The sequence below is a fragment of the Gopherus flavomarginatus genome, chromosome 6, assembly GCF_025201925.1.
Source record: "Gopherus flavomarginatus isolate rGopFla2 chromosome 6, rGopFla2.mat.asm, whole genome shotgun sequence".
NCBI lineage: Eukaryota > Metazoa > Chordata > Testudines > Testudinidae > Gopherus > Gopherus flavomarginatus.
In genome coordinates this window covers 122,455,424-122,599,602 of record NC_066622.1, presented here as the reverse complement: position 1 = coordinate 122,599,602, position 144,179 = coordinate 122,455,424, and the positions used below count along the sequence as shown (strand labels likewise).

At 41.0% G+C, this 144,179-nt stretch overlaps 1 protein-coding gene across 4 annotated transcripts; it reads left to right on the top strand.

Annotated features, from left to right (window-relative positions):
- Nucleotides 1-29,920: 29,920 nt before the first annotated feature.
- On the top strand, nt 29,921-134,285 carry PLPP4 (phospholipid phosphatase 4). 4 transcript variants are annotated; one of them, XM_050959057.1, is made up of 7 exons: nt 29,921-30,467; nt 69,767-69,875; nt 76,440-76,530; nt 79,281-79,344; nt 80,645-80,769; nt 121,328-121,498; nt 132,169-134,285. In XM_050959057.1, exons 1-7 carry the CDS (start codon nt 30,412-30,414, stop codon nt 132,282-132,284), a joined length of 732 nt encoding a protein of 243 aa, XP_050815014.1. In that variant the 5' UTR covers nt 29,921-30,411; the 3' UTR covers nt 132,285-134,285. The 4 variants fall into 4 exon arrangements, with proteins under 4 accessions (XP_050815014.1, XP_050815013.1, XP_050815015.1 ...); XM_050959056.1 differs by having other exon boundaries at nt 132,117-134,285; XM_050959058.1 differs by lacking the exon at nt 132,169-134,285 and adding an exon at nt 122,184-122,332.
- Nucleotides 134,286-144,179: the final 9,894 nt, after the last annotated feature.

Sequence of the window (144,179 nt, the reverse complement as noted above, 5' to 3'; positions counted from 1 at the left end):
CAGCGGACCCTCCGCAGGCGTGCCACCAAGGCAACCTTTGGGATACATATTTGGGATATATTTGTACCTCCCACACTTTTTTGATAAATAAAAATGTTTTTCATGCTAAATCAATTTTTTTCCTCTAAACTAAGTACATGTGCCTATGTGACGATGTCCTAAAACAACATAGTCGGAAAATCACTAGTTCATGGAAACCTATATGCTCATGTGGTACATTACTTCATGAATGTGGGTGAAGGTTAATCACACAACATGAAAAAGGTAAACACTGTTGTATCTCATTTTGATCCAATTCCTGGTCTTATTGGCATCTACAGCAATTTTTATCTTTGAAACTAGGATACCAGCAGCATCTACTACAACAACTAGTATGTCACAAGTTATTTTGCTACTCTTATCATAGGAAGTATTTAAAAAAATGTGTGCAATAAATGCAACCTCGTAAACACCCTTTCCTAAATAGTGTTGTGAAGCTTAATTCATTCACTAATTTGAGAACCTGGGATGATAAGATCTATATATGTGCAAAGTACAATGCAACATAAAATATTTATACAACTCCTTTGAGAATTACAAGCACTGGACATCTTAGCAGGCTCAGGAACCCAAAGCACTTTGGTGATTTGCTTAGGAACCTACAGCTTCATCTTAACTTATGCAATGTTTATTCTGCATGTCTTTGAAATTGATGTGGCTTGGGCTAAAGATGCTCTTCAAAGAGAAACCATTACTTGAAGTTATTTTTCTTTTCTTTCTGCTTAAAGCTAAGTTTTGAATTGAACTTATCTTTGAGTAGATAAAAAGAGTAGTCTGGGTATATAAATGGTAATATAAATACTGCATCGTGTCTATGTAAGACAGGTGGTCATTGCATACAAACATGTTTTTATATTCACGCTTGATCTCTCAAACAACAAAAAGTTCAGACTCTGTTGTAAAATGGGCTTTACAAAACAGATTTTGATAATTCACTTGAAATTACCAAGCATGATGTCACTAAACAGCATCTTATGGAAGAGTGAGAATCGAAATTACATTCAATTTTTCTTTCTGAAAATATATATATGGTCAAGACTTTCCAAAAAGATTGCTGATTTTCGATTCCCCAGATTTTTGGTTGAGATACATTAAAGGACCCTGATTTGGGAGGGAGGGGTGCAAAGGGAGGAATTCAGAACCATCTGAAAATCAAGTCCTTTAAAGGCTGCCTCACATTGGGCACCCAAAAATAGAGGCACTCAAGATCACTAGTAACTTTTGAAAAGCTTGGCCCTAAATATATGTTTAAAGCGAGCCATTTAACAATAGGAACAAGACAATACTATTTAACATCTAATAACAGCAATAAGACAAAGTGTAGTAAGAATGTATAATGCCTCTACCTAAGTAGTGGTAACAAGAGGTACCTGAATTAAAATGTATGGGGTTTTTTTGGTTGGTTGGTTTTTAAAGAGATGGTTGTCATATCCTGAACTAAATAAACCCAGGGGTGAAAGGCAAGGGAGACTATTAGACCAGTTTATAGTTATTTATGGAGGTAACAAAAAGCAGCTTCAAGTTATTATCATAATGAAAGGTCCTCTCACTTCTCAACCCTGATCAGTTACCATAAATCCATTAACTCTGATTGGCTACTACCTTAAGTATTCCCCATTCATGGACCTGATGTAACATCCATCAAAGTCAATAGGAGCCTCTCCATTTATTTCAGCGGGCTTTGGATCAGGCCCCATGCGCTCACCTATCCCTAAAGGTAACAAGAGCTATTTTCATCATTAGTCTATGGTTAATTTCCCAGTGCCATACTTGTTTTATCGTTATTTTTAGTGCAGTAGCACTCAAAATGACCTTTGAAATACACAGTCCCTACCCTGCAGAGAGCAAGATCAGAAGACATCTAGCCATTGTCTTGACATCCCACATTGCACTCTGTATTTTGTGGGTTTAGGTATTATTATCATTAACGCCATGCTGTGTTGGCTTTTACTGCCTATCACAGTGGTTGTCAGCTATTTTAAATCGCGGGTCACTTCTTGAAACAGAGATCCTCATCTGGGCCCTCGTCCTTGCCAAACTTCCAATCTTAACTCCACACCTTGCCAGAGGCAATTATAACACTTGTTTCAATGCAAAGTTAGTATAAGGACACTGGGAGGGAGGACAGGTGAAAATAATCTCACTTTAATGCAGTTGGTGCAGAGTTTCGTTACCACCCCTCATATCTGTGCTGTTTATTTACTGCTTTCTCGGCATAGAATTTGACATGAGTTAATACTGAACTTTTCCGTTGCTCTAATCTTTCCAGGTTATGATGCTATTGGGTTCCATCCTCCTTTGTGTTTACTGCTAGAGCTGAACAGAGAAAGATCATTCTATTTCATGGAAAATTTTGATATTTTGAAATGTGGTTTTGTTTCAGTTTGCAGCAAAATCCAAAAATGAAAATTTTCTCCTTAATTGAGAATAGAGCGCTCACTTCAAGGCAGTCCATATGATGCGCTATCCCAGAGTTGGGGGCCCTGGAAGCCCTCGTGCCCCCAACTCCAAGGCAGTCCATATTTTTTTCTGACTAGCTCTATTTACTACTTCTTCTAGTTTGTCTCATCTTCAGATTTGTTTGCAAAGAAATTTCCAAAAATGACACAAATGAAGCAGCCACAAGATGCTGAGAGGTGCTGACTTTGTTTGAGTAGCTCAAACAAACCTCTGGAAAGCATTACAGTCCTGGATTAAACTCCAGCTTCACTACTTGAAGGCTGAAAAATGCTTTACCATTGAGAAAAAGGCAGTTTGATGGACCACTTGAAAGCATTCTAGGGAATGGGCAAGCAAATGATCATAGATTTAGCACTGCTGATGTATACATATAGCTTCATGCAAGTAGGGATCATAAAGTTATAAATTAGGGGGCTGGTCCTTAAGTAGTTGAAGATCTGGTCTGATATTTTTTACATATGAACTGCCACATTTTTCTAAACTGGATTTATTGCTGGGGTCCCTCTTTCTTCTGGTCTTCTTGGCAGAGTTACCTGGAAGCATCACAGATGCTTTGATTGACTTGCTTTTGTGATCCTGCTATTACTCTACAGGAAAGGCTACAATGATTCCTTTCTTTGGTGGAAGCACCTGTCTAAAGTGACATTGAGGAGAGAAAGAGCTGTGTCCAAAACGAATGCTAGAAATAGAGATTAAATTTCATAGCTGCTGCCAATAAATGGAATGCCCCAAATCGCTGCAGACTCTGTATTTTTGTACGATGCAGAGCATACTTGATACGACTAGTGGAGAAATAGCACTGCTCTACAGCCAAAATGATTCTGAAATAAATGTAGTCCAACTTTACTAATTCTGGGTCACTGAGAACGAAAATGATGCTTAAAATTGTTGATTGGTTCTAGTTTTCAAGATATGCTATTGGGTCAGTATATACTACCCTTGACTTGGGAATGGCGGAGGATAAGTGAGTTATAAAGGGAAGGGATCTCAATTTAAACCAGAAATGACTAAAATACATCTTTGACTGGATCTAGGAATAAATCTATGACTGGGTTTGGACAGTACTTGCTTTTTAGGCAAAACAATGAATGATGCAATCTGAAGCTGGTATTGCATCATACATGATATGAATTGCATCATGTTATTTCTAGAAGTCATGGATGATGCAATCATAATGAAGCTTACATCACTTTGCTGAACAAATTGCCCTATATCAGCTCTAGAAATCATACAGTGTCATGCTCTCTTATTTGTCAGTGTTTGATTTTGCAAAGGGACACATTTCTGTTTAGCCAAAGTGAGCAGAGATGCCTCGTACTTGTGTGAACAGTGGAGATAACTTCTGCTATGTTTGTGGTGAAGTGACTTTTGCATCACAAAAGCGCAATATAACCACTATGGTTAAGAAAGCCTATCACCTTTATTTTGGCTGCAAAATTGGAGAGCAGGACAAGAGGTGGGCCCCACACATATGCTGCAACACTTGTGCAACAAATCTTTGCCAGTGGTTGAACAGGAAAAGGAAATTTATGCCTTTTGCAGTGCCAATGATTTAGAGAGAGCCAACAGATCATACCAGCAATTGTTACTTCTGCATGGTGCCTCCAGTTGGGAAAGGTGTGTCAAAGAAGAAAAAGTGGACTGTGCATTATCCAAACATTCCATCAGCTATACGCCCAGTACCCCACGGAGAAGGACTGCCGGTTCCGGGTGCACCAGAATCATTCTCACTTGAGTCAGACGAGGAAGAGGAAGAGGATGAAACTTCTGGTCCTGAACCATCAATGTCACAGGACCCACATTTTCTCTCATCCTCCTCCTCTGAACCACACCTCATAACACAAGGTGAACTGAATGACCTTGTCAGGGATTTGGAACTACCCAAGAGTAAGGCAGAGCTGTTGGGCTCCAGACTACAGCAGTGGAATCTCCTGGCAGGCTATCAGGGCAAATGGAGCCCATCAATGCTTGCAGACTATTGCTGGTCAGTGACAAGAGATGCTCCATTTAATGAATACAAGAGACAAGCCAAGAAGCGTCGAGTAGACACTGAATAGGACTAAACTACATACATAATAGTTTTTTGCCTTTTGTTTCATAATAAATTTTATTTATATAACCCTTTTGTTGATTTTTAAAGTGTTACATAAACAGGACAGGTGGAATTATCATGTAAAGCAACCATAAACACATGAAAAGACCTAGGTTTACAATTTATGATTAAAACTCTACTATTTACACAATATACATAGACATAAAATGTAAAATCTTAAATATCTTAGAAACAGTAGCCAATCAGTTGTTTTAATTGTCATATTTGAATTCAGCACATCAAAATACATAATAAATATCACATTTTATCTCTGAAGCAGATGACATCTCAAAAATTGTAGACCAGTGTAGTTTCATCCCAAGCAGTCACCCAAGATATTTAAATTCCACATAAGAGGAAAAAAGCAAGCTCAGTAAATAATGTGGAGTGAATTTAATGCTTCACCACAAACCTGAAATGAACAACCCATTTCAGCCTCAGGCTCCATTCTAAGATAAAACTGTTTGAAGTCTATTAACACATCTCAAATTGAATAATTAATTATTTCTTTGCCTTTGCTCCCCTTCCAGTCAAAAGAGATAATGAAGAATCTATTACCACCCCCCCAAAAACAAACAAACAAAAACCAGAATATTAAAGAAACATAGAAAGGCATAATATTTCTAAATACCCATCCTTTGTAATCTTAAGCACTAAAGAATAGAGAGAGAGCCAGATCCTCAGCTGGCATAAGGATAGCTTCTCTGAAGTCAATACAGCTACATTAATTTACATCAGCTGAGGCTCTGGCCCACTATGTCTAGAATACAGCAAAATAAAAAGGGTTAGACAGAATTCTAGCCTTGAATAGTATATATTGCATAATCATCTCTCAGAACATACAGATATGACAATCAAAACAGTTCATATCTTGCAAAATAATTCTTGCTGTGAAAGGAGGAATTGTTATATGCCTGAGCTCATGAGCCTACCAGTCAAAAGAATAACTTGTCAGACACTTATCATTAACATAAATAAACAGAAAGATTTCCTTGGGAACTCAGTGGACATATATGCCTATTGAATGCAAAAGTAAAGCTAGTGGCTCCAAATCTTTTAGTGCATTTCTTACTGTCAGCGGCTTAAAGGGAGGTGGTATGCTCTCCATTTTATATTGCTAAGTGGAAAATAGGATCTATATGGTACTAAAGAGAAAGGAGAGATAATGAGACATTCTACATTCAAATATCTGTTACTCATATGGCTGTCAATCATGTATATCCAAACCTAACACTGTGTAACATTTACCCATTCAGTCACACTACAGATATCTGTAATTCTCATATCCATTCTGTTAGACTAGGACACTGGCTTCAAATCTAACTTGTTTTTTTCTCAGCAATATGTTTGATGTGCAAACCAGCTAGGAGAAAACTGCACACCTCCCAGTTTGGTATGTTTACATTGCAATTGGGAGAGTTGATTGCAACAGCACACATGGACATACCCAAGCTAGCTTTGATCGACCTAAATCAAAGCTTGATCTAGGTTGATCAAAGCTATCTCAGGTAAGTCTACATATGCTGAAATCACATCTCCAGGTTGTAATGTAGAACCTCCTATTGATGGATCCTAGCTCATAACCATGCTGGGAGTTAAGAATACTAAAGACAGGGTGGAGTTAAGTCGAGCTGGTCAGAAATTTGCCAATGGAACTTTTTTCTGCTGGAAAATTATAATCTGTCAAAAATGAAATGTTTCATGCAAATATGTCGATTTCAATGAAAGTTCATTTTGAAAGAAAAGCTTGGAAAAAAGCATTTCAGCCTTTTTTGAACATTTAGTCTTATGAAAAGTTTCAGAGTTTGATACTGAAATGGAACAAAAAGAAAATAAAACACTTCTTTTCAGCTTGGGGCATTCCCCACAAAACAAAAAAATCCAATTACTTCTCTGCTGTCAAGCTAAGACTTTACAAAGGGATGGATAGCAAAGAATGCCCAAGAGCTGCAATCACTGCAAATGTGAAAGGATGTTTGCTCCACAGAGAGAAGGCAAATGCATAGGGATGATATTATTGCTTTTTGTTTTTAAAGTGTGGGTATGATCCCAAAAGTAACTGTAAATTTAGCACCTTCATATTGACCAGATCTGTTCATCATGTATATTCTGAGTCAACTCTGCTGACTTCAGTGTCAAAGACAAATTCCTAGAACTTGCGATTTCTATTAGCCTTACAGAGCCGATGCATCTATTGGAGGGAGAGTTGGGTTCTATTCTGGCTTGTGCATTATCAACAAAATTGTTAATTAAGTTCCAGTTGCAGAATCTTTGTCACTATTGATGATATATAAACCAGAACAACAGTTTGATTTTCAAAATCCAGTGTGAGTTGTCAGCGCTAGCAGAAAGTACATTCTTTATACCTGTAAAATGATCGTTTACGCTGAAGTCATTAGGGGCAAGGTCCTGAGCTAGTATACATGAGCATAGTTCTGTGATTGCTGAGTGGAGATTCAGCAATTTACACCAACTGAGGATCTGGTCCAATAAATATGGATTTTTTATTGTCACTCTTCAGACTACAACTTTCAAGAGCATAGCTCAGTAGAAATGGGACTCTTATTTAAAAACAGGACAACAAACAAGCTGGAACATTCCCAATATTTTAGAGACTATAGTTGTATTGGGGCATAAAATGGCATTCCAAACCACAGCTCATGGCTTCTTATTTTAAAAAAAATTCCACATCTCTGAGCAACAGCTATTTTAAAGTAGATGCTGAAATGTTTTCATTACAAAGGGGCTATATGCTTTTCATTTCATTTTTCAATGAGAAAATAATGAAATAAAATATTGTTACTCAATCTAGGAACCCAAAGTTGGTCCTCAGAGGGGAGAGGTGGGTTTGCAGATAAATTCTCTTGCTTAAAAAGAAACAAAAAACTCCCCAACCTGTATCATCATTCTTGTGGTTAGAAGGTGACCCTTTGCATTGCATTGAGGCATCCCTAATAGGGCTGTAGGAAGTCTGCAGATCTCAGAGGCTTGCTGCTGCCCCTTTTACTAGTAGGAATCAGAGCTATTTCCCTTTAACGTCTGCTTATTTCTGCAGTGATTTACGCTCCAGTGGGCACAGGACAAATCACAGTCACTGATCAATATTCCATCAATAAAATCCACAGAAAAAATGTGCAATCAAGATTATCTTTGGGTTGTGATTGCATTAAAAAACCTTCGGACACGTTTGCACCATGATATATCTAAGTTGCCCTTAGTTCAAACTCCTGTGGAAGTGGATTATTCTTATGCAGCAAAAGGAGACTGCGGTGCAGTCTCTTGATAGGGGGAGCAGGCCACTGCAACTTTTGCCATTGGTGCACAAAGATCTCCACTGAGGTCTGGTCATACGTGACTTGAGTCACTGTGGCAAAAGAATGGGGCTGGTGAGCGAAACACGTCCCTGAATGTAGAAGTGAGACCAGGGAAATTCAGGAGGGGAGGAGAGGTTGAGCAGAACCAGAGAGTTGGCAAAGGGGGAGAAAAGCAGAATCAGGAGTAACAGGGGAAGAAGAACTAGGAGCAAAATCCTGGTCTTATGAAATCAATGGATTTTTGCCATTGACGTCAGTGGGGCCAAGATTTGACTTGAGATGGGTCAATCTTGAAACTTGGATGAAACCCTGGTGTCTAAACAACTCACCCAAGATTTCAAGACTTTTTTGGGGTAAAACTAGGATGTCTGATCATGCAGCCACCTATAAATATTTGAATTTAAAGTATTTTTCTATTTTAACCTGTTTCAGTTAACTAGTCTTTTATTTTGTACATATAAATAATGAATATTTTGTGTGCATTTATGTGGCATCCCAAGGTAAAGAATAAATATTTGATATGAGCAAAAAATGTTCTGATGGTCAATATAGGCAAAAGATTGTGAGACTGGATCAGAAAAGGAAGAAAAGTTGAGAACTCTTGGGAAAAAAAAGGGGATAAAACACATTAGCAAAATGCTATCAAGACATTTCGATCATTACAATGTGATTTGGTGTTTTACATTTTTTCTGCACCAAACACAATGTTGGAATAATTAGTTACCCCTCACATTTATATCATCACCAAAAATAGTGAGGGAAGAGAGGGATAGATTATTGTAAGGCTGACTGTATCCCTCATAATTTGAGGACATAGCTGTTTTCATGTCTCCGAAGTCTTTTTTGGAATAGCAGTTTTCTTCTCTTTTCTCTATTTTTTCTACAATAATATTTTAAAGAAAAACTCAGGTATAAGGGGGGAAAGTTTCCCATCTCTGAATTAATGGAAAGGGCAGCCAGATGGAAGAATAATAAAGCTTTATTACTTACACAGGAATTCTATAGTGAGCCTAATCAAATGCATTTCAAAGAATACTTTTACAAGCATTTTACAGATACTGTAAATCTATTACACTGTTATAGTGCAATCTCAGTGCAGGAACCTCTAGGTTCAGGTTACCGCTATCTCCATATCTAATTAAAGTTAAAATAAATGCTCCCTTTAGAATAAATTAAGAGCATGAAACATTTCTGAGCCTTGGAAACTTTGACAGAAATCCTGTTATAGTTATGGGCTGCATTTTTAACAGAAATGTTCTTTTGTGCACAGAGACTGAAACTCAGAGTAATGTTAGGTTCTTCAGTAATACTCAACAATAAGTGGGTAATCATCATAATTCCTTTGGCATTCATTGGAACAACAACATTAATTATGATGAACACACTTAGAATTAATTTGAATGTAGTACAGAATTATGTAGGAATCCCCCCTTGTGTAGTTTTAATTGATATTCTCTTCAGAACTGATATCCTCTGTGATACTGTGGTGGGTATCCACAGTAATACTCTTTATACACACTTACAGAAGAGAAAGTGGGATCTTTTGCCAGCTTCAGTGTGGTATTTGCCTACAGCAGTATTGGTTTCTCATAACACAATGTTATGTGGCTTTCTCTACAGGGCACAATTGTGGTTAACTGAAGTAGGATCTGAGTATATAAATCACAGGGTGAGATTCTGCTCTTAGTTACACCAGAGTAACCTGCATCAGTATCCGTGAAGTTACTTTGCATTTGCACTGGTGCAACTGAAAGCCAATGTATCTGATCAAACAGAGTCAAATTCTGCCTTTAAGTTACAGCCATATAACTTCTTGTAAGCAAGACATGAGAAGTAATTCTTCCACTCTACTCAGAACTGAAAAGGCATCAATGGAGTATGGTGTCCTGCTCTGGGCACCACACTCTGGGAAAGGCATGGAAAAATGGGTGAAAGTTCAGGGAAGAGCAACAAAAAGGATTAAAGATTTAGAAAACATGACCTATGACAGTGGTGGGCAACCTGCAGCCTATCCGAGTAATCCACTGTCTGGCCACAAGACAGTTTGTTTACATTGGCGGTTCTCAGGCACGATCGCCTGCACTCCCCAGTGGGCGCGGTTCCCTGTTCCCAGCCAATAGGAGCTGTGGAAAGCGGCGGCCAGCATGTCCCTGCTGCCTGCGCCACTTCTTGCAGCTCCCATTGGCCGGGAATGGTGAACCGCGGCCACTGGGAGCTACAAGCGGCTGTGTCTGTGGATGGTCAATGTAAACAAACTGTCTTGCGGCCCACCCGCCGATTACCCTGACAGGTCGCAGCTTGCCTACCACTGACCCATGAGGAAAGATTGAAATAATTGAGATTGTTTAGTCAGGAGAAGAGAAGACTGAGGAGGGACATGATAACAGTCTTCAAATAAGTAAGTTTGTTAGAAAGAGAAGAGTGATAAATTATTCTCCTTAACTGATGAGGACATGACAGGAAGTAATGAGATTAAAATGCACCAAGGGAGATTTAGGTTAGATGTTAGGAAAATCTTCCCAACTGTCAGGGTAGTTAAGCACTGGAACAAATTGCCTAGGGAGGTTGTAGAATCTATCGCTGGATGTTTTTAAGAGCAGGTTTGACAAACACCTGTCAGGAATAGTCTAGATAATACTTAGTTCTGACCCGGCACAGGGGACTGGACTGGATGACCTATTGAGGTCCCTTCCAGTCCTACATTTCTATGTTTCTATAATTCATTGTAATTGTACAGCTGGAACAGAAGCCAGAATTGGACATTAGTGTGTCAGTCTAGCTGTCGATTGGACCTGATCCAAAATCAACTAAAGGCAATGGGAGTCTTTCCAATGATTCCAATAATTGTCTGATACATTAGTACAAATCTGGAATGACTGTTGTGAAGTTACATCAGATTGACACCAGTGTAACCGAGTGCAGAATTGGCCCAGTGGGCTCCATTGTGGAGTTACTCTGGATTTATCCAGTGCCCCTGAGGTGCGGGAGTCCCTAAGTGTGTGCGTTGCAGAATGAGTCCACCCCACACTCATGCCTCCCTCAGCTCCTGTCCCCTGGGGCTAGGCCCAGTTCCCCACTCCATACACTGTGATCTGGCACACAGGATCACAGTGCCAGCCAGGTTTGGCAGAGGGGTGGCTGGGCCAAACGTGAGGTGTGCTGCGAGTCTGTGTGCCAAGTCACAACACCTGAAGCGGGGAGCAGACCACCACCCCATGAGACAGGAGCTGCGGGAGCTACCACTGCTCGGTGAATTTTTTTTAAATTTTTTTTAAGTACTTCGTCATTTCATTTCATATTATTTCACATTTGTAAAAAAACAAAAACAAAAAACCAAACAACAAAAAAGAAAACAGAGCTCTACCAACATCCCACAGTAGGGTTTTCTAGCCTGGTAGTTTGCAAGATGTGAAACCTAAAATAGTTGTACGCAGTGTTGTTGTAGCCATGTAGTTCCAGGATATTAAAGAGACAAGATGGGTCAGATAATATCTTTTATTGGACCAGCTTCTGCTTTCAAGCTGCACAGAGCTCTTCGTCAGGTCTACGAAAGGTACTCCAAGCGTCATAGTTAAATACAAGATCAAACAGATAGCTTAACATAAGTAGTTAGCACATATTCTAAGGGATGGCCTGTTAACACCCCTGTAGTCATAGGACAAAAAGAGGAGGGTTAGTAAGTTACAGATAGTTGTAATAAGCCATAAATACAGTGTATTTATTAAGACCATGATTTTCAGTGCCTTCAAACAACCCCCCAACCTCTCCAAGCTCATCATCAGAAGCAAACTCCTCACAGACAGGACATACCAACTCAAAGAGGCAGCAGACCTTGCCGGAAAAACAGATGCAAAACCTGCAGCCATATTTCCACTGCTACAATGGATCAACACCCCCCAAAATACATCCTTCAAGATCCATAGGTTCTACACATGCCTATCAAAACAGGTGGTGTATCTCATTCATGCACTAAATACCCCAACAACAACTACGTGGGTCAACTGACATGGGAAAATGATAAAAGGACAAAACCACCACATCACTTGTGGGTGAACACTTTTCTCAAAACAATCATTCTATAGCTGACCTGTCAGTCCTCATTCTCGGAGGAAACCTGCACAACACTTTTAAAAGATGAGTCTGGGAGCTTAAATTCATAACTTTGCAAAACACTAAAAATCACGAGACATTCCGAGACCTGAAGAAGTCTATGTAGCTCAAAAGCTTCTCTCTCTCACCAGCTGAAGTTGATCCAGTAAAAGAGACTACCCAACTCACCTTGCCTTCCTAAACTTAAAATATTATTCTGATTATACTCTTTGCTTTCCCATCCACAATGCCAGAAAGATTTTTAGCAGCCAATATTCTTAGAGATTAATGTATTATAATGTTTGAAAGCTGTGATTATTAGTTCTCAGATGATGTACATCATTGGCTCTTGATCTACAGGAAAGGAGACTGTGGCCACTAGACTTTAGAATTGATCTTAAGGGAGTAAAAGCAATCACAATGACTTGGCTTTAAAGAGTGGATGTCATCTAATTTACTCCATTATATTGTTTCTGAATTTTAATTACATAAAACTTCACAGTTCTAATAATTTCTCTATATATTTTTAAGTAGTTGCACCTTAGCTATACTCTCTCTTTCAGCAGTCTGCTTGTGTTCTATCATAAGAATTTCCTACCTTTTTATCTGACAAGAGCTACAACTGCCCAGTGAAATAAAAATCTAAATCTGGATCAGACTCAAACAGCGGGCTAGATCCTCAGCTGTTATAAGCTGGCACAGCTCCATTGAAATCAATGCCAATTTAAATCCGCTGAAGGTCTGACATAGTATCTTCTTATCCATCTTTACCAGTAGCTGTTACTACTTTCAGTATATTTGGGCAAGACAAGCAAACTCCTGCTTAAATTCTGAAATATATTTATTTGCCAAATTATTTACTTGCTCATGCAAAAACTGCAGGATTATCAGACAGTGGTGTAAATTTGTAGTTCTGCACATTGTAAACAACTGTGGATCAAATTGACTAATGAATTTAACTGATGTGGAATAAGAAGCTGCTTTGCATTGTGAGCTGGAACTATACCAACTCATTTACTTAATAAGCAGCCTTCACTTTGACGAAATGCCACAGGCCGTATGAAATTACCAGTAACACACACACAAAATTGGTTGTGTAGTCTGTTCCTTCATCTGACATGTTGTTGCATCCTTTAATACAGGCAAGACAAAAGGCAAAGCAAAAGAAAGAAAACATTGAGGATGGCACACTAATGCTAAAGCAAAAATAAGCACCATGGTCTCACAAGGATTTCTAGGCTACATTACAGGGAATAACTACATTATTAAAATTTTCTGGGCATCTATCAAATATATGTCTAAACACCATCTTTATGCACTATGTAGTCTGTGTCTGTACAGAGAAGGCAAAGCTTATGGGTAAAACAAAACAGTAAATACTGGAAATCCTTGCTATTACTTCTATCCTAATCTTCAGCAGTTTTGTGCTCTGCCTGATCCTGGCCAGCCGTGTGCCAATCACGTCCTGTAACTCAAGTCAAAACAGCCTACGGGTTGCAGCATCAGGGTTACACTGGTTGCTAATGTCCCCAAAGGTTCGTAGAGCAGCTGGAGATTGCCGGGATTTAAAGAGGATCTGGTCATACCCTCTTTTTCAAAACCACACCCCATATGCCATTTGCAAGGAAAGGCTGGCATAGAAACCATAATGCTGGTCTTCTACCATCAGGGAATCACACTAAAGTGGAGTGGTTCTTCCGCTGCTGACTATGCCAGCACCAGGAGCAATTTGTTTCAGCAAAACAGGATAGGGGAGAATCTGGACCTTAGTACAGAGGAATTCTTGTTTGTATAACTTTTCTTATTTCTAAAGTGTCCCCTTCCCACCACCACCTGACAAACCACTGGGAGTGCCAAACAACATCACAAAGGCAAATTAAAATACAGGAAAACACCCTGTATGAGTCAAACAGTTACAATCAAATAAGAGGGACCAATATGGAAAAATGCTGCAAAAAAAGTTAGCCACAATAAAAAACATATTGAATTTTAAAGCCTTCGGGTGTTCTTTAAACGTGGGGAGAGACGGACAGAGATGGAGTTTTTGGGGATGAAGAGGAAAGAATTCCTACCACAACAAAGGAAAATCACCTGCCAATTTTCTGAGTATTCAAGTTGCATGAATGTTTGGAAATAGCATAAAAAGCATGAAAACTGGCCTTCACCACAGTAACTTTTTAAAAGAGCCTTCATAGGGTTCTTTGCTATGCATAACATGTCATCATGTACCCTTAATTAATTTAATGAGAAGCCAGCTGGCTCCTTCCATCTTCAGACCCAATCTGACTTCTGCATAAATATTGAGAATTCTAAGTGCTTATTTAACCAGAAGGCGCTGCATGAGACATTCTGGGAAACCATAGTATAAAATACTGTATTTTTACTATTCTAGAAAACTTGATTAAGTCCTAACTAAATAACACCAGAACACCACCACCACTCCTCTTGAAAAAAGAACATCCTTGCTCTATTATACTGGCTATATAATATGTTTTTAAAATTTTGCATTATTATTATGATTATATAAATTGAGTTAGAATCTAGAAGCCCTAGTAGTGCTAGGTGCTATACAAATACAAAAGAAAAAGGCAGACCCTGCCCCAGAAAGCTTACAATCTAGTACACATATTCAGTTAAAGAATCTATTTCATTATCTGAGATGGCTGAATGTTTACAAAGAACCATCCTGTATGTTTGGCAAATAGTAAACATTGGGTCATCTGGAACGCATTTTCTTCAATTCACTGCAAATACATTAAACACCTAAAACCTAGGAAATTCAAAGATTTCAGAGCAGGTTTTAAAAAGTTGCTTTCAATTTTGGAAAATTGGTATAATTTAACTTGGAATTACAATAAGTGCCAAGAAGACAAAAATGGTTGCATCTTGATGGACAATAGATAGAGTATGGAAATTCAACAATGGTGAAGCTGCAGAACAAAGTAAAATCTTTTGTCTACCTAGGAAGCTTGATCAGTGTGAACGGCTCCATCAAGGATGAGATATAAAAAAGATGTGAGTTAACTACAAAGGCTGCAGAGAAGTTGATGAAATTAGGGATTAATAAAAACATTACATTTGGCAGCAAAGTGAAAATTTATGAACTCCCCCTACTAACACTATTACTCTATGGTCTGGAAACAGCTGCAGTAAATGAAACAGATATCAGAAGGCTGGAGGCAGTAGAGATGAGAGTTCTTTGGAAGATGGCAGGTGGAAAGTGGAATAATATTAAAGCAAATGAAAAAGCTAGCAGGATGTGGGTACCGGATTGGCTTCAACTGAAAAGATTGTGACAGCGTAGACACAACAGAAGACAGCTGATAGCATGGCAAAGAAAATAATGTGACCACAACCAAGGACAATCAGACTTAGAGGCCGGTCACTGATTAATTGTCAGGATGTTGTATGCAGGGACATGACCAAGCTGGACTTAATGGAAGAACAAGCCATGGACATAAATGAATGATGACTACCTACTGTATCCCTTATCTGTAAAGACGCTTTGTAATGAGAAATGATTCCCCTATTACATACAACACTATGAATACCTTAATATGGTTCACTGTATACTATTGTTACAACAGCAGATTTAACACAGGTATTTGGGATCCTTAATTGGTTTTATGAGCTGTAAGATCACAACAAAATATGCAGTACATACTGCACTGGAAAACCTGTTGACCCACAAATAGCCAACTGGTTCTTAATATGATATATGCATTGCAGCATTTAGCTCTAGCAGTTTTGACTGGAGCGTAACTTAAATGCAACTGTTGTAGCCTGAAAATATGTCCATGTCCATCGGGGCAAATGTGGAAATACAATTGACCTATTTCAAAGCTTTTATTCCAAAGACAGGTGAGAAATGATGAAGTCCGCTGAGAACAATGTTACACTCTGCTGGGCTCTGTAATTAAGGGAATTGATAGAGCTTACTTTGTTGATATAGTGGAATGTAGCACTGTCGTATGTATTAGTAAATTCTTTCTGTTTGTGTAGGTAGATGCAGTGAGGAACTATACTTACTGCGGTGTAGTTCTAGGCCACAAGATGGCTCCAAGCACTTGCATTCAGGGTTAATAAATTTTCAGCATGTGCACTTGACATAATTTCATTAAATGAGGAGTAGTGAAATACTTTAATGTTCAGAATAACTGTCTAATTAGGCATAAACATGAGACAACTATAGGCAGTAACTAAAGAGAAATGTTAATTTTTTTGCATAGAGGTTTAAATATGATATTCATACAAGATAATTATATGATTACATCAAAAGACTGTTTGTAATTCTTTTGAGCTGTATTCTTCGAAGTTTCTTTTGCCCATTGAAGCCCTCTTTAAGGTAAGAAACCATCACCATTAGAATGACTAGTAGTTATTTAGGCACCAAACTCTCAATAGTTGCACTCAGCATATCCAGACCAAAAGCCAAATTCGAGTTGCCATGTGCATCAAAACATTTTCTATCTTGATTCTGGTTCCCTGTACAAAAATCCTTCATGACCAGAATAATAGAGGAGATGTTCAAAGTTTATGTCTATGGTTAAGGATTATGTAGTATATATACACACCTGTGCAATGCAATGTGTAGACTCTATGATCTGGCAGTGGCAATTAAATGTCTCCACCTGCACAGGATATTCTGATTCCTAGCAGGAAAACATTGTGTGGTAGTGGTAGATTTACAGCCAGAATAGAGGTGTTTTTTCAGTGATGTGGCCATTTCAAAACTATTTCCATAAGCAGACAGCTGTCCTGAACTATGTAAAAATGTATATACTGCAAGAACATGCAGCCCAAGAAACAGGTTTTCTTGGCAAAATTTTGCAGGTTTTATGCAAAATTAATTTGCTAGATACATGAATAAACTTGTATGCACAGCAGACAATCACTTGATGATGTCTTAAAAAGTTCTGTCCCATGGGAATTCTGTAACTACATAGAAGTCTTTAGCTAATTCAGTAGGATAAATCCCTCAGTAAAGTAAACTGTGAAAGTCTGAGGTACAACTTGTTTGCTGCCATTTCTCCGAGAATAGATCCCTAGGAATCCTTCTGTCCTGATTGCCACATATGTCAATCAGCACTGGAGGGAGTGATGTCTGGATGACTTCCTGAGTATGTACAGGGAATCCTAAATATGAGGCAGGTGTGTGTGTGAGAAAGAGTGAGGTTTCCCACAGTGGCTGCTCAGTCAGTTGGTCAGGCAGCCATACAGAAGAGAGTGAGGGACAGTAGTCCCAAAGTTAAAGAATGAATAGCTCCAGTATCACTGAAGGAAAGAAGCCCAGGGAGAGAAGGACTACAAAATAATGCAGTTGAAAGGCGTGAGTTTGGTTCAACTGGCCATTTCCTTTGTTTCTAACTTGTCAGGGCTCACTCCAGCAATTCTTTTGCTTTGTGCCACATTCAAACAGACCTAATGCCCAAAGGAAAACTCATTTTGCATCAAAACTGTTAAGATTTGTTTGATTCAAATGAAAAGCTTGGCCTAAGTTCACTGAAAATATTTTCAAACCTTAGCAAATTATTTGACAAACTTGGGCTGAATAAAAAAAATCAAACTAAGTGAGACTTTGGTTTCAGAGTTCATTCCAAACATCTTGCATGATTTTGATGGAGAATTGATATTCTTGTCTTCTGACATTTTTTTGCTCTGAAGTATACAGGTCACTTAGAAGTAGCAGCAAATAGGGCTGTATGGCAGGCCTTTTTAACAATGGGCCCAATTTTCCCTTTGTGAAAGTACAGTTTCCATTGCCTTTAATAACAGTTGCAACAGTGTAAACAAATGTAGAATAAATTCAGCTCTGTTATGCCTATATATAACAAGAGCAATTTAAATAAAGTAACTTTCATTTGGTGGCTTCAGTCGAGTGAAGTAATTAAACGGAAAGGCTTAGTGAAATGATGCCACATTTATGTAAGTGAAAGATACAGCAGAGTATGTCCCATAGGGAGCAAGATTGTCTCAGGTATTCTAGTTGTTTTTGCCAAGTCTCTCAATATCTATGCTTGGCTTTCCACTCTGGAGGACCTCTTTGATATGTTCACATATGCTCACAGCTAAATTATACTTGCAAATATTGTGTTAGTCACTTTTTTCTGTTAATTAACAGGTGGTGCTGGCTCTGGCCCGCTTCCTATGATATAAATGTATAACCATATAGTTTTTCTCTTCACAACCATCTGAAACCATACCTCAGTTAGTATGCCTCCTCTCTATGATCTTATATAAGCAAAAATACAAAGTACTTCATTCTAGAGTGAATTTTAGTAACTAAGGAATGACTTATATAGGTCTGAAAGTTCTCCCATGAGATATTTGTCCATAAACGTAAGGATTTAGCCAGAAATAAATGACATGAAGAAACGTATTCCACATTTTCCATAATTTTCACTGCTTATAGTTCTGGTTTTGATAAATAACCTGAACTAACAGATGGTACATTGTGTTAGCCTTGTTTCATCTACAAGGCTATGCACAAAGTTCATTCCCAGGCTATGGTGACAAAATTGTTCTAGGATGCATGTGAAATGAGTTGGTGGCGGCATTCCAGTTCCTGGGTATTCACATCACTTAACATCACCATCTCAGATCCTGGTCTTGCACTGAGAAGGTGTGGGTGGATTCCTGTGGCCAGACCTTGACTTCAAGGCTCTGGGTGGACACAGGGGTCTGCCTGCACAGTTCTCAATGCAGGGTCAGGGTCTCAATTTGCGTTAACTAATACCCTTGTTGGCAAACTCACATTAGAGGCGTAGGGCCAGGTTATGAAATTCCTCTTACCCCTCAAGATGGTCCTTTAACTCTAGATTCAATCACATTAGCAGGGCAGTGTAGGGAAATTTACACCGCTCCTGTCCAAGCGGTACATGTTCTGTGCATAAACTGGCCTCGAATTTCTAGTGCTATCAATCCCTTTCACCCTCATTAAAATCACTAACTATGTAATGGGAGAGGAAAGGCCAGAAAGTAGACTGGAAAAATGCTCAACCTTCAGACTACAGAATTTTTCAACAAATAGTTTTTCTGTTAAAAAATGCTGGTTCATTGAAAGCAAAACTTGGAATGGTAAAAGGACAGTTTTTGATTTTTTTTCTAAAAATGTTCATGGAAAAGTTTTGAAGTTGTTAAAGTGTGACATTTTAATGTTTGCAAAAGGAAAAGTTCAATTTTCTTGGTTCAAAATGACTCTGTTTTAAAAATTTAAGTTAATTTACAGTTAAAAAACTTGTTTCATAAGAAAAAAAGGTCAACATAAAAATGAATACTTCAATTGACCCAAACCTATTTATGTTTTTTGGAGATTTTCAGTTTGAGAAAATTTGAGATTTTATATTTTTGTTCCATTTTGGGATGGGATTGATTATTTTTTTTTCCAAAATCTTGAACATTTTCCCAGAACAGAAAAATAGTTTCCCATCTAGATCTACTTAGGACTTAGTTCCTCACATGAAAAAGTTTTCGCAGTTATGACCTCCCATGTTTATAGCCATGCCGTGTGGACAAGGAGATAGTAATTTCTGTTTAGTGGTAGGATATTAGCAGAAACCACAGGGTTAAATACAGGAACAATGCAATTGAAATCAATGAAATCTCCTTAAAGCAGGGCTGAATTTGATATATTAACTTTAATGACAACCTTGCATTGTTACCCAAAAATCAATGCTAGTGGAATCTGACTTAAGAATGTTTAAATCCTCATCACATAAAACCACTATACTGTTAAAGAACTTCTGTTCATGGTGCTTCCAATTTAGAAGAAGTCAATTTACTGAGAAACAACACCTTGTCAGTTGCAGAGATGTGAAGAGAGAGACTGAGAAAGAAAAAATGGAAATCAGAGCCTTTGCATAGCCCTCAACTGTAAACAAGAGTATCCTTTTCACTTCATTTTATTTATGTATCTGTTTATTGTTATTGTGATTGATTTGACCATTTTTGATTCTGCTCTAAGACTCAGGAAGATAAGACTCATCCTCCCCTGAATTAACCCAAATACTGATACCTCAAATCTCCCTCTCCTGTAGATAGATTTGGTGAAACCACAAGGAACTGCTGGGAGCACAGCACTGAGGCAACAATACTAAAGCGAAGACTGAAAGAGCTGTTTGAACCTGATTTCCTGTGCCACTTACAGCAGTTAGTGTTTCATTAGGGTTGAACTATTTTGTTCTTGCTTTCTACTCAAAGGTGATTTTTTTTAGAGTCATTATTATTTACTATTTACATTGCAGTCATGGACCAGGACTGCACTAAGCTAGGTGCACATAGAATTAAAAAAATGGTTCCTGCCCCAAAGAGCTTCGAATCTAAATATAATCAAAATCCACAGAACTGCTTTAAATTATTCAAGCATGTGGAAACAAGTCATGTTTAGGGTGACCAAACAGCAAATGTTAAAAATCGGTTGGGTGGGGGGGGGGGGTAATAGGAGTCTATATAAGAAAAAGATCCAAAAATTGGGACTGTCCCTATAAAATTAGGACATCTGGTCACCCTAGTCACATTTCACAGCATAAGATATTTTCACTTAGTTACCACCCCTTCCTTTTCCAACCCCATTCTGAAACTACAAAATGTGTAATCCCCATTCATTTTATTAGCCATCCTTTGTTTTCAGTACAATAATCCTAATAATGAGTCACACCGTGGCATAAGTTTTTAAGCAGAAACCTTTGGGCAGGCACAATGACAAGGAAAATACATTACTCAAGATACCACTGACACCTTAGATGCCTGTTCATTCTACACCAATGTGTAAGGTCCTGATGCAAAGCCCATGTTGATTCCAGTCAGTGGAAAGACTCCATTGACTTCAATGGGCTTTAATTCAGGCTCTCAGGTTTTTACTCTTTTGCAATGATGTGGAGATGAGAGTAGCTTCGAAATAATAAACTTCATTCAGAATTCTGGGTGCTCTTATCTATGATTCACCATTACCCTTCTTGCCTCCAGAGACAGAAAGATTCGCTTGCGCTTGATTGGATGTCAGCTCCCTGACATCACCAGTCTGTTAGCCACCCCAACAATCTCCTCAGGGCTCTGCCAGCCTTTACTTTGCCTTGCAGGTTAACAGTAGATGAACTTTAGCCCCTGAATTCTTCTGAAAGCAGCCCCTTGTAGTATCCAGCCCCTGTCAATGGACATTCACAGAAATTACCAGGTTTGCTGTCCCCAAGAGAACAGTATATGCACAACTTGGGTGGTACAACTCAGGATCAGGCCCTTTAAAACATCATAGCACTGAGATATAGTGAAAACAATCATAAGTTTATTATCAAAGGCTAAGATTTAAGAGATAGTAAATAAAAATAGAATCATAAATTGTTACATATAAAACAAAAACATAAAACGCAAACCTGAGTCTACATTTATCATTAGTTATCTTTCCTATATTATAAAGTAGATTTTCCCCCCAAGGATTCAGTCTTTCATGGAGTTAGCTGGTTTTCAGTTAGCCAGGATTCATGAATATCAGTGAATGAATAACAAAATGTTTTTTTTTTTTGCTTCTCCTTTTTGTCCACAGAATCAGCATGGCCTTCCCTCCCTCCCTCCCTACTCCATGGTTCCCTTCCTGGTGTGTTGGTTCCAAGGTGCCTTTCACATTTTCATGTTGAGTCCATATGCAAAACAGGGCTTTGATTGTGTTGGCTTACAATGAACCAAGGCAGACTGGCGATTCTACATTCCTTTGTCAGGCAAAACCTGCTTGTCCTCCATGCCTAGGACACAGATTTAAAAAATCTTTTTGGTACTGTACACAAGCGGACTCACCCCTGCGGCACCTCCTGCTGGTCTCTCAGGGAATTAGCTCATTCCAGCATCCAGAGTGCCCTCTGCAGGCCAGTGATCTGCCAGTCCTCTGGCCCCTATGTCCCTCCCTGGACCCTGGTGCCTCTTTTAACTGGGGTGCTGCCCCTTGGCAGTACCCCACTAATCTGGGTCTCCCCTCCCTGGGGAACCCCCAACCCACTATCCCCACTTTGCCTCAGTTTTGGCTACTGCCCAGTCTCCATCTAGCCCCTGTTCACTGGGGCAGACTGCAGTATCAGCCACTCATCAAACCTGCTGCCTTTGCCTACCTCTGGGCTGCCCCCTGCAACCCCCAGTCCCTCTTGGCCTTATGCTAGGCCACAGCTTAGGGCTTTCCAGGCAGGAGCTCCCCAGCTCCTCTGCCTTTCCTCAGCCCTGCTTCACTCAGGTACCCTGTGTCTAACTCCCTGCAGCCAGGCCCTTCTCCCTTCTACAAGCAGAGGGAGACTGTTTGCTCCTGGCTTCCCTGGCCTTCTTATAAGGCCTTGTTGCTCAGTTTGAGGCGTGGCCCCAGCTGCAGCCACTTCCCCCCATCAGCCAGGGTTTTACCTTGCCCTCTGCAGGGCTTTTCCAATCCCTTCCAAGCTGGAGCGGGTGGTCACCCTGCTACAGGTACATATACACAACTCCTTAAATATCATCCGTACATACATCTTAATAATTGAATTGGTACCTCACATGATATTTTTTACAGATAAATACTACGAAAGTGGTGTGCTAGGTGCAGAGAGTTTGTCAGGCCTGTTAGGAGTTGCAGACACAGAATAGTGAATCCTCTACCAGCTGGCACCAATGGGCCTTTGTCTCATAAATTCCTTTGGGAATTGCCCAGCTATGAGAATGTAGCTTCCAATTCCTCATGGAAGACAAACTCTGATTTTTATCTTTCAAAGAAAGATAAAAACATTTATATTGATTATCCTGTAGACTGGTTTCTTCTTCTTGCTTCTCATTAGTGATTGTACATGGCAGCGATTTAATTCTCCTCTGGCACAGAAAGTTTCAAAATATGTAGGATGGCGATGGTGTTGTCATTAACTAATCCAGGCATGGTAGGTCTATGGTTTGCTTCCTGACCTACATAACTACCAATGTGTAATTATCTACCTATATAAGAGCAGAAAAGTTAGATTTTCTACAACCTTTTCAAAGGCTCTCAGATTACTCTGGGCTCCATTATGAAAGAGATACAGCTTCTAGCCATCAGTCCATGAAACCTTTAAGGGATGCAGAGCTACTGCAGGGCCTAGGAATGAGCCAAGCTACACTGTATTACTGAGAAAGGTTTACTTCTTTAGAAGCCTTGGCATGTTGCGCCTACTTGTCACGGTCAGCAAAATGATTCTGCCAAATTAGGAACTAGATGGGCCATGTTAAGGGCTGAACAGTGATGGGCCTTGGTGCAGGTGCACAGTTGTGAGAAAGGCACCAGGATCCTCCACCTTTGTGCCCCTAAGCAGGAGCCACGTACAATTAGAAGCTGTGACCATTCCTGAGCAAAGGACTGAGTGGGGTGTGCCCCATTAAGAGCACCAGTAACATGAGAGCTATTCTAAAAGAAGAAGAGAGAAGTTGGGATCTTGACCTCATTCCTCCACCATACTAGCTAGCTGAACAGGGCAGCCATTGAGAAAAGCACATGCTGCACCCCTTTTTAGGGTTAGGGCAATGGCCAAGCTCCCACAGCAAGCTGAGGAACTCCAACAATGCCTTTCAGAGGCACCATGCCTGTAGGAAAATCCTGCTGGTGCAGGGGGGCTTTGCACCACACCTAATTCCAAGCTGTGGCTTAATGACTCAATGCGGACTTTATTATATTCTTCACCAATTCTCCCTATACCTAACTTGCATGATTGAAAAGTTGAAAAGTCAGAACAAGTTATATCCAAATTCTAGCACTGCAAGTTCAGCTTGGTATCAGAAAACCAATCTAAGATATTTAGCTGTAAAGATTTTGGAATCAGACCTTAATGAACAGATAACTGCAGTAGGACAACTTTTATTACATTTTAATATTGTTATTTTATGTTCAAATAAAGGTTGACTAACACCAAATGAAGACATATAGATAATATGCTGGTGAGTAAAAAGAATCCCCGTGCTATACACAGAACACCCCCAGGCAGCAACAAAGGTAAGGACAGGAAGTAACTGCAGGTGAATGAGATAAAAATGTTTCGTTCCAAATATTACAAAGGGGGTGTGGGAGAAGAAAGAAAGAAAAGAAGAGGAAAAATAAACTTTTCTTATGCCCACAAATCCTATATACTTTGGGCCAAATCCTCAGCTGGTTTAAATTGGTGTGACGCTTCCCAGAAGTACTCAGGGTTGTGAGACACCTCACCCCCACCAGTCCTCAGGGTGAGGAAGTCATGTCTATGCCTGCTGTGGATCAGTTTCCTGAAAGTACCAGCCTCTGCCAGCATAAGCACAGCCTTCCAGGCATGGTTCTCTCTGTGCAAGCCGTGATAAGCATGCACCAACCCTTGAATTCTCAGAGCTTTCCATGCAGTGTTCAGCCCCTTTTCGACTGAACAGTCACAGAATTACAAGCCTGCTGTTACCAAAGAAAAAGTAGCTTGTAAGATTCAACTCAGGATCACCACTTAGCACTAGAGGACTGTGACATATTTACAGTGAAAACAAGACCAAATGTATTATCAAAAACAGAGATTCAAGTGATAGTGAATAAGAATAGTGGAAACAACTGGTTGCACATAAAACAAAATCATAACATGCTTTTTTAGATGCTAAACTAACAGGAGTTACTTTTGTATCTAAAGAAGCTCATCTCACCAAAGTTCTCTCCAGCATTTTCAACCAATCCTGGTTGAGTGCCCTCTTTCATGAAGAAAACCTAATATCTGTTCACTTCCTAGGTGAAGGATGACAGGGTATCTTCTTTGTGCCCCTGATATATTAGAGCAAACCTTTGACATGCATCTCAAGATAGGATTCTCTTACCTCCCCTATTTTTTCCTTCTTCCTTACTTTTCTCTTTTTGAGGTTTTTCACAATCCTTCATTAGCGTTCAGTTCCGTTCAGATGGGTTGGAAGAGATCCATTGTGAAATAATACAATACTTAACTGACACATAAACAACCAGACAGATAAATGTCTTGTCTGACAGAAGACCTGCTTTTTCACTTCTGCTGGTGACCAGTTCCTAATAGAGACTTTAACAAAAATAATTTTCAATGTATATACACATGACTCCTTAACCAACATACACACAAGTTTCGCAATGATAATGATGACCAGAGCAACACCAGTTTTTAGTCATGACACTCTTTGGTGAACTAGAATGTACATGACAGACTAAGAGATCCCTGTAACTCCTCTGCACCCTCTTGTCAGTTGGCATTAAGAAGTTATTGTGTCACAATTAGCTTAGCTTTGTTGAAGTCAATGGAGCTGTCCAACTCCCATCACCACAGTTTGTGTGGAATTGTAGCATAGCCAGGAAGTATTACATTACAATCCTGCAATCTCCTGCTTATCTGAGCAGCCTCATTGAAGTTGATGAAACTATTCACATAAGTAAGGATTAGTATAGTATGGCCATCCAAGATCTTGACGGATGAAAGGAAACACGATGAAACTAGTCAGTCACTGGTGCACCAGTCTTAGCCCAGCTTCTCTTTCTTGAGACTTTGCTTGACTTTGTCACTGTATCGAAGCTTTAGCCTTCCTCTGCATCACAGGCAGTTCTTGAGTTGGCCATAGAGCACAGCCTCCAGCAGATGATCTTGAGGCATATGCTCCACATGGCTCTGTCAGCGAAGCGCATGAGCATCCAGCAAAGTCTACATAGACTGTAGGCTGGTTCTCTCAAGGATCTCGTTGTTAGTGATCCATTGATCCCAAGTGACTCAAAGGATTTTTCTGAGACAGTAAAGGTGGAAGCTGTTCAATCTCTGCTCCTACTTGGAGTACCTGACCCAGCTTTCACAGCCGTAAAGAAGGATACTGAGGACACAAGCCTGATAAGTGGACACTTTTGTGTTCAGGGTTAGCATCTTGTTGCTCCAGATACATGAGATAAGTTTGCCAAAGGTGACAGCTTTGCTGATTCTCACATCAAGTTCTCTATCAAGGCTAAGAGAGCTGTTTAAAGTTGAACCAAGATAGCAGAAGTGATCGACATTGTCTAGCACTTCATTATTGACATAGATTTGAGGTGGGATGTTGGCGCCCTGTGACATGACTTTTGTTTTCTTGATACCGATTACCATGCCGAACTTGATACATTCATCAGAGAACTTATTCATCATGATCTGTAATTCATCAGATGAGTTAAGAGGCAAATGCAGTGGCATCTGTGAAGAGCAGATCTCAAACAGTGAGTTGGGTGACAAACCTTTTAATCTGAAATTGTCTGGTGTTGAACAAGCTGATGTTCATCCTCGATTCAATTAATGCTCCAGATTGAATGTTTCCAAAAGCATACTTAAAAAGAATAGAGAAAAAGATGCCAAAGCCATTAGGAATGAAGTCACAGTCTTGCTTTATGCCAGTATCAATGCTAAACTCATTGCAAACAATGCTAAACATGTTGAAGGCCTTTTGAAGGTTGAGAAATGCTACATAGAAAAGTGCCTGTTGTTCACAGCTTTTTTCTTGCAACAAGTGCATTGTGAAAGACACGTCAGTCATGGAGTGTCCAGCTCTGAACCCACACTGACTCTCAGGATAAACTCTCTCAGCAAGGACTTGAAGTCTTTTCAGCAGAACCCTTGCAAGCACCTTGCTGACCACACTGAGCAAAGATATCCCTCGATAGATGTTTTCCCCTTTATTTTTGTATAAGTAATTATAAAGCTCTTTCTCCTTTATTTTTGTATAAAGTAATTGTGTTTGCATGTGGCTTTCTTCCCAGAAGGTGCAGAGAAGTGCAAGGATATCACTCACAAGCTTTCTCCCCCCCTGCCTTTAGGAGTTCCAGAGATATCTGACCAGATATGAGTAAGGATTACTCACATGAATAAGGATTATTCATATATTCCACCAGCAGTGATGCACATACACAACAGATAGTATGTTATCTACACCAGTCATCTAGGGGCGAGGTTAGACAAGGCACAAATGTTTGACAATGGAAGACATATCAGTTGAGACTTTTCAATGGAGAGGGAGATGAGCTTTATTTAAAAGGACAATCAGGTAAAGAGGCCTCATTAGGGCTGCTCATATACTTATAATTATGCACGTTTAAATATCTTGCTGAACTAGGGTCATAATTATTCAAAATTACAGGGAATGTGGAAGGCAGGCCACAAGACCCGATTTCCCATCTGTGACCATGCAGGGGACACGTTCTGTCCTTAAGGTAGACTACATGCTTCTGAAACTTATTTTATGGCCCTAGTTGCAGCCTCTCTCAAAGATCTGTACAGCTCACTTGTTTAGGCACTGGGAGCATATTATTAGTTTGTGCAAGGACCAAAGATAGAAATGTGAGCATAGTGGAAATCTAACAACATTATCTCCACCCAAAGCAACTCTGATTGTTATTGAAAATCAGTGCAAGCCATAAATAGACAATAATAAAACATGAGATGGATCTTAGCTCAGTAATAGAAATCTCTTTTCAGTAGCTATGCACAAAAGTGATTTCTCCAAGTGTGTCCATGTTTCAAATCAGGACGGCCACATGCACTGTGCTTCAACCACTCTTAGAAGAAGTATAGCTGTTGTGCATTTAATCAAGTACATACCAAATAACTACCTAGAATATGCTGATGTGGTAATTTATGTCTCTCTTAGGCCTGATCCTCCACAACTATAGATTAGTGGGAGTTTGACTATATGGTTAGCTCATACATAGAGCAGTCACCCGAAATGTGGAGGCACTAGAAAGAGGGACATATGTATTATACATGGACCTGCTAGGGTAAAGATCACAACACAGATATGACTAATCCAGAGCATACAGTTAGTTACCTAATTATGAATACACTGAAGTGAGTTGGTGCCCACATGTTGCAATGATGTTTACTTTGTAACTGGGTGCAGTAATCATAACCATGTACACTTTCCAAAGAACACATTTTTCAAAGGCCACATGAAAGTAGGTTGGGAGTTTATGTAACTAAATGTGAATTATTGTTTTGTATTCACTGTGGTGATCCTGAACTTTCCGCACAATAAATATGCTAAAAATAATTCAAGTCCCAAGCGCATCCAGGAGAGGGGAACCTAGTGAGGTGTGTGTTTGCCAGTCTGCACAGAGACTTTGAGCCAAATACGCATGCATAAATCTAATCTCAGATATTAGTTGGACACTGTCCACATGAAGAAATGCAATTCTGGGAACACACCCCATCCTCAAAGCTACAAGAGAAGAATTCAGACAAACTCTCTGCCTTGGGTGTACACAGAGATCCATAGGCAATAAGGAAGTTTTCCTTGGAGCAATTTACAAGGAGGATTTCCTCAGTGATTAGGGGTCAAAGGAAAACTGCTGGGTCTAGATTATCACAATCTGAGATGTGGAACATTAATTTAATTGCTCAAAATGCAGAACTACTGGTCTGAAAAATGACCACGCATTACCAGCTGCTTTATGGAACTGAAATACACATAATACTCTATTAATATCACTGATGTTACAATGGACATAATGGAATACATAGTGGAAACAGCCTCATGCTGCATCTCTTTCTCTGTTCATTGCCTATATGGGGCCAGATTCTGCCATGCTTGCTCTACAAATCCACTGAAGTCAATGGGGCTACTCACTGAGCAAAGGTGACACAATTTAGCACTTATATTATAAATACAGAAGTTGTCTTTTTACATATCTGTAAAGCATCTAACACATTTTCCAGCGCTATATAAATAATAAAATAATAATAATAATATACATATGATCAGAGATTAAGATGTTACTCGCACTGACAGTAATAAATGCAGTTTAGAAAAGATATCAGTGCCAAAGCTTGGTAGAAAACCTATTATACATGCAGAATATGGTGAAAAAGTATCCAAACACTGTTAATCCATTAGGCAAATATTATCCTATAATGCTGCCAAGCACAGTAACAACATGAGTTGTTTGGCTTGTAATTGCCAGCTGCACAAGTTACCAGCAACAGTATCCTTTGCTCTCTCCCCCTGCCCCTTTTTTGGGGGGTGTGTGTGCCCCATTTAATACTGCAAACTCCTTCTTTATGAGCCAGTTATAAGCAATGAAATTCAACCTGCTGAATCCTGATCTTAGATACTATTTGTTTAAACTACACAGTATCAGAGGGATTTGTCATGTGAGTCAGCCTCTTGCAGCCTGTTCCATGAGTAGATTCCCCAAGGATTAAATGGACAATTGTTAATGTCTTTCTCACTGAGGATACAGATTTAAATTGAGATGTCAGAAGTAGTGTACTTTCATTCACTTACTTCAGTGCAGCAGGACTATGCAGGAACATTCTTTCCGAACGTTACCCAAATACTCAATACAAATAGGGGGTTGTTCCAGGATTTTGCGCAACCTTCAGTCACACTCCTAGCAGGGGCGGGGGATTTGTGCTAGCGTCCTCACCTAATATTCATTTTGATTTAGACCCAACAGCCCAGTGTGGAATCCCGTGCGAACGGGAAAGCCCCTAGGCCCTCCCTTTGCAGAGCTGTCCCAATCCACCGAAATGAGCCGCTGCTCCGAAAATCTTTCCTGACCGCAGCGGAGAGTCCTAAGCACAGCGCCTGGTGCATGCATCCAGGTGGGTCTACAGGAACAAGGCTTCGCAAGTGTCTGTCTAGGAGCTGGGATCCCCTTTTCCAAGGAGCGTGGGAATTTCCCAGTTCACAGAACAAGCGGGAGAGTCTGAGAGAGGGAATCTAGTCTATCGGGGACGATAAACCCCCCCCCTTGGGAAGGGGGGCTGTCTGGAGAGGCAGCGGGGCGGCTGTGACATTTCTGCACATCGGAGACTGGGGGAAACCACCGGCAAGCCTGGGAGGTGCAGGCTGAAGGGTGGGGTGGACATTGCGCAAAGGATCTGCGAAGCACCCGGCGAGCTGGAGGCGGCGGGAGTTCCCTGGGGCTGCGGGGCGGAGCTTGAAAAGCCAGAGGCAGGCAACAGCTAGTTACCGAGTAGGAGGGCAGGGAAGGGGAGTGGAGTTCCCCAGGATTCTCCCCCGCCCCCGTCTAGAAGTTAGTCCCGGGGACCCTCCCCCTCTCTGCGCTTGGGCACCGGCGGATCAGTAGCAGCTGTCCGGGTGGATGTGTCAGTCTGGCGGCGCGGGCTGGCAGTCAGCACAGCCCAGAGCCAGGTGCCCGCAGCCCGGCCCCATTGCTCCGCGGGAAGAACATTGTCTGCGTCCAACAGCTGCGAGGAGAGTGCCGGGCCCCGCTGCTGACCCTCAGCCCGGGCGGGGAGGGAATGGACAGGGAGGGTCTCGGGCTTGCTCGGGGCCGCAGATTTCCCCAGCACGTTGTTCTTGGCTGGGGTGGGGAAGGACCGGGCTCCTGGCCGATCGGAAGCAGCTGATTCCCCCACCGCTCTCCTCCTGGCTTTGCGAATGGAATTGAAGGCGGGGTGCTGAAGTTGCCGAAGTCTGCCGGGATCCTGCCCTCTGCCCCTCGGACAAACCATGCGGGATCTAGCGATCGAGATCGGGATACGAGTTCTGCTCTTCGGTGTCTTTGTGTAAGTACCCGGCCGAGGGAGAACTCGCTCCTGGCCCTCTCAGCTGGGGCTTCCGACCGCCCGAACTTTTCTCTGCCTCCCCTTTGAGTTACCTGGCTCTTGACTTTCTTTAGTATCGCCTCCATTGCTTTGATACGTAACCCCCCCCCCCCCAATTTCTAGATATGAAACCAAATCACGCTCAGTGCCGATGGCAGGTTAATGGCTTATCATGTCTGGGCTGCGTGTTTCCTGCTGAATTTCCCTCTCTGCCCCCTCGCCCCATTTGATTTTTAAAGCACAGACGGTTTTGATCAGCTGCGGCAGCTGGGATTGGAATGGCACTGAGGAAACCAGGACTTGAGGAGCGGGGAGTGCAGGAGTTGGACGTGCATGCCAAGCGTCTGTCAGTTCCCCTGTCCGTCTGTCCTTCTTCCTATCTTTGTCCAGCTTTTTTCTTAATAAGCTTCTGGCTTTAGCTGAATGTTGAAGGTAGGAGCGAGGGAGGGGGAAAACAGCAAATAGAAGAGTTAATCCCCCCTGTCAAAATCGATGTATGCTCCTAACAACCATTTCCTCACAGCCTTACTAGCCTGTGACTGAGATCTGTAGTTTTGGGCTGGTAATGGGGAAGCATTCCGTGGCACACACCGTAGCTTTAAGCAAATGGATAACTGTTGCTATTCGCCGGGGTAAGAAAATAGGAACGCAGAATAGTAGGGACGGATGGTTCGTACCCCTTTTCTTGTCACAGACGTTTTTAAAGGCACCAAAGGTGCTGCAGTGAATTTCATTTTGTCCCCAGGATGATATTCTATAAAGAACATGAATAATGCCCAGTCTATCCTGGGACAACAATGATGCGTCAAGGACCTTAAGACGGGTTGCTGTAAACAAATTCCCAATTTGTGTCCGAGGGTGTGTGTGTAATTCCAGCAGGTATAATCTTTTAGAGCAGTGTTATTTTCAATTGCATAACTAATATATCACTGCCTTGAAACAACTAGCTGGATGTTAGAATGTCATGTTTCTTTCAGAATCTTCAGTGTGTGCTCAACATTTCAAGGAGAGGCAGTCATGAGTAAAGAGCAATATAATGTCGTGATTCCTAGGACAGACATGAATATCAAAATATTGTAGTTTAGATTGTGAATCATGTTTATCTATTTGTATAAAGAAAGCTAAGGAGTTGGAAAACTGACTTTTAAAGTTTCTGAAAGAAGCACAAGTACTTCTATACCTACACTATTTCTTTAATTCGTACTCCTTGTCAAATAGTACTACGCTAGTAGAAACAGTCATACAGTAATTTTCTCTGTTTACATTATGCATCAAATATCAACCCAATAAAATTTAATCCTTTTTTTCCTTTATGGTAGAATCCTTCACTCCTTCAATGAAAACCTTAGGTATTTTAAATGAGTTCGTATTTTAGCTGCTAAAGGTTTACAGATTTGTCTTTTCAAACTTTGTGATTGTTCTATGCTGCATTAGAAACTACAGCAGTTTCTTTGATCAAATAAAGGTTACAGCCACCGGATGGAATTTTTAAAAGCCCTGTTTACTTCTTACCTCCTTAACTATGGATCTAGTTTGACAGAAACACATACAGAAATAGCACAGGGTATCCCTTAAGCCATGAAACTGCCTTACAGCTAGTAATATTTGAATCCTTTGATTTTATTTCTATCTGGGCCTGTCATTGCTAATGAGTCATTTGCCTAATATACTTCTCGCTGACATATTCTTCAAAGCACTTCTTTTTTATTTTTTAAATATTGAGGCAGATCTTTTATTAGAAATGCAGCATGTTTGATGAATGTGACATCTTCATTTTGATCTAAATTCTGATACTTTTCATAGACTCATAGAAGTGTAGGGCTGGAAGGCACCTTGAAAGGTCATCAAGTGCAGACCATCCTGGGCAAATGTTTGTCCAACCTATTATTGCTAACCTCCAGTGATGGAGATTCCACAACCTTCTTCGGAATCCTGTTGCAGAACTTAAACTGCCTTTATAGTTAGAAGGTTTTTCCTGCTATGTAATCTATATCTCCCTTGTTGCAGATTAAGACCATTACTTCTTGTCCTACTTTCAGCTGACATGGAGAGCAATTGATCACTGTCCTCTTTATAACAGCCCTTTACATATTTGAAGACTATGAGCCCCCCTCCCCCTGAGTCTTCTTTTCTCAAGACTAAAAATTGCCTTTTTTCTTTTAAATCTTTCCCCATCGGTCAAGTTGTCTAAACCTTTTATCATTTTTGTTTGCTGTCCTCTGGACTTTCTCTATTTTTTTCATGTCTTTTCTAAAGTGTGGTGCCCAGAATTGGACAGAGTACCCCAGGTGAGGCCTCACCAGTGCTGAATATGGTGTGACAGTTACCTCTTGTGTCTTATATATGACAGACCTGTTAATGCACCCCAGAATATTAGCTTTTTTTGTAACAGCATCACATTGTTGACCCATATTTCATTTGTCATCCATTATAACCCTGAGATCCTTTTCAGCAGTACTATCACCTAGCCAGTTATTCCCCCTTTGTAGCTGTGAAGTTGATTTTTCCTTCCTAAGTGAAGTACTTTTCACTTGTCTTTACTGAATTTCATCTTGTTGACTTCAGACCAGTTCTCTAATTGATCAAGGTCATTTTGAATTCTAATCTTGTTCTCTAACATGCTTGTAACACGTCCTAGCATGGTATCATTTGCAAATGTTATAAGCATACTTTCCACTCCATTATCCATGACATTAATGAAAATATTGAATAATACTGGACCCAGGACTGACACCTGTGGAACCCACTGGATACATCCCCTCAGTTTAACATCAAATCATTAATAACTACTCTGAGTGTCTTTCAATCAGTTGTATATCCACCTTATAGTAATTTTATCTAGACCACATTTCCCTAGTTTGCTTATCAGAATATCATGTGAGACTGTGTCACAGCCTTACTAAGATCAAGATATATCACATATACTGCTTCCCCCCATGCACTAGGCCAGTAACCCTGTTAAAGATATAAATGATTTGTTTGACAAATCCATGCTGGCTATTCCTTAAAACCAGCTATTATCCTCTAGGTGCTGACAAATTTATTGTTTATTAATTTATTTGTCTCCTTTGGGTTATTGAAGATATGCTAACTGTTCTGTAATTCCCCAGGTCGTCTTTTTAAAGATAGGCATTGTGTTTGCCCTTCTCCAGTCCTCTGGGACCTCACCCATCCTCAGTGAGCTCTCAAAGATAATTGCTAACGGTTCCGAGACTGCATCAGCTAGTTCCTAGGATGAATTTCATCTCGCTCTGCCAGCTTGAATACATCTAATTTAGCAAAATAGTCTTGAACCTGTACTTTCTCTAGTTTGGCTTCCATTCCTTTTCTCTTGTTATTAATATTAATTGTGCTGAGAGTCTGGTCACCATTTACTTTTCTAGTGAAGACTGAAGCAAAATTGGAGTTAAACACCTCAGCCTTCTTGATGTCATCAGTTATTGGCTCTCCTTTCTTGCTAAATAGACAGCCTACACCCTCTTTCCTTTTTCTCTTGCTCCTAATATACACCTCTACTCTGCTATAACTCAGTCGTGGGGAGCCAAAAATCCCTACCGTGTTATAGCTGAAACCCTGTTATATCGGGGTAGGGGCAGCAGGGCTCCGACGGTGATTTAAAGACCTCCGGGCTCCAGCCGCTGTGGGGAGCCCCAGGCCCTTTAAATCGCTGGTGGAGCCCTGCTGCCGCAGCCCTGGGGTAGGGGCAGCAGGGCTCCAGCGGTGATTTAAAGGGCCTGGAGCTCCCCGCAGCAGCCGGCGCCCCAGACCCTTTAAATCACCGGCAAGCCCTGCTGCCGTAGCCCCGGGATAGCGGCAGCAGGGCTCTGACGGTGATTGAAAGAGTTCCGAGCTCTGGCCGCTGTGGGGAGCCTGGGCTCTTTAAATTGCCAGCGAGCCCCACTGCCGCAGCCTCGGGGTAGCAGCAGCAGGGCTCCAGTGGTGATTTAAAGGGCCTGGGGCTCCAGACCCTTTAAAGCGCCACCAGAGCCCTGCTGCTACCGCGTGATACGCGAACCTGTGTTATATCGGGTCATGTTATAGTGGGGTAGAGGTGTATTTAAAGCCTTATAGCCTTTTATGTTCTGTGCATTTGTACTTTAGCCTTTAAGATTTTATCTTTACACGTTTATGTTACTCTTTATAGTCCTCCTTAGCAATTCATCCATGTTTCCACTTTTTAGAGGATTTCTGTTTGATTTTCAGATCTTTAAAGAACTCCTGATGGAGCCATATTGGCCTCTTATTATTCTTCCTATCTTTCTGTCACAACTGAATAGTTAGCAGTTGTACATTTTTTACTGTCTGCTTGAAAAACTGCCAGCGGTCCTGAACTCATTCATCCCTTAACATTTTCTTCCCAGAGAACATGGCACCTTATCTTTTCCCTGAGTTTGTTAAAGTCTGCTTTTTCGAAGCCCGTTCTCCTTACTCGGCTGCTCTCACTTCTTCCTTTTCTTAGAATCATGATATTATCATCTCATGATCACTACCAGCCAAATTGCCTTCCATCACCTTAAGGTTTGCTATCCTGTTGGTCAGAATCAAGTCTAAAATGGCTGTCCCCTGGTTACTTCCACTTTCTGAAATGAAGAGGTGTCCCCAATACATTCCAGGAACATGCTGGAATTTTTTTTTTTTTTTTTGCCATATTACTTTTCCAGCTGACTTCTAGGTAGTTAAAGTCCCCCATTGCTACCAGAACTTGTGTTTGGATATTTCTGTTGTTTGTTCTAGAAATGCCTCTTTCACTCTCCTCTTCCTGATTTGGAGGTCTATAATAGACTCCTACCATGATGTCACCCCATTCTCCCCACTTTTATCTTTTACCCAGTGACTTTCAACTAGTCTGCCTCTCACTTGCTTCTGGACCTCAGAAAAGTGTGTGTGTATATATATTCTTGATGTATAATGCAACACCTCCTCCCTTTTTCCTTGCCTGTCCTTCCTGAACAAGCTATACCCCTCTATACCATTATTCCAGTCATGAGATTTATCCAACCAAGTCTCTGTAATGTCAGTTAAGTAACAATTTAGCTTGTGTTAATACTTACAGTTCTTCTTGTTTATTCCCCATTGTCCTTGTATTTGTGTATAGACATCTAAGATGTTGATCAGATTTTCCTCTGATTTCATCCAGCTCTTATGACTCTATTGTAATTTTCCATGTCCCTCTTCGGCCCCCCAACATTTAGCTTTCTGTCAAGGTCCCCTTTTTTAATGCTTATCTGTGGACTTTCGTCACCTGCTCCCTTTGATGAGTCACTGCATGAAGGTGTTCTTCCCCTTCTTGGTTCGGCGGACCTCATCTCTTCCCAGCAGATCTCCTTCCCACAACAGCATCCCATGATCGTCTTGATTCAATAGCTCACAGCTTTCAATGGTGGAAAGAAATGCTTTATGTGAAGTCACCAAAACTCCAAATGCATAATAACTTATCAAACAAGTCTAGCCCTTTCATATGGCTAGTCTTCCACTCTTGCCTTCTGGAAGTTCTGGAGATATATACATTATGAAACTTCAGTAGGTAATTTTCAGTATCCATTTGGCAAAGAAGAGATCTTGACTTCTAAAAGTACAGAAGATTTATCATTTGCAATTCACATCTGGGTAGATATTTAGTTTTATGAATGATTGTACATTAGATCGTAATAGTTATAAGGATACAATCCCTGGGTAGAATGAGAATATACTGACTTTGTATTCTGGTAATCTTAGCCTCAAGCAGCTCTTTGCTGCTATGATCATATACAGTGGTTTCCAGTCTCTGTTTTTCCTTTCTAAGTTGTTTTTTTTTTTTTTTTTTTTTTGCAGTGAGAGGAGAAGGGGGTGTCATAAACAGATAGCTAAGGGTTAATGTCTCTTACACCTGGAAAGAAGTACCTGAAACACCTGACCAGAGGACCAATCAGGAAACCAGACTTTTTCAGATCTGGGTGGAGGGAAGTTTGTGTGTGAGTCTTTTGTTCTGGGGTCTTCTGTCTGTCTCTCTCTCGGCTATGAGAGGATTTCTGTTTCCTGCTTTCTAATCTTCTGTTTCCAAGTTGTAAGTACAAATATAGTAAGGCAGTAAAGTTTCTATTGTTTTCTTTTGTATTTACCTGGGTATAGTTGCTGGAATGTTTTGAACTGTATTCTTTTTGAATAAGGCTGTTTATTCATATTTCTTTTAAGCAAATGACCCTGTATTTGTCACCTTGATACAGAGAGACCATTTTTATGTATTTTTCTTTCTTTTTATATAAAGCTTTCTTTTTAAGACCTGTTGGAGTTTTTTCTTTAGTGGGGAACTCCAGGGAATTGAGTCTGTGCTCACCAGGGAATTGGTGGGAGGAAGAAGTCAGGGGGAAATCTGTGTGTGTTAGATTTACTAGCCTGACTTTGCATTCCCTCTGGGTGAGGGGGAAAGAGAGATTAGCTCTCGGTACTTCTGTTTTCCAAGGCTGGAAACGGGGAGGGTGGAATCCCTCTGTTTAGATTCACGGAGCTTGCTTCTGTGTGTCTCTCCAGGAACACCTGGAGGGGGGAAGGGAAAAGGTTTATTTCCCTTTGTTGTGAGACTCAAGGGATTTGGGTCTTGGGGTCCCCAGGGAAGGTTTGGGGGGGACCAGAGTGCCCCAAAAGACTCTAATTTTTTGGGTGATGGCAGCTTTACCAGGTCCAAGCTAGTAACTAAGCTTGGAGGTTTTCATGCTAACCCCCATATTTTGGACGCTAAGGTCCAAATCTGGGACTAGGTTATGATAGCAGTGAGAGGAGAAGGGGGAATTCTGCTTTTGAAACTCTTTGGTTCATACAGCTTTATTTTTTTTTATGTTACACCTTGTTTTGTAACACAATGGTGTTATTATGAGGAGGAGAGATCTTTCATATATATAATATATATATAAAAAAACCTAACCCAATAATTATTATTCTATCAGCGTTAGTGAAATCTGGCAAATTGACAGTCCCTGGAGTCTGAAGCCCTCTATCTATTCAGCCAGCAGCAATTCAAATTATCCTATGCTGTCCCACAATCCTGGAATGGAATAACCATCTAGGATTGAGAACTCTAGGATTGAGAGGGCTGTGTGGTCTCCGTCCTTCATTATGGAAAGACTCCTATATGCATTCCGTTTATGAAGATGCTGCTGATTTTGGGTCACTACCAATTTTCACAGAATAGACTGTTGACTTTAGAAGAATGGTACTAAGCTATGGAACCAATCTTCTGAGAACTGTTTGTTCCCCCCAGGTGGCTTTTTAGCTTCAACCTTCTGACTAACTCAAAATAATATACTGGAGCATTTTTTCACTATGAGACACAAAAGAGAGAGATGCACTTTCTGTACCATAACATTGGCTGGTGATGAATGTCACATTTCATAAAGTGCTGAAATATGTATAAGTGGAATATTTAATTTAGTTGTTCAGGTAACTTTGCTGACTGTTGTTGAAATCCACTAGATTTCCAGTTTGAAAATACACTGTGACAACTGTCTCTCCTGTACTTAAAAGACTCTGGGCAACTTTTTCTTTTTGCAGTGGTGGTAATCACGATCTTAGAGTCTTCTGATAATGGCAAAAAATTGTACTCTTAAAGGTTTTGAAAGTTCTTTTTGGTCAACTGAATACCACAAACTACCATAATTTATGCACCTGGTTGAAAGTTATGTATTAGCATGGAATAGGAATAATTCTCAAGTCCAGACTAAAAAAATAATAATGATGAGGCAGTCAGAGAAATCATTTAAGTTGGTATCTTTATCTATGCTTGGTAAATAATTAAGGAACCCCTTAGTTATTAAAATCCAAGTAACAAACTCCTGTGCCTTTATAAGGACCATGTGCTAAAGGTTATTTTACTCCTCAGAGTTTATTGCTACTGAAGGAGAGATGAGTTCAATAATATTTATTTGAAGATCTCTGCCTGCCTACAGTTCTGAACCACAACTTGCTAAATTGTTTAAAAGGAAAAATATAGGATGATGCACACTTTCCTGGAAGCAAAGAGAGATTTTCTTTGAGTGCATTCAGTGAAACAGCCCTCGAGCCATAACTACAAACAGAAGAAAGTGTAGTGTTGTTTTGTTATTCCATACAGCTTTTCCTAGATCTCATCTGATTAACTAAATCACTTTCCTTTTTGAAAAATATTCAGCATCATAAAATGGGCTGTTTGAACCCATCCTTCTGTGAATGGATGTGATGACTTGTAGGCAAAGAAATGCTTTTAACTGTAGGAGTTCATCAGCTTTATAACTTAAGTGTAGGCAAATTTTATATATGGTTCTACAAAATCAAATACCTTTTAAAATCAATTCAAACAATTTAATAATTAATTTGAACTTCATGATGCTTTTTTAAATTACTCTGCATTAAAAATAAATACCATATTGTGTTTACTAGGCAAGATTTTTAGGGTAGTGGTAGGACCATTGTTTGATATAACAATCATAAGAGTTTAATCTCTTGTTCTTTCAAGAATCAAAAAAATAGTTTGGACAGATCCATAATCTGAACACACTTTTGTGCCTCTTTCATTTTGTAGTTATTCCTATGTCTCAGAGTATTTTTGATAGTGCCTGATTGATGCTAAAGCATGTTAAATTTAACCTTTCAACCACTACACAGTGACTGACTTTTGCCAGTCATTGGAGATTTGATCAGGCAGACCTGACTGACTTGACAATTAGAGGAAACTACAGAAACATCTCAGGGTATATTTGGTCTTTTACATTAAAAAAAAGGAAGTGGTACTGGCAATGAAATATGCATGGAGTGTGACTATTATATGTTAAGGATGATTACAGATGATTACTAGTAAGCTAGTTGACAAGATCAATCTTCAGGCTAAGCTATATCTTGAAAGGGGGTCCTTTTCAACCATTTCTTGGACATTTCAGAACATCACAACATTAGAGTGAGGATATGAGTGCTGGTCTCTATTGTTGAAGGTTTAGCATGGTGTCTTTTAGTATCAACAACGTATCTCCAATGATTCTAGAGAAGTCCAGGATGGTGTTTAGTACCAGATGACATGACCACCTGATCTTGTAGTGTCAAAGCAGCATCCCAGGATGCTTCTCAGGAAGGAGAGAGATTAGTATCTTCAAAGTCTTATTGTTTCTTCCTAATGGCCCATTAAGGCTGATGGCCTGCTGTCAAGTGGGTGTTTCCCAAGTACACACCCAGTTGTAGTTATTACATAGTCAATATTCCTAACTATAGATACAGCAATGATACATGCATACACACTGGATAATCACATTCAGTAAACAATAACCTTTCCAATGATATCTTGCATGACCAATCTTGCACAAAACATATCTTAGCTATGCCATATTCATATCCCAACAATATATCTATAAGGAATATGGAGTGTAAGGTCACACTATCTATTTTCATTGAATAACTCTGTAAGCTTCAACTGCCCAGGTGGTCAAATATTCATGTTTGTTAAAATATTATGTGTTCATTGACTTTTGATATTAATGAAACAGAAGACAAAGAAACCAGAGTAACTGAATTGCATATGCTAGGGGTTAGAGCAGGGGTAAGCAACCTCTGGCATGCATGCCAAAAGTGGCACGTGAGCTGATTTTCAGTGGCACTTACACTGCCCGGGTTCTGGTCACTGATCCGGGAGGCTCTGCATTTTAATTTAAATTTTAAATGAAGCTTCTTAAACATTTTAAAAACCTTATTTACTTTACATACAACAATAGTTTAGTTATATATTATAGACTTATAGAAAGAGACCTTCTAAAAATGTTAAAATGTATTACTGGCACGCAAAGCCTTAAATCAGAGTGAATAAATGAAGACTCGGCACACCAGTCCTGAAAGGTTGCCAACTCCTGGGTTAGGGTAACAGTATTTACAAGCTGTGTTGTTGCTTACATTAAGATTGCTCATGTAGTGAAATGAATCAAGTGGTAATACAGCTATGAATCAGAAGTGCACCCCTAATAATAAATCCTCAGCTAGTGTAAATCCGCTTCAGTGGAGTTCCTGTGACTTGCCCTAGCTGAGGACTGGCACAATATGTATAAACCTTCAAAAAAACTGTGAAATTAACTAATGGCAGCGTCTTGTAAAAGGAATATTATTCACATAGATGAGTAGTGGAAGGCAAGGGCAGTAGTAATACACACCCTCCTTGGATGAATGCTGAGCAGGCTCAGGAATGGAGCATGAACTCACAAGCAGACCTGTATAGATATGAGAAAATCACTGCAGTCAGAGATCATCATTTAAATATCCCTCATCTGGAAGTTAGTGTGGGAAACAGAAATCCCAGACTTGGCTAAACCTCTATTTTATCCTGTAACCTTGCAGTCGAATACTTTAACAATATTCTGAATGAACAAGAGTTTTGCTGTTGTCCTTGCAATTTACAGCAAAGCAGTAGCTGTCAACTAAACAATATTTCTTCTTTGGATGGATTTGAGAATGCTTATGGGATCCTGCTAGGTGTGTTTGGGAGAGCACGTTTTCTCTAGAAACGATGGGCTAGATCCTCACTCAGAGTAAGTTGGCATATCCCGTTTGACTTCCAGTTTATCTGGCTTAATATCTTCATAGCCCATATTAGGAATTATTATTAATAATACATTTTATTCCTGTAGTACCCAAAGCACTTTGTCAGGGTGGGTAAGTACTGCTAGTAGAGATTGGTGAATAGTGCAGACACTGAATTCTGAAAGATATAGCCATCTTGCCCATGTTCAGACTCCTTTTCATTTGCTATTAGTGAGCCTCTTTGTTCACACTGATGTCTGCAGAATGGCTAGTCTTTTGGTATACCTGGATTTGCTAGTGAACAAGTCTATTGTTAGTGAACAAGTCTATTTGTTCTTCATTAGTCTACTCTTTCTATTGTCCAATGAGGGAGCAAAAATAATACCATGCGATTAAGGTGACTGATTACACACTATGAATAATGAAGCATGAACACTCAAAATGAAAATGTCACGAGTGACTCATAGGTTGAAAATTGTTGGCCAGGTCTAGGAAAGAGATGGACATAAAAGTAGCCATGTTCATTTCTCCTTAGCTGAGCTTGAAGTCCTTATCGTGTGGGACTTTGAAGAGAGGAAGCAAAGGGGGCAAATGATGGAATGTCATCCCCAGTATGTAGAAAACATAATTGTTAAAGCAGATGATGCCCCAGGACAAGCTGTCAGAACTACACAGCTCCTTCTAGCTTGTTAGGACTGGGTGAATGGAAGCCTATTGCTTGAGTAGGCAGAGTTCTGTTAACACAGGAATGACTCTTGAGGAGTTCCCTTTTTTGCTGAAAGGTTGTAATTGATTCTGTCTAACCTATCTATCCATCCATACCCTGCAGTCTGTTTACATGCATTCAGAGGATTCTCTAACTGCATCAGTATCTTATTTGTTAAAGTTCACATGATGTTTCTTACAAGGCTTGTTCTGCTGGGCCTAGTATGACACAATTGTTACTGTTCCTTGACATGGCATGGACTCTACCTGCCTTTTCCTATTAAACAGAAAATCATGCTTCTGATCTGCATCTGTAGCAGAAGAGTGGCAGCTGAAGATGTAATGACATAACTAAGCCTTTTCATTCACCCTCATAGTTATGGCCACAAAAGGAAAATGTTTTGATAGACCAAAAAAAGAAAAACATAAAATAACACACTCAAAAGGTTTAACGTGTATCAACAGAGCAAACTGTACAAAGCTCAGCTGTTTCCCTGCACAGGGACCTATGTAAAAATGCAGATCTCTCCTTCAGTGTTGATATCTGCATGTTGACACCACTTGAGTTTTGAAACTCACTCAAAATTTTGTTCTTTCGCTTCACATCAAAACAAAAGGAAACCGTAAGCTATAAACTGAGAAGCCCTAAGCTTCAACCAATGGCTCAAACATGGCATGCAACAGAAATAGATCAGCAGTGGGACCCAACAGTTGTTGCCACAGCATCAGTGCCCAGCTACTGGGTTTTAAAGAACTGACACAAGAAGGGGGGCGGTGTGTATCAACTTAAAGGTTAGCGTGGAGATGACAGTGAAATACAAAGGGACCTTTAGCAGGGAGGTACTGAGAGAATGAAAGGAAGGGAGAAGGAAAAGTTATGGTCACCAACAGAAACCAAATATCTTTGTTTATCTCCTCTATTGTTTCAGTTTCTCATTTTATAGCCAACAAGATGACAATATACAAGTAAAGTTGGAGTGTGTGCTGTTTTATCAAACGATCTGTGAACATTAAGCAAATGTTCTAGGGAATTCTGAGAGTAATTTGGTTGAAAACAAGGACTCCTTGAGGTATAAGAAAAAACAAACATTAAGAAGTCTCAACAATAAAACTTTTTGGCTGTCTGCAATATATTTGGATTGATTATTAGTGTAGTTGTGTGATTGTCTTTAATATGAATTATGTTTTTCAGTTAGTTCTGAAGAATAGAAAACTGACTGCTTTGAATTAATCCACTGGCAGAAAAATGTCTTATGAAACCTTCTTCTACTGTGTCAGCATTTTAACTGCTTAGGGTTGTGTTTATTATTCACAGAGATTAAAGGGACACTGTTAAGTAGTTTAGGCCCCAAAATTAAGTTTTGTACATAAAAAGAGTGCGTGGGCAACAGTACTTAACATAAATCAAGAATTGATGCATAGAATAAAAAATAATTCAATAGAAATATTAGCTGGTAGGATGAGGAATAAGATTTCACTTTCTTGGTATCTGTGCTACCACAGGCCTACCATTATTATTAGTTATTTCTGTCACACCAGTGCAGAGATGATACATTGGGCTAGGTGCTGTACATGCACTTGGTGAGAGAGTGCCTGCCTCAAAGGGCTTGCAGTTAAACAAGAGAAAGGGTCAGAGGAGGAAGTGTGATCCTCATATTGGCTGAACTAAAGCACAGAGAGATTAAGTTATTGCATAGAGTCAGTCAGGAAGTCAATGGCACAACAAAGAATTTGCCCAATATCTTCTTGAGTTCCACAGCAGTGCCTTACCCACAAGGCCATTCTTCCTCTCTATTAGCATGTCAGTCATGCACAGAATCTTGTAGGAAGATGTAGCGGGTGGTTACCCGCTCCTGCCCTTTGCAGCTTAAAACAGCCCAGGAGGGGGCTGTAGCTGGAGCCAGAAGCCTGGGCTGATGGTGGGAGTGGCTGCAGCTGGGGGCCACGCCCCAAACTGAGCAATAAGGCTGTATAAGAAGGCCAGGGGAGCCAGAAGCAAGAAGAGTCTTCCTCTGGCTGCAGGGGGAGAAGGGCCTGGCTGCTGGGAACTAGACAAGGTACCTAGCGTGGAGCAGGGCTGGGGAACGGCAGCAGAGCTGGGGAGCTCCTGCTTGGAAAGCCCCAGGCTGCGGCCTAGAATTAGGCCAGGAGGTACTGGGGTTGCAGGGTGCAACCCAGGGGTAGGCCAAGGCAGCAGGTCCAAACCCCTTTGCTGATGATGAGTGGCTGATACTGCAGTCTGCCGCAGGCCATGGGGCTAGAGAATGACTGGCAGTAGCCAATACTGAAGCAAAGTGGGGATAGGGGGTGGGGGGTTTCCAGGGAGGGGAAACCCTAAGGAAAAGGGGTTGCTGCCAGGGGGCAGAACCCCATGTAAAAGGGCACTGGGTCCAGGGAGTGACACGGGGGCCAGCTGGGACAGGTGGGTTACTGGTCTGCAGAGGGCACTCCGAGCTGGAATTTGAGCTAATTCCCGAAGCGACCAGCTGGCGGCGCCGCTGGGGTAAGGCCGCCCGGTTGCAGAAGAAAACAGTAAACAAGACCTAAATTTAAAAAAAAAATGTCTTTGAGGTCTTTTTTAAATATCATAAAAACAAGCAAACAAATAAATAAGAAGGCACAAACTCACCCACTTTCCAGGTCATGTGCAAAACTATATCTTGATGAAGGCCCAGAATTAGGGATACGTGAGTCAGTTTGGGTAAGACAAGAAATAACCAGAAGCTTTACCCTAAATTTTACATTTGCTTGTTTTAATCTTCACCCTCCACCCCCATTTGTTTTCAATTTTCTGCACCTCTGCTTTCCCAGGCTCTCACCAGGTCTGGAAGCAGAAATGTCAGGAATAATCTTAGAAGATTTCCACCCTGATCTTGTTGACTTCAGATGTGATGAGAGTCGATATAAGCGTCTGAACTTCCAGATGCTATTCCAAACCAAACCTCTGAACTCTTCCCTCATCAGGAGCTCACACCCCTCTCAAGGCATACATCCTGCTCACAGGGGGCATGCTGCTTGTGGCTTATTGGCAATTCAATGGGTAAGAGCTATATCCCTAGTCAGTAGTGAGCTTTAATGTTCCAGTCTCAGGTGTACTTGAAGGATGAGGGTTATTTTGTTACTTGCCAAATGAGCAGTACATATTTGCTGGAGGAAGAGCTAAAACCCCGTTATGAGATTTCAGCCCATTATCCTGTTCCTTCCAAGTTTTAGACTGTAGCCCAATGTAGACGGCCTGCTACAGAAAGGAAATGAGATGGCTGTGGGCTATTTATTTATCGCTGTCAATTTTTCTCAGTGGATCAGTCTATCGTGATTAATTTCAGATAATTCTGACACTTGGAAAACATCAGATGTTTGACAGACTTTAGAGCTACACTGTCCCCTGTCATGTGTTTTGATGTTAGGACTCTGGGCTAGATTGTAAAACACAACAGTCGATGATTTCAGTTTACTAAAGCATTTACCTCATATCATCCCCATAATGTCTGTGCTCTTAAGCCCATTATTAGGCAGCCGCAATCACATGCAGGGCCGGTGCAAGGATGTTTCGCGCCCTAGGCGAAACTTCCACCTTGCACCCTTCCCCGTCCCCAAGCCCCAGCCCTGAGGACCCCTGCCCCACAGCAGCTCCCCCCCCTGCCCTGAGGTGGCCCCCCATGGCAGCTCTCCACCCTGAGGCACCCCTCCAACCTCAGCTCACCCTTGCCCTGCCTCCTCCACGAGCACGCCATGGCTGCTTCACTTCTCCCGCCTCCCAGGCTTGCGGCGCCAATCAGCTTAGGCACCGCAAGCCTAGGAGGTGGAAGAAGTGAAGCAGCCACGGCATACTCGGGGAGGAGGCAGGGCAGGAGTGAGCTGGGGTGGAGAGTTCCCCTGCGTGCCGCCCCCTCCCCATTTACTTGCTGCAGGCGGCCCTCCCTGCGCTCCCCTGCCCCAGATCCCTCCGCCTAAATGCCGGCGGCAACGGGGGGGGGGGGGGGGGGGGCGGTCAAAGATCTGCTGGCCGCCGCGGTCACTGCCGAAGAAAATGGCGCCCCCCAAATGTCAGCGCCCTAGATGACCGCCTAGGTCGCCTCAATAGTTGCACCGGCCCTGAGCACATGAAATTATGTTATGTATCACCTGATCAAAATTAATTGTAATTATAATTATTATTATAAAAGGGGAGAGATGACTGTTCAGTGTCCATAATACATTAACTCATCCCACGTACAATTCAGTTAACAATTTTTGCAGACATTTAAGGTACTGTAGTGGCTCTCAACCTTTCCAGACTACTGTTCCCCTTTCAGGAGTCTGATTAGTCTTGTGACCCCCAAGTTTCACCTCACTGAAAAGCTACTTGTTTACAAAATCAGATATAAAAATACAAAAGTGTCACAGCCACACTATTACTGAAAAATTGCTTATGTTCTCATTTTTACAATATAATTATAAATCAGTTGGAATACAAATATTGTACTTACAGTTCAGTGTATAGTGTATGGAGCAGTATAAAGTCATTGTCTGAATGAAATTTTAGTTTGTACTGACTTCGCTAGTGCTTTTTATGTAGCTTGTTAATCTAGGCAAATATCTAGATGAGTTGATGTATCCCTGGAGGAGCTGAATGCCAACATGGCGATGTTTTTATTTTAAAATGAGTCTTAACATATTGAGATGAACAGGAAACAAATGATTCAACGACATAATTAAATAGGTTAAAAGAAATGACAGTAGAATAAAAGAAGCAAAGAGAACCAAAAATATGAGAAATGGACCAGTTCTGCAGTATTTTTTCCTATTTCTTCATAATCACCCTGTCATCTGCTATCTTGTTCAGTGTAGCATTATCCAAGTTCTCCCCTTGCTTCTTCCTTGTCACTTTGATCATTATCCTCTATAAGGGTGAAACAGTTATGAAAAGGTCAGAGTAAAAGTTGTCTAACTCCCACATAAGAAATCTCTTTTGCTTTTCATTGAATAGAGGTTTTCTTGGTCAAATTGTTTCCCTTTGTACACACTGGGAATTATGATACTTAGCAAGATACAGTTGCTATTCATATTTCATATGCTTACCAAACATTAGCTAATTAATAGGAAGAGCTTCTAGGCTTTAGGAACTCAGATTCTTTTGGCACATGTAAAAGAAATGTTAGATCCATGCCAGTGAAATTATCCTGCTGTGTTTATCAAACATACTTGTGTGGTTCATGCATGTTCAGTTAACCATTACCTTTTCCTAACATAAGAATATTTCCTCTTAGGCGTGATAGGACTGTATGAGTGCAATCACGGAGTCAGATTGGAATCATATTCTAGGGCTTGAGAAAGCAGTGGACTTGTAACTTGGTGGTGAGAAATCTCACTCTGAATGATTAAACTTACAGCTGACACAAAGATTTCGGACAGAAATAAAACTCAGCCATTCACCTTTAGAACCTTATTTGAATTGAACTTTGTCAAAAAACAACAACATAGAATGCCCCTTGCAACTTTCCAACTCCCATTCCTTTTGTGTAGGCGTGTGTGTGTACCAGGTCCTGAGACAAAAGATCTAATCTCCAGGCACAGATCTAAAGGCAGATACTTATTATTATGTACTGCATGTATTATCTTATGCATCTATTATCTGTTAAGCATCAGGAAGCCCAAACACCATAACAGGACAGGGACCAGTAGCTAGATACTGATGATAGATACGAGAACGGGGATCAAAAGGACCACCATCATCCACAGTCTGATCAAGAACTCCATCTGGCTTGCATCACTGGGATAGCCTTCTGGCCCAGTGATAGTACAGTACACTCCTATTAGGCTACTCAGTGAAACAGTAGACCAGACAGTGAAAATGAGGAGGAATGGCCATTGAGATGTAAAAGATGCCCCAAAACATACACCCGGTATGTTAGTTGAGGGACAAGGCCAATTTTGAAAACCTGCTGCTAAGACTCTCTCAAAGTCCCATTGTCTTTCTACCCTAGTCCAGTGCTTAACTTGTGTCAGGGCTTGCCAGGGCTGAGGCCGAGCACCTCTAGGCATGGCACATCAGTTATGAAAATAAAAAAACTTGCTTGAACACCTGATTGCTGCTCCTCACCTCTTTCATTACAAATTGAGCACTGCCCTAATCCAACCATCACCTCCTTTGGACCGTTATCAGGGCATGTCTTTCTGTCCATCTCGGAGATGGGACAATCATGAAGAGCCACACCTAGTAATTGAATTGAGTGAGCTTCAGAGGGCTCTAATAGCTGAGAACAGTGTCCAGCTGTAGGATCAATGGACTGATGGACTCATAAGACAATACAACCAGCTGCTGTCCACATCCATTGATGCACTGGCGACTATCAACCTCACAGATCGCCTGTGTTCACAGATAGCTCACATCAGCTAAAGCGTAGGGGCAGGAGATTAGCATGATGATGGCATAAGGCCCAAACCAGATATAACTGACAGCAACAGAAAAATCCTGTGGCTGCAAGCGGTTTCAAGAGACCCAACATTGACCTTACAACCTCCCAATCAGTGGAGATGTCCTAGAATGTTGACTAATCAATCCAGAGTGCCTGCAATGATTCCCAGGCCCAAATCAAGTTGGTGGTGAACACAACACCTGCCCTGGAAACATTTGACCCAGTTAATTTTCTGTTCCTCTATTTAATGGGTACACTATAACTACACAGCAAACATTCTCCTCTTGGCCACAAAATAAAAAATGGAATAAAGTCATCTGTGTTGCCAGCTTTGCCAGTTACTTTGGGATATGCTCATTTATTAAGGTTACTCTTCTGTGTGTGGGGTGGGGGGAGGGAGGTGGTCTGTACTTCTATCAGTGTACTGCTTGTGTCACTTACGTTCTCATACGGAGTTCTACTTCTCCCTGCTGCAAGTTTCCTCCCAATGGAGCTATCCTGCAGGACCTAGGTTCCCCAGGGCTGAGTTCTTCCAGCTCCAGAATCAGACTAACATGCGCGCATGCACACACACACATGCACATCTGGGAGGATCGATTTAATCAGCACTCCCAAGCTGATCCCTTATATGTCCCTGGACTCAGTAGGCTGGGTCAAACAGCACCTCCAAGCTATCACCCTCATATGTCATCTGTACCTCACCGGAATAGAGCACGCCTGAGCAGTACTTCCAAGCTGCCACCCTTATATGTCCCTGGTTCAGCATGTCTCTATCCCCCCTTTCATGTTACAATTGGTCTGATAGTAAGGCACTTGATGAGCAAACCTCACAGGATTTTTGGGCTCTGCAGGGATCTTGTAGCTAAAGTACAAGGAGTGTTGCAGAGCGAATGAGGAAACCAAAAAACACCCTTGTGGAGGAGAGAGCAGCAACCAGCTTAATCATGAAAGTTATTTATTGCCAGGTAATAACCACAGGGGAGCCAAACAAACAAAACTGTTATAATATTAAATCTAACTTAAATTTGATTATAAAAGTCAGGTTTAGAGAACTATAACTGATCACACAAATCAGGGTCAGAAGGCTACACCTAGAGAGAGAGAGCTGGGTTCTCACCACTCTATGAAGCTTGAATCGATTGGGGGTCACAGGTGGTGGTAGTAGTTGAGGGTCTGGAGTGCTGGAGACAGGCAGAGCCCCCAGCACGATCAGTCAGGAGAAGATGAAGTCCCAGTGGAACTGTTCCAGATTTTGGATCCAGGCATCAGAACAGTTACTTGAGCATGGGTAGGAGTTTTTGTAGAGAAACAACAGTGGTTCAAGGGAGAACACTAGATTTGTTTATGTGTAAACAAGGGGGTATACCAAAGTTGTTTTGTTCAGGCTAGACCAGGGGTAGGCAACCTATGGCACGCGTGCCGAAGGGGGCACAAGAGCTGATTTTCAGTGGCACTCACACTGCCCAGGTCCTGGCCACCAGTCTGGGGGGGCTCTGCATTTTAATTTAATTTTAAATGAAGCTTCTTAAGCATTTAAAAAACCTTATTTACTTTACATACAACAATAGTTTAGTTATATATTATAGACTTATAGAAGGAGACCTTCTGAAAACGTTAACATGTATTACTGGCACGCGAAACCTTAAATCAGAGTGAATAAATGAAGACTCGGCACACCACTTCTGAAAGGTTGCTGACCACTGAGCTAGACTGTGGAAGCTGATTATTCCTGGCTTTGGGCGGTGTTCCTTGGAGGGAACTCACAATGCAATTAGGGAGCTTCAGTATTTTGGATACCAATAAAGGATTTATTACTAGAATTGGCCTGAAAACTACTGAGCTGGGTGTGTGCAGGAGTGGGTTCTTTAACATCTGGAGCGGAGATCCTCCACCATGCAGTGCTTTCCTGCTTTTCTGCTCCCAGAGTTCTGTGCAGTTCTTGCCTTGGAATCTCTGTTCTCCATTTGGTATGCTAATGGAAATGCCTCCTTGTCCCATCTTTGATGCAAATGAGGCCAGGGGAGTTTCCTTAATTCTGTCATCTTTATCCCAAAAGTTTAGGTGTGTCTTCCACTGCCTTTTCATTGCTTGTTGTAAGTTTTTCTATTGATGCAGATTTGGTTCAAGCAGAGGCCGGGTTGTGTGTGTGTAGGGGGGTGTCTTTCGTGAGTCAGAAAGGCTCGGTACTGCGTCCTGGTTCCCCAAGAACACATAGCTGCAGGGTAATATCTACATTCCCTTTTTAATGACTGTGTGGTTTAAAAACTCATGTTACAACTGATTTTAAATAGAATTTTAATCAAAATGAAGTTCCATAAATGTCAAGGTCTAGTGGGGTACTGGTGTATGCAGTGATTAAATTTAGCATGACCGCCTCTGATTTAAAGCATTGAAAAGTCTTTGGCATCAACTGCAACCTATTTATCTTAGCCAGATCCATGCCTTGAAAACCAGCATTCTGATTTTCAGTGGCATTAAATAAAAATATTCCTAGCAACTCTCTTACCTTTCCATTCCTTGATTAGCATAGGAACAAATTGCTTTTATGGTCCTTCACCCCGAGTCCCCAATTCACTTCTCCTTTGGTTCATAATTATTTGATGCTTTCCCTACTGATTTCCTTCAAACATTTCCTGGGCAAAAACATGCTGAATTTTTGATGTTTTAAATGGAACAAAGTTTGATGCTATAGAGGAAACATTGTTAATTTTGTATAAACACTGTAAGATCACTGCAGTTTATTTATTCAGGATACCCAGGAGAGTGTGAGGATTGCAAATTTTTGGGAGTTTGAGTAAACACAATTCCTCAGTAATAAAAGATCATCTGATCACTAGGCCAGGGCCACAGTTCAGAGAAGTTTACTGGTCTTGAAAACATCTGTACCAGTCTGTTAGCTATATTCCTGTCACAAGGTGTCAGTGAGCAGCGCAACCTAGCCTGTTGTCGTGGTCTCTCCAATTAAGCCTAAATCCTTCTCTGTGCTGCAGCAACATCAGTGGTGCAGTGCCTGTGCAACTTTCTTTCCCACACGGTTTTAGCAGCTAATTGTTGTTATTTATTATAGAGGTTGTCTTATTGCTCATCATATTCTAGGTACTTTCTGAGTGCGGAAGAAGTCACTGTTCCTGCCCCAAAGAGCATACAGTCTATAAAAGGAAGGACAGTTGAGTGGGGTGGAGGGGGTGAAAGGGATGCAACATGCAGGCAGGGCCGGTGCAACCATTTAGGCGACCTAGGCGGTCGCCTAGGGTGCTAGGATTTGGAGGGGCGCCATTTTGTTTGGCAGCAACCGCAGCGGCCGAATCTTCGGCCGCCCTGGTCACCACCGGCATTTAGGCAGAGAGAGCTAGGGCAGGGGAGCATGGGGAGGGCCGCCTGCAGCAAGTAAGGGGGGACGCAGCACGCAGGGGAACTCCCCGCCCAACTCACCCCTGCCCTGTCTCCTCCCCTATCACGCTGTGGCTGTTTCACTTCTCCCGCCTGCCAGGCTTGCGGCGCCTAAGCTGATTGGTGCCGCAAGCCTGGAAGGCAGGAGAAGTGAAGCAGCCACAGCATGCTCAAGGAGGAGGTGGGGTAGTGGGTGAGCTACTTCACTTCTCCCGCCTCCCAGGCTTGCAGCGCCAATCAGCTTAGGCACCGCAAACCTGGGAGGTGGGAGAAGCGAAGTGGCAACAGTGTGCTCAGGGTGCTCGTGCGCGGAGCAGGAGTGAGCTGGGGCAGGGGGGTGCCTCAGGGCGGAGGGTGGGAGCTGCCGCAAGGGGGGCGCCTCAGGGTGGAGGGGGGGAGCTGCTGCCGGGGGGGGCACCTCAGGGCAGGGGCGTGGGGGGGGAGGGCACAAGGTGGAAGTTTCGCCTAGGGCACGAAAAGTCCTTGCACCGGCCCTGCATGCAGGGGGCTCTGGGTGATGATAGGCACACAGCTAATTATTTACAAGTTCTCCTCTCCTCATCTTCTCTCTACCACTAGGCACTTTTCATTTCAACACAACAATCCTCAGTCAATTTCAATGACCTTATGGCCCTTTCATCCAACATTTAACTCCTTCCTTTCACACGAACCATTCAGTGGTATGCAGTGTTGTTGTAGCTATGGCGGTCCCAGGATATTAGACAGATAAGGTGGGTGATGTAATATCTTTTATTGTAATAACATCTGTTGGTGAGAGAGAAGCTTTTGAGCATACACAGAGCTCTTCTTCAGGTCTTGGAAACTTACTCTGACTCTCCAACCGCACAACCCTAGTTGTCACCTACTGCCTCTCACTGGAACCGATACAGGGTATTTTCAAACAATTACAACCTATACTCATTAGGGACCCTATCCTGAAAGAAATTTTCCTGATCCCCCTCTTGTGGCCTTCAAACAACCTCTTCAAGCTCCTCATCAGAAGCAAGCTCCCCACAGACCAGGACACACCAACTCAAAGTGGCACCAGACCCTATCAGAACAACAGATGCAAAACCTGCAGACATATCTCCACTGCTACAATGACCAATACCCCTCACAACATATCTTTGAAGATCCATAGGTCCTACACATGTCTATCACAATGTGTAGTTTACCTCATCCAGTGCACTAAATGCCCCAATAACAACTGTGTGTATGAAATCAGACAATCACTATGCTCTCAACTGAACTCCCAAAGGAAAATTATAAAAGACAAAAACACCATATCACCTGTGGGTGAATACTTTTCACAAAGCGTTCACTCTATATCTGACCTATCAATCCTCAAATGAAACCTGCACACTTTCAGAAGATGATCCTGCGAGCCTAAATTCATAACTTTGTTTGACACGAAAATTCATTGTCTGAATAGAGACACTGGACTTATGGCTTATTACAACAATCTATGACCCATTAACAATCCCTCCTAGCTCCTCCCCACCTCCACTTTCCTCCCTATGTCTGAGGGGTTGTTAACTCACCTTTTTATCTTGAATGGTCCCTTGAAACATGTTAACTACTTATGCTAAACAATCTGTTCCATCTTGTATTTAACCATGACACTCTATGGGTATGGCTACATTTGGAATTTCAAAGCGCTGCCGCGGCAGCGCTTTGAAGTGTGAGTGTAGTCAGAGCAGCAGCGCTGGGAGAGAGCTCTCCCAGCGCTGCATGTAAACCACATCCCTTACGGGTGTAGCGTGCAGCGCTGGGAGCCACGCTCCCAGCGCTGCTGCCCTGATTACACTGACGCTTTACAGCGCTGTATCTTGCAGCGCTCAGGGGGGTGTTTTTTCACACCCCAGTTGCAGCGCTGTAAAGTGTGAGTGTAGCCAAGCCCTGAGTAAGTTTCCCAAACCTGAAGAAGAAATCCCTGTAAGCTCAAAAGCTTGTCTCTCTTGCCAATGGAAGTTGGTCCAATAACAGATTTAAAATTTTTATTAAAGCTAATGTTAAAAATTATATAATACATAGGCTGAGAAAAGAGTGTCTGCCCATCTGGGTATAGTGCTTAGATTATCCACCGATTATCTCATCCACCCCTTCAGTGGTAGACAATTGAGATAAACAACTAGATGACCTAGACAAGTGATTCCTTGTTGGTATCACAAAAGAAGTGAATGTTTGGGAATGCTTTAAAGGGTTCAATCCTGCAAGATACATTCAGACGCTGATACATCAAAGCATTTAAGCACGTGCTTAACTTTAAGCTTGCACATCATTTTGTTGGACTCAGTGAAACTACTCACATGCTTAAGTGCTTTGCTGAATTGGAGCCAGAATTCTCGACATGTTTAGGGGTCAAGCCCTAAATAGGGAAAAGGACTTGTGGACCAGCTCAGGAAAGGCATTATGGTTTTGATACAACTCCCATTGACTTCAGTAAAAGTTGGATCAGGCCCTATATCAGTGTTTCTCAACTGGTGGGTCACAATCCCTCGGCAGGTCACAAAAGACAATAAAGGTGGCCACAAGGCATTGCACATGTTGTTATAATCTAAAGCAAAGAAAATCATACTGCCCCACTCTACACACAACCTTACCCTTCAAGATCAAATATTCTCTGTCAGCCTCTTAAAACACATACAGAAACAAGTAGAGTAAGGGGTCACCAACCTGAACAGGTAGGGAAACACTGCCCTGCAGGTATTGGTAGAAGCATGGAATTGTGGGAGAATCAAAAATGCTAAAGTTAAAGATAAAAGGAAATGGCATAAAGCATTTTGAGCTCTGTCTGCTCACAAGCTATAGGACCTTAAAAATACAATCAGCCTACACTGATTCTTCAGTCTCATGCTGCCCTATTGGCCATTGATCCAAGGTTGGTTAGAAGAAGTCCTGTACTTTGCAGCAGTGTGATTTCTGGTTTCTTTTTTTCTGTTGCTGTCCCTATCAGTCATAATAAACACCAGCCCATAATCACAGGGTCACTGTGAATAAAGTGAGGCACCAGGTTTTTCGTTTCTGGAATAATAAAAACAATTTCTGAATTATCTTCATACAGTGTTACTGATTGATATTAAATAGCCTGTGTCCCTCAGGACAAGTTTCATATCAGGATTATAGACTGTTACTCAAAAGTGAGAGTAAACATTGCATATTGTTACACTAATAAAATAATACCAAGAGGATCTTATAAGAGGGATAAGGCAAAATGCCACATTTACTGCAAATATAACAGACAGTTGTTACATGCCTTCATTCACACAAACACTCACACAGGTTCTGCATTAATCAGTTAGTTACCAGCCTGGAAGTTGCTTGTGACAGAATACTGGCCAGGTATCCTGTCCATGAGAGTGGAGCCAAGTCTGTGTCAAACCTGATGCTCCTGGAGGGTGGTAGCAGAACCAGAGACTCAAAGTTCTTAGTCTTTAGAGTCCATTTTTATAGGAATTTATTCCTATAGCAGTCTATGGGAATTGCTTCATCCTGCTGTTGCTGAATCAGTTAGCAGGTTGCACATTCCTGATGGCTCCGTGCTGTCAGATGTTGGTTTTTCTCATCCTTTGAGATGGTGGGGTGGATTCCAGTTTGCTCTCCGGGGATCATCTGGTTGTTCCCACTTGATGCCTTTTTGGCCTATGGATACTGCATTCCTAGGCTGGCACCTCCCTGATCATTCATGTAAACCAAGCTTTCATTCACATACATTCCTTCTTTTAATCACATTTTACTGTCTCTACCACTTTCAGGGTGTTACTAATTTATTTGAGACTCCCTGCCCTTTGATTACAGAGGGAGGGTTTTTTTTCTGTGCTGCTTCTAAGAGCAGTTGCCCTTACAATGTATTGTTTTGAGTGGAGAGTTAATTAACGCTTGCTGCATTTGTTTACACAGTATCAATTACAGAGTGTGCTCAGAGAACAGAGTCAATTGACTGTTTGCAAGTTTTACATAGCAATAAAGTATCTTTCTGAGAACAGATACAATCAATGGCTTACAAATTTTACACAGACTGTAGCTTGTAAGTTAACAATAAATCCAAGAGATCTTTTACTTGGTAATGCTGTGAGATTTAAATTATGGATTTAAATTATGGGGGAGCAATTATGGGGAATCACTTTCATTTCTAATATAAACCTTCTTTAATATCCCTACAATATCACTGTATTTGGCAGCATATAATGCAGCATTTTAGCTATTAAAATGGAGACAAAACTCCCTTTAAATCAATATAGCTGTTTCTTTATCTCCTTTCAGTTAAAGTGGAAATTTGATATTTATTTACCCTATTTGTTTCAGTGTGGCTATAACATGTTATTACAACAACCTTCTATCAAATAATGAAACAATACTTCACAAACATTAATAACTGAATCCTTACAACATCCTTGTTAGGGGATAGATATAATAATGCCCCCATTTTATAGATGAGGAAACAGAAATTAAGGCCAACATTTTCATATTATGATACCAGTTAGTTGTGGATACTCCACAGGTGTGAAAATTAGACCACTAAGGCCTTGTCTACATTGCCACTTTCCAGCACTGCACCTTTCTTGCTCAAGGGTGTGAAAAAAGTTTCAGCGCTGTAAAGTGGCAGTGTAGACAGTGCACCAGTGCTGAGAGACAGGCTCCCAGTGCTGGAAGCTACTGCCCTTGTGGGGATGGTTTTTTTACAGTGCTGGGAGATCTCTCGACTACACAGCCAGTCTTCATGCTTCTGAAGACATACCTTCATTGAGGTGCCCAAATACAGACTTATGTACTTCGCTTTCTGCACCAAACTTTTGGCTTAAGTGACTTGAGCAAGGTCTCATTTGCAAGTCAGTGGCACAAAGGAAAAGGATTCCAGATCTCCTGACTGCCAGTCCTGTACTTTAATCACTAGGCCAAGCACCCTTTTTCAAACTAAATAAAAGTTTAATTGATTTAAGATTTATTGATGGTGTCAGGTTTCTTTTAATGAGATTACAGATCATCATCAATAATAAGAACTTAGTCTTTTCATTGTACTTCTATCATATAGTTCTCTTTTCATTTGCTTTCAGCTAAGGAATTCTTAGTCTCCCAAATGACTGAATAAAAATCTAATTAGAGGCAGAGCTCCCTCCTGAGACTAACCTTAATGCTAATATAAAGTCAGAATATCTCCCCAACGGTGACAACTGTTCAGCATCATTTTAGAAGCTTTGATAGAATTCTTCCAGCTTCCATGTGGCAAGCAGAATAGCAGTGATAAACCACAGTCATCACTTCTTACCTTGATCTGCCACTGCCCCAACTATCTACTTCTGCTCTGTTAACTCCACTTTACATCACAGCCACAGTCCTTCTCAGGCATTTAATATTTGCCCTTTATTTGCAGAAGTCCACAAAGTGACCAACCCTCCTTCCAAATAAATCCCCAAATCCCTGTTTCCTTGAGTAATATTAAATGCATAGAAGAGGTGACATTTTCATACCATGAATGAAAAAATCTAGTTATTCAGTAGGGAGATGGACAAATAATGTTATATCAGTACCTTTTAAATGATTATTTTGGAGGGGACTACATGTTGCAGCTGGAGGGAATGATTTAGTAATCTAAGCCTCACATTCAAATCCTGAAAACTCATTCCGTACAATGGAAAATAGAGTTCATTACAATTTAACAACATAAGGTTCTATCTGCTCTGCAGACATTAGAGATCCCAAGGAATTTTTTCTAAGAGTAAACATTTGCCCAGTGGTCTTTGGCCAGCATTTTCCTCTCTCCCCACCTATTGCCCATTGTACATGTGTAAAAAAACACATTCATCCTGTAATCAAATAAACCCATACAAAACCACCTTGACTTCAGGGGGTTCCCCCCACATGGATCCAACTGCAGGATAAGGGTCACAATTAGCAAAATAGTTTGAGGTTAAAGATGTGCTCTAGATGCTTTTATTATTACATTCAACTACTGAAATGCACAGTGGTTGTGAAAATATTCAGGCAGAGAGGTGTCCATATAATTCCTAATTCATTGAAAAGGTAATGAGGCCAATACATTGCTAGTCTTTGCCAGTAATGTAAATATTGAGAAGTTAACTCATCCTGAGAGTTATGAAGAATATTAGATAGCCAACTCATTTTCAAAGAGTGAATATTTATCATTAATTTAACTGAAATTACTCTCATTTCCATTCTTTTATTTTAAGCAGGCTTCTTGTGTTTTATGTGAGAGATTCATTGACCTTTGTAATTTTGCTGTTACCTCTCTGGTATTTAGTAGAGCATATAGAGAACTATATTCAAAGCAGTTGCAAGCTTAGATCCACTTGCCTACAGGTATTGCTTAAAAGAAAGGAGATCTAGTCTTTTGGTATTTGAGGATAAAAGATTAATCAGCAACAAAGACCTGCCCCAACCACATAGCAAAAAAAAAAAAAAATTATTTCCTATTTTATTTTTACATTACTCTATTTCTAATGTTCTTCCTTCCTTTCTCACTTATTTAGTATCTGGCTGGACTTCCTTTTGTTTCTCAGCTATTGTAACAGATGGCAGGGGGGGAAGAGGGGAGAAAGAGTGGGCACCAGATTGCACCAGGGGATGGAAAACAGGAAAATGAACACTCCAGTTCAGTCACAAAATAAAGGCTTCAAAGTAGAGACAATGAGGTGGTGCTTCCTGTGGCTCACAGTCAGTAAAGGGAAAGCTTCCCATGCCTTGAAGTACATGAGCAGCATCTATGAGTGTAGACCCATCTGTCCTCCTCAAATTCTCAGGAGCAAGCCCTTCAGTCCCCTTCCTGCTGGGTTTATATTCTCTGGGAACACAGCTACTCATTGGCAATTACCTTTATAACTCCATCAGGGGCTCACCAACCTAACTGGTGGGAGCTGTGGGAGCTTCCTGGGCCAGAATCTTAACCTCTAATTTGCCAGGCATCATGCTGAGCCCATCCATGCTCTCAGAGTTACTATTACTAGTTTTATATATACTGATATATATGATACTACCCAGAGGGATACCATTTTGATGACATTATTTTATGATGTAGACACCTCTCTGTAATTCCTTTCAGAGACTAGACTTTATTTCCTGACATCCAATCACATTATCTGGGGTCAGGGTGACAAAGGTCATATGACAGGGATATTCCCAAAACTGTTCCTTCTGCTTTGGCTTGTTCAGCTGCTAAGATTGAACTTGGGTTTGCTTCTCTTTGTTTTCTGCTTTGTTGGTTACTATGTGTTACATCTTCCAACGGAGGAGCACTGCCAATACCATCCTGGATAGCAGGAACTTGGGAGCCAGAGTCCTCACATGACTGGGATCAATATCCATTGACTCAAGGGACTATCATTATACTGTCCATTAAGAACTGGACTGAGACCAGCAGATTCCTCTTACATAATTCACCAAACAGCACATAACCACTTTCATTCCCTACCAATCTGGGCAGAAAGAGGAGCCAGCTTGATATATCATTTTTAGTCTCTTGTACCAAACCTTCCTTCACCTGAACATTTTTGTCTTGCAAGGTGCAGTAAAAGACACTACCTCACTCACCTTGTCTCTCTCTAATATCCTGGGACTGACACGGTTACACCTACGCTGCATACAAGTATAGGCATAGTTTGACTTCTATATTTGGGGGAGGAGCAGCTCCAGCCAGGCCAGCTGGAGGAATTTCACACCTGCCCAAAGCTTGTGGTTTGGAGGGGCAACATCCCCCACTTTCCCCCAAACTGCACCCATGCATACAGCATTTTTTCTTGCTCAGTTTATTTGTTTTAAATCCCTCTGCCTTAGTCTATATCTCTTCATTCTGCACTTCAGATTCCTAAACTGTGTTTTTTGGAGCAGTGTTTTTATGGCTCCTGGTCTCGCTATCATTGATGGCAGATGCTGTTCCACTCCTTTTCTGTTTCTTCCTCTTTTTCTGTTTCTCTCTTCTTTCTCTTCCTTTTCCTTTTTCACACCCAGTTCTTACTTTCTGCTTTTTCCCCTCCCCCAGTTTCTTTTTTTCTTGTTTTCCATGTTCTCTTCCACCTCTGTTGCTAGTTGTTTCATTGCCTTCAATCCCTGCTATCTCTTTCTCCTTTTCACCTGCTGTCCTTCTGACTTCACACTGGAGTCACTCAGCACTCTCAGACATAGCACCATGAGCAGAGGAGGAGGAACTAATATGTCACTTTCTCTTCCTGACTGACGATGGGCAGTGTTCAGCTGAAACAGGTTAAGCTCAACATCATGCACATTTGGTAGGATAAGTAAGTGGATGATGAGTCCCAGGTGTGCAATGGACACATGTTTTTAAATTGAAGTTGGAGGGGGACCTATTTCCTCACCCATTTCTCTCTTGATATGAACTTATTTGCTGGCAAATAAAACTCATTCACCTTTGTGAATACTTAATTCTTCTGGAGTCTTAACTCGTGTTAGTTTTGTGCACTTATCCATTCAGAGTGGGATCCCTTACAGTATGCTGGAGTGGAAGCCTGCTCTAGTGGTTAAGAACATAAGAATGGGCATACTGGGTCAGACCAAAGGTCCATCAAGCCCAGTATCTCGTCCTCTGACAGTGGTCAATGGCAGGTGCACCAAAGGGAATGAACAGACAGGTTATCATCAAGTGATCCATGCCCGGTCACCCAATCCCAGCTTCTGGCAAACAGAGGCTAGGGACACCATTCCTGCCCATCCTGGCTAATAGCCACTGATGGACCTATCTTCTTCCTTGAATGTATCTAGTTTCCTTTTGAACCCCATTATAGTATTGGCCTTCACAACACCCTCTGGCAAGGAGTTCCAGAGGTTGACAGTGCATTGTGTGAAAAAAATACTTTCTTGTCTTTGTTTTAAACCTGCTACCTATTACTTTCATTTGGTGGCCCTTTTTTCTTGTATTATGAGAAGGAGTAAATAACACTTCCTTATTTACTTTATACCACTCATGATTTTGTAGATCTCTATCATATCCTCCTTTAGTCGCCTCTTTTCCAGTCTTATTAATCTCTCCTCGTATGGAAGCCTTTCTATACCCCTAATCATTTTTGTTGCCCTTTTCTGAACCTTTTCCAATTCCAATATCTTTTTTGAGATGGGGCAACCATATCTGCATGCAGTATTCAAGGAGTGGGCATACCATGGATTTATATAGAGGCAATATGATATTTTCTGTCATATCATCTATCCCTTTCTTGATAATTCCCAACATTCCGTTCGCTTTTTTGAGTGCCACTGCACATTGAGTGGGTGATTTCAGAGAACTATCCACAGTGACTCCAAGATCTTTCTTGAATGATAACAGCTAAGTTAGACCCCATCGTTGTATATGTATAGTTAGGATTATGTTTTCAATGTGCATTACTTTGCATTTATCAGCGTTAAATTTCATCTGCCTTTTTTGTTGCCTAGTCACCCAGTTTTGTGAGATCCTTCTGTAGCTCTTCGCAGTCTGCCTGGGACTTAACTGTCTTGAGTAGTTTTGTATCATCTGTATCACCTCACTGTTTATCTCTTTCTCCAGATCGTTTATGAATATGTTAAATAGGACTGGGCCCAGTACAGATCCCTGGGGGACACTACTATTTACCTCTCTCCATTCTGAAAACTGACCATTTATTCCTATGCTTTGTTTCCTATCTTTTAACCAGTTACCAGTCCACGAGAGAACCTTCCCTCTTATCTCATGACTGCTTATTTTGCTTAAGATCCTTTAGTGAGGGAGCTGGTCAAAGGCTTTCTGAAAATCTAAATACATTATGTCCAGTGGATCTCCTTTGTCTGAATGCTTGTTGATCCCCTCAAAGAATTCTAGTAGATTGGTGAGGCATGATTTCCCTTTACAAAAACCATGTTGATTATTTCCCAATAAATTATGTTCATCTATGTTAAGCTACTAGAGTGGGTGTTTGGAGAGCTAGATTCAATTCCTGACTTTGCCACAGGCTTCCTGTGTGCTGTTGAATGACTCAGATAAGGCTTGATCCTTCACAAAGTCAAGCGTCTCAGTTACCATAGAAATTAATTACCTTTTGAGTTCTGGTCTAAATTCACAAACATTTAGGGGATGGAGGTTTCATTTCCAAGAATTTTTGTAAAAAAGTTTAAATGATGCAAATGCTAGCAGGAGGAAATATAAGCAAATGCTCTCAGACTGGAAGAGTTGCCTCTGGCCAGCTTGCACAGTTCTTTTTGTTCCCACAAAGATTTGGACAAGTGCTTTTGATTTATTAATTTTGTGGTTCATTAGCTTTGGCTCTGTGGATAAGACAGCTCAGCTAATGTTTCTAGGGTGTGTATTTTTCTGGAGCACGGGCATTTTAAAAATTGGATGTATGTATGTATTGATTATAATAAATACATACAGAAATAAATATGATTAGTGGACAAATTCCTCAAACTCCTGACCAGTTTGCAGGTAATTTTCAAATGGCAATGGACTCCTCTTGTTTATAAAGTTTAGGTTATTGAGTTAAGGAACAGAAAAAATAACATTGATAAACTTTTTTAAAAGCACCTAAGTGACATAGGACCCTGACTTTCAATGGGGTTTAGACTGTTTAAACCATTTAGAAACTTTTGAAAAATTTTGCCTCATGTGACTCATCGTGTGGCAGGAAATGCAAATATCAAGTACAGTTACTAATTTATGAATATGCCATAGTGTTTGTGAGTAGACCATGTGGTGTCCTATGGAAGTCAATGATTCCCTGCACTACACATTTCCACCAGTTATTAGGTGAACAACTGCAAATTGCAACCAGTTCTTAGACTATTTGTGAACAGAAAAAATAGAGATCTAAATTCATCAAAAGAATTTATTAGCAAGAAATAATCTGATGAGCTCTAGTCATAGATTTCAAAACAAGAAGGGACCATTGTGACCATCTAGTCTGACCTCCTGTATAACACAGGCCATAGAACATCCCCCAAATCATTCTTAGATCATATCTTTTCAAAGAACATCCAATCTTGATTTTAAAATTGTCAGTAATTCATGATGACCCATGGTAAATTGTTCCAATGGTTAAAAATGTATGCCTTATTTCCAGTCTGAGTATGTGTAGCTGCAAGTTCCATGCACTACGTCATATTATACCTGTCTCTGCTAAACTGAAGAGTCCAAGTTCCACATGTAGATACTAGTCACCCCTTAACCTTCCCTCTGTTAAGTTAAATAGATAAACTCAAGGAGTTCAATCACTATGAGGCATGTTTTCTAATCCTCTAATCATTCTCCTGACCCTTCTTTGAACCTTCTCCAATTTATCAACATCCTTTTTGAATTGTGGACACCAGAACTGAGCATAGTATTCCAGCAGCAGTCACACCAGTGTCAAATTCAGAAGCAATATAACCTCTCTACTCCTACTTGAGATTCCCCTGTTGATGTATCGAAGGTATTGCATCAAGTCTTTTGGCCGTCGTGTCATACTAGGAGCTTATGTTCAGCTGATTATCCACCATGGCCCTCAAATCTTTTTCAGGGTCGCTACTTCCCATGATAGAGTCCCCCATATGCTAAATATGGCTTACATTCTTTGTTCTTCAATGTATACATTTACGTTTAGCCATCCTAAAACATGCAGTGTCTGTCCCTAGGTGACACAGTTAATATTTGGGTAGCAGAAGCCACATATTATTACAAGTTTAGTAGGCTTTGAGCTCTTTTTGATCTCTCTCTGCCTTTGCACTCAATGTCACTCTCCTACATATAAGTGGTTTCAGTTTTAGAAATCCCGAGCACCTTTAAATCAAACTGAAGTCAATAGGGATTGTTGGTGCTCAGTGCCTTTGAAAATCAGACTCCTTTTATTTCAGTGCCTAAATGCCAATTTAGGAGTGGATTGATTAGACCATAAAGCTGGGATTTTCAAAGAAGCCTAAGTGAACTTGGCACCCAATTTCAGTTGAATTTTAATGGAATTAGGTATCAGAGGGGTAGCCGTGTTAGTCTGGAGCTGTAAAAGCAGCAAAGAGTCCTGTGCACCTTATAGACTAACAGACATATTGGAGCATGAGCTTTCGTGGGTTGATACCCACTTCGTCGGATGCTCATGTTCCAATACATCTGTTAGACTATAAGGTACCACAGGACTCTTTCCTGTTTTTAATGGAGTTAGGGTGTCTAACTCCTTTAGGCTTCTTCAAATATCCCAAGGGCTTGATCCAAGCCAGTGGGAATCTTTCCATTCACTTAAGGCTTTGACTCAGGCTGTTATGTTTGAACATTGTGTCTTTTTGTCTGTTAGACTAGTACTAACAAATGTTACACATTTCCCCAAACCTATAAAAGTACGGAAAGGGAGGGAAGAGGAAAGCAAAGTAAATTCTATATTCGCTTATAAGAATAAAGTGTAAACTTTCTAAGTTACAACCCAGGAAACATGAGATTTTCTTTATTCAAGGATGGATGTGGCTATGTTTTGATTTATGATACAAAGTATCTACAAACCATTCTTCTTTATGTAAGACCTGGCAAAAAAGATTATAGCCATCTATTACTAATATACATACTCATCCAAACTTGTGGTAGCTTATGAGTAGTAACAGCCTGCACTAACAAACAGGACCAAAGAACATAAATCATTCATGATCAGGAAACTTAGGAAACCAGTGTATCCACATGATTGTTTAATAGGACATATGCATTCAAAGCTAGTGAATTCTTAGATCCTGTTGCCCACCAGTGATGTGAACTGCTATGAAAAATAATTGGTCTTTCTATACAAAAATGTGATCTTTTTCTTTTTTTTTTTCTGGTACCGTCTCTTTTTTCCATTCCCTCTCGTTGTATTGTTTCTTTCTTTATTGCTCACACAACAACATCCACCTCCACTTCTGCTTCCTTTTGTTCAGTTATGATTTTTTTTAGTTGATTCTTGTTTAATTTCAGCAAATTGCTTTCCTTTTTGTTCATTATGTTCCAGTGCAGTACTTGACCATATTTCATAGAAACAATTAAAGGGAAGCAAGATATTCATAAATAAATTTAATAAGCTATGTGGACACAGCATTGTTATTACGAAATATATAATTATAATTGTTGGTTAAGTGCTGAGACAAAATTAAATCTGTCCTTAGAAGATTAAAGATTTTGGAAGCTTAATAATTAGAAAATTCAGTTATGATTCCGCCTAGAGCCAAAATAAGCTAACATTGTTTATTATAATTTGTTCTCCTCTGCATATGTAGTACTTTGCATTACTTTTAAGGGGGTTAACTTTTATGCCTTAATATGTATTTGCAGTGTGGTTGGGTGTTGATTCCCATGAGAACTGCACATTTGTTTAACTTCTCAAACAAATGTTTAATGAATACTTTTTGGTTTTAAGAGGAAAAAAAGAGACAGAAGGCAAAGAAGCAGAAAGCCCCCAAACCTTTAATTGTGCTGTCATTCGTTCATATACCCAAATATGTGTGTTATATAAATGTGTGGTCTAATGTGACACATTTCAAGAAGTGCACTAATGCTCATACAACTAGATGCACTGCCTTGAAGCATCAATGCGCATGTATCCATTGGTCTTCATAGCTTGAGGAAATGCATCAAGGCCTAGAGTAGACATATCAAAGAGTGTGTCTGTGCTTCAAGGCGTTTCTTGGCATGTCTGTCTTTTCCAATGCCTTGAAACACATCCTTGAGTCACTGAGACCACTAGATATACTGGGGAAGATGTCATTTAAGATGTGACATTATAATAAGTGCATTCCCTGAAATTCTAGTGTAGCGATGCATGACTCACTGCTGCAGCACCTCCTGCTGGTTATCCAGGGAATTAGCTCTTCCAGCCTCTGGAGCACCCTCTGCAGGCTAGTATCCTGCTGCTGCTGGCCCCCATGTCCCTCCCAGGACCCAGTGCCCCTTGTGTTTGGGGTGCTGCTCCCTGGCAATACCCCCTGCAGTCTCAGGGTCTCCCCACCCAGGGGAACCCCAACCCCCTCTATTCCTACCTCCCCTCAGTCGTAGGCTACGGCCAGTCACCAACTCGCCCCCGTGCCCTGGGGCAGACTGCAGTGTCAGCCGCTCATCATAGGCAAGGTTGGGTCTGAACCTGCTGCCTCTCTCTGCAACCCAGTGCCTCTATGGGGCCTTGGACAAGGCCCTGCAGCCTGGGGAGTTGCCCATCTGGAGCTCTCCAGCCCCTCTGGCCTTTCCCCAGCCCTGCCTCACTCTAGGCACCCTGAGCTTCCCAGCAGCCAGGCCTCTCTCTCTCTCTCTCTCCGAAGGCAGAGAGAGTGTCTGTGCTCCTGGCTCAAAGTCCTTTTATAGGGGCCGGCTGTGGTCTGTTCGGGCCCTGGCTCCCAGCTGTGCCTACTTCCTCAATCAACCTGGGAGCTGCTTGCCCCAGCCACAGCACTTTGCTGGGCTGCTCTAAGCAGGGCCGCCCAGAAGGGGGGGCAAGAGGGACACGAGAGATTTTCGGGGCGCCTGGAGCAGGGTCCTTCACTTGCTCCAGGGAGCCCGGAAAACTCTTGCGGGGCTGGGCCCCAGAGCTTCTTCAGCTCCCGGTCTTTGATGGCGGGGGGGGTCCTTCTGCTCCGGGGGGAAGGACCCCCCCGCCAGCAAATTACCACCGAAGTGGGACCTGCCGCTGAAGTGCAACCCAGTCTTCGGCGGTAATTCAGCGGTGGGGGGCCCTTCCACTCCGGGACCCGCCGCCGAAGTGTCCCGAAGACCCGCCACTGAATTACCGCCGAAGAGTGGGCTGCACTTCGGCGGCGGGTCCCGCTTCGGCGGTAATTTGCCAGTGGAGGGCCCCCGCCACGGGTCTTCGGGGCACTTTGGTGGCGGGTCCCGGAACGGAAGGGCCCCCCGCCGCCGAACAGGGCCGGCTCTAGAATTTCGCCGCACGGGCTGCCACTTGCCCGTCCCGCGGCTCTGGTGGACCTCCCACAGGCATGCCTGCAGATGCTCCACCGGAGCCACGGGACCAGCGGACCCTCTGCAGGCACGCCTGCGGGAGGTCCACCGGAGCCGCCTGCCGCCGACGGCCCCAGGCCCCGGAATCCTCTGGGCGGCCCTGGCTCTAAGCCCCTCAGGGCAGGAGCAGGTGACCACCCCGCTACATCTAGCAGTAGCTTTTGTTTCATTGTTTGGCTATCCAGACACATATGTTTGTCCATATATGTATGCCTGGATAAGCACTCTCAGGAGCAATCCTTGCCCTCCCCATGCCACTCCACTTTTACAACCAGGGGTGTGAAGTGCATTAGATATAGTAGAACTGTGATTCTTGGTGGCCTTCAACTTTCCCAGAATGACTCGGATGACTGTACTGGTATCCTTTCCAAACCAAATAGAATGCCCTCAGCTGAGAGTGCTTCACCTCCAACTCTCATGCATTTTGTCTTTGGCTCTGCCTAATACAGAGGAGTTTACTTCTCCAGCTTGGCCACTGATGGAGACATAATCACTAATATACTCATAGCAGCCTGCTGAGGAGGCAGGCAGCCACAGTCTGCACAAGCTGGCACCTTTGCATATTTTCAACATTCAGCCTCAGATGCGGTCAGTTACAGTAATCCAGCGTGGGCATGACTAGCATATGCATCACTGTGGCCAGATCCACAGTCCAGTGGGAGGGTGGCATTTCCTACAGAGCTGTGGTTGTGGAAAGATTTTTTTCACCACTGAGAGTAGGTCTTCATTGGAGCTGGGAGGTGCAAGTCCTATTTTGTACCTATGATAGCTCTGCTTGAGCTAGCCCTTAAAAATAGCTGCAACTATTGTGGCATGTGCAGCTGCTTGGGCTAGCTGCCCCCAAAACAATCCAGTTCTAACCCCCTGGGTACATTCTCAGGTGGCTAGCTCAAGTCGCTGGCTCTGTTGTTGTGGACACACTGCCATTTTTAGGTACTATATTGAGCAAAGCTAGCATGGGTATGTCTACATGAGCTGGAAATCACGCCTCCCAGCTCAAATGTAGACATACCCTGAATCTACCTGATAGTTGGCTTAACAATGTGTCAAACTGGACCCCAAAGCTTCGTTCTGCTTTGATGAATGACATACGTGTGTGTGTGTGTGTGTGTGTGTGTGTGCACGCACATATGTTTTCAACCGACAGGAGGACAGGGTCCTGGCTAGTTATCTGAATTTTTTTCACAACCACTAAGCAGCAGCATTGTATCACAATTGGAGTTTCTTAACTGATCTTTTTCAACCGTAGCAAAGCACATATTTCTCAAAGAGGACTGCACACCTATGCAGCACATGAGGAGTCAGAAGTTCTCAGACATAGTTAGACTTGAGTTACCTGAGCACAGAAAAATCATCTGTAAAATATTTTTACGACAAAAATCATCTTCTTCTTAATCTGTTTAGCTTAAACAGTGGAATGGTATCTTAACAGACTTGATTAGGCCCTACCTAACCAACAAGAAAAATATTGTATCGAAAGTGTGTGTGTTGTTTGTTTTAACCTTAGGGTGTCATTTGTCCCCTTGAAAATTTCCCACTGAATCTAGTATATAAAATATTTGTCTTAACAGAGAACTTTTAGAATCTGACTCAAAGCAGTTTTTGTTTTTAAGAATGTCTCAATATTTATACAGCTGATAAACTCAAAAGAAAATAAAATTTGCTGGAAACAATCATTTAATCCCTTTTTTAAAAGCAAAACAAAACAAAAAAGCATTTCACCAGGCACATGAGAAAGTGTGTTGTTTTTTCTAGACCCAGCAGGTTTCCTTTTTTAGGAAGTAACCTAAAGGGAGAAGTTTTAGTATTTCTAGCCTTTTTAATATTCTTGGATTTATTGAGCTTGATAATAGAACTAGCAGAATCCTAAAATCGTTGCTATGATTCATTTAAATGACATAGTGTTTGCAGCCCTTTGAGAGAGTTTCTGGTTTTCTAAAGTATCAGTATTATTTCATTTAGTTTTTGGCCCAGAATCGTAAATGGGACTCAATCTATTGTGTGCCACAAATTTGTAAATTATTCTAGATTTCTATTTAAACTTTTAAAAGAATTTGTGTGGTAGTGGAGAAGAAAATGGGGAAAGAGGATTCAGACAACAAATTAAGGTGGTTTTTTTTTTTTTTTTTGCATATATTATTTGGCAGCCTTTATTGTATCAGGCTTTCTTGTAGCCTTAGTCATGACATTTACCAGAAGTTTCAGGTAGATTTCTGAATGAGCTATGAGACCTGGATGAGATTTTCTGTTTCAGAAGACTTGTGTTCCTATGGCCCAGATTTACAAAGTTATGCACATAGATTGGACTTACAAAAGTGACTAAACAAGATAGGTGCCTAACTTCCATTGACTTCAGTTGGAGTTAGGAACTTGAGCACTTTTGTACATCCCACTAGGCACATAAATACTTTTATAAATGTGGCCCTACATTATTTTAGACTATCCCATTTCCTTCCAAATCCTGCTTTTCTTAGTTGGTTCACATCCCCACCTCCACCTGCATTCCCCAATTGTAAGATAAACATCCTTTGTTCCTCTTGAATTTTTCCATCTTTCTAGCATCTCACTTTTGCCTTAAGATGGAGAGGTCAGAGGACATGGAGGAATGATTTTAGACTGACATATTTGCAAGAGCTACAAATAAATCTAGACCTCCAGGTTGTCCCCAAAGTTCCGTAGGACATTTCTACCCAATTAAAGTATTCAGACTCTAAAAGACAACCAGTCAAAGTTATCTGAACAAAAGAGAAGGGACTTACTAGCTTGACTTCAGTAATAGCTCTTTCCATTTTCAAAGGCTGGACACTGTCACTTGTCCTTATTCCAAATCTAAAGAGTGCACCAGCTGGGTCTTTTTTAGGGGACAAGTGTCTTTTGGAAAAGATGTTTTGTAAAGATTATCCTGTTCTTTCTGTCAATGGGAGAAATTCTCTTCATTGTATCATTCAATCTGCCTAATGACTATAGGACTGCTAATTTTTGAACCCCAAACTTTGTATCCCGAGACTTGAAATTTGGATGCCATGACTTTTATCAATTAGTGTTTTTCTTTTTCTGTACGTGACACCTTCTTCCCATGGTATCCTGTTCTAGTGTTGTACTTGGAGCAGAAAATAATGGTAATTTATCCCCTGGAGTGCAGTTTAAGATAATCTTTAAAAAGATGCAGTTCATGCAATTTTCAGAACCATTTTGCTGAGTGTATATGTATGAAGGTTACATAACTATAACAGTGGTGTAGGGTGGCAATATGGGTAGTGTCCTAATTAGTTGGGGGAGGGGGTTCTGCAAGGCTATTATTTCAATATCCATAATCTTTTTGAACTAGAAAAAATATATTTTATTGTTGTGTTTAGTTTTACAGAGTTTTTGGATCCATTCCAGAGAGTTATCCAGCCAGAAGAAATCTGGCTTTATAAAAATCCTTTGGTACAATCAGACAACATACCTACACGCCTCATGTTTGTAAGTACCAGAGATTTAATGGATTGTTTGACAGCTTTATGAACTGTAAACTAAACACACTTTCATTTGATAACAGGAAAACTTGTGTAACTATAGCCTGTTCCTTGGGTTCTGATTATGATAAGATTCTAAACTATGTAAGCCTGAACTTATTTATAATATGAGAAGTGTTACAGAGCATGCTTAGAAAAAACAAAACGAGCAGTGCAGGAGGAGCAGAAGTACCGTATTCTGAATTCTATATTGATGGTGCAGTTTCAGATTTAAGCACGAGTTCACTAATGGATGTGAGGCATGATCAAAAGGCTCCTAAATTAGGTGTCTGGGCACTTTTGAAAATCCCACTAGGCATCTATCTGCATCTTTAGGCACCTAATTACCTTTCTTAGTGCCCATAGCACCTTTGAAAATTTTACCCCAAATCTCTACATTGTGATTTGCTCATGTTTACAGCTCCTTTGTGTTGGTTTTCTGTGAACAGTCAAGGGATTATTGGGAGATGAGGGTGCCCAATATATCACAGAATCAGGCTCTAAGGCATCATAGCACTAACCTGACATGACAGTGCTATTGTTCACCCTGTCATGCCCAGCAGAGTTCATATGGACATGCAGGAATGGTGTTAAGCTAGTGGGAGCAACTAATATCAATACCATCTCTCAGCACTTATTGTGGAGAGATACTGCATTCATTTAAATAAGGCCCTGCCACTGAGTACCCCCATCATACCAGTTACCTCCATATATAGAGCATATATTTTTAGAAGTTAGTGGATATAATTCTATGAATGGATTCATTCCTGTAGTATCCCCACCAGCTTGAGTGGAATTATCTCAGGGATGAGTATGGCACCTAGAATGAAATCCTGGTTCCCTTGAAGTCAAAAGGAGTTTGCCACTGACTTCAGCGGGGCCAGGGTTTCCCTGTGAGTCTTTTGTCTTTAAGGTCAGTGGCTTTAATTCAGAAGGAAAGCAACACAAAAGATGTAGTTTGATGTTTTTTGTCTTTGGACAAGAGAGTAAATCCAAAGTTAGTTAATATATTTAGTTATATAGCTGATAAATTGCACATGCCTCTTCTTTACGAGACAATAGTCCTATTCTGAGCAAACAGAGTCAGAAGCTGAAGGCCAAGATATTTAATGGCCCAGGATACAGTTATTACTGAGTTAGGAGGAAGCCTGATTAAGTATTTCCCATCACAGCAGGGTGAAAAAGTTAAATGAAAAGCAGGCATTTTGAACAGTGTAAAAAGATAGAGGCAGGTGTAACCAGGAGCCTAATTCTGCCGACTTTACTCACACAGAGTGGTATCTTGCTTCATGAATAGTCCCACTGAAATCAGTGGAGTACAGTGTTTGAGGGTCACAGAATCCTGCCTAAAATTTGCTTTGGGCATACAGTTGATGAGTTCTTAGGGCAGTAGTGAGTGTGCAGGGGGTTGCAGCAATGCGGAAATCACATTAAAAAAAATAAAATGGCCGTGGAGGAAGTAGGAAAGATAATGCATTAGACGTCATAGGGGACATCCAGTGGTTGGTAAATAGCAAGGATGTAAGGAAAGTACATTTGATCCTTATCTTTCACCTACCCCAAATGCCAGTTTTTGCCATACTGTTTGGCAGCTGAAAGCTCCAGTGGAACTGAGTCAGTAACCTGACCATGAGTCAGTAACCGTGTGCTCGGATTGGCTTACACTATTCCACTCAGTAAAAGGCAGCTCACCTGTGAGTGACTGCTTGAATTAAGAAACTATAGATAATTTCTAATTGGTTTGGTCTTATTTCTTTAATTAAAAGTAAACAAAACACACACACACACACACACACACCTGTTATTTGCTTTCATAATTTAAGATGCTTCCTGTTACCAGCACTAGAAACCAATTTTAAAAGGAATTTCCAAACAAAGAATTGTTTAGCATTTGTTACAAAGTCCTACATTTAGAACACCGGGAGATTTTAAAGTCAAGAGGAAAGTCGTGAATAATCTAGCTCCAGACTCAGATTAGGCTAAATCGGCATGTTGGCAAAGGGGAAAAACTGGAAAGGATTTCCTCACTGTTTTGTTTCTTCAAGAACAGGCGTGCCTGGTACTATTCATGGCTGACCCTGCAAAGTGCTGAGTACCCTCAGCTCCCACTGAAGGTTGAGGGAGTGCCCCTCCCAGGAACTGCTCAGTACAGCACCATGTGGTTTTAGGCATTTACACAGTCCATCATATCTGCTAACAGTTTAATAAGACAAGTGAGTGCTTTACTCAGTACTAGGTGTTTGCTCAGGTGGATTTCACTCTAGTTCCTATACTATAGAAAAATATACCTTCCCCCTTCCTCAATCAGTGGTTCTCAACCTGCAGCCCATGGGCCACTTGTGGCCCAATCAGCACCAAACTGCACCCATGTGACATCCTCAGGGCCATAGAGGTGGCATTGGATGCAGCCCACATAACGCATTGTGGGCCACATATGCAGCCCACAATGGTAAATAGGTTGAGAGCCACTGCATGCGTCCCTGCTTGAGCTCCTGAACCTTGGTCCCAGCCCCTAAACATGCCAGCCAGTTGGTGTGGTGCAGGAGGGGTAGTAGCAGGTTACTACACCCCTGGAATAAGGGGAGAGCATGACTCCTTCTCCACGCTGCTTCCAGGACTGCACAGCTATACTGCCCTTTACACAGGCCAAGAGTAAACATACAATCTAGCCCTAAATCATTAAAAAATGCTGTCAAGCGATAAAACAGCACGCAAGTGAAAAATCAGTATTTTTCAGCATACAAATTAAATCTTGTGCCAGTGGATTTTATTGAAGTAATCAGAGACAACAACAAGTGCTTTTCTGGGGGATTTGTGCAACTACCATTTATCTTTAGGCTGACAAGATGAATAATGAATGTGCTACACTTTTACTGGTGTCTCACCCATCAAAGCAATATTAGAAGATTTCACTGTAGGAAAATAAAATGATACTGAATCATGAGGGGGATGTTATTATCTAGACCCTTGCGACCTATAATATATATGATAGATGTGAGCCCTGCATAGTTCTGTTGTGGAAGAAAAAGAGAATCTCTTGTAGGTCAGGCTTAGCTTGTACATATATTGCACTGATGAGTAAATTGACCTCCTAACATAAGAACGCCATACTGGGGCAAAGCAATGGTTCATCTAGCCCAGGGTCGGCAACTTTTCAGAAGTGGGGTGCCGAGTCTTCATTTATTCACTCTAATTTAAGGTTTCGTGTGCCAGTAATACATTTTAAAGTTTTTAGAAGGTCTCTTTCTGTAAGTCTATAATGTATAACTAAACTATTGTTGTATGTAAAGTAAGTAAGGTTTTTAAAATGTTTAAGAAGCTTAATTTAAAATTAAATTAAAATGCGGGGCCCCCTGGACCAGTGGCCAGGACCCGGGTAGTGTGAGTGCCACTGAAAATCAGCTCGCGTGCTGCCTTCGGCATGCATGTCATGGGTTGCCTACCCCTGACTAGCCTATTATCCATGGTGCCAGATGCTTAAGAGGGAATGAACAGAACAGGGAAGTTATCAAATGATCTATCCCCTGATGCCAGTCCCAGTTTATGGCAGTCAGACGTTTCAGGATAGCCAGAGCATGGGGTTATCAACTGATGTTTTCAAATGAGCAATAACAGCCAACACAATGAGTTGCAGATGTGAACAGTTCTGAACTTCCATCACAAATCCATCAGTTTGTTAAAAATATATGAAAATCTACAGTGTTACCAGATGGATTGTGTAACATTCTGGATTTAGTTTCTGTTTTACTTCTATCCTGTGTTGATCTCTTCTGCTGCTCCTGCCTGTTCAAAAGATTTCTAACTCCCTTGTTTCATCTGTATAAGCTATAAGTCTGTCAACAAGCTTATAGTTTAACATGTCCTTCAATAACGGAAGATAGATTTTTTTTTATTTTTTGGGGGGAATCCTTCTTTTTAATAATAATAATGATAATAATTCTAGATTTTACCCTAACCATTTTTTTCACTGTCTCTGGTAACAGGGTTTAATTTCTGTTTTCAGAGAGAGATGGAAAAATTTGCATTCGTAGGGTACAAGAAATAAAGTCCATTCTTAGCACTGTATTTCACCACCAAGCCACACAGGAGATTACTGGATCGAAAAATGTTCTGCACAAAAATTGATGGCAAGCTTAATAAAATGTAAAAAAAAAGGGAGCCATCTCCTGTCCTCAATTTCACCCTCATTATTCACTCAAGTCAACGGGATTGCATGGATGCAAGATAGTGTGGAATCTGAACCAGGATATATTTTAACAGCAGTAAATCCTTTGCGCTTGTATATAACTCACTACCTCTGATGATTTAAAAGAGCTTAATATTGGCTCTGAGCATTGGGTATTATTTCCGTTTTTCAGAAGGGTGAACTAGGATACAGAATCCTCTTTGTCCTAGTTCTCCAAATCTCCATCAATTTCTCCATCTTTTATTTAAATGGGACTACTCAAGGAGTAAGCTACTACTTAGCGTAAATAAAGGTAGCACAATCTGGCCCAGGTTAAATGGCTGACCCAAGCTAGCATGGCAGGCAAATCAGTATCATAATGTCCAGTTTAATTTTCTGGTTCTCTAAAACATCCCAGCCAGCTTATTTTCACTTTTCTCTGCTATACAATATAATTAACTCCCTGCAGTAGCAGAGCTGGACAAGCAGCAGCCCTGCTGAAAGACACTCCTTGCAAGCATCTAGACTGTGTCTTTACAATCAAGCATTTATTGCAACGTGTCCATCAGCTAAAGGCCAAATTATTTCTTTAATGGGAGTATCATTAAGGTCCATAAAAGCAGCAAGGAATCCTGTGGCACCTTATAGACTAACAGACGTTTTGGAGCATGAGCTTTCATGGGTGAATACCCAGATGCTGACGAAGTGGGTATTCACCCACGAAAGCTCATGCTCCAAAACGTCTGTTAGTCTATAAGGTGCCACAGGATTCCTTTGCTGCTTTTACAGATCCAGACTAACACGTCTACCCCTCTGATAATTAAGGTCCGTGGGAGTCATGCACATACATCCAAGATAGATTTTGACTACAAGTTCCTTTGCCAAACAAGAATGGCACAAAATATGCTATTGCTGTACCTTGCTCCCCTAGAGTTTAGTTGTGGATGTTTGGGAGCTGTTTCCCCTCCTGATTTTTACCCAAGATTAAGCAACCTGCCATTGGCTCCTCTCCAGTACACTTGTTCTGTACATGAAAGAATCATAAGGCTCAGGTCCTCTAATGCTCCAGTAAAGTCAGCTCAATGCACTTTTACAGATTTTGGGAAAATATTAAGAAAAGATTTAAGCACCCCCAAGCACCCCCTTGAAAAAGTGTTTGCTGGATTCTTCTACCCTTATTCACACTGACTGGTCCTATTGAAGTGAATGGGTTTTCTTATGAAGAAAAAGCACTATTCAACACAAGAACATCGAGGACTGAATGAGGTTTTTTTTAACCTGAGGTAGTAGTAAAGAATGGCAGCCAATTCCAACATGAATGGGTTTTGTGAGGTCTGTGGTAAGTATGATGGGATATGTGTCGGACTGTTTCACAGCAGTGAGCCCATGCATTTCCAAGTATTTAATCCCTAGACTGTAAAGTGACCCATAGTCCTGCTTATGGAAGCCAGGAAAAGGCTTTATTTATATGAAGCAAGTTAGCACAGTGAGTTCAGTTAGAAGTATTTTTCTGTTACGAATCTGTACAGAGGAAGACATTGGATCAGCAAAATGGTAACTGCCAGTTACATATGCTAAATAGTTCATTCTTTTCAAACTACAGTACAGTACATTTCGGGTGAGTTGTTCACCAAGGATTTTAACTGTGACCAGCCAGCATGAAAAGCAGCACAAATAACGCACCTGTCTGACATGCTTTGTCACACTGAGTAGTAACTTTCATTGTCAATAGCCCCACTGATGAAATTGGGTTCAATGGTATTATCAATGTACTGAGACTATTCTTAATACAAGGGTGGTGGAATCAGGTCCAATATTATTTTCTAGTGTCTAATTTGCAAACTATGGTCCAGACCCTACAGGCACTTAAGCACATGAGCAACTTTACTCAATAAATGAAGTTACCTACTTGCTTCTTTGTTTGCAGGCTTAGGGTCTACAACCTGACATGTTTTACTCTGTTAAACATTACATTGTTGTGCATGATATATGTGTTTCTTAATAGATCAGAAAGGTGAAGAATTTGCTTATCCACTTCTAGAAAAGAAACATAAAGAGATGTAGTTGTTGGCAATACTGAGTCATGATCTTTATGCACTGTTCTTTTTCATTTACAAAACTGACACTTTAAATGTAGCTCAAAGTAATTACAAATCAATTATAACCCACAATTATGTTACAATTTTTAAGTATATTCATTGCCCTCTAGTTACAGATATAAATCATCCCACTTTGCTCAAGGTTAGGAGTTCAATAAAGATTATTCAGCCATCCAGTCTAAATGGCACTAACTGGAACTAATTATTAATCCGTGGGGATGACAGGGAGTTGATGCTCTCATACATGATTATCTGTTATCTCTCCCAGGCAATTTCATTCCTCACGCCACTGGCTGTCATTTTTGTGGTGAAAATAATCCGGCGGACAGACAAGACTGAAATTAAAGAAGCCTTCTTAGGTAAAGTAGACTGATTTTTAAGATGACAAGTGCGTAAGAGTTCCTACGGTGATTGTTCTAATTAGTATTCCAAACCCTGAAAAATCTGTGGATGAAATGCTGGTTCCACTGAAGTCAAGGAAATCTTTAAAAAAATCTCTCTTTTACATACATTTCTAAGCCTATGAGTTCCATGACTTGTTTCTACATTCTACTGATCAAATCAGATTGCGGAGCTTGCTGGGTAATGAAACTCAGCTGAGATTTTTCTAATGTTGATTGGCTAGAATCTGTGGCAGTCACTCCTTTACTCTCTATGCCACAGTGGATTCCTGTTTATTTCCAAGTGCAATTTAAGGCAGTGGTGTTAATTTTTAAAGCTCTCTGTGATCTGGGTCCTTATTGACTACAACAAGGAACCTTCAAATTGTCTCTGTACGCTTCACCCGTACAAAAGGCTGACATCAGCCAAAGAACTTTTGCTAACAGACTATGGTTTCAAACATTTGGAGCTTAGTGGCAGGGTATTTGTAGTGAAGAGGCCATGACTGGAATTCTTTCCCCTTTTGCTGGTGAAGCAGAGCTTGAGTTTGTTGATTTTCAGATAACAGGCTAAAACCCATATATTTGCCCAGACTTTTGCCTGTGCTAGATTGGATGTAGAGGGTATTAGTGCTAAAATCAATTTTTGGAAGAGTGCAATTCTCTTTGAGTTTGTTCATCTATTCTGGTGTTCTATCAGCTTGAGAAAAGATCTTAGAGATTGTTTTTTGATGCTGCCACTACTTGGCAGTTTGTTGTTAAATTTATCAAGAACGATGTTTTATTGATGGGAAATGTATTTAGTAGGCAGGGGGAGCATGCATTTATACATATAGAAACATAGAGTCATGGTGCTGGTTTTCATTCTGTCTCTCTCATTTCAAAAGCAGAGGAGCTCTGGATCTGTCTCCATGGTTTCTTCTCCCTCCATGACTCAGGGATACTTTAGATTGGTATTCTCTATTCCCACTCCTCCCAATTTTGGACTGCCATTACCATTAGCCCCATAATGCCCAGATAATAATAAAAAAAAATCCTCCAAAAAAGGCTCCCACTGACTCGAGACACCACAATTTTAATGTTTTACAAAATAGCCCAATGTTCAATATTTGCATAAATTCAGACCTTTTGTGGGCTGGTCATATTTGAAAAGATAATTCAGACTCAAAATGGACACAATCTTCAGCTGGTCTAGATCCACTGACTTTGATGATGCTATGATGATTTACACCAGATAAGGATCTGGCCCAGTGCATTCTGCCCACAAAAAATAAGAAACTTTTATTCTATAGCTGTTATTTTCTTTTGGAACTCTTTGATTCTGCATGGAAAAATGTTTGAATGGAGAGGAAGGAAATGCTGGTTCTGATTCTCCACGTCTTTGCCCCTTGTGTAGCCATTAACATACATGTTAACTGAATGCAGGTCTTAGTTCTCCACCCACTCACACCAATGGTAGCATTTTATAGATTCCAGTGACTTTGCATAGACATAAATGGCAATACAAGATGGAAGGCTGTGTGGATAATCAGACCGTGTAAGTCAGGAAGTCTCATATATATGTTTCTCACATATTATTACCATTCTCTTAAAAGGGAAATACAGTGCTATGATGCTACTGGTCAAAGGTATTTGGTCTTATAGAAAATTTCTATTGAGCACATGCAATCATCATAAAAAACTGAGAGAGTAAGAGATAGCAAATGACCAGAGATGTTGAAAGTAGAAGGTAGGGGACCGTGTTGAGCAGTACTGCTGTCGTTGGTATCAATTTGTTCCTTTATTTCTGCCAGAAGCTTTGTAAATGGCTGGAAAAACACCTTTCCCTCCCTTCTCTCTGAAAGGCCTAGTATTTGACTTTAAAAAAAGGAAAAAATAGACAAATCTTATGATGTACAGAGCCATCAGGCAAGGATTTTGTGGATACAGAATGGTAAGTGCCAATGAAGTACTAGAGTACAACAATTAAGACATTGATACAACGAGACAATAGCCTGATATCATCTTCTTCTAGCTTTACTCACATCTATATGGGGTTGGCCTTTGAGTCCTTCCTTTCCATTCCACTCTTTCCATAATAGCCTGATGTAGGTGTCATAATCGTAAGAAACATTGCTTTGACTGTTCGCCAAAAATAAGAGATCTTCCTGATAAGCTTGACAAGAAGAAATACAGTGCAATGGTTCTTGCATTATACCATGTAGCTATAACATAGACTGCAGCATTACAGCAGTTTAAATCCAAACAGAAAGGAATGGATGAGCCTGATGGAGTCAATGAAAAGGCTTTCGTGAGAGTTAGATCACTAGTGTTCACAAAGGGCCTGAACTTTTGCTTAAATACAGTTAAAAAGTAGGATATTTTCATACTATAGTGGAATGACATTTAATTAAAAAGTTCCTCATTTATTATTAATTATTATTGTTTATGTCAGTACTATAGCTGTTTGGAAAACAGCAATGTTTTTCATTATTTTTTTGCAAAATGTATTGTTCCTTTTTTCCCTTTGGCACAACAGAATCAGAGCAGGATTATTACCCTGTTCTGAAGTTTACTCTCAGCCAAAATAAGAAAAGAAACAGTGGGGTTATTAAAATCTTTCAGCTATACTGAAGAATCCAATTTCAATCTGTGAAAAGTTTCAGTTCATAAATCAAACGCTGTAACACTAGAATTTATAACTTGTTACCTAGGTTGTTGTTGTTCTCTTTGTTCATTTTGTTTTTTAGCTGTTTCCTTGGCTCTCGCTCTGAATGGAGTCTGCACAAATACTATTAAGTTAATAGTGGGGAGGTAAGTCATGTCATGTTCTAAGTGATGGCTTAAACTGTCAAATTAAGATTCTCTGTCTATAATCCATTTTAATATAAAGACTAAGCAAGGCTCCAGAACACATTGGATTAGCAGAGATTCCTGTTACCCTGTCCTCACCCTTGGAAAATATGGCACATATCTTCTTTATGTGACATCTGACTGTTGCAGGATTCTTTGCTGTGAACTTCTGGAGTCTGTGTGGCAGGTAGGCTAGTTCGAAAATCCAGACAAGCAAGACAAAGTGTAAATTGTAATCTATACATTTCACTGGTGATACATAAGGGGAACAGTCACAGTGTGCAGGGGTTTAGCTGCCAACTCCCACTAGTACAACTACATTGAAATCAATTCATGGTTCTGCATTTTATATAATGCATGCTACTGTCCATGAGATCTTCCATCAGCAGCAGCATTCGTCAGGATTACCAAGCCCAGGAGTGTGGTAACCAACGGACTCCTGAAAGGGCTGTCTCTTATTGTTTCAGGAGTGCAGCATGCAGAGTATCTCTGCGTATATTTTGACACACACCCTGCTCCCACCCCAACACTGCTCTGTTGGCAGTCATAATACTTAGCACTTTTCACTTTAAAAGTGTTTTTATCAAACATAACTAACCGATCCTCGCAAGAGCCCTGGGAGGTGGGTAAGTATCACTAGCTCCATTCTACACATAGGAAGCAGAGAACTTAATTAACTTGTCCCAGGAGTCAAACCCAGATCCTCATAGGTATTTAGGTGCCTGACTCCCATTGAGTTGGGATTAGAACTCTAGTTCTTTGATCCCAGTTCTTTAGTCTAACCAGCAGGCCATACCTCCCTCTTATAGTAACAGGTAAGGGTGTTACTGAGCAGAGTCAACAAGCCCTGTGCAACCCTGTGGAACATGTGTGGTCGTTATTGCTCTTTTGGATAGCCTACTTGATCACTGAGCCTGGTGTGCAGGTTGGCTGAGTTATGGGATATGCAATGAGTAGCCCTGCATATTCCCTTTCTGGATCGAGCCTGTATATGTCCATCAGGAATGAGCCTGTGCAAATGCAGAGAAGCCACCATTCAACTGCTGCTAGCACACTCTGCTGGAAGTTTTCCTACAGACAGCATGTGTGCAAAAGTTTAGCAGGAATGAAGGAATAAAGAACATATCTATTGCTACCACATGCAGAACAAAAAAAAAAAGGAAGTGAACTCTCTCTATGTGATAGTAAATTTAATAATCACTTTGAGGTTCATTTATAACTACAGCTCTTATATTTCAAATGTCCATGGTGTTTTTTGTAGACCTCGTCCCGATTTCTTTTACCGCTGCTTTCCAGATGGAGTAATGAACTCTGAAATGCACTGCACAGGTGATCCAGATCTGGTGTCCGAAGGCAGAAAGAGTTTTCCCAGTATCCACTCTTCTTGTAAGTTCATTCAAATACCACTCATCTTTGGCAATGTTATCTTCATCTATGTGTTAGCATTGCTATTTCTGATGGATCGTGCACCTGGTTTTAGCTGGAGGGAACAGCACTTTTGTAGAAAACACCTGGCTTGAACTTTTTGATGTCATCCCTTTTAAACACTAAGGCTCTGATTCTGTGACTCTTTCTTACCTTGAGCACTACCTCACTCCACAAGCAGTCCCACTCACTCTACAGACAATCTGGATGAATTAAGGGACTGCTCAAGGTGAGAGAAGATGACAGAATTGAGAACTGTATGTAAGATTTGTGTCACAGGTTTCCAGCATTATTGGACTCCAGCCTCTGACTGGGGCAGGGGAAGGTGACTACAAATTCTAAATCGTGTTTTATTTAATTAGGTATAGTCAAATGAAATATGCTTGACTTGAGCAAGAGTTGATTAATTTACTTGTTGAGTTTTGAAAAAATTGCAAATAATGCATAGTTAGTACTTTTGCAGCACTACTTCATGAACACAAAGTTGAGTCATGAAGATGGCTCATCTGTACAGGTTGACATTTATCCATATCTTTACAGTTTCACAGTGATGTTTCCTTGCAGTATTCCGTATCCTAGAATTTTTACTTTTGTTTCAGTGTTATGGGCTGGACTGTGAGGGAACAAAGGGCTGTAAAAGGGAATAAGACTGCTCCCCATCCTTACATTCTTGTCTAGTGTCAATGGCTCTGAGCACACACAGGGATAAGTGAGAGCTGTGTGCACATTCCAAGGAGGTAGATGGGGGAGCTTTGACTCCACTCCTAATGTTCTAGCACAGATGATCCATCACATAATGAGAGGCAGTAGCTCAGTAGCAAATTACTATCTGCTGGAGTATAGTGGGAATTGAGGCACAGTTCTTTCCATTGGCTGCTCCTAGAACAGTGTAGCTTCTCACCGCCCCATAAACAGAGCTTCTGGCAGGCCCACAAACTAGCTCATATATGGTGAGCAGTGCAGGCATATAGTACATGATATGTCACAGTCTAGTAACTTGTAGTGTTTGCAATACATCCCCAGATGCTGGTTCCTTACATCTGGTTGCAATCAGCTTGGTTCAGCATATTGAAAAATTACACCTATACAGATTTAGATAACTGCATGCTTGTTTCAAGTATTGTAAATATACAGAGATGTACTAATAAGGGACCCGTGCTGAGAGCATATTAAAAATATAGCACCACGTCTACAGCATAATGTTCAACACTAATGTTATGTGAATTACAGTGTGACTTCCCCATGCTGGAACATATTATGTTATAAATTGGGGGCTGCAAAACTTATGTAGTAGAGGACATTCATTGTGCTTTTCCCCAGATGCTAAAAACATCATGACTGTAATGTGCTTCAGTCTGTATTATCGCACAGCCCAGGAGCTGATCACTGTTCCCACACCAAGATTCCCTGTCATATAGCAAAAGTACATTATTGTGCCCCTAGGCCAGAGTGTATGTTTGGGATCAATTTTTAAAAAAAAACTAGGTTGGATTTATAAGCACTGAGTTGTAAACTGACTTTATGCAACACATAGACCAAAATTATGGGAACAACTTTTTCCTTCACTGGTTAACATAACTTTATTATACAGTTTAGATTATTATATTTCCAACCACAAAGACTTTTATTAGCAAGCGATACGACTGAGGGGATATTATATACACAGCAATTTTTATCTGTTGATGATCCTAGGCTGAAGTGCAGCAGTTCGGAAACTGCTACAAATCCTTAGTTGTTTCCAATTTGATGCCATTATATGTCCGTGTTGTATGCTCTGAAGACTCAGAATGCAGTTTATAATAAATATTTTATTTCCATACAGGAAAAAGAAACTATTCTAAGATGACATTTTTACAGCGGTACCTACAAAACTTTCTACATAGCAAGGGCTATCCAGATTATAGAAATAACAAGAGTTTATAAAATTAAATTTAAACAATCATGATAATTATAAATTAATTTCCTTGCTGCCACTTCATCCTTAATTTACTCCACTGGGCTTAAGGGTGGGAAGCAGCTCTCACTCACTCACTCATGCCCGTCACCCCAATTGGGATATGGGCCACCAACAACAGATCTCCAAAGTCCTCTATCCTGGGCCATTCGTTCTAAATGGTTCCAGGTATAGCCCATGAAGCAGCAAACATCATGTAAAATGCAGCATCACACCCTGTTATTGGTATGATTTAAGCACTGTGACAGGTTACTTAGGAAGATTGTGGAATCTCCATCATTGGAGGGTTTTAAGAACAGGTTGGACAAACATGTGTTAGGGATGGTCATGTATATTTAAGACTGCCTCAGTGCAGGAGAAAGGATTAGGTTAACTCTTTACGTCCCAACCAGCTCTACATTTCTATGATTCTATGAGCTCTCTTTAGAGCTGTTACTACAGGTGTACGTTTCCTGGCTTTCTTTAGTGTAACATGGTGAACTCCCCATACAACTCCTAACAAAAAAAAACATGCTTATGCTAAAGTCAAAATGCTAACCCTCCTGTGTTCTGGTGTTATTAATATAAAGTTATTTTCAAAATTACCAAACAAGAGCCAAGCCGAAGACTTCTCCCTAGGCTTGGCTGTGTTCCTTCCCTTGGGATCTCTCTTGGTCAGAGGACTATTCCCACTTCCCTTTCTATAGGGGGTGGAATCTAATCAGCCACACCAGCCCAATGAGTTACTAGTAATTAACCAGCAGCTCCCTGCCTGGACCCAAGACCTGCCAGCAGGATAGGCCAACAGGAGAATCCAGCCAACCTGTTCCAGATGTGTAAATCTAGCTCTTAGGGCCAAATTCTAGTCTCACTTACACCAGTGTAAATTTGGAGAAACTCCTCTGACATTAGTGGAATTGCACCATGTTTACAAAGGGATACGTGGAAATAGGATTTAATGTTGCATTAGCCCCTTCAGTGTTATGTTCCCTTGCAGCTTCTGTGCTGTAACATGTAGAGTGGATGGAGCAATACTGGAGGTGAGTTTTACCCCATGTCCCTTCCCTTTTAGGCTGCATCAAAGAAGCTTATAGTTTTTCCTATGGTTTCATGTCTTTCTGGTAGTAAAAATAAATAACTCACCCTGGGAAGAATGAGAGTTGACATAATAAACCATAGCACCTCGCTTGGAATGATAGTTAAAAGTAGCCCACTGCAGTTTGGCATTTCCTCTTTTGTTTGGACATATGAAGGAAATAAATCACAAGCAGAAGTAACATGCTGCCCAGCAACTGGTAAAGAGAGATTAAAAGCCTCAGTCAAAAGCTGTTTTCATCTTCAAACCAGCATTCTGTCCAGTATTCCTTGGCCAGGCTGTCAATCAAACGCCTTGTTGTACAAGAATCTGATTCTGAATCCATGCAGAGGGGACTTTTGACAGGAAGATTTGTTTGTTGTGGCTGTGGTGCTACATAGATGCATAGCAAGGTTGGTCTCACTGACAGATCATCAGTGGAGGAACCTGACACTACATGTGCAGTAACACCATGTTGAATGCCACCCTACTTGCACTCTGAGGTTAACTAGTAGCTCTTGCATGGCTTGCTCCTGCACTTGGAGAAATGAACAAGTTTTATGATGCTTAAGCTGCCTGGCTATACGTATGTATCCCATAAAAACCTGATTCTCCCTGGCAGGGGTGCAAACTGCTAGGAAGCTGTAATTTGTTTATGTCTAGTCAGAAAATGGTGCCACATACAGAAAGCCCTTTCCAGAGTCATATCACTGCAGAGTACAACTGATGAGCGACAATCATATGACTTCACTAGAGGAAGCACCATTTTCAGGGGTGATATTTCCTGGAGTAATATGATTAAGAATGACAGTGCAATACCCAGGATAAAAACTGGGCTCATGTTACTTTGTTCTAAGGGTTAGATAAGTCACATATGGTGATAACCCTGCTCAGGGGGTTTAGAGGATGAGCAATAAAAATTGTACCTAGGGTAGAGTGAGACAGTTGGGGGAAGAGTATTGTGTTGGATTCTGCCGCTGGTTTGGTCTTTCTTGCTGAATAAGGTCAGGAAGGAAATGGGCACCAGAGAATTCATGCAGTCACAGATGTGTTATGTTGGTCATCTGTGATTCCAGTGAGATTGTACAAGGAGTAGGTTATTTCTCCAAGTGTGTAAGAGTGTCAGACTAATACCCTACTTTGGAGGTACCCTTATCATACAGGAGGGTGTTTAACAGAGTAAAGGATTTGACTATTATATTTAGCAGTTGAACTCAAAAGCAGGTGACAGCAAGAGCTAGAAGCATGTAAAGTCTTTTTTCATTGTAAAATACGTTTCACTGCTTCTTGCAAGCAGTGCAGAATTATTTTTAAATGTATCTGGAAGGTTTATGCAGCTTGGATACTTTTTTTTTTTTTCAAATCTCCCCCAATTTAACTTTCCAGGTTGAGTGATCTTTTCTTCTTGGGTACAGGAAATAGTCTAAAATGACAATAATAGTCACCTTCTTTTTGAGCAGGTTGATGGTGCTTAAGGGAATGCCAAGAAGCTAAGTATCTTTGTGGTAACAGTTTTTGAGGCCAATAGTAGGGTTGTTTTACAATTTCAGAATTTAATATCACGACTCTGTGGTTACTGTATTAATTTATGAAGAAATGGAATAATATACAAAAGCATCACAAGCTGTATTTGGCTGACACAGTCTTGAGTAAGAATGGAAAGATTATATTTGATCTCTGTATTTGGAACTGTGGAGATCACTACAGGAGTACTGTATCCAGTCCTGGTGTCCACAGTTCAAGAAGGATGTTGGTAAATTGAAGAGGGGTCATAAAAGCCACAAGAATGATTAAAGAATTGGAAAACACGTTCTACAGTGAAAGACTCTGAGCTCAATCTGTTTATTGTAACAAATAAAAGGTTAAGGAGTGATTTGATCTTTATTAATACGTATCTACATAGAGAACAGACATTTGATAGTCAGCTCTTCAGTCTAGCAGAGAAAGGTAGAATATGATCCAATGGCTGAAAGTTGAAGTCAGGCAAATTCTGAATGAAAATCAGGTGCAATTTTTTTAACAGTGAGCATAATAAACCATTGGAACGCCTTACCAAAGGCGGAATTGTTGTGGTGGAGTTTTCTATAACAAACTATTTTTAAGTCAAGGCTGGATTCTCAAAGGTATGTTCTAGTTCTAGGAATTAATTCAGTGAAGTCCTGGGCCCTATGTTTTACAGGAAGTCAGATGAACTGATCACAGTGATTCTTTCTGTCCTTATAATCTATGAATAGTCACCAGCAGAGGCAAAAGACACTGTGACTGTCATAGTGGAAAGACACTAAATTGAATTTACCCATAAACATAATAAAATTCTCCTGATACACTGCCAGGAAAAAAAAAAGCTGCAATATTGTTAAAGCTCCAGAGACTGGGTTAGGACTAACCCCAAGTGCTGAGGTGGTTTGCCAATGGGCGTGTGGGCAATATTCTGTCCATCCATTCTGGTAAGCAGGCAAGGCACTGAAATATACAGGTGGCAGAAATCTTGTACAGTCAACACCCATGAGTTTTCACAAGGATGGAAGGATGGTGGGCACAAAGCAACATGTACCAGTCCTGAGAATGACCCTTTATGTATTTGGAAATCTTGGTGCCTGCCAACATTTGGGAAACCGTAGGTGGTTATTCTCTTTTGTTCCAGAGCAAACACAACCACTCTGACACCAAGTAAGGTAAAATTAGATGAATTTCTTCACAAACAAATATTACATTTCCTAGATAAGTAAATACTACAATAAATCACCACACTGGTGTTGACTCAGGGCAGCTATACTGCAGACTAATTATATGCCAATGGTAGAATATTTACAGCTTTGAAGTAGCACACACCTGTTAACAGCTGGCTGACAAGTAGCACTGGCTACTGCTGAAAACTGCTGTCCTTCTCTCTCTGATGGAGGAATAGGTACTGGGAAGTGCATCTGTTGCATGAACAGTCTGTGTTTTCCAATGGTTTCCTTTTTCTAAACGCTTGATTAAGGCTTTTGTGAGTGATGGGCCAGATCCAGAGCTCACTGCAGACAATGGACTTCAATGGAAACTGCTGGATTAGATCCTTTAGACTAACCCCATGGCTAAAATGATGAACAAAAGCTGATACAACTATATCATGAATGATGAAAGAGCATGGTTCCTATTGTGCATTTAAACACCAATTTTATGGTATTTTAGATGAGTTGGCTGATTGCAGATCAAAATACAACCTATAACTCACAAAAGGTCTAGGGAAAAGTTCCAACAACACAATCCTTTGCAAACAGCTGGTCAGATTCACTAGTAGTGGAACAGGGAGGTGTAAATTATGGCTGCTTGAACCAATAAGTCTATTTGTGCCCAGAGTGGGAGGAGTGGGTTGACCCAAAAGTAGACAATGATATTGCTACCTTCTCCTCTGAATGGGGAAGCTTTGATTTATGGTTAGAGCCTCACCTGTGAAAGATGCTGAGATGATGCTTGGAATCAGCACAACCCCAAGAAGCCCTAATCCCCACCCCTCTCCTATGCTATGCCTTGTGTAGGACAACTGAGGTTGTGGATTCTTTAAACCAATGCAACCTCTTACCCTGGAGAACTTCTCATCTGGGGGGTCCTGCTCTGTAGTTTACCACCAGCATTGACCCTGCACCGAATGTGAGCAGAATTGTTCTGAAATGCAAGGCTACTTTTTGAATTTGACATTGCAATGCTGCTATATTTTATTGGCTTTTTTATTTATTCTCTTCCAAATTACTACCTCTAAATATATGCCAAAGCACACAGGAACAGAATAAGTTACAGTACACTTGGAGGTAGCTGAGTTGGAGGAAATCAGCCACGCCACTTAAGTTGGCTGTCAGTAATGTGTCTTTCAAAGGCATAATTCCTGCTGAGTGATGGGTGGACTGTGCTGGGAAATACCCTTTATCACATCTGTGTAACAGATCTAGCTAACATTCCCCCTCATCCCCAGTGCAGCCACCCCAGTTAACAGGGGGAGGAGAATCTGTGTCCCTTCTGGGGTCACTCCTCCCAGTGCTAGAAGCCAGATTATTCCTCCTTGTGAACAAGTGAACTAAGAAGGCAAAAATGCTCCTTTTGCTATTTTCTCACTCTCCTAGTATGAGGCCCGATTCAGCCCTGTAATGTAGCAAAATGAAAGCCAAACAGAATAAAGGACAAAATGCACAGACATTCAGACCTGATGCTCTGGTACGTTTAGCACAACAAACAGCATGAATTGGGCAGAAATCAGTAAAAGCTCTTATAGTCAGAATAAATTGGATTTAATTATACCTATAGCAGAACAATTATCCAGCATATTGAATGGAGAAAAATACAATGTATAAATAAAGCCCACTTAATTGATTAAGCCATGCACATTGAACTTGCAGGCATACAGCATACTGATGGGGTGGACAGAAAGCCTCCTATAATTGATTTCTTGCCCTTTATCATGTGACTGATGTCATTTTGATGTCTGTGTCAGGTCTACAAGATCCTTCCATAAGCAAAGTGTGAGCCTGGAGTTCTGTCATGTAATTTATTGAACAGTCAGTAATGTCTGACTCTTTGAATCTCTGTTGTTAAAAAGTGCAGCTCCCATTGGCCTGGAGCAACGAACTGTGGCCAGTGGGAGCTGTGGATGTGGCAGATAAACAAACTGGCCCAGCCCGCCAGGGGCTTTCCCTATGCAAGCGGCATCTCAAGTTTGGGAAACACTGCCTTAGACAATGGAGTGCACAGGAAATAAACCCTTCCAATGCCAGTTTTACATGCAGTAAAGCAATTCTAAGCAGACCAGATGGCCAGTGATAAAGACTGGAAATGTAATCAGAAAGGTTCTTTTCAATATCTGTCATCCCTTTGTTACTGTAAGTAGCTTTGTGTGTTTGCCAGTTCAAGAGAGATTTCTCAGAGCATCAGGTTTGTGTACTATGCTTGCAGTGAATATTTGATATTAGGCTTCAATTAATACTTGGCAGGAAGAAAGGGAATCTGTGTTTGCTTGGGTTACAAAATTTGGAAGAGAAGAGCAGAATACAGTTGTTCAATAATTTCAGTGACCCTAATTTCCAGTGTAATAAATGAGTGGCCACAGACATTTATGACTAACTAAAATAAGTACGCTTTAGTAGAAAGACATCCTCAAATAGCTTTATTGCATTATTTTATCACTTACGATCACCATGGGACTCTGAAGAATGAAGTCAATTGTCCAGCTCTCTGTTTCCTCTTCAATGCAAATAAACAGAATAACTTGCAAAAAAAATAACTCTCCATGTCTGCCATTGCTCTACTCTGGAAGTAAATTCCCTCATTTAGGGAATATTTCTGAATTCCTTGTACACTCAAAACTCCTGTTGAATTCAATGGGAATATTGGATCCGCAAGGCATGTGGAATTGGGCTCTTTGTCTTTCCTCCCCGTATTAGTGAGCTTCAGTAGTCTGACAAAGTGTCTGACTTTCTGCCTGATGGAAAGGTGAGTGGCCATATCACAAGCTTTTCCCAGCCTAATTTTATGTATTTTAACTGATAGGGTTTCCAGCAATTCCCTAGGAATTTTATTATACAGTTTGCGAGTTCAATATAGGGCACATATTTCTCTCTGATCTAATCTTGAGCCATATAATTGGATATTTCTCTTTTGGACTTGATGCGTCATTTCAGAATGCTCTGAATTCAGTTCCGTATGTTCTCCTCTATTAAGCTATACTGTGTTAAATGCCAGTTTACTAAATGCTGCAATTATTTGTTACAAAGTCTGCTTTTTGCTCTTGTGAAAGTACAGCATATGCAGTTACCACAAATTTCCTTTGTAGCATGTCACATGTTCTTGTCGCATGAACAAATAGTAGTTCAGAAACTAAAAGTTACAAACACTGCTCGACTGATCTATTCAGGTATCAAGCTCAGTGGGAAAAATCCTGCCCTGACCCAAAAGAGCCAGGTGGGGATTGGTGCAGGGAGCAGAGCTGGCTACCAACCAGTACAAGAACCATCCTGCAGCTTCTGGGCAGAATGGCTCAGAGAGGGGCACAGAAATATATAGCCAGAAGCTATTTATAACTCCAAATATACTTCCTAGACCCCTTTAGACTATTATGGAGACCTGTCTTGTTTCTTACATAGAAAAGAATTCTCCCTCTAATCATCTCCCACCAGGGCAGCACAAGAAAGGATTTAGGGATAGATTTTCAAAACTATTTAGGAATTAAAAATTAAGATAGGCATCTAGCGGGAATTTTGAAATTTCCTTGCACCCAGATCCTCAAAAATATTTAAATGCCTAACTCCCACTGATTTTAGTTCAGCCTGAGCCTAAGTGAAAATCCCATTAGGAATGCATCTGCATCTTTAAGCACCTAAATATCTTTAAAAATCTGGCCAATGTTTCCTATTGTGATTCTATTCTTGTAGCATTCTTTCAGGAAGAGCAAAATGTCACCCCAGAAAAATTTTAATTGAAACTATCGTGGAGCTATTTTATGCAACATAATTGAAAACATATTTTATAAGAGTAGGTAAAGTTTTGAAAATAACTGATGCTTGAATCTCTTGAACAACAAAGTAAGATATTTGAAGAACAAATTTTCCCCTGAAACCTGCCAGCTAGAATTACAACGGATATTTTTAATATTCATTTCTGTGAACTTAGCTAGAGAAGGCCTTGACATCTGAAGCCTCTATCCCGATCCAGTGTTTTCTGATGTTCAGTTTTGGGACTGAGGTCTCAGCCAAATGATGAAAGGCCTGACCTCTGAAGTTTAGACCAAGCTCTATGTGTGCACTTTCCTGAAAATGCAGATTCACAGTTTTGATTTAGGCTGATCTCTTGTAAAACATTTCCATGTTAACTTTTAATTGAGTCTGTACTCCGTTACTGTCATGGTTTGTGTCCCCACACACAGCATGGGTAAGACACAATTAGTAACCATAGCAGCTAACAGCATGTCACCCTTGCTAGAAACTTAGGCTAGCTCATGAAAGTCTTGCTGTAACACTGTTACCTTGCTGTGTAGACAGGATTTCTCAGCAGTGCCTGTATCTCCAGTTCAAGCTTTTTTCTTTCCTCCCTGCTCTCTGGGTGATACAACATCCCGGAGGGCTTTGCCCTGTGCAAAGCTGGTCCTGCTCTGTGTATGTGTCATAAGGGCACTCTATCCCCCACTGAAGCACCATGGGATAGCTGCTTAGATTTTCTCAGAATGCACTGATACAAACATGGTTGGGCAGTATGGTAAGTGTGGACACAAACATAGTTGTGTTTTGAAAAAAAGTGTGCTGTGTTTATTTTAACCACATCAGATAAAAGCAGCATGATATGTTCTCAAAAGTTAGATGCACTTGCAGTCTAGATATAGCCTTAACAAACAAGTGCTCAGATTCATATAGACCAATCAAGATTAAAAAAAATCAGGCACACTTGAGCAGGCTGCCAGCACCATTGTGTCTCTGATCTTCCCACTGAGTAGCTTTGCTGTCTTGGTTCTTGCTCTGAACTTCATGAATTATAGCTACAGGGAAAGCTAAGGGAAGCATGCAATTCTGTTTTTCATACTGTGGGACTGCTGCCTTCTTCATATGGTTTAACTGTTCACTGGGTAGTTATAAAAGCTGAAGAAAAGATTTTTCAGACTAGCTTTTCAAACTAAGATAATTTACCCAGACAAATGCTATACAAAGAGTGTATGCAGGTCTATAGATTATCCACAAGGGCCCGGCCCTCTCAGCTTAATAACCAAGAGGACATTTTGAGTTAGCTCGAGCTTTGTAGTACCAGCAAGAAACATCTTCGTAAACATATATCAGTTCTTTCCTTGCATGTTGACATACTTAACCCATGGAGTACTGCTAGTAAAAGCTTTTTAGGGCAGAGCAAAATAAATACTAATGCAAAATTACTGCAAATGCTGTTTTACTATGGAGTCAACTATTAGAGCTGATTAGACAATTAGATATCAGTGTCTGGCAAACAGGCCTGCCAACAGGAATTCCCGGGCCCCAGGGCTGAGGGGGAGCTGGGCCCAGGTCAGAAGTGATGAATCCATTACTTCCAGGACCGACTGTGCTGGCCAATTGCGCTGGCCCGTAGGGGCCCCCAGAATGCTGGGCCTGGAGCGGTTGTTCATCCCTAGGAGCCCTGTGGCCCACTTGGGTGATTTAAAAGGGCCTGGGGCTCCCGGGTGGTGCCGCTGCTGCCGGGCCCTTTTCAATTGCTCGGTCCTCATGGCAGTTGCCCCCTTTGACACCGCCCCTGTCAGCAGGCCTGCTAGCAAGTCTGTCTTCTCCAGTGGTTTCCTTTTTCTAAAATCTTGAAGGAGGAATTTGTAGGTGATGGTGCAGATCCAAAGCCTACTGAAGACAATAGACTTTGTTGGAAGCTGCTAGATCAGGTCATTAAAATCTTCATAGGACTACGTAATAGCACTGATCCAGAACCTTTTATTCCAAAGGCACCAAAAATGCTTTGCAGATAACATGTCAGATTCTAGTCCTATTTGCTTACTCAGTAGAAACGAGTGACTAATTTGTGATGAATAATTTATTCTTGTTTTTAGCCTCTTTTTCCTTCTCAGAAATAGCTGTGAGTAGATTGCGGTTATTTCAGAATTTATTAATTATTCTAATTCATTTACTGAGTGTTTTTAAATGTTTCACATATGGATTGATCAAGAAGATTCATCCTTTGAGCTGTGTTTCTTAGGTAAGGGATCTTTCTCACACAGTATATGATATTGTTTCTGCTCCCTGTTTGATCAGCACAGAAGTACTTTTTGTGTGAATACATAAACATGCACATTTAAAAGACTTGGGGCCTGACTCTTCATTCTGTTGCATCTGTTCTCTGCTGGTTTTATTCTCTAAGTCCGTTGAAATCATGTTTTGTGGGTGTAATTCTGGTGTAACAAGTGGAGAATCAGGCCTTGGATTTCCATGAATACTCATATGTGCAACTTTCAAATTTGCTAACTTCATTCATTGTTACCAGTAACATTCAGTCATGAAAGGGACTACGTGTGTAAGTGCAGCTCTCACCAGTCTGAGCTTTACTGGCTGGGCCTGATCCAAAAGCGATTGTTCCTAATGGAAAGACGTCAGTTGACTTCTGTGGGCTTTGAATCAGGCCTTAAATGAAAAACAGAACTGATACAAATAAAAGTTGTTAGAGAGAAACAAAGTTACAGGAAGATGATGTTTAGTTTATTAATAGTGATACTTAACTTAATAGAAAACATATTGTTTTGTATGAAACAGTCCCACATTGGCAGGAACATGAATGAAAATGTCCTAGTGGGTCTTTCGCATATGCCACTTCTGTGATTCTATTATTTTAGCTTGAATTCAGTAACCTAAATGAATTTGACATGTTGACCTTAGGCCATATAGCCCATGGAATCCTCATTTATTTCAAAGGCTCCTTGATTCCAGAGTAGGTTTTAATAGCGTCTCAGTTCAACTTGATCTGCTTCCAGCATGAATCTTAAACTCCTGCTGTACATGAAACCATCTCTTTTCTTTCTGTTTGTTTTCTACTATCCCTGGATTGTATTGTACTGGCTGAAAAATAGTTGTAGCAATTACTGTTGAATACACTGAAGGATTCAGAGAATTTAGTTAGAAATCTGAGATGAAGCATGTAATCAGCGTAGTTGGCTGTCAGTGCAACAACAGTAGCTTTTGTGTCATATGCTTTTTGAATTAGTTACTCCCTATGAATGGAGGGCTTGTGCTATGTCTGAAAGAATTATGACCCTCTGGAAGTGGAAAAGAAATTATCTTCTCTCTTTTCCAAAGTAAGGCATACATTCACCTCATCATCACAACAGCAAACAACTGGAAAAAAATTCATTGATATTTATAATCCTAGCATGACCCTTTCTTCTGTAGGAAATCAATGCTTTTAAAAGCAAGTCTTAGAACTGTACAAGTGAAAGTTAAACAATCCCATTCAGGGACTACTTTTAATAACCTGAAGTGGCATTTTTTCATGCAAAAAATTCTACCTGATAACATATCCCCCAGGATATGTTTAATTTGTTTTTGATCATTTCTGGTGAGACTTCAAAATTTGGATGGGATAATATTGGGGTGATTTGGGTTTTTGCATCACCTCATCATTCATGATTACGTTTTGCAGAATTAAACTTAAACCCAACTGGAGTCTGAGTCCAGTTCCCTCTTGGAGGGTGATCTTGCTCCAACTGAAGTCAATGGCAAAACTGAATTGCTGAATTTAATATGAAAATAACAATTTATTATTAACTACTGCTAATGTTTCAAAAAGGAATCAGTAATTGAAGTCAGTGGCAAGTAATAACAGAAGAATCAGAACCTTTAAAACAAGCTTAAAGCACTTCAAAGAACCACTGGATTCCATGAAAGTTCTCTGCAGTTACTGAACTGGGCCCTTGCATGTTATAAATTACTTCTGCATTATGTGTCTGAGCTGCACAGTGTATGCTATTGGGCATTAAAACATCTCTGTTCAGACTTGGGAGAAATAATAGACTAGCCAAGAAGAGGGATGAAGACAGTAATTGAAAAAAATCCGTACTACTTTTACTGCTGGAAAATTAAGAGATAACATCTCAAGATCACAGTTTTGAATAGCAATTCCTTACTTAACATATCCAGATTCTGTGCAACTTCAGTTGCTTACTTCAGCTATTGTAACAACCTTTAATATATGTAAGTAAAATTCTTCTTTGGAGATCCCGCCTCCCCTCCATTGGAAACTCCATAGAAGGGGAACGTGGGAGAAGAAAACTCCACTAGGCTCCTCTCACAGGATTTTCCTCAGGTCCTCCTTGTAAGGTACCTCCCTGCAGAAAATACACGGGTTCACCCCCAAGACCTGCAGATCTTAGGGAATACACATTGCGTCCACATAAACATCGAGGGCCTCTGTTCTGATGTCTGGCTTCTAGACAGCACAGCTCTGTTCCCTCACCAGTGACTGCCCCTGGAGCCTCCCTTTAGAGGGATGCTCCCCAGCATGTAGGGCGGCTATGATGAACAACTAATGCATCTTTATTCTCCTTTTACTTTTTGGTGCATTTCTGCATAGAATGATGATGGTGGTGGTGATGGGGACCATATGCATCCAGCACTGACCCCACCTCAACACTTCCCTTTCCCTCTTTCTCCAGAGGGCTTCCCATTGGGTCCAGGAACGGAAGGATGCTGACACAGGTGCACTGTGGAAAGTGTAGCTCTGTTCTGCAGAAACTAGTAGGCTTCACAGAGAAGGTCCCCTGTTTGTGTGGATCCTGTGGGTATGATCCCCTGGTGACTGGTCACAAAAAATAAACTTATACTGCTCCATGTTACTATTCAGCACCCACCTGCAAACAAATGAGAGTTAATTTCCATGGGCTAGTAAGTTCTTGAATGCACTGGACCAATGCTAACCAACAGCTTATTAAGTGGACATAATATGTATTACAGTGGTAGATAATGTGTGCAGTGTAGTTGTAGCCATGTCAGTCCCAGGATATTAGCGAGACAAGATGGTGAGGTAATATTTCATTTTCCTGTTTGGTTTGCCGTTACTATTCTCTTGAAAATGGTGACATTTTCCACTGTATAGTTCATTATCATCATATTACCCCTGGAGTAGTCTGCCCCTATTATGATATCAAAGCCAATTATGTTAGCACCATGTTTGTCTTGTGAACCATTAATCATAGAGTTTGTTGCATGTCTTGCTGTGCCGCTGAAAAGAAAGGAAAATGGATGACTGAAAAATATGGCACAGCAGAGGTAAAAGACTACAAGATCCTTGTTCCTTTTTGTAAAATAATTGGAATGCAACTGAATTGCAGACAAGACAATATTTTTAAATTTTAAAACAAATTAATTTGTTTTAAAATTTAAAAAGTGGCATGTTGTAGCGTGGAAAAATATTTAATTTTAATAGGATTGTTTGCTGTACTCAGAATTTGTATCAACTATTACTCTAGCTCATGTAATTATAGTTGGATATCTGAATTTGAATTGTTAATTATCTTTCCTTAGTAATTTCATGGAGGATAAGCATATTACCTTCTGCAATGAAAGTTCACTTTAAGTAATAGTTTAGCTACAAGCTCCAGGTTCTTTGCTGTAATTACTGCAACTTCCATGTTTTCAAGATAAATCTGCTAATTAACAACGATAAAGCAATGTCTGTCTGAAATATTTCATCCTCTTAAAGAAGAATCCAGGAAAATAAGGAAAGCATTTCTCAGATATGCAGAAAGAAATCTCCTTTAAAGCCTATCAGCTTGTTAATTTGACCCTAAGAATATGCAGAAATTTTCCTGTTGTACCCATATTTGCCACTGAAATACGCAACAACTTAGGGCTGTTTGAACTCGAGGTACTTGTAAGTTAACACTACAAAGTTTAGTTCTCAGGGACTAGCAACAAACCAACTCCAGCAGCTCATTATGAAGATGTAAAACTTCTGGAGGAACCCACTCCTCTCTCTGCACACAGATGCCTTGCCTCCACTAGGGAAAATGTGTGCTTTTAACAGTGCTTAATTTGTGCCAGGGCTGAACCCTGGCACCTCTAGGCTTGGCAGGTCATAGCCCTGGCCCTTGTGGGCTTGCTGCATTCATAAGTTATGAATGTTAAAAAAATTGCTTGAGACCTAGCACCTCTTACATGTTAAAAGTCAGTGCCTAATTTGTAATGAGTTAGCTGCTTAAAGTAAAACCTAGGGTCATTAGAGATTACCTTGACCAGCTAATGTGTTAAAATTACAGCTTGCCTTGTCTACAGTGGAATATTACACATGTGAACGAATGTGTTGCAAATACATCTTTTCTCAAGTATAGACATGACCAGAGAGACTCTTCCTACTTCCAAACCTACTGTTCGCATATTTTTTTGTTTGCCTTCTTCTATGGGTCTGATGAGCATTCCCAGATCTTGTTCCCTCACCAAGACCTTAGGGAACTAGTCCACTTCAAATATTTTTTTGTTTGTTTTTTAAGAGAATGTATCTCTTCTAGTGCAAGAGGAGTTGGTAAAACACTCTTTCTTGTGCTGCAGTGCCTCACTGAATTGTCTTCTACATAATCCTTACTGCAATAGCTAAGAGCCCTGTGGAGTTCTCCTAGCTTCTTGGATTATGTACAAACTGCATCAACACTGATACCCCAAAAGGACTTCTATGCTTTCTCCCATTCTATGTCTGATACCTGGTATGATCACCCTGGCCCCATCTCATGCAAAATTCCCATCTTCCGCATCACTCTTCAGAATCTACTTTTGACTGTCTTTCCTATACTAATCCACATTTCTGCCCCAATTCAACACAAATAAATTTTAAATAAAAAAACTCAACATTAAAGCACACACAGCAATGAACTAGCATGAAGAATATGGTGCAAGTAATTGAAAGAAGGATGAGATCCATCATTGCTGGTTGCTAATGTGGAACATTTATTGTCTTACCAGGCAGCAAAAGTTCCAGGCTGTTCCAAGGTTTGAAATTTGGCATATTCAGTTCTGGAGCAGAAAATTGCTGCTTGACAATGGTTGTTTGAAGTCCAATACCTCACATTATCCTAATGCTAGTAACTAATGCTTTATTCAGTTGGAAATCTGGTAACCTAAGCTTTTCACTGATGTATGTTTGTGTCAAGGGCCAGCAGCACTTTAAAGACATTCTGATTACAAGTTTTCTTTCCTCTTTAATTCAGTTCCAGCATTTATATGGCAATCAGCATTTTGAGAATCAATAGGCAAATCAGCAAATAAAATACAGTCACAACCAACAAACTTTTCTATGCATTGATCTTGGATCTGGGATCAGAAAGGAAAATTAAATCTCTGATTATCATCTCATTTGATAATAAGATGTCTGCCTTTTCTCCCTATCTTAATTAGCATTGTAAAACTTGATTTCAACTTAGGCAAGTCTGATAAGAAACTGGAGACAGATCTTCAGGCTTTATATTATAACTGGAGATAGATATACAGTTCTGTACAACAAAAATATGCTGCCAGTGCTTTGTATCTTAGATGCCTGCAGAGAACATGATTCATTATTGAGGCATTGCACCTGGTTCTTCTCAGCCTTACCAAGTATAATCGAGGACTGATTGTATTCCCATCTCATCTTCTCTTAGGTTGTTCCTATTAGAAGCTGATATTGGTCAGTTGGAGAGATCCTGGCCTAATTTATGACTGGTGTAATGGTGAAGCACGAATATCTAGGAGGGTGAAAAAGATGCTGTCTGACGACCCAGTAATTCTATTAAGCAATTTAAGTAGATATTTTGAAATTAATTGAAAAGGCAGAAACCCCAAATATCATTGTCTGGGAAGTCTATGAAGCAAGCATAAAAGGAAAATTCATGAATATTGCTTCTAGGGAAAAAGTGAGGGAAATTGAAAGAAAAGATATTTTACAATGAAATCGAACCATTAGAAATAATACATGGAAAAACCCCACAATCCCCATGATCCAAAAGAGTCTTAGGATACTTGTGATCTCCAGAAGCCAAATTCAATATCTTTCTATAAGACAAGATAGAGATATTCCATTGCTAGCTAAAGGAATGTTATAATGAGGTAATAAAATCCACATTTTCTTTGCTTATAAACTCAGACAGGAAAAAGGACAAAAGATCAATATCAGTTATCAGCTACAAGGCAGGCTTGATAAAATATAAATTTAAAGAGAGTTGTTAACATTTTCCAGTTTGGCTCTCCCCACTATTCTAGTGAAAGTCAATTTCTGAAAAGAACATGAAATAACACATTAACCAAACAAATCTATCTAGTCACTCAAAAGGTCTGAGGACTAAACTGGAAAGTGGCATTGAAATTGAAGAGGTAAAATGCTTAACCTAGATGGCTCATCCTCTTTTAGTGCCCTTCAAACAACTGGACCGGCCTCTCAAGATCTTTTGAGACAGTGAGTGACTCCCTTCTGCTGTGAAGGAAGCAAATATTTTGCCATTCTGGACCAAGGATATTGTGTAGAATGTTTCCCTTAAGATTCTGTTTAAGATTTTTGCCCCTATTATGAGACGGAAAAGAGGAACCAGATTGGCATGTCCAAGGGCATCAGACAGTTTGGAGTGACCCACTTGGCTCAGTCATAATTCATTCCTAAAGGAGATGTATACAAGTATTTTGATAGTGTTGAGTGGAGCTATACGCAGACAGTTTTAGGGTGGTTTCACTGGAGGTAAAGATAAATGGGTTGTTCAAAACTCGGGCCAAATTTTGTATTGACATCTCATATTTCTTTTTTGAAATCACTGGTCCAGTTTCTCTGGTCTAGCCAAGTTATGCTCACTGCAAGACTGGGGTTGGGGGTAAATGTGATTTTAAGATACATTTATCCTGGGCTAGCTAGGGGCTTGGACTGTCTCTTACTTATGCCTGGCTTTCTAACCTTTCTCCCCTCCCCCAACCATGACTTCAGCATCACTAGGGCAGTGGTTCTCAAACTTTTGTACTGGTGACCCCTTTCACATAGCAAGCCTCTGAGTGTGACATCCCCCCCATAAATTAAAAAAAACACTTTTTAATATACTTAACACCATTATTAATGCTGGAAGCAAAGCGGGGCTTAGGGTGGAGGCTGACAGCTTGTGACCCCCCCATGTAATAACCTGGTGACCCCCTGAGGGGTCCCAACCCCCAGTTTGAGAACCTCTGCACTAGGGCATAGTAGATCCAGGCTTGCATCCTTAACCTCTGGGATTTTTTGTGAAAGGGGACTATCAAGTGAAAAATTTTAAGCTTGTTTCTCATTGTTGGTAGCAGTGAGATGCTCCTTAGTCATATACCAGGAAGAAAAAGATCCTTCAGACATGATGACTTGTCTTAAAAGGTCTGGAACGTGTTTCTGAAATAAGTTACAGATTTAAAAAACAAAAGCAATGAAAATGATCTTAGCATAACTTGGTTCTATTTTGTTAGCAGTTGAGCAGAACAATCCTGAAGAAACAAACCAGGGACTAGACAACTCTAACATCTATCCTTTATGACTATATAGGTACATCATTTCCCCAATATACCTCTATCTCAGATATCTTCCCTCCTTTAGTTTTTTATATATTTGCATATGTAACACCAACAAGCCCCAGTCATCAGCAGGCAGGATCGAACCTGGGATCTCTGGAGCTTAATGCATGAGCCTCTACTGTATGAGCTAAAAGCCACATTGCTTTTAGCTAAATCTGTGGCAGACTTATCAATCTCTAGGTAGACTAGGTGCCGCTAGAGAGGGACAGAGCGCCAAGCGGGCATGGGTTACAGATACATTTGTTATATCGGGAAGCTTACTCTTCAGCATCTCTGCCATGTTGTCTCTACTATATTGTCTCTCTTTGTTACTTCTGAAAACAAATAAAATTAAACAAAAAGAAAGATGGTTGACTATCCTGCCTATTAAAAAAAGCGTTAATGCCTGTGACACAGAGCTCAAAATGTTCTCATGAAAATTTACTTCTTTCAAATTGTCTTTGCACTGAGTTTCAGCATTAAAATTTACGCTACCATCTGGTACCATACATTTTACTTCAGGAAAGATAAATAACCATTCTCTGAACAGTGTGAAACTGAAAACATAGACCAGTTGCCCCAGCTAAAATTGCAGCAGGCTGCTATGCAATTCCAGAGATGAATGGTATCTGTTTGTATTTGGAAAATATACAGTAATCCTTGCAAGTATAAAGTGTTACAAACAAAGAGATGGATTATTTTCTCTGATTGTTATATAGGCAGTTTTGTAAATTGTTGTTTTGCAATTTCATAATTTGTTGCTATTTAGATATGTTGAGTTTTTCTTCAGTACAAAAGCAGCTTTGAGAAAGGAGACACATATAATGCCAGGTTTAGTAAAGCGCGCATTGAAACTTCATAAGATTAGGATTCTGGGTGGGGTACTTTACTTCTCAGCAAATGCCAACAAAATAATTTTTTTCTCAGTAAACTTCCATATAATATTAACTTAATACTTAGATTCATAGACTCTAGGACTGGAAGGGACCTCGAGAGGTCATCGAGTCCAATCCCCTGCCCTCATGGCAGGACCAAATACTGTCTAGACCATCCTGATAGACATTTATATAACCTACTCTTAAATATCTCCAGAGATGGAGATTCCACAACCTCCCTAGGCAATTTATTCCAGTGTTTAACCACCCTGACAGTTAGGAACTTTTTCCTAATGTCCAACCTAAATATCCTTTGCTGCAGTTTAAGCCCGTTGCTTCTTTTTCTATCATTAGAGGCTAAGGTGAACAAGTTTTCTCCCTCATCCTGATGACACCCTTTTAGATACCTGAAAACTGCTATCATGTCCCCTCTCGGTCTTCTTTTTTCCAAACTAAACAAACCCAATTCTTTCAGCCTTCCTCAGTAGGTCATGTTCTCAAGACTTTTAATCATTCTTGTTGCTTTTCTCTGGACCCTCTCTAATTTCTCCACATCTTTCTTGAAATGCGGTGCCCAGAACTGGACACAATACTCCAGTTGAGGCCTAACCAGCGCAGAATAGAGCGGAAGAATGACTTCTCATGTCTTGCTCACAACACACCTGTTAATGCATCCCAGAATCACGTTTACTTTTTTTGCAACAGCATCACACTATTGACTCCTATTTAGCTTGTGGTCCACTATAACCCCTAGATCCCTTTCTGCCATACTCCTTCCTAGACAGTCTCTTCTCATTCTGTATGTGTGAAACTGATTGTTCCTTCCTATGTGGAGCATTTGCATTTGTCATTATTCAACTTCATTCGGTTTACCTCAGACCATTTCTCAAATTTGTCCAGATCATTTTGAATTATGACCCTGTCCTCCAAAGCAGTTGCAATCCCTCCCAGTTTGGTATCATCTGCAAACTTAATAAGTGTACTTTCTATGCCAATATCTAAGTCGTTGATGAAGATATTGAACAGAGCTGGTCCCGAAACAGACCCCTGTGGAACCCCACTTGTTATTCCTTTCCAGTATGACTGGGAACCATTAATAACTACTCTCTGAGTACGGTTATCCAGCCAGTTATGCACTCACCTTATAGTAGCCCCATCTAAATTGTATTTGCCTAGTTTATCGATAAGAATATCATGCAAGACCATATCAAATGCCTTACTAAAGGCTAGGTATAGCACATCCACCACTTCTCCCTTATCCACTTGTACAGTGCTTTCCTTTATGATTATATAGATACTGTGGCAGAGCTCCAACCTTGTCCCTGTGGGTCCTGCACTTCTAGGCAGTTTATGCTAGCCTCAGGGCTCACTGTGACCCTCCACATAGCCCTTCTCTCTCTAGGACCAGGGTTACAGTCTACTGAGCCCTTTTCATCATATGTCAGCAAGGAGGTTGGTGAGAGAACTCCCACAGTCTCTGTTGTCCCTAGGGCTTATTTCAGAACAGTTTCAGGAGGTGTTTCTGTAGTGGCAGGTTGTGGGGGAACCCGAGCCTGCCCTCTACTCCGAGTTCCGGCCCAGGGACCCTAATGGTAGCAGCTGTTGGCAGCCAACCTTTCACTGCCAGAGTTGCTACATTTGCCTGGGCCACTTCCCCACAGCTCTCCTGCTTCTCCCTTCTTCACCCTTACCTTAGGGCTCCCTTAATGATGGTTTGAGGGTGTCTTCATTAACTAGCCCTTCAGCCACACTTCCTTTTCTCTGGCTCCCTGGCTTTTCTCAGCCTGACTGGAGTGAGCCCTTTTATAGTATCAAAAGGGCCTTAATTAGAGTCAGGTGTTCACATTACCTTAATGGACTCACCTGCCTCTTTTTAGGTTAATTGGAGTCAGGTGTTCTCATTAGCCAGGAGCAGCCCCTGCTCTGGTCAGTCAGGGAACAGAAAACTGCTAATCCAGTGGCCATTATATCTGCTTTCTACTACTTTGTTGGACCCAACTGGCCTGGGTCTATCACAATACATACCAATGAACTAAATCTACCAAACTCATGGGTGATAGGTTATTATCCCCAAGCAGGGATAACTGAGATTTGAATTTAAGTGACTTCCTCAAGGCAATACAGCACATTAATGGTAAAAGGAGGGTTAGAATCGAGCTGGGACATGATCCAGTACCAACTGAAGTAAATGGAAAACATCCCATTGGTTTTAATGGGCTTTAGATCAGTCCCTTGTTCCCGGCTTCTAGTTTCATGGGTCTTAATCCTGCATTAGGATCTGTGCAGATGGCTCTTTGCACTCATGCAGAGCCACACTGGCTTCATGGATCCAACTGCAAGATGGGGCACATGATCTCTTCACTAGAGCAAACTGCCTCTAGATCCAACTTTTCCTCTCTAATGAACATTTGGGGAGAGTGGTGGGAGGAAATTACTGGAAAAAAAACAAGAACAAAACACCACTGTGGTGTATTGTTTACTGTGTTAAAATTGTAAGCTGTCACTTTAAATGTAAGGGGTTTCCTGATCCTTGGGGGTTCTGTAAGGAAGCATGCCATCAGAGTCAGTCTGCAGAAAGCCAGTCTATAGTAAGGGGCTGGTGAGTTTGCATGTCTTGGAGCAGCCTGTTTTGTGTTTCACTGTTTTTAGATTCTTGTATGTTAGGCTTCTGAATTCTAAGAAAAGAATTAGTGTTACATTGTGACTTTCCAGCAAGATCATTTTGATTTTTTTTTTTAAATCTAACTTCTTTGTATATATCCATGAAAACAACCCTCACAGAAGGCTGAATCTAGAAAGATTTTATTTATGTGATTCAAATGTCAAAAAAAAGAGTTGTCTGGCCACACCTCCGCTTGATTTAGACCCTGATCCCGCAATCAGATCTGTAGGGGTGAACCTGCACCTGTTCAGAAACTCATTAGCTTCAATGGAGCACTCAATGGAGGCAGAGATCTGTCTGTTCTGATGCAACTGTAGGATCGGGGCTCACACTCTAAATTCCTTGGGCAGGGACCTTGTCTTTTCCCATTTCTCTAAAGCACCTAATATACCTTTTATAGCTATAAATAATAAATAAGCATATTTAATCATTTCAGTTCTATCCGTACGTGAGTATAGTGGCTCACTGATGGCAATGGAAAAGAGTGATACTCTGTCACTCTCAGATCACTGTCACTAATTATCTCTCCTCCTTCTCCCCCCGCTGTCATCAATGATCTAAAAATTCTCAAAGTTAAAAAGGAAGAGAGACATGTCTTTTCAAGGCTCTTTGGAAACACCTCTCTGTTTCAGAGCCAGATCAACACATAAATATTAACAATCTACCACCTCCAGCGAAGGCATCTGGTGACATCTCAAACAGACAAAAATGCCAGAGCTAGTTTTCTTCATGTTCCTCCATGCTATTAAAATAAGATAACCCTAAATAAATTATTGATTGTTTAAACACTCTATCTTAAATAACAATATGTTCTGCAAGTCCAAATGTCTCAATCTGGATTGACACGTCATTGCATGAGTGGGATCAATCAAATCACCATAAAGATTTTGGCACTCTTACTCCTTTCCTTGTCTCTTGTTTTCACCTTGTCTTTCACTCTGCTACCCAGAGAGCCGATTGAAGCAATTCGCAAGTACTCCCATGTACACTCATGGAAAGGAAATATGTGAGTCCAGGATGTCAACATCGTCAAGCTGAAACTCGCTCCCTGGGTTGTGCTGCTGTGCAGCAGCCACCTTAGCTGCATATTAGTGGTTTATGACCTCAGCAAAGCCCCCATGTGAATAACAGCCTGGTGCTCGTTCACATCTATTATGCTCCTTTACTGAGTCACAAGTTAAAAGTACAGAAATACATCAGGTCTGTAAAACATAATGATGTAAGGTATGAATCGACAGCTGCAGCGGCACAGGAGCCAGCAAACAGAGCTGTAAACTGGGGAGTTTGAGTGGGAGTTTACAGGGGGAGTTTGGGGGAAGACTAAGAGAGGCAGGCAGAGGAACACACAGGCTATTGAAGGGAATGTTCAGTGTTCTAGCAGTGTCTTGGTGCTTGTTGGGGGTTTGTTTTGCTGTGGTTGGTGGTGTTTCGGATTGGTTTGTGTTTCCCAGATTTACAGGGTTTAGGTGGGAAGCCTGTGACAGATACAGAGGCAGCAGTTGTAATGACCCAAGCAGTAGAAGATACAATGCAGATGACTGGATGTGGAAGCTGTAGCATGTACATGATCCTGCAGGGGGTACCTGAAAAGAGTTTTGTCTCCATGAAGTGCCGCCTGATAGAGCTGATGGAAGAAAAGATCTGAGGATTGGAGATACAGGTGGAAACTCTGGTCGAGTTTAGAAGGGGGTTCGAGCAGATGATGGAGCAAAGACATGATGAGGCCGAAGGGAAAATCTCAGACTTGCAGATGGGAGCAGGACCAAAGAACTCTGAGGGGAGACTGCTGGGTGAGGAAAGTGGACGGTGGAAGCATGTGACTAAGTGAACCAGGCAGAGGAAAAGACGGGCTAGTGAAGGAGCAATAGAGCTCAGGAACAGGTTTGTGGAGTTGGAAAATGAAGAAGGAGCACAGCAGGTGGTTGCTGAAGGTGAGAGGGCAAGGAAGAAGAGAAGAGCAGCTAGCCTTATAAGGATAGAGGAAGAGTCAATGGAGATGACACCAAATATGAGCCCCAGGAGGATACAGGATGGGTTGTAGAGGATTGCAAGGTGAATAGGAATCGAGAGGACTTGCAGCCAGAGGGAACAGGGGACAGACCGGAGAATCTCACCGTCACCAAGAAAAGGCAGGTCTATGTGATTGGGGACTCCTTACTGAGAAGAATAGACAGGCCTGTAACTAGAGCTGATCCAGAGAACAGAAGAGTGTGCTGTCTGCCGGGTGCTAAGATACGGGATGTGGACCTGAGGCTGAAAAGGATCCTAATGGGAGCGGGAAAGAATCCGCTGATTGTCCTTCATATGCGAATGTATGATACGGCTAGATTCTAGCTGGAACGTATCAAGGGAGACTATGCCAGGCTGGGGAAGATGCTTAAGGAAATAGAGGCTCAGGTGATCTTCAGTGGGATTCTGCCTGTTCCTAGAGAAGGGCAACAAATGTGTGACAAGATTATGGCGATCAACAGATGGCTCAGGCAGTGGTGCTAAAAGGAGGGCTTTGGGATGTATGGCCACTGGGAGGCATTCATGGACAGAGGTCTGTTCTCTTGGGATGGACTTCACCTGAGTAGGGAGGAAAATAGACTTCTAGAATGGAGGCTGGCACAACTGATTAAGAGAGCTTTAAACTAGGAAATGTAGGGGGGGGAAGATGGTTGGGAGATGTCCAGATAATCTCCATGCCGGATTTTAACATTGAGAGGGAAGAAAATGAAGCAAGAAATGACACTGTCTTGGATAGGAGAATGGAAATACAGAGGAACGGTACTGTAGATACATTTTTAATAGGTGATACTGGTGGTAGAACATCTGAGCTGAATCAGGTAAAGAATGTGAGTGAAGCCAATCATCAAGAATTAAGATGTTTGTACACCAATACGAGGAGCCTAGGTAACAAAATGGAGGAACTAGAGTTACTGGTGCAGGAAGTGAAACCGGATATTATAGGGATAACAGAATCATGGTGGACTAGTAGTCATGACTGGAGTACAGGTATTGAAGGGTATGTGCTGTTTAGGAAAGAGAAATAAAGGCAAAGGTGGTGGACTAGCATTGTATATCAATGATGAGGTGGACTGTAAAGAAATAAGAAGTGATGGAATGGACAAGACAGAGTTTGTCTGGGCAAAAATCACATTGGGAAAGAGATCTACTCATCCCCCCTCCCCCCCCGAGATAGTGCTTGGGATGTGCTATAGACCTCCGAAATCTGATTTGGATATGGATAGAGACCTTTTTACTGTTTTTAATGAAGTAAATACTAATGGGAATTGTGTGATCATGGGAGATGTTAAACTTCACAGATATAGCCTGGAGGACAAGTGCTAGTAATAATAATAGGGCTCAGATTTCCCTAGATGCAATAGCTGATGGATTCCTTCACCAAGTAGTTGAAGAACCAACAAGAGGGGATGCCATTTTAGATTTGCTTTTGGTGAGTTGTGAGGACCTCATAGAAGAAATAGTTGTAGGGGACAACCTTGGTTTGAGTGATCATGAGCTAATTCGGTTTAAACTAAATGGAAGGATAAACTAAAATAGATCTGTGACTAGGGTTTTTTATTTCAAAAGGGCTAATTTTAACAAATTAAGGAAATTAGTTAGGGAAGTGGATTGGACTGAAGAACTTGGGGATCTAAAGGTGGAGGAAGCCTGGAATTATTTCAAGTCAAAAGTTGCAGAAACTATCAGAAGCCTGCATCCCAAGAAAGGGGGAAAAATTCATAGGCAGGAGTTGTAGACCAAGCTAGATGAGCAAGCATCTCAGAGAGGTGATTAAGAAAAAGCAGAAAGCCTACAAGGAATGGAAGATGGGAATGATCAGCAAGGAAAGCTACCTTATTGAGGTCAGAACATGTAGGGATAAAGTTAGAAAGGCCAAAATCCATGTAGAGTTGGACCTTGCAAAGGGAATTAAAACCAATAGTAAAAGGTTCTATAGACATAGAAATAAGAAGAAAACAAAGGAAGAAGAGGTGGGAGGGCTAAACTCTGAAGATGGAGTGGAGGTTAAGGATAATCTAGGCATGGCCCAATATCTAAACAAATACTCTGCCTCAGTCTTTAATGTGGCTAATGAAGAGCTTAGGGATAATGGTAGGATGACAAATAGGAATGAGGATATGGAGGTAGATATTACCACATCCGAGGCAGAAGTCAAACTCGAACAGTTTAATGGGACAAAATCAGGGGGCCCAGATAATCTTCATCCAAGAATATTAAAGGAACTGACACATGAAATTGCAAGCCCATTAGCAAGAATTTTTAATGAATCTGTAAACTCAGGGGTTGTACCGTATGACTGGAGAATTGCTAACATAGTTCTTATCTTTAAGAAAGGGGAACAAAGTGATCCGGGCAACTACAGGCCTGTCAGTTTGACATCTGTAGTATGCAAGGTCTTGGAAAAAATTATGAAGGAAAAAGTATTCAAGGACATTGAGGTCAACGGTAATTGGGACAAAATACAACATTGTTTTACAAAAGGTAGATCATGCCAAACCAACTTCATCTCCTTCTTTGTGAAGGTAACAGATTTTTAGACAAAGGAAATGCAGTGGATCTAATTTACCTTGATTTCAGTAAGGCATTTGATACGGTTCCACATGGGGAATTATTAGCTAAATTGGAAACGATGGGGATCAATATGAAAATTGAAAGATGGATAAGGAACTGGTTAAAGGAGAGACTACAATGTGTCATACTGAAAGGTGAACTGTCAGGCTGGAGGGAGGTTACTAGTGGAGTTTCTCAGGGATCGGTTTTGGGACCAATCTTATTTAATCTTTTTATTACTGACCTTGGCACAAAAAGTGGGAATGTGCTAATAAAGTCTGCAGATGACACAAAGCTAGGAGGTATTGCCAATACAGAGAGGGACCGGAATATCATATAGGAAGATCTGGATAACATTGTAAACTGGAGTAATAGTACTAGGATGAAATTTAATAGTGAAAAGTGCAAGGTCATGCATTTAGGGATTAATAACAAGAACTATTGTTATAAGTTGGGGAGGCATCAGTTGGAAGTAACAGAGGAGTAGAAGGACCTTGGAGTATTGGTTGATCACAGGATGACTATGAGTTGCCAATATGATATGGCTGTGAAAAAAGCTAATGTGGTTTTGGAATGCATCAGGCGAGGTATTTCCAGTAGAGATAAGGAGGTGTTAGTACCATTATACAAGGCATTGGTGAGACCTCATCTGGAATACAGTATGCAGTTCTGGTCTCCCATGTTTGAGAAGGATGAATTCAAACTGGAACAGAGTCAGAGAAGGGCTACTAGGATGATCCGAGGAATGGAAAACCTGTCATATGAAAGGAGACTCAAAGAGCTTGGCTTGTTTAGCCTAACCAAAAGGAGGCTGAGGGGAGATATGATTGCTCTTTATAAATATATCAGAGGAATAAATACCAGGGAGGGAGAGGAATTATTTAAGCTCAGTACCAATGTAGACACAAGAACAAATGGATATAAACTGGCTATCAGGAAGTTTAGACTTGAAATTAGACAAAGGTTTCTAACCATCAGAGGAGTGAAGTTCTGGAACAGCCTTCCAAGGGGAGTAGTGGGGGCAAAAGACATATCTGGCTTCAAGACTAAGCTTGATAAGTTTATGGAGGGGATGGTAGATTAGGATAGCCTAATTTTGGCAATTAATTCATCTTTGACTACTAGCGGTAAATATGCCCAATGGCTTGTGATGGGATATTAGATGGGGTGGGATCTGAGTTACTACAGAGAATTCTTTCCTGGGTGTCTGGCTGGTGAGTCTTGCCGACATGCTCAGGGTTTACCTGATCGCCGTATTTGGGGTCAGGAAGGAATTTTCCTCCAGGGCAGATTGGCAGAAGCCCTGGTGGTTTTTAGCCTTTCTCTGCAGCGTGGGGCACGGGTCACTTGCTGGAAGATTCTCTGCACCTTGAAGTCTTTAAACCATGATTTGAGGACTTCAGTGGCTCAGACACAGGTTTGATACAGGAGTAGGTGGGTGAGATTCTGTGTCCTGTGTTGTGCAAGAGGTCAGACTAGATGATCATAATGGTCCCTTCTGACCTTAAAGTCTATGAGTAGCATATCTGATCATTTAAATGGCAAGTAAAATACACACTGAAATTTGCTAGGTAAAGAGAGTCAAGGTGAACATTCTGAAATTTCTTAGATGGCCAAAAGTCTGGAGATTTTGTTTTAGATATTCTTCCAGTGTCTCAGTATCATGTCAGACGATATGTTCCTGAAAGGAGCGGGATGTTCACTTTAAACCAGTAATACATTCAGCTTGCACTTAAAATAAAAGGAGAGGTTATTCCTTTTCAACAGGTACCTAAGAGGGCCCTCAGAGGGTACCAGCTGGGCCTTTGTTGCAGAATTAGGCCCTAATTAGCAAGGCACTTAAGCATACATGTAAGGACGCATGTGAGTAGTCCTGTCGAGGTTGTGCATGTACTTCATTACTGTGAGGTAAGACAACATGTATTGATATGTTGTATGAAGGATTTAAGGGATCATTCTCTAGTTCATTGCTGAAGCACCTGGAGTGTGTCTGTTCTTTCTTTGGCCCTATACTAAGTACTTTGCTGAATCGGGGTCTTAGATAATAAGCAGAAAGGGCCCAGAGTGGCCCTGATTTAGTCTTCTTTTTGGTCAAACCAAGACCAAGTCATGTGTGGTTTGCTTCTGACTGAGTCCTGCTGCATCTTCACCTGAGATGTTCAGGAGGAAGCAGTTAGATAAAAAGTTTCTCTTTCATCCCCTCTCTAGTACTAATCATGTTACTATAATATTATTCGCATCAGAACAGCAAGTTGGTAGCAAATCAGGAACGCAAGCGAAAAATGAGCGAGCTTCATTGGCTTGCTGACTCAAAGTCTATGACTATAAGAGGCGTTTTGATCAAAGGAGACTCTTTTACAGATTCAGGGTGTTTGTGGATGTGTTAGTTCTGAGTAAATACCTGTTCCCTCAAATTGATATTCCTAGCGCTTGCTCATTTGCTGATAAGGATCATGGAATCAAAGTGTTCAACTCAGTGTCAGTGTTTTGAGAGCAGGATGGGGATGTGATTGTGAGAAAAGGAGTGAGAAAATGTACATAAAGCATTGTATAATTTGCAGATCATTTCACACAGCAACTGTATTGACATACCCAATCAGACAGAAACATACTAAAGTAAAAACAAAAGACAAAGAGGAAGCTTTACTGGGAATTTTATAAAGGGCCCTGTTCAGCTAATGAGATAGGCAGTGTTCTGAGCAACATAAGTCACAGGGGGCGGTGTAAGCTCAGTGTGCACTGGTCCAATCTAAGCCAGTGACAGGTTGGTCCAGTGTGTATTGGTACTCAAAAAAGACTTGTTCTGTGCATAAGAATAAGGAATTCCGATGATGAGCAGAGAGATGAGTGGTCAAGATTCCTTTGTAACATCACTTAGGTATGGATTGTTTGATGGAATAAACTGTACAGTAAGTAAATGAATAGGTTTGCAACCATATTCAAAGCAAAATCAGACAGACACCTGTAACGATCTTGGGGTTCATTAAATAACAGACTAATGAGAAAGGAATAAAATGTAATAAAACAAACTGGAGAGCTGTAGTGAGCTGCTGCACACAGCCATGCGGTGGTCCCAACCCCTGCCTCCAGGGCACATCTCCAAATTCCTATGTTCATAATACCAGCCCGTATGAGGGCATCTCTAAATTATAATTTTCTACAAACGTATCTCTACAACACTTCTGACTGCATAACCCATAAGGCTGTAGTAACAAAAATAAAAGAAGCAAAGTATGTATAGAAAAGAATGCTAAGGAATTTAATTCATCATCCAGAGAAGCCTAAATTAATATCTGGGCACTGAGAATATTATCTTAAGACTAATATTTGCTAATGAACGTTCATTGATAGTGGTAGTTTTGAAGAAAATCATTTTAAATATGGAAGACAAATTTAGAAATGGGAACTATCAGGGTTTACTTTTAAAAAAAAATGCTTTGCAGGCACCACACATCCCAGGATTGCTTAAGCTTCTATTTCAAATGGTACAAAAGTTTTCAAATACAGAATCTTTATTGCAGCTAATGCAGCCCTGCAGTCCCCAATGCATTTCTCTAATGCTATCAGCAGAGCTCGAAAATGTAAGCTTACCATAACTGGAGGAAAAGAGTCTTACTAAATCTATTTTCCTTATCACTTTTGGGTTATTGTTCCCTGGATGTCAGCATATAGCAACCGTTAACAGTAAGAACTAAATCCTCCTTCCTAATTCCAATACTTCTTCACCTCTGGAATATTTTATGACTAATTCCGCCCATTTAGAGAGAGCTCTTTTATGAATACTATTCAAATGCAAAGTGAAGCTGTTTGAATGTTGTAAGTCAGCATGATTCAGTGGTCAAAGCACTGGCCTGGGTCTCAGGAGACTAGTTCTGGCTCTGCTGCTATTTCTGCTTTTGGCAGTGTGCGTGATCTTGGACAAGTCACTTCTCTTCTCTGTGCAGCTCTGGTGCTCCCACCCTCTGTTTAGATTGTAAACTCTGTGGGACAGTACCTTAGTGAGTGTTTGTACAAAGTCTAGCATAATTAGGGACCTAATGCTGCATTAGAAATAATAATAGCACTCTACACATTTTAAACAGTCTGTTTTCTTAATCCAACATGTGCCAAGTTCCACACTGTTTTGCAACTTGGAGACCAACCCAGTAAGGTGCTGTTTGCAGGACTGGCGCTAGGGTTTCTCGCACCCTAGGCGCGTGGCCATTTCGCCGCCCCCCGCGCTGATCCCATGGCTCCGGTGGAGCTGCCGCAGGCATCCCTGCGGCACGTCAACTGGAGCCGCCTGCCGCCCCCCCCCCAGCAAAATGTCGCCCCCCGAATAATCCTGGGGCCCTACGCAATTGCCTAGGCTGCCTAAATGATAGCGCCGGCCCTGGCTGTTTGCCTCCTTTGAGGTGTTGACTGGGGTTTGAGAGTGCAGCACCGTGCAGGATAAGGTGCTTGATTTGTATCAACAATACCAGAATGAACAAAGGGCAGAGAATTGTCACGTTCCTGTGATGTGCATTTGGATCATTCCTTTTCTTCCTCTCATTCCTTCCATAATTTTAAAGCCAGTTAAATATTTATATTGAGACTTTACAACAACATCAACCTTAGCTTTAGTTACACTGTTTCAAGCTGAATCAAACTGACTTCTTCATTTTTGTTTGTGCTGTCTGTTTCCCAGAAGGGCTTGCTGGGATTTTATGTCACTCCTTGTCTTCATTATGTAAATGGTTCAGGATATGAATTACTCAGGTGCAATGGGTCAAAGTGTCTCATAATGAAGCAAAAATATAAATATAGGTCAGTGGCAATGGTTCTATTGATTGTTTGTAATCTATCTTCTGGTGCAGAATCATAAGAACTATTTAATGTGACACCAGACAGTTTTATTTCTGTGTTTAGTACTAAAGTGTACATGACATGTCTGTGTTTGTGTGTGTGTCTGCTCTGTACGGTACAAATAAGCTATTGACTTTTCCTGGAGCCGGAACAAAAAATACGTACTGAAATATATGTGGTTGGTTGACTGGTTCTTGAATGTGAATCACACATACTCCCGCACTGATTTCCCTTTTTACAGAGTGAATTGCCCATATTAATGTTGTTGACTGACCACGTCTTCAAAATATAGTTAGCAAGCAAAGTAGCAGCCTACACAGAGTGCACATCGATCCAATGATGTCAGAGTCTACCCTTACTTCTCTATGTGATGCTCCTCCATCTGAGAGCTGTTAGCTACTGAGTCCATGTTCTCCTCTGCTGCTGCCAGTACACACTGAAGCCATGGGGAAAGCAGCTGGGTTCTTGATGTACACATTCCAGGCTTCAGAAAGTTAATCTCACAACACTGTAATGTAAAGCTTGGCTGGAGACTATTGGTTTCATGGCCACAAGCTAAAGCATCATTACTTCACTTTTTCATCTTTAGTGGGGCATAAGTCCCCCCAGGAGAGTTTGTGAGTCAATCTTTATTTCTGCCTTGAGTTCAGAGTTACAAGCTAACAGCCTAAGGCAAAATTTGTCTCTCCACCTATACTGCAAATATAGATCCAGTGGTGTATTGAGCATTCTTTTATGATCGGAACTTCCATTGACCTCAATGGAAATTTTACATGCTCTGAACAAATACAGAGCATGGGAAAGGAACCAGTAATGCCATGAGCATTTTGATTTTTTTTTTTTTTGTACCAGGCTCTTTGATTAGACTTGATCCAGGCCTCATCAAGATAAATCTAGCACTGGATTCCGCCTCCCTTTTAAAGGGATGATCTTTTATGTTGTTAAATTCTGCCACCAATCTTCAGAAAACTATAGCACATCAATACAGTTCTGGACATTGCACTATGGATTAGATTGAATAGAACAGAGTACTAGGCAGACGTGGAAGCTCCTTAATAAAAGTAGAGTTGGCTTTGCCTACATTCCTTGGAGTCAGTTACAGTTTGCTGTGACTTGGCCTCTTAGCCTACACTTTTAATTGCCTTCTTGCTTTCAGAATTAAAGGCATGTAATTTAGAACACTGTCAGACACCCATATATTGTTTATATGGAGTACATTTAGCTACAACTCTATCTTCTTTTCATTTATTTATGTATCACCATGAAGGGAATTCTACAGAAGAATCCAAGCCCACAAAGTGGAAATTCACAATGGAAAAGATTTTACATGTAGGAAGGTCTTTAATGATATCCCTAAAGACTTCACAGTGTGTCCAGAGATTGTCTCAAATCTAAATTTTTCAGCCAAAACAAAACAAAACAAAACAAAACAAAACAAAACAAAAAAAATCTGGATGAAAAATTCTGCCCCTCCCCAAAGGCCGCCGAGGTGCACTGGCTGCTTCTGGGAGCAGTGTGGGGTCAGGGTAGGCAGGGAGCCTGCCTTAGCATTGCTGCACCCACTGCCAACTGGGAGCCGCCAAAGGTAAGTGCTGCCCAGTGAGAGGCCACACCCCAACTCCAGCCCTGAGCACCCTCCCAGAGCCCCACCCCATACTCCCTCCTGTATCCCAAACCTCACCTTGAGTCCCCTCCCAGAGCCAGAACCCCAAACCCGCTCCTGCACCCCAATCTCCAACCCTGACCCCTCTCTCAGAGCCCTGTACCCCCTCCTGCACCCGAACACTCTGCCCATGCCCTGGATCCCTCTTCCAGAACCAGCAATCTGTACCTCCTCCTGCACCCCAACCCCCTGCCCCAGGCTCAGCCCAGAGCCCCCTCACACACTGCAAACCCCTTGGCCCAAGCCCAGAGCCAGCACCCCCTCCCGAACCGCAACCCCCTACCCCAGCCCAGAGACAGTGAGTGAGGATGGGGGAAAGCGAGCGATGGAGAAGGGGGGATGGAGTGAGCGAGGCAGGGCTTTGAGAAAAGGGCAGGGCCTTGGGGAAGGGAAGATCCTGGGTTGCCGTTGGATTCACAAAGTGATCTTGGGTGTAAAAAGGTTGGAGACCACTGATCTAGACCATCCCTGACAGGTGTTTGTCCAACCTGCCCTTAAAAATCCCCAGTGATGGAGATTCCACAGCCTCCCTAGGCAATTTATTTCAATGCTTAACCACCCTGACAGTTAGGAAGTTTTTCCTAATGCCCAACTGGAATCGTCCTTGCTGCAATTTAAGCCCATTGCTTCTTGTCCTATCCTTAGAGGTTAAGGAGAACAATTTTCTCCCTCCTCCTTGTACTTGAAAACTGTTATCACGTCCCCACTCAGTCTTCTCTTCTCCAGACTAAATAAACCCAATTTTTCAATCTTCCCTCATAGGTCATGTTTTCTAGACTTTTAATCATTTTTGTTGCTTTGTCTGCACTTTCTCCCATTTGTCCATATCTTTCCTGAAATATGGCACCCAGAACTGGACACAATACTCTACCTGATGCCTAATCAGCACAGAGTAGAGAGGAAAAATTACTTCTCATGTCTTGCTTACAAACTCCTGCTAATACATCCCAGAATGATGTCTTCTTTTTTGCAGCAGCGTTACACTGTTGACTCATATTTAGTTGATGATCCACTATGACCCCCAGATCCCTTTCCACAGTACTGCTTCTTAGACAGTCATTTCCTATTTTGTATGAGTGCAAATGATTGCTCCTTCCTAAGTGGAGTACAGTACAGACCCGCTTACGCGTGGATGTTGGGAGTCAAGCCGTCACGACTGCGTGTTTACAGACTGCGGGTTAAGAGGGCCATGCTGAAAAAAGTGGCTATGATTCACTTTGAAAAAAATGCAGTTATTTTCTGGTCTTTCTGGCTTGCATTTTTTTTCTTTCTTATGAAGTCTGTCATTCACCACAGATGAATGATTTTAATATTTTCTGCATTTTGCTCCTCCATAAATCTTACCACAGTTTCTACAGCACTAATGGCTTCTGTGGGCAAAATGTTGACCTTTTCAATGACATCCTCATCGTCGTTATCATTGTCATTTACGCCTGCATTATTAGAATTCTTGCCATCACTTTCGCGGTCCGACGTAGCCTCGCATCCCGTTAATATTTCTTCCTCAGATAGAAATTTTGAAGTTGGGCAATCTTCATCCATCTCCAGCCAATCGGTAATAATTTCCGACAATGTATCCAAACTAAAATTTTTTATCATTAGAAAGAGAAGTTTACTTTTATCTTCTTTTGTCTGTGTGTGTGTTTGTAGGACGTCTTCTTCTGAAAATCCTTCAAAGTCTGGCTCTGAATCAGTGCCACTGCTGGAGTTTTCTGAGTCTGAGCTGTCTTTAACAGAAAAAGCATCACCGAGAGCCTTCATCCAGAAGTTTTCAATGGACTTTTTAAACTAAATAAATAATTTCCTTCATGTTTAACTGTTTCAGGAATTTCGGAAATGCCTGAAGATGGGCATGACACGATTGCCGAAATCAGCTCCCGAAGATAATTGTTTTTAAAATTCTGAATAATGCCCTGGTTTAAAGGTTGAATTTTTGACGTGTTGAATGGTAGGTATAGCACTCAAATGTTTCCATCGCTTGATACCAGTGATTCGGCTGGAGGATGGGCTGGACAATTGTCAAATAGTAAAAGTGCTTTGGCTTCGAGTTTCTTTGACCACAGATGCTTACGAACAGCTGGAACAAAGCTGTTGTGGAACCAGTCATCGAAAATGTCTCATCATCCAAGCATTTTTGCTGTTAGTGTGTATTACTGGCACTTTGGCTCTATTGAGGTGATTAAAGCAGCGAGGGTTATGAAAGCAGCCAACAAAAAGAGGGGAAAACTTATGGCTGCCCATTTTATTACTACAAAAAAGAAGAGTCACACAATCTTTTATCTTTTTAAATACAGTTGTTTTCTGTGTCTCATAATTAAAGGCTAAATTCTTATCAGGTAGCAGTTTTGCAAATAAAGCTGTTTCATCAGAATTATAAAGTTGTTCTTCATGGTTGTCTTCATTTTGTAAAACAGATTTTAACTCAGCGGGAAATACATTCACGGCTGATTCATCGGCTGATTGGCTGTCTCCAGAAATCGATACCTGCGCTATGCCATAACACTTTTCAAAATGACTTATAAACCCCTCGCTGGCTTGGAATGATTCATCCCCCATTAAATTTCCAAATTTTGTCACTTGGGCTTGAAGAATTGGCCCACTTAGCGGCATTCCTTTCAGTCTTTCCTGAGCAAACCACGTGCGCATGACTTTGTCTATTGTGGATTTTGCTGAATAGCGGATACATTTTCGCTTAGACCCCGTGGCAGAATCAATATTTTGTACAAAGTCATTCAGTTTAGATTCATTTTTTAGCCATCCTTGGAGAGTAGATTCGGCAATCCTAATATCTTTTGAAACTTTGGCCTGGGTTTCTCCACTACTTACTCGATCTATTGCAGCTAGCTTTTCTTCTACAGTGTAGGAACGCTGATGCTTGCCCTCTGCCATTATATTAGGCCTATGGTTAAAATTTCCTAATGTAGTATATATATTACTATATAACTACTATATATTATATATCTCTCTAGCGTGACAATAACTAAGCACGTGAGATACATCTTTACCAATATCGGTAAAGACACACAACACATTTCTGCTCTGCACTTCCTGTCGATTTCTATGTCAGTGAGTTAGTGGGCAAATCTGTAGCGTTACATAGCAAGTTCCTGTACCAAGTGTTAAAGAGTCTCTCGTGTTAAATAGGTAGCACTGGGAGACATGGCGCTACCGCGCTTTAAGCAGATTCACGTGTAAACAGGTCTGTACTGTATTTGGTATTTGTCCTTATTGAATTTCATGCTATTTACCTCAGACCATTTCTGCAGTTTGTCCAGACCATTTCTGCAGTTTGAATTTTAATCCTATCCTCCACAGTGCTAGCAACTCCTTCCAGGTTGGTATCATCCACAGATGTTATAAGTGTACTCTCTATGCCATTATCTAAATCATTGATGAAGATATTGAACAGAACCAGACCCAGACCTGATGCCTGTGAGACCCACTTGATATGCCCTTCCAGCTTGACTATGAATCACTGATAACTACTCTCTGGGAATGGTTTTCCAATGAGTTATGCACCCACCTTATAGTAGCTCTATCTAGGTTGTATTTTCCTAGTTTGTCTATGAGCAGGTCATGTGAGACAGTATCAAAAGCCTTACTAAAGTCAAGATATACCACATCTATCGCTTCTATCATTCATTTCGACATTTTCAAAGTGAAACATTTAGATTTCCCAGCCTAGATTCAGAAGGGGTGCTGTTCACAGCATTGAGGAGAAGGAGGGTCCCCCTCTTTTTATATTAAATAGACTAGTGCACTCACTTGGGATATAGGAGAAGTGGGTTCAGATCTCTCCTCTAGGGTAGTGACTATTCTAGGATGGGTCTTAATCTCTCCTATTGAAGCTGTTCCACTTTGTATAAATAATTAAATATTCACTGGAGCAGGGACTGAAAGCCAGGTGAGTGTGTGGACCACCAAGCTGCAGAATCATTCTCACTCTCTGGCCCATTTTCATATAAAGTGTGGAGATTTGAATCTGGGTTTTCTATATCTCAAGTGAGTGAGGAAATAGGGGGCAGGAGGGTGCACCACCATCATGGTTTTGGGAATGATGCCTAAGTCCCCTTGTGAATCTAGCCCTAATAAAAGCAAGTTTCCTTTGCTTTTATTAACAAAAATGCCCAAAATTGAAACAAAGTATTTCATTTTGAAGGAAGCATTTCATTCAACTCAAAATGATTTTTTCTAACTTTTTGACTTGCTGAAAATTCTGAAAATTGTTGGTTTTTTAATAAATTTTCAAAAAAATTGGAACTGCCAGCAAACTTAAAAATCAGTTCTTGACATAGCTATAATATGAATTGCAACAGCCTGAATGTTTATAATATACATGGCCTCCCATGACTGAGCTGTTCAAATGAGCATCAAATGTCTCTGATGCTCAGTACGTTTAATCCAGCAATACGTCATTTCAGTCCAATTAGAATCACTGTCAGTGTTTCAAAATTACATTTTCTCTTCACAAAAGAGAAACTTTGGGGAAATTTCATATTAGGAAGGTTTTGAACCCCAGCTGATGAGTTGTTTCCTTTTGTTTTACTTTGTAATGTATTTTAAACTAGAGGCAAGTCTACACTACAGCATTACACCGGTGCAGCTGCAGCACATCTGGTCCAGACACTATGCCAATGGGAGAGCTCTCTCCTGTCGGCATATTTACTCCACCTCTGCGAGAGGTGGAAGCTTTGTCAGCTAGAGAGCATTTCCCGCTGATGGAACGCTAGTGTGGAAAGTGCAGAACTTGCATTGCTCAGGTGGTGGGGAGGAGGCTTTTTCACTCCCCTGAGAGACATAAATAATTTGACTTAGGCTGTAGTGTAGATCTGCCCAAAGACTCTCCAAATTTTGATACCCCTCTGTCACTAAGTTACCTGAGAATCCCCGAGATGATACAGCCTATGCAAATGATAAATATCAAGGCAGTTCTGTACTTACCATCTCCTTTTTGAAATTAATAATGATCTTATCTAAAAAAAGCTTTGGTTAGGTCCTTTGTCTTTAGGGGCTAATTAAGTTAATTGAAACGCAATGCGGTGCATTTTTTGTTTTATTTTGCTGGGTACTGCTGTGCTATGATTAATATTTGTCTCACTGACTTTGCAAAAATGTATGGCCCTCAAGCATCTTGATAGAACCCAATGTTTCTTGCACTATGAATGTGAAAATTACGTGCCTGAAAATAAAAAGGTTTAGATTAAAGAAATTAAGGAAGAAACTCCCATTTTTTTAATTGCATTATGTATGGAAAGTAAGACTGTTCCTGCATCTCCTTATAATGTGCAAATATTGAGGCAGGCACCCAGAAATCTGTTTTTCTGAGTATCAGGTGAATTGTATACTCTCATTGCATTAATAAAATATAGGGATTGACATTAACATATGAACATGTTTAAATTGCCGGGTTTTTCCCTTCAATGTTGGTCGTGATCCTAAGAGATGCTAAACAACACCTCACTGGAGTTTTCACTGTGGGAAAATACGTTGCTCCCCAGAATAAAATGTAAATTATGTTTGCTGCTTTTTTCTGCCTTGGAATTGTCTTTCAAACCACAGCAGTTCTGAATATGAGTAGGGGTGACCTGATGACCTACATTACAAAGAGTGATTGCTGCTGCACAAGGGTACTTTTCCACTATTCAGAGGCTAGGTTTAGAAGATCAGTACAAAATTCAGATGTTTATCCAAACTCTCTGAACTGCTAGGGGCTGCAAATCTCACAAGTGGAGGCTCACTGATGAAATTTATTACATTTTGTGCTTCCAAATGGATTGAAGGAAATATCATTGTCAACATATTTCAGCTTTCCCTTTTGCAGGCATGGAAAGAACCAGGAGGTGCAAAGGCACATAGGAATTGGAGGGTGAGGGGAGAAGGAGAGACATGGGGAAAAAAAGTAAACCTACTTTTTATTATTATTTCAAAAAAGGAATGTGGTTACATTTGCGTGGTGGTGAACATCTGGATCAGATTCTGTTTCATACCCTGCTAGTCCATACCTATTATTACACATCTCACTTAGCTCATCAAGTAAAGAAGATAAAAAGCATGCACCAAGTTAAGACTTGCTTTGAACATGGGAGGAAACCACCACAACACCTCCTCCAGAGCAGGGAGTTCTCAAACTGCAGAAAATCTGGGGGGGCACGTGATCCACATACCACCCCCCCCCACGCTTTGCCTCTGTCAGGACTGCCAGATGCTTTTGAACAGCCCGCAAACTCTTTTTATTTACTTATTATTATTTTTGTATTATTTTCTCTGGAGTCTGGACTTTGACTGTTTCTTGACCAAGAAATTTGGACCTTGACAGAAAATAATTGATTGCTCCTGGTTTACACAGTGGATATGGGCCTGAGCCTAAAGAGCACTGGGTGTCTCCCACCAGGTACTGCACACCCGTGGCTCCTCCATATGGTCATTAGAGTTTATCTGGGTTCAGGACGCTTGGCCTGTGCTTTTTGTATCCTTTTCTGTTATAAAGTCATAGGCCTGGTCCAGACTTGGTGTGGGGGAGGAGGATCGACAACTTCAGCTACCAGAATAGTGTAGCTGAAGTCGACGTATCTTAGATCAACTTAGATTGACTTACTTCATGTTCTCATGGCGCGGGATCGACGGCCGCCGCTCTCCTGTCAACTCTACTTCTGTCTCTCACCCTGCTGGAGTTCCGGAGTCGACGGGGAGCGCATTCAGGGATCAATGTATTGCATCTAGGTGAGACGCGATACATCGATCCCCGCTGATCTGGTGGGTAGTGTAGACATACCCATAGAGTTTAAGGCCAGAAGTGACCACTCACTCATCTAGTCTGACTCCTGTATATCACAGGCTTCTCACTTCTCTGTTAAACCTCACAGGATCACACTCTTACTCTAGTTGTTAATTACATGATTCTGTAATTTTGTGTTTTTCTTCGGCAGTTGCATTTTCAGGCCTTGGCTTTACGACCTTCTACTTAGCTGGAAAGTTGCACTGCTTCACTGAAAATGGCCGAGGGAAAAGCTGGCGGCTTTGTGCAGCAATTCTGCCTCTGTATTGTGCCATGATGATTGCCCTGTCACGCATGTGTGATTACAAGCATCATTGGCAAGGTGAGTTATGGTGATGCCTTTCCTTTTTATTGTCCTTGTATTTCTGCGGTGAGAGCTACAGAGATGGAGTGGTTATAGCTTGTTTGACTGGCAGCTGGTTCTAAGCGTCATTTTAGTTCCGACAGTGTGTGTGAATATGACAGGGGCCCAGTATATCTGTGTGGTTTCATATATGATTGAATGGATATAAACATGTTTTGGCCCATTCCTGTAGAACAGAAAACTGCAGAACCTTTTTGTAAATGTTACTAGGTGGATTGTGGCCTCTTAAGATATATAGTATAGAATACAGATGGTGACAACTTTTGCCCAAGCTCAAAGCTTTGCTGCAAAGCTTCATGTCTTCTAGCCCATTAAAATTTTTTAGTAAAACAGATGTTTGGGTAAAAGGCTACGGTGATAATGGCTTTAGAGGAATGAGAACCTCTTTCCAAATTAATCACCTAATTTAGTAAGGAAATATCATATTCACATCATGTCCAATAAAAAATAAAATTGATTTCCTGTAGATTCTGGCAGATATTTTTGATTCCAGTATTTTACTTGAGAATGGTCTAATTCTCAGATGTTAGCTGGGTGGATTTAATATGTACAATGTACGTTGTACCAGTGTATGTTCACTAAGTTGCAACTGCTAATTAAAATATTCATAATTTATTGTATCATGACATGTTCTTTATTGCAGGAACATGCAATGCTTTCCAGATTCTGCAATCAGATCTCAGAGTCAGAAGATCTTACCACTGTCATATTAATTTACATAACATAAGCCAGTCACCATCCAACGTTAAAGAGTCTTAAACAGATTTTGCTATACAGAAACCTGAGCCTGCTTAGTACCATGGCAAACACGCCATTCAAATTTTCTTAACCTTTTATTAAAGATAAATAAAAGTAGGAAAAACTGTTAAAGCATTTGAAATGTAGAGTATTAAGTAAGGCTTTCATTTTAACAACACCCCTTCACTTTCCCGTTAGCTAAAGAGAGTTATTAGAAGGGGGAAAAAAACCTTGTTTGACAATCTTTTAGATAGTATTAAATAGGGTGACTATAAAGCAACTGTGAAAAAACGGGACAGGGGGAGGGGGGTAATAGGTGCCTATATAAGAAAAAGTCCCCCAAAACAGGACTGTCCCTTTAAAAACGGGACATCTGGTCACCCTAGTATTAAAGATAGCAATAACTGTCCTTTGGGTTAAAGAGAAGTTAGCTAAGATAAGCTGGAGCTGGTGTTGCTGCTGTTGTTAAAGTCCTATTTAGCTTAATCTTAGAGGTATTTAGGATTTAGTGCAAGCAGGTAGGGATACCAGTGCCATCTGAATCCCTCTCTCTGGCCCAATCTAGTCACCACATCCCTCAGGATTAGGACAAAGAAGGCTCAGGGTCCCAGGAAACAATGGGGATGGCAGCCATGATGGTGCAGCTCGCTCCAGTAGCTTCGTCTGTGCTTTCTAATTTTTTCCCCAAAAGTCTTTCTTTAAGGCTCCCCCTTTTTCTGTTTTGACTAATTCTGGGGTTTATTTATCAGGTTTTCTGCACCTGTTCCCATTAACATTTACTATTATAGGTTATCATGACATTTTATGAACTTTCACATGTTTTACAGTTGAGCTCACAACTAGAATACATTTGTAAGACCAATTATCATAATATAATCCCTCTTTTTTTTATGACCAAATTCTGCCTAGGATCAGACGTTTGTTCATAAAATCACAGTTGCTAAGAAAAATCTTATTTTATCTAAAGCATATAGGAAGGAAAAAGGTACTTGATTATAGTGTAGGGTTTGCAAATTTCATATTCCAAAACTGGGATTTACAAATGTTATTTCATTAAATGTTACCAAAATTGCAGTTAAATTTTCCAGATGTTAACTACACTAAGAACTTAGAACTCGCTTAATTTGTAGCTAAAACTCCTGCTGTTACATGTTTGTAAGATGTTGAAGAACAAATCAGTTCTTATCACTTCTTTGTCTGTATGCCTAGGATGGGTAAAGGTAGGGGTGTGTGTGTGTGTGTGTGTGTGTGTGTGTGTGTGTGTGTGAAATCCCCTCTTTTGCCACTTACACAGTTAAAGCTGTACATTTACAGAGACCATGAACATTTTATGCGCTAGTCGTTAAGCTTGGACACTTGGAAAAAAATCGTTAGCCCTGATGGTGTTCTTACCCAAGTTTGTTGTCTCCTTTTAACAGAAGCAACAAATTGATGTTCTTTTGGAACTATATTTGCATTTCTGAGCCCTTTGCAACCCCCAAAGAGAGCAAAATCAAAACTACAAAACATTTTGGAAACAAAACAATCAGAGAAATCACCAAAAAGTTTGGTGTTGCAAAAGCCCTTCATTCTGGTGACTTGATATTCAATTCACAGTCAGTGCAGTAGCAGCCCTGAGTTAAGCTAGGTTTTGTTAACAGAGAGGGATTACCCAAGAAGTTATTTCAGAAAAAAAAAATCTGCACTTTAGCGACTTAACTGTCAACAATTTAAAATACTTTAATTTTGCCTTTTTTGCTTTTTCTTAAAAATACCTTTTTGTTAAACCTGCAAAATTATTACCAATCATTGATACTACAGACCTCAAAGTAATAATTAAAAAAAAGAAACAAAGTGTTTGTTAAAGAAATTTTAAAAATTGAAAACTTTAATAACATTTGTTTACCTCTTTTTAAACAAAAACATTGATGGTTTGCTTTACATGCTTATCTCAAACAACCTCAACACATTTAAGAATTATAAAACAAAATGGGGAAAAGTGGGTTGTTCCTATTCAAAACAAAATTTTTCATTGTACTTTTTCTGATTAGAAAATTTTAACTATCTAGTCAAAATCAACATTTTCTGATAGAAAATTTTGATGTAGGTGAAACCACATTTTCTGACAGAAAAAAAAATTTGGTCAAACAACATTGACCAGCTCTACAAATAAGCAAGAAAGTACAGTAAGATGGCAACAACTTCAAGTGTAGACAATCATTTTATAGCAATTTGTAAGACATATTAAAGATGGTGGAACATTCCAAATCAATGAAAAAAGTATAGAAATTAAATTTTTTTAAAAATCAGATAACCACTTGAAAGTGCAGACTAATTATTTCTGCAAATTCATGGGCATAGAGATAGATGTGCTCTGGAATGTAGTATTAAAACTGTGTGGGTCTGTCTGTGAGAAAAGATTCAGTAGTTATTCTCTAGCTTGGTCTATGCATATTTGCAGTGTGTTTTATCCTGCCAAGAGCAAGAATTATTTATGGACTAAAATGTGTGCTGTGAGGCAGATAATTATGGTATGTTTCATATGTTGTGGAAATAGATTAAACCCAAGGGGTTACCATCATGTCCATTACGACTGCATATGTGTGTCTTTGGCCTGGTCTACACTACGCGTTTAAACCGATTTTAGTAGCGTTAAACTGATTTAACCCTGCACCCGTCCACACAACGAGGCTCTTTATATCGATATAAAGGGCTCTTTAAACCGGTTTCTGTACTCCTCCCCGATGAGAGGAGTAGCGCTGAAATCAGTATTACCATATCGGATTAGGGTTAGTGTGGCCGCAAATCGATGGTATTGGCCTCCGGGTGGTATCCCACAGTGCACCACTGTGACCGCTCTGGAAAGCAATCTGAACTCGGATGCACTGGCCAGGTAGACAGGAAAAGGCCCGCGAACTTTTGAATTTTATTTCCTGTTTGCCCAGCGTGGAGCTCTGATCAGCAGGGGTGGCGATGCAGTCCCAAATCCAAAAAGAGCTCCAGCATGGACCGTACGGGAGATACTGGATCTGATTGCTGTATGGGGAGACAAATCTGTTCTATCAGAGCTCCGTTACCGAAGATGAAATGCCAAAGCATTTGAAAAAAATCTCCAGGCTACGATACAGAGTCCACAGCAGAGAGCTATGTGACAAGCGTAACAGAAAGCCAAAGAATCAAATGGACGCTCATGGAGGAAGGGAGAGGGGACTGAGGACTCCAGCTATCCCATAGTCCCTGCAGTCTCTGAAAAGTATTTGCATTCTTGGCTGAGCTCCCAATGCCCGTAGGGTCAAACACATTGTCCGGTGTGGTTCAGGGTATAGCTCGTCAATTTATGCCCCCTTCCCCCCCCCGTGAAAGAAAAGGGAAAAAAATCATTTCTTGACTTTTTTCAGTGTCACCATATGTCTACTGCATGCTGCTGGTAGACACGGTGCCGTGGCCCTGAACAGCAGCATCCTCTTCTCTCCCTTCCCCGGTGGCAGACGGTACAGTGCAGAAGGACTGGTAGCCATCCTTGTCATCATCCTGTGCGTGCTCCTGGCTGGCCTCAGGTGAGGTCAGCCGGGGGCGCCTGGGTAAAAATAGGAATGACTCCCAGTTATCCCCGGCAGATGGTACAGAACGGCTGGTAACCGTCCTCATCATAGCAACTGGGGGCTGAGCTGCATCAGCCCCCCGCCCCCCTTCATGTCTAAAGAAAAGATTCTGTACTGCCTGAACTATCATAGCAGCAGGATGCTGGGCTTCTCTCCCCCCGTTTAATGTCCTGCCTGGACTATCATAGCAGCTGGAGGCTGCCTCCCCTTCATTTTATCTCACTAAAAAGTCAGTGTTTCTTATTCCTGCATTCTTTATTACTTCATCATACAAATGGGGGGACCCTGCATGGTAGCCCAGGAGGGTTGGAGGAGGAGGGAAGCAACAGGTGGGGTTGTTGTAGGGGCACCCCCTACAATGGCATGCAGCTCATCATTTCTGCGGGATCTGACATGGAGCGGCTGTGCTCTCTGGTACACTGGTTCTCTAGTACACTTGCCCCATATTCTAGGGAGGACTGACTCTATTTTTAGATACAACATAAAGGAGGGAATGCCCCGGGGGGTCATTCCCATTTTTGTCTTTGCGCCCCCAGCTGACCTCAGCAAAGGTCAGCCAAGAGCACCTATGACAGCAGCAGATGGTACAGAATGACTGATAACCGTCATCTCATTGCCAATTTACAATGGCATAGCAGACGGTACAGAATGACTGGTAACTGTCTCTGCTACCTTGCAATGGCAAATTAATGCTGCTGTGTAGCACTGCAGTACCGTCTCTGTCAGTGGCATCCAGTACACATACGGTGACAGTGACAAAAGGCAAAATGGGCTCCATGGTTGCCATGCTATGGCGTCTGCCAGGGCAATCCAGGGAAAAAGGGTGCAAAATGATTGTCTGCCGTTGCTTTCACGGAGGAAGGAATGAGTGACGACATTTACCCAGAATCACCCGCGACACTGTTTTTGCACCATCATGCATTGGGATCTCAACCCAGAATTCCAATGGGTGGGGGAGACTGCGGGAACTATGACATAGCTACGGGATAGCTACCTACAGTGCAACACTCCAGAAATCGATGCTAGCCTCGGTACGTAGACGCACACCACCGAATTATTGTGCTTTGTGTGGCTGCGTGCACTCGACTTTATACAATCTGTTTTACAAAATCGGTTTATGTAAAATCAGAATAATCCTGTAGTGTAGACGTTGTCGTAGTATTTTTCCCCAATCTGAACCTTAGAGTTCAAAAGTTGGGGTACCAGCATGAATTCCTCTAAGCTCAGTTACCTGCTTAGATCTGATAAGCTGCCACCAATCAGGAATTCCAGTGCCTGATACACTCTGGTCCCCCCAAAACCTTCCCTGGGGACCCCCAAGACCCAGACTCCCTGGATCTTAACACAAGGAAAGTAAACACTTTCCCTCACCCGTGCCTCTCCTAGGATTTCCCTCCCTGGGTTACCCTGGAAGATTACCGTGATTCAAACTCCTTGAATCTTAAAACAGGGAGGAATGTCCCTTCCCCCCCATCCCCTTTCTCCCTCACCCAGAGGCAATACAGATTCAAGCTCCGTGAATCTAAAACAAAGGGATTCCACCCTTCTCCCTCCCTGTTAAGTACAGACTCAATTCCCTTGAGCCTCAACAAGGGGAAAAAATCAGACAGGTCTTAAAAGCAAAACTTTTAATAAAAGAAAAAAAGAATAAAGAAAATCACTGTAAATTCAAGATGGAATAGTACAGGGTCTGTCAGCTTCTAGAAACTGGAGAAAAAGCCTCCTCCAGCAGAAATACAATTTAAAATACTTCCAGCCACATACACATTAGACCTCTACCAGCCAGACACACATTTGCAAATAAAGAAAACCAATTAAAAAGACTAAACCGCCTTTCTACTTGCACTTACTACTTGAATAGAAAATTAGAGCCTGTTGTACGTCCAGTCACTCTCAGATCCCAGAGAGAACAAAGCAAAACTCAAAAAACACAAACAAAGGCTTCCCTCCACCGAGATTTGAAAGTATCTTGTCTCCTGATTGGTCCCCTGGTCAGGTGTTTGGTTCCCTGTTTGTTAACCCTTTACAGGTAAAAGAGACATTAACCCTTAACTATCTGTTTATGACAGACGTACCCTTTGAAGCTTAAGTAGATGATGCTGAAAACTCTGCTGGCTGCTAACAAACCAGGGATTATTCAGGCAGCCATGTTATCCTGCAAGTGACCATAGCACTTACCTGAGAAAACTGCACTCTCGAGGGAGAGACTAAGTCACTCTGTAAAATTTAGCATTGTAGCTCAGCCCCTATCTTGTGTGCTTAGTGGAGGTGGCCAATTGTGTTAAATTACTTATGGTGGCTTTGTGAAACAGCCTTAACTGCCCAGTGGGGAATGAGCAAAGACCATCAATATACTGTACAGGACTCAGTGAACTGTAAGTGAAAGAGGAAATAGCGTAACCTTATGTTAAACAGCCATACAATGGGATCTTAGAATTAATATTATGAGCATTCTCTGAGTCTCCTTCAGTTCTGATATAAAATATAATGTTCATAATCTTTGTGTTGGCATCGGTGAACTATAACAGATTAGCATATTCCATACTGAATCCCAAATACATTGACTATTTTAAGACCCTAACTTCACACATGGCTTTCTCTAATCTGAAAAGATTTCAATGAATTTATTAACTAGATAAATGAAAATATATAGAATCAGGGATAAACAAGAAGTCTGGAACAAAGTTCCCTTTCTGTTGTTGGCAAATAAATTAAAAATAGCATTTTGCAAGGCTGTCTTTCCTAGGATCTCAAATTAAACACACGTATCAGAGGGGTAGCCGTGTTAGTCTGGATCTGTAAAAGCAGCAAAGAATCCTGTGGCACCTTATAGACTAACAGACGTTTTGGAGCATGAGCTTTGGTGGGTGAATACCCACTTCTTCAGATGCATGCATCTGAAGAAGTGGGTATTCACCCACGAAAGCTCATGCTCCAAAACGTCTGTTAGTCTATAAGGTGCCACAGGATTCTTTGCTGCAAATTAAACACAGGCGTCTTCTTGGGGAAAACCAGAGTGAAAATGCTTATTCTAATTTTGCGGACTACATGGGGCAAGATCAGCAACCCACAGATCTAACACACTGCAGTCATGTGGTTAGTTTGTATTATGGTAGTTTCCACAGGCCTTGGTCAGGATCAGGGTCCCACTGTGGTGGATGTTGTACAGACATACAATAAAAGCAGTCCCTACCCCAAAGAGTGTATGAATGGCTAGATTGTAAAACACTTGGTCATACTGGTGAGCATTTACTCACACAAGAATTTACTCACACAAGCAATGTCAACTTGGGCTCACCAGTGTAAAGGTTTATACAATCTAGCTCTAATTAAGGAGATGTAACAGGTGGGAGTAGTGAAAAGTATAGAGTAGTAGGAACACACAATTGTGCATCCTCGCTACATATAGCAATTTGCTCATGTGAGTAGTAACAGTGAAGTCTATCAGAATACTCATGAGTAAGGTGCTACTTACTACATGTAAGACTGGCAGAATTGAGGCCTGAGTTGTCAATCATGCCATATCAATAATCTAAAGAAAAGTTATTAATCTTCATAATTCAAAAGCCTCCAGGAAGGGTGAGCTCTTTTTTAAAGGACACAGAAAGGACAACACACAAGGTTTCCCAGGTGCTCTTGTTTGAAGAATCTGAGAGAAAGTAAAAATAATCATGCCTGATCTGTAAAGTCTAATGCTGTCAGGAGAAGTTTGAGTCAAAAGGAGTTCATTATGCCGAAGCTAACTGTGTTGATCACAGTGGAAAGAACATTACATAGTTAACAGTGTGCTTGCAGCTCTGGATACTCTGGGAGTCCTAGTATCCTCTCTAAATGAGAAAGGTGCTGTTCTCTCATCTTCATCAATATAATGAGAGTTGCCATTATATTGACACTTTCTAGCAGGAGTTCCAATGTGATGCTATCGATTAGGACAGAGGGACTGGAGATCACTGTGATAGCAGTTTATAAAATCATGATTGGAATGGAGAAAGTGCATATGGAACTGTTGTTTGCCACTTCACATAACAGAAAAACCAGGGGTCACCCAATGAAATTAATTGGCTGAAGGCATAACACAAACATAAGGAAGTACTTCACACAATGAACAGTCAACATTTGGAACTGTTTGCCAGGGGATGTTGTGAAGGCTAAAAGTATAACTGGTTTCCAAAAAGAATTGGATAAGTTCACGGAGGGTAGGTCCATCAATGGTCAGGGTTGCAAACCAATGCTCTGGATTTCCCTAAATCTCCAACTGCCAGAAGCTGGGACTGAATGACTGGGATAGATCACTTGAAATTGCCCTGTTCTGTTCATTCCCTCTGAAGCCTCTGGCACTAGATCGACCATTGGTCTGACCTAGGATGGCCATTCTGATATTCTTACTAAGGCCCCAATCCAATGTCACTTACACTCACTGGGACTTTGACTTTAATGTGATTTATATGAGGCACCAACTGACAAAAGTAGCCTTTCAGATAGCTGCAGAGTAAATTATTTTATTCTAAACAATATTTGTTAAATTTAACCAACTTTGAAAGCCTGTGTAAAAGGACATATTGGAGTCAGTGGAGAGTGACTTCTGCCATGTGACAGGGGTATTGTTAATTTTTTTGTACCCATGACCCCTGGCATGGGACTGAAGCCAGGAAATAAAGATCAAAGGTGGGATTTTCAGGTGACTTTCAATGGAATATATGCTAAATCACTGCACCGCTGTCAGCCTTCTAGTATAGCTGTTCTAAGCCGGCAGGACAAACTCTCCCACCAACATAGCGATGTCTACACTGGTGCTTAAGTTGAGTGACATAACTTATGTCCACTTAAGCCACATTGTGGCCATAGCTCTAATCTACACCAGACTGACAGAACTAGAGCTTGATTTCTAAATTAGTCTTTAATTAAAGTTAGGAATATAAAAGCTATTTATTTTAGTGATTTACTCTTCTTTGTAATTAGATACGATAATGTCACTATTTTTTATTACACCGTCATTTCCGTTAAGAAAGTGAAAAAGAAATCAGAAAGGAAATTGGATACTTTTGACCCTTTTTCGATCAGTGCTAAAGCTCCTGAACAAAATTAAATTCCTCATGCCATTTAATAGTCAGTGTCTTTCACTATTGTTTACGTTTTAATCTACAGGGCCTTTCTGAGCCAATGTGTATTTTCAGGGATTTTTTTTTCCAGCTTAATTCAGGGCTGCTACTGCACTGAATGTGAATTGAATAACAAGCCACCTGATCAGACAGAGAATAACAGTCCTACAAAAACACTTAAGCAAGCAAATCCCTTTGTGTTGCAAAGAAGTTTGTTACCTTGTTTGTTGTAATGATGGCACCTATGGAGAGGCTACAGGCAGAAACTGTAATGACCATGCTCCTTTTAAACCAATGCATGCTGTGAGTGAGCCATATCCCAGTATCTGCAGGTGTCTGCAGGACTGCAGAGTGTTTTTGTCACCAAGCATCACTGCAGGCTTGGAGCGGGAGGTGATGTCAGAAAGAAACAGGAAGAAAAGACTAAAAAGCCAAACTGTTTAATTAGGGTTTGTCTTTCCAGAGACTTGTGTTAGTTTTCAGATTAACTGATTTTTTTTAAAAAAAATATAAAAATGCAACTGTAGTCACTATAAATCCTATTTTGTGGCTAGAGTATCCATGTAGCTTAGCAGCTTTGAGACTATCTACTCTGGATTTAGAAGACAATGGTTAAAAGATATTAAAGGTGCAAAATATTGTTAGGGCCCAATAGTGCAAGGTGCTGAGTGGCTTTTGGTTGCAGGGGCTCTGTGCAAGCCCCAAATACATTGGTTAGTACGTAGTTATAGTGGCAGGCTGGATGTCAAAGAGGGTCTCTTAAAGCCAGATGGATTTCGCAGCTCAAAACTCTTGTAGGGAATGCAAAGGGGCAGTGCAGAATTCCATCCATCTCACACCACCCACGGCCTTCATGATGTTCCCTGCAAAAGGGAATATTTTGTAAAGACTTCCTCACAGGCACTCCACCCACCTGCCCCTGGACAAGGGTGCCATCTCCTGAGCAGCAACTCATCGGGTTTATTGTGGGTCTCCCTTGTAAGCGCTCTGCATGAGGATAAATCCAGGAGCAGATTAAAGGATGCAGGGTGCTTCCACCCAGGGAAACATTCTGCACCTCTTGGATGCAGACTTTAATTCCCCCCCATCCATCCCCATCAATATTGGCTGCTATTTCAACACTAACATGCTTGATTTTTTGTTGCTTTTCCTACCTAGATGCTTTTGTCGGCGGAATCATTGGCCTAATTTTCGCTTATATTTGCTACAGACAGCACTACCCACCTTTGGGTAACATGGCTTGCCATAAACCTTATGTCAGCCTCCTCGTTCAGACCTCAACGAAGAAGGAAGAGAGACCCACAGCAGATAATGCTACAGGCCTAGAGGGAATAACTGAAGGACCAGTATGACTAATAAATGTGCACAATGAACTTTTAGCCCTTCTCACATTCCTCCAAACTGGTCTCTTAACATGATGTTTCCTACAGTACATTTGGGCAGTGATTTTTTTTTTAACAATATTCTTTTTCATACAGTAACATCCTCTTGCTTTTAAGGTTCAGTTTTCAGTACATACTGTTTTGTCCAGCTGTCTGTTTTCAGTCCGTTGCCAGAGCAGAAAAAAAAAATCCAGAGAGGAAACAAGCGTCAATAGAGAGAACATGCCAAATCCAAGTTAGTTAACTGAATAGGTTTGAAAGAGAGGTATTTGAAGATACAGTCAATCTGAAAACAGTGGATGTTGTGTGATGCTGAGCGCCTCCTAGGAAGTAGATTGTCCTCAACTGTCGGTGACCTCAGTGGGTGTTGAGTGCAGTCCTCACTTTCAGGAGGTTTTCAGCAACTGCCATAATCAGCCCTTGGACTGTTTCTTTATATAATTTGATGTGTAAGGGGCAACCTCCTTATGTTTATGTTGTGGTCTTCTAACATAATAAATCTTCCACATGATGTGAATGCTTTGTGTTAGTTGTCAAGTTTTGGCAGGGTTATTCTGAGCTGGTAATTAAACAGTTGCTGAAATGTATGAAGAGCAAGAGTCTGAGAAGAGCCAAGTCTACTCACATCAAGGGTTTTGGAGGATGAAGCTGACAGCAGAGTGAGCCAAATCTTTGTCAGCTTGCAATAACATATGTTCATAGGCTGGATTAGAAACTGGGTATTAAAATATTAGCATTTTTTTCTGAGAGCTCAGGCAGTAATTATTTTCAAAATTGAATGAAACCGCAGCAACTCCCACGACATACAACAAGCTGCAATCTTAAAAACAAACAAACAAGCAAAAATCTTAAAACTGCGCAGTTGAAGAAACACCATGTTTTCTGTGAATCTCAATGTGCCACAGCTGTCCTGGTAGAACTGTCTCTAATGAGACACTCCAGCATTGGTTGTGATCTTAAGGAATGTAAAGACTTTGGTTCATGAGCACTGGTTTCACATGTATGAATGCTTCCGTCAGTTTCCAGCACTGTACTATGCCTGGCTGAATTCTGAGAAAAATATTCCATTTGCTCATTTCCCCATTTTCAATTCATCATATTCCTAAGCCTAGCATTTGTAAGGGTATCTTGCCGCCTGATCCAGAGCCCATTAAGTCAATGGGAATCATTTCACAGTAATCCAGTAGGCTTTTGATGAGGTGCAGAGGAGGTAGCCATGTGTATGACCAATCTATGTTAGTTTATTTTTTTTTAGGTTCATCTTTCCATTCATTATTCATACACTATGACATATTAAAAATATATCACACTCCAGTGAAATGATGTACCGTTGAATGGCAAAGTGTCAGCTTCCAGCATTTCCTTTAATAGATGGATTAGAAAAGAGCAGGTAAAATGTTCTAAAAATCACATCCTGACAGTTGAACATTTCTGGGCTAGAACAACTCGTTAAGGTGATCACAACCGCTTTGATCAACAATATCCATTATGGTGCTTTAGACTGGAGGAGACCAGTGCCATAGCTACCTTATAACTAATGTGTTCCTGTTGGAATATGTATTGGCCTTGTAGGCGGTTTGTGATTCAAAAAAGCTGTGTGTCTTAGTGTAAAGGCTTGTCATTTATTTTTGTCAAAGGTACACTTTGTAGATTTTTTGAGAAGAGCTTTTCCCTCATTGGCAACACTTGAATTTTTATAGAAGAAAAAGAAGTTATGAACCCTTTTTCTAAATAAAAAAAATATGCATGCAAAAGAATACTGCCAAACTCATTTAATGAAAACATATACAAAATTGTGAAATATACATTAATAGGAAATTACCTTATGGAAAAGCCATAGAAAATGTAATAAGGATGAGACCAACAGGGGTTCTATAGAAATTAGGCCTGGTCTATACTGGTGCTATAGGCCCTAGTGTAGGTACAGTTATACCAGCGTAACTGTTTTTATATGCCACTATAGCTTATGCCAGTTCCTTAAACTGACATAAATGAAACCAATATAAGCATAGCTGTGCCGGTTTAACTGCATCCTTACTAGGAGGGTTTTCCCAGTATAGCTTTATCTACAAAACCCAGTTATGGTAGACCAGTCATTACTCTAGAAACCTAGGCAAATGTAATAATTATCTCCTTGCTATAGAGTTTTTACACCATTCTATAGAATTCTGTATCAGGGATATAATTTTATATAGGATGATTGAAAAAACTAGCAAAGTTATCATTTCTATAAATTCTATATGATTTTTCCATTAGTTTTGTCTTTTAGTGGAAAAACTTGGCCTCTGGCATGTATGCAAATCTTTAAAAAATTCTTAAACTCAAATTGAAAGTTTATTATTGAAGTTTAGTGCATTTTACACATTTTTATATAAATCTGGTATATTCTTAACAAATGAGTAGGACTTCCTAAATGTGCTGTAAAAAAAATTCTCACTATTTTAATGAACTTTGATACAAGTTAACTATGTTCCCCTTGTTGTTTGGGATGAGAATGGCTGACACAACACTTAGAAGAAACACAACTGGGAAAATGCTGGAATATGAAATGTGCACCATAAATACTTATATTGAAAGATAAATGGGTAAAAAGGACGTTGCAATGCAGCAAAGAAAGTATTTTTAATGGATATAATTAAATTGAAATTAATAAAACAGACCATGTAAAAGCTTTGATTAAGGTGTAATTAAAAATATGAAAAATGTAATAAAATGAAACTTGCAGAAAGGTCCATAGAAGCTATAATTACCAGTACATGTCAGCGTAAGGAAAGCATTTTTGTGGATTGGTGTATTTTAATTTCATGCTCTCTTAATGTGAAGGAAATGTAATGTTGTAATGCACCAATAAAACTGCACATGAATGTGGGTTTTTGTACATCTGCGTGTTATCATTTTTTTGGTAAAGAGAAAGGTCACCAATTTGGTTTCATTAGTAAACCATAACGAGCGTTGCAAACTATCAGCCCTAAAATAACTGCGGTTACTTAGGAGCAAGGAACAGTTCCAAGAGTTAGTTGCTGTTGGTACAAGAAAGGAGCTGTCCCAGCATTCAGCTAGTACACATTATCCAATTTCTATGCAGGAAAAAAAATACAATTTAGATCTTAGAATCTGAAGTTCATCTCGGAACATCCAACCAGCTGAACTACAACATGCCTCTCTGTGAAGTTGAGAGAATTACATACTTCATAAAAACATCTGATTAGTATAAGAGGAATAATAAGCTGCTATGGAAAACTATGGAGCAATACTGAAACCAAGAGCAGCTAAGAGTCCAGTTGAGAGTCAGATGAACTTGGAAAATGTCTGCTGGGGTGGATGAACATCTCAGACTAGAAACCAACATAAGGGGGTTTAAGCCATTTTTTTCACATTTCCTTGACTGCAGAGCTCTGCTTTTTCCAAAGCAGTACAATAAGCCCTTGGTTTCTAACATGGTGAGAATGTTTGTAATTTGTTAGGAGGTAGAAAATACTGTGTCAAAGATACAAGATAGAAATTAGGAGCCTAGTTCTGGTTTGACTCTGGTATAATTCCATTGACTCAGATTTATACCAATACCAGCAAGACCAGAGTCAAGCTCCTAATCCAACTTTTGACCACATATTTTACAAATGGTTCTGTGGGTAAGGGTGAATCTAATTAGATTTGACTGCAGTTTTGGATTCTTGGAACTACTTAGAGCTGGTCTAAGAGCAGCCGTGCTCTGACCTGGTGAAAGGGGAATAGCCTTGAACAGAGCAGAAACAGGAACGGGGGAGTAGTAAGGTCAATTTTGTTCTTTACAGATGAACCCAGAAAGTCTGCTGTTCAGAACAAATATGGCATGATCCATGCACTGAAGAATTTATCCTCCTGTGCTCATACGAATTCACAAAGAGCCAAATTCTACTCCTAATTAAATCAGTGTAAATACAGAGTAAATACAAATCCATTGTATTACTCCAGAATTACACCATTCTAATACAGCCCTAAGGCTTCAGGCACCGTGAAAGTGCTGACACAGTCATTTTGTGAAGCAAAGTTATAGCATACATACAGAGCAATGTCTGAGACGACTGAGAGAGACAGTAGGAACTGAGGAAAGGCACATCTTCCAGCGTTAACAAGTATGCATGGGAATTATGCTTAGTGCTACCTCCCCTTTGGGGTGGCTAGAGTCTACAAGGGAACTTGGAGAGGTAGCCGTTGTGTCTTATCACTGTAGAGGAGATGCAAGTGATGTAAAGGCTTCATGAATCCTTTGCACACCTGCATTGTAACTGGGTACCATCTAGTTCTCAATAATTACCTAAGAGTGTTCCATAGACCGGGGGGTGGGGAGGTGCCTTGCTATCAAATGGGCATTGGCTGTGGAACCTCTTAGTCTAATGTAACTGTACGGTAAATACGCTGCTATGAGTGTACAGTTTACAGTGCAGGTGTTCTGTTTTATTAATGTGCCATAGGTGTGCATGGGTCTTTAAAAAATGGGTCCAATACTGCTTCCAGGGAAATCAGTGGCAAAACTTCCATTGACTTCTGTGGGAGCAGGAGCAGGCCCACGGTCCTTTTCCATGGTGCGTGTGTTTGTTTGTTGCAGTGCAAACAAGACTGTAATAAAAAAATGGAAGTGTTTATTACTTAGTGCTGGAATTTGGTTTCACACACAGTCAAATCCTGAACTAATTTAATCCTGGTACAATTGCATTAAATTCAGTGAGTTGAAAGGGGTTTACATCAGTGCAGAACTTGGCCTGTTCATTTGTAAAAGGACAATTTATTCTTATATCGCTTAAGACCTAATTGTAAAATTAAACAATGGATGTTACAATGTAACTCACTATATCATCTTTCATCAGCCTTTAACGGGGTTTTAATATAATCAGATGGCTGCCAACAACAGCCATGTGGAGGGGGATGGTAGAAAGGAAACCTCAAGGAGGAAAAGTAGCTCAAATGGAATGTGAGAGGGCAGCAAAAGAAAGAATCTCCCTGTAAGCCAGAGAATAAAGAGGAAGAGACTCAGAGGCAATATGAGTATTGGCAGCAGATGCAGGAACATCTTCAATTTCAATAGAAGCCATTGCCTAAGTGAGGAGGGAGAGGAGGAACTGCCAGAAGAAATGTAAGAAAAGAACTAATAGACGGAAGAGGAAATAAAGAAGAGGTCTGTGACCCAGTTAGTGCTCACTTGTAAGATGTCAGCATGAAATTAGGCCTGAAGAATACATGTGAATAAAAATGAGAGGAAGGGAAGGTGATTTTTTTCCCCTCTGAACTCAACCATGATCATAGACCCTGTAGGGGACTGCGGAAGACTGTGTCACGGCCTAGCTAGGGTATTTCCGCTTTCTCGGCGGCCTTGTGGAAAGCCCCTGCTTGCTAAGTGGCCGGTCGTTGTAGGACACAGCATGCCAGTTATAACTTGCTTTTAACTGGTTGAAACTAGCTTGTGTGGCCCTAGGCCAAAGGGGTACACCACCCATGGACAGTCCATGGCCTTTGGCCAAGGGGCGGACATAGCCTGTGGGAAGTCCCTTTTTGCATATGTATGAGTTGCTTTTCTATTGTGTCTATATAGCTGTATGCTCCCGGTCCCGCCTTTGGACTCCGACCCAGGCCGAGCTGAGCTTCGGTGCTGGATTCCCCGCCAAAGTGACAGCAACACCAGGGTTCCCCATTGCAAATGTGTCACTTTACCTTCATTAAAGCCAAATAACTCACAGTGTGTGTGGGCCTCGTTCTTGCAGAGCATCCAAGCACGTTACAGACCCCATAGGAAGGAAGAAAGCCTTAAGTACTGCAAGTTCAGTTACTTTCTTGCTGTTCAGTGTACAGCATCACTGCTATCTGATCAAAGCCAAAGGGCCAAATTCATCCTGGGCCTAATGCCAAGGACTTACACTAGAATGAACTAAGCCCATAGAAACTAGAAAATAAAGGGCTGGCTCATCCTCTCTCATGGAGAATCCCACTGGAGGGCTACTAGAGAATGGGGAATAAAGGGGCCAGGAAGCAGCTTGTGATTGTGTTCTCAGAGTCTCCAGTAGGTTTTCCCTCAGGGGGAGAGGCTTTGTGGTGAGCACAGTGTGCAGTAGGTGCAGCCTGCAGGCCCTGTCAGTGCTGGTGAAAGAGGAGGAAAGTGAGGACAATTGTACCAGGGCCTCAAGCTCAGGGCCTCCTCTCCCATAGGTCTGCAACGTCTATATAAAGTGAAATAGGGAGGGGGTAGTGAACATAATGTACCAGGGCCCCAAATTTCACCTGTAGCTCTTCAGATACAGTTGCTAGATACAGCAAGATCTGTGTGGAGGGTTGCTCAGCCCATTTCCTCACTGATAGCTAGGCTTCCTATCAGCAAGGCTCCTGTGGTAGCAACTACAACTAGGACCTCAATAAGAGTTAATGCAGCTACGAGTAACAACAGTTCCTAAAAGCATATTCACTTTGATATCTGTAGACTCGGCCAGGAATGAGCTTTGTTTCTCTACCCCCCAGCATTGCCCCCAAAATTTATGCAGAGGAAACCAGGAGTGGAACTTTTGCAGGATCCCAAGACAGGGATCAATGCCAGAAAGATATGTCTTTCTCGTTCTGCTCTCAGAAGCAGAAAAGACAATCCAGCCCATAGCTATTACACAGAATACATTTCATGAGCTTTAAACTAACATACAAAAAGTCTGTAGCTTCACATTCAGGGTCCATCTGTACAACCGAGAACAACTGCTTGAGAGAGGTAAAATCTCCATGAACATCTGTTCCCACTCCTGTACCTTTTTCTAATGGAGAAAAAATTAGCTTGCAAGAGAAAGTAGCACTGAAGTTCGGATAGTTTTTTTTCCAAAAATTGCCACCAGTCATGGAATCCAAACAAATCTTCCCCTCTCCAGAAGTTTCAGTGATTTCTTTTTAAGGTCTTCTCAGAAAGTTATCCATATGTTCAGGGATTTCCATTTATTTAGTACATGCAGATTACATAAATATATGATACACAAAAATTTAAAATAACCATTTAAATCAAAGTTGCTAAAAATGGTTTCAAGACAATTATAACACAATTTCATGTTAATAAAAATGGTCATTAAAACCATCTGTTATGCATAATAATGTAGTTTGCTACTGTGACAGACCCAGGCCAATGGGGTACAGGAGTCTGATAGAGGGCAAATATACTGGTCACTGGATGAGTAGTTTTCTGTTCCCTGAGTGACCAGAGCAGGGGCTGCACTAGAGTAATCAGAAAGCTGCTAGAAACAATTAAGGCAGACAGGCTGATTAGAACACCTGCAGCCAATCAAGGCAGGCTAATCAGGGCACCTGGGTTTAAAAAGGAGCTCACTCCAGTCAGGGGGAGGAGCCGGAGCCGGAGCCGGAGCGTGTGAGTGTGAGGAGCTGGGAGCAAGAGGCACAAGGAGCTGAGAGGGAGAGGGTGTGCTGCTGGAGGACAAAGGAGGACAAGCGTTATCAGACACCAGAAGGAAGGTCCTGTGGTGAGGATAAAGAAGGTGTTTGGAGGAGGCCTTGGAGAAGTAGCCCAGGGAGTTGTAGCTGTTGTGCAGCTGTTACAGGAGGCACTATAGACAGCTGCAATCAACAGGGCCCTGGGCTGGAACCCAGAGTAGAGGGCAGGCCTGGGTTCCCCCAAACCTCCCAACTCCTGATCAGACACAGGAGAAGTTGACCAAGATGGTGGGGAAGATCACTGAGGTAAGCAAATCTGCCAATAAGCATAGACAAGGTAGAGGAGGAACTTTGTCACACTACATTTGGTAATCCTTGGCAAACACTTTAATAATAATTTAACACAGTGCTAACATACCATAACTCCAGAAGGACCAAACAAAACTAGTTAAATGGGCAATAGGATCTCAGATGAAATAGACAAAAGGGAAAGACCAATTTGAAATACTCATCCTATGTGCTAATCAGTTCTGAATCATTTGGTTTAGATTTAATTTGCTAATTATTGCATGTTATTTAAATACATACCCAAACCAGATGGGGAAATACGCTTTTGTGTGGACTACCATAAGCTAAATGCGGTAACTCATCCGGACAACTATCCAATGCCACGCACCGATGAGCTATTGCAGAAGTTGGGACGTGCCCAGTTCATCTCTACAATAGACTTAACCAAGGGGTACTGGCAAGTACCACTAGATGAACCTGCCAAGGAGAGGTCAGTATTCGTCACCCATGTGGGGGTGTATGAATTTAATGTCCTTCCTTTCGGCCTTCGAAATGCACCCGCCGCCTTCCAGAGGCTGGTAGATGGTCTACTAGCAGGACTGGGAGAATATGCAGTTGCCTACCTCGATGATGTGGCCATTTTTTCAGACTCCTGGCCCGAACACCTACTACACCTGGAAAAGGTCTTTGAGCGCATCAGGCAGGCCAGACTAACTGTTAAGGCCAAAAAGTGTCAAATAGGCCAAAACAGAGTGACTTACCTGGGGCATCAAGTGGGTCGAGGAACCATAAACCCCCTACAGGCCAAGGTGGATGCTATCCAAAAGTGGCCTGTCCCAGAGTCAAAGAAACAGGTCCAATCCTTCTTAGGCTTGGCCGGGTACTACAGGCGATTTGTACCACACTACAGCCAAATCGCTGCCCCACTGACCGACCTGACCAAAAAGACCCAGCCAAATGCAGTTAACTGGACTGATGAGTGTCAAAAGGCCTTTACCCAACTTAAGGCAACGCTCATGTCTGACCCTGTGTTCAGGGCCCCGGACTTTGACAAGCCATTCCTAGTAACCACGGATGCATCTGAGAGTGGTATAGGAGCAGTTCTCATGCAGGAAGCAACGGATCACAACTTCCATCCTGTTGTGTTTCTCAGCAAGAAACTGTCTGAGAGGGAAAGTCACTGGTCAGTCAGTGAAAAGGAATGCTACGCCATTGTGTACGCCCTGGAAAAGCTACGCCCATATGTTTGGGGACGGCTGCTCCAGCTACAAACTGACCATGCTGCACTAAAGTGGCTTCATACTGCCAAGGGGAACAACAAGAAACTTCTTCGTTGGAGTTTAGCTCTCCAAGATTTTGATTTTGAAATTCAGCACATCTCAGGAGCTTCTAACAAAGTAGCTGATGCACTCTCCCGTGAGAGTTTCCCAGAATCCAGTAGTTAAAAAGTGTTCTTAAAATGTAGAAGTTTGTTAGTTATATACTTAGTGGTATATGTAAAGGTGCATGTGTTGTATTAATCTGTTTATTTTAAAGTTCTAGGAGGAAATTGCCGCCAGTGAGCTTCCCCACTGTCTGCAATTTGGGGGGCGTGTCATAAACAGATAGCTAAGGGTTAATGTCTCTTTCACCTGGAAAGAAGTAACCTGAAACACCTGACCAGAGGACCAATCAGGAAACAAGACTTTTTCAAATCTGGATGGAGGGAAGTTTGTGTTTGAGTCCTTTGTTCTTTGTCTTGAATCTGTCTCTCTCTCGGCTATGAGAGGATTTCTGTTTCCTGCCTTTCTAATCTCCTGTTTCCCAGTTGTAAGTATAAAAAGGTTTGGTTTTTTGTATTTACATGTGTGTAGTTGCTGGAGTGCATTGAATTGTATTCTTTTTGAATAATGCTGTTTATTCATATTTCTTTTAAGCAATTGACCCTGTATTTGTCACCTTAATACAGAGAGACCATTTTTTATGTATTTTTTTTCTTTTTACATAAAGCTTTTTTTTTAAGACCTGTTGGAGTTTTTCTTTAGTGGGGAACTCCAGGGAATTGAGTCTGTGCTCACCAGGGAATTGGTGGGATGAAGAAGTCAGGGGGAAATCTGTGTGTGTTAGATTTACTAGCCTGACTTTGCATACCCTCTGGGTGAAGAGGGAAGTACTTCTGTTTCCAGGACTGGAAATAGAGAGGGTGGAATCCCTCTGTTTAGATTCACGGAGCTTGCTTCTGTGTATCTCTCCAGGAACACCTGGAGGGGGGAAGGGAAAAGGTTTATTTCCCTTTGTTGTGAGACTCAAGGGATTTGGGTCTTGGGGTCCCCAGGGAAGGTTTTTGGGGAGACCAGAGTGCCCCAAAACACTCTAATTTTTTGGGTGGTGGCAGCTTTACCAGGTCCAAGCTGGTAACTAAGCTTGGAGGTTTTCATGCTCACCCCCATATTTTGGACGCTAAGGTCCAAATCTGGGAATAGGTTATGACACCAAACAAAACTAGTTAAATGGGCAATAGGATCTCAGATGAAATAGACAAAAGGGAAAGACCAATTTGAAATACTCATCCTATGTGCTAATCAGTTCTGAATCATTTCGTTTAGATTTAATTTGCTAATTATTGCATGTTATTTAAATACACAATGAAAACACGTATAGAGATTTTTCGCAGTTTTCTAACAGTTGCTAAGCATCACTATGTTTTTGAATAATCAAGAATATTATCAGTATTAACATGCTACTGTATTATCCTCATTATTCCACCTTTTCATGATCTGCCTTCTTGTCTGCTTTCATGTACATTCTGCATGAGCTGATTGGAATGACTCCTACATCCTTCTTCCAAAAGGTTAGAATTAAATTAGATATATCCAATATGTGAGAGCCCTTTACAAAAAAATACTGTCATACATTTTCTTCTCCATGGAGAGTAAATCATTTTCCATTCCACCACAGGAAAATACCCAGAGAAGTAGAAACCCCATGAGTTCCATCCTAACTGATCTTTCCATCAAGAGGTAGAAGTTTGCTCCATCTCATTGAACGGACAGGGGCCATTGTCCCAAAAGGCCAAGTTAGAAATGGGGGAGTGCAGGAACAGGAAGCAGAGCACTAGATTGTGCTGTCTATAGTTCTGATCATTTCTGAAGCAACAGACTGGGATTTCACCAAATGTCAGCAGAATACAAGTATTAAATGTATAAAATTGCAATGACAATGCTGTGTGGTGACTCTGTGATATACTAAAATGAAATGAGAATCCTTCCCCTTGTGCCTAGATTTCCCAGCAGCTGCCTCAGTGCTGTGGGATTTTGGATTAAAGTCTCAGAGACAACAAGAACGTCCTCAAACCATCATTTACACCAGGGGTCAGATTGTCATAGGGTGTAAATTCAGTACAATGGTATTGAAGTCACTTGAGTTATTCTGGATTTACACAAGACCAACTGACGTCAGAATTTGGCCCTTGCTTTATGCAGCCAGCTGCTGAGAAAATCTTCCAAAAAGAAAAAAAAAAGGTATAGCCAGGTAATATATGGAAACGTCAGTTTCTGAAATCCAAATTGTGAATGAGGCATGAAATGGAAAATCCCTGTCTGGTGCAGTGAATGGATACGAATAATTATGTGATGAACTGAACGGGTTTGTGTGTATTACTGGGTGTCCAGCACAAATTACAATTAAAAAAAAACAACTAACCTCCTAACCTCAAAGCACTTAGGATGCTGTTTTCCTATTAGCTGAGATTTTCAAAGCCACAATGGAATTTAGAAGCACAACTCCTATTAATTTCAATGAGAACAGTAAGTCTAAAACACAGTGGCACCTTTGAAAATCTCATCCATTATGTGTTAGGCTCACTGCAAATGTATTATACTCATACTGATTGGAATGAAACAAAGTTTATTGTCAAAACTTTTTTATAAAACCCACTTTAAATATTTTTAATCTAGCAGTCACAGATATAAAAGCCAAATTGAACCTCTCAATGCTCTTTTGGGTCTCTCTTCACTCAATCTCCAGATCCTTCTTTCTGATGCTGAAAGAAGGAAAAAGAGAAAAGTTCTTTGAAGCCTGAGAATAAAACTCTTTCCTTTCTTGGTGTTGCTCAAAGGATTTTAAAGAGCTCTGTTTTGCTGCTGTTCAATCCATGCTTTCATTCCCTTGTCATCTGTTTTGCTGG

Bases quoted from the DNA above. Each gene is read 5' to 3' on its own strand.
- PLPP4 (XM_050959056.1), top strand. From the start codon at position 30,412: ATGCGGGATCTAGCGATCGAGATCGGGATACGAGTTCTGCTCTTCGGT. The intron at 69,876-76,439 runs GTAAGTACCAGA...TATCTCTCCCAG, and splicing joins TACCTACACGCCTCATGTTT to GCAATTTCATTCCTCACGCC. The intron at 80,770-121,327 runs GTAAGTTCATTC...TTTCTTCGGCAG, and splicing joins TCCCAGTATCCACTCTTCTT to TTGCATTTTCAGGCCTTGGC.